At 37.7% G+C, this 125,884-nt stretch overlaps 1 protein-coding gene across 1 annotated transcript; it reads right to left on the minus strand.

The window, feature by feature from the left end:
- Window positions 1–7,035: 7,035 nt before the first annotated feature.
- erap1b (endoplasmic reticulum aminopeptidase 1b) lies at window positions 7,036–121,488 on the minus strand. The gene is made up of 19 exons (XM_051929618.1): window positions 121,198–121,488; window positions 103,772–104,313; window positions 98,554–98,692; window positions 93,826–93,960; window positions 90,979–91,099; window positions 81,837–81,991; window positions 75,155–75,268; window positions 72,252–72,383; window positions 66,060–66,191; window positions 63,993–64,076; window positions 59,803–59,960; window positions 55,141–55,220; window positions 39,588–39,771; window positions 28,250–28,406; window positions 19,619–19,803; window positions 14,552–14,713; window positions 9,819–9,959; window positions 7,945–8,026; window positions 7,036–7,238 (listed from the first exon to the last, which is right to left on the minus strand). The coding sequence occupies exons 2-19, from the start codon at window positions 104,263–104,265 to the stop codon at window positions 7,092–7,094; spliced, it is 2,802 nt and encodes a 933-aa protein (XP_051785578.1). The 5' UTR covers window positions 104,266–104,313; window positions 121,198–121,488; the 3' UTR covers window positions 7,036–7,091.
- Window positions 121,489–125,884: the final 4,396 nt, after the last annotated feature.

A 125,884-nucleotide genomic window follows, 5' to 3' on the forward strand; every position in this document is an offset into this window, starting at 1 on the left:
GGGTCAGCTCAGGTTGGACAGTTTGGAGACAAAGTCAAAGTCAGAGAGGCGAGATTGTGTTGGTTTGGACATTTGCAGAGGGGAGATGAGGGGTATATTGGGAAAAGGATGCTAAGGATAGAGCTTCCTGGGAAGAGGAAAAGAGGAAAGCCTAAGAGAAGGTTTATGGATGTGGTGACAGAGGACATGCAGGTGATGGGTGTAACAGAACAAGATACAGAGGGAAGGTATGGAAACAGATGATCTGCTGTGGAGACCCCTAACGGGAGCAGCAGGAAAACGAAAAAGAACAAAACAGGAAGTTTTTTTAAAATTTCTTAAATGAAACTGAAAACTTCTTCTCTAGATCCAGTGCCAACAAAACTAGTAAAAAGCTTAATAGATGTTCTTACAGCACCTATTCTTAGTGTTATCATTAGCTCATTATTGCATGGCACAATACCTGATTCACTAAAAATGTCACTTATCAAACCATTACTTAAAAAGTCAGACCCAGACACATACATACTTAATAATTATAAATGCATTTCAATTTTATGCTTTCTCTCTAAAATACTTGAAAAGGCAGTTGCCAATTAGATTCAGTCTCACCTTACTCATCACAGCTTATTTGAGAAATTCCAGTCTGGCTTCCGCACTGGTCATAGTACAGAAACAGCACTGACGCGGGTTGTAAACGACATTCTGATATCCTCTGATGAGAAACTCCACTGTAATTATGTCATTTGATTTAAGTGCAGTATTTGACACCATTGACCATTCTATTTTACTGCACAGGCTAGAAAATGATGTTGGTCTTACAGGCACTGTGCTCGCTTGTTTTTTTTTTCTTATTTATCAAATTGATTCCAGTATGTACAGAAATGTGCTGACAGTACTCCATCATTATACACAGAAGTGAGCTATGGTGTCTGCAGGGCTCAGTACTGGGACCTTTACTGTTTTCACTTTACATGCTTCCACTGGGATCTATGATTAGAAAATGTAATGTTAATCTTCACTTGTATGCAGATGACACCCACTTATACCTTTCTTTTAGACCAAATAGCATTTCTCCTTAATTAAATGTGTTAGTGATTCAAAGGAGCGGATGGATGAGAACTATTTGTCTTTGAAGACAAATAAAACAGAGAGATGATCACAACAAGATTTTGTCATTATTTAACTGAGATGGAATCACCATTAGTTTTACTGAATCTGCATGCAGTCTAGGCATTGTTTTTGACAACAGCATGTCATTTAAAGTGTACTTTACAAAACTGCCCAAAACATGTTTTTTCCATCTTGAAAATGTTGGGAAATGAAGGCGTTTTGTAAATATGCAAGATACTGAGAAATTAATTCATGCATTTATTTCTAATAGGATTGACTACTGCAATGTGGTGTTCACTGGATGTTCAAATTGTTCTTTATTCAGCTTTCAGTTAATTCAAAATGCTGCTACAAGAATTACAAGAACAACAAAATATGAACATGTAACCCAAGTTCTTAAATCCTTACACTGGGGCCTGTTATGTTTATCCCATAAATGCCAATAGGGACTCTGCTCTGTTGGGCCCTTGAGCAAGGCTCTTAACCTACAATTGCTGAGCGCTCTGAGTAGTGAGAAAAGCACTATATAAATGCAAAGAATTTAAAAAAGAATTTTATACAGCTGCAGAGTTAAACACGTGCACACAACATTATGAATTACTGTACCTGGAAGGGAAAGTGCGGCCAAACTGTCGTAGGTCACCAAAACCGTGACTTTGTAATTGGCGTTTATTTTGTCCAGGAGTGTTGTTAAGGAAAGTTTTTCTTTCCCTCTCCTCTGTTGTGAGCAGGCCATATATCTTATAGTAATGGGCATTTATATTAGTATGAGTTTGTTTATATTTAGCCAATGAGATTAATTTATTTTACTGTTCATTTACCTGGGCGTATGTGAAATGGTGTAAGGTTATAAATGTTACAGTTACCATTCAATATCTGTAAATCTGAAAGTGCTCAAATCCTGTACAATAAAAAGCTGTCCTTTGCGTACAATGTTTCTTAATGTGTAAATAACAATTTTAAAAAAGATAAAATGTTCAAAGTTTTACCTGACAAAACATGAGAGCTACCATGACAAGGTGAAGCTAATGATTGTATGTTTCTTTTTATACTATGAAGATGAAATCTCTGGACACTCAAACGCTGTATCAAGACTAATGGGGGATTAATGGGGTTTATCATGTCTGTTCTTGTGGACACTGTCACAAATATGAATTAATAAGAATAAAAACAAAACGAGCAGACATGTGTGATCTGAATAGTCTTACGTTGTGTTTTTCTTTTATATGCCCTATGTAAAGTTTAGATAAATGGAATTTGAGGAATTACTCATACTGTATATACTGTAAGTAGATGCGTAATATCTTTAATAAGGCACTTCCAAGGTGTATTTTGTTTAACATACTGTACCTGTAAAAGGGCGGCCTCAAGGCCTATCATACAATATTACAGTATGAACTGTTTTAAAGCAGTATTCTTGATTAACATGTGGCAAAGACAGCTAACTGAAAATTTCCAAATAAAAGTCTGCACATCTTATAAACTTTAACAAAACAAAAAAAAATCACGAAAAAAATCAAGGTGCTTTACTGTGAAGGATTGTAAGGAATGAAACTGAGTTTTTTTAAGCAAGAGTCAAATTAAATCTGTTTGTGAAAAACACAAGTGAAATGTAAACACAACATCTAATATTATGATCATAGCATATTTTTTGCATTGAAACATTTCCAATCACTTAAAACTACAAGCATCCGGTAACAGATGTAGAAACATTACATTTACTAGACTGTAAGATTTTTTTAATTTAAATCAGGAGACGGTCTAATTCACTAGGGAGACAGTGTCTGGAGTTACTGGCTGTACTGTATTTCGGTTCAACATCCTATATAAAGACATGGCAGCTTTACAGGCTGTGCAGGGAGTAAAAACCAACAGTATAGCTGAATTAAAGTACAGATCCTACTTTTAAAGGCCAAGGGAATTATAATTTGCCTCTTTAGTCTTCAGCAGACAAGGACACATGGAGACCTGATCCAGGATTTTAAAGCACTTAAAGTCATTGATAAGACTCGCATATCATCATTTTTTCAATTAATGAATTAAGTATCCAAGGACAACTCTAGAAATTCAGGAGAAGTGTATGTAAGACATAAGCCAGGAAACACCTAGGGTCCTAGAAATCTAAAACAAACTGCTTAGTAATGCGGTTTAAGAAGGAACCACGACAATGTGTAATATTTGGATAAACTTTTAGGACAACCTAGCAGTTAGCTAACTAAATGAGCTCCACAAACAAGATGCACTTTTCTCATTTGTGAAGCCCCTTGTGATGTGGGTAATTTTAAATATCAAATTTTAAGGGGAATTTCATTTGAGTTATGGGCCATTCTCAAGCACAGAGATGTCCACAATGTGGTGACTACAGTGGCTCAAGCTCCTGACCCTATCGTCTTATTGGCTCAAGCACCCTTTTGTCTGTTAGGACCTAAGCAAATGGGTGCCCCACCTGTTCATTATAAGAAACACAGGAAAAAGCAGTGTTAAGTTAGGTAGGCAACTGCTTACTATTCCATATGGAAATAAAATATATTTATTGCTATTAATTTCACAAAAATCTCTAGTAAACATTAGTGTATTGGTTGTGTTTTTTGTATGATGCCATAATGTGCAAGGTAGTTGTAATGTCTTTGCACAAGCCTGTGACGGTCCAGATTAGCTTCACACTCCCATCCTGCTTCCAGGAGCCTCTGCAACCCGTAAGCGTTGACAGTCATGTATTGAGATGAGCCGGGCAAATGAGGACACTTTCAGCAAGGGGTTGGTGTAAAAAGTGTCAGTGCTTTTATTAAAACCAGAGAAAAAGTGCAAACATTGCAGTGCATCAGATCACCCAAATAAATAATCCATAAAATCCATGCAAAACATGGTGGTAAAAAGTAATCAAATAATTCCATTACAAATGATTTTAAAATCCAAGGGTGAACATTTTCTTCTAAAACCACAAGCTTCTGCGCGGCTTTATAAAATCCGACATCTCTCTGGCATACCCTCTTCAGATTCTGCAGCATAAGGGGACGTCCACCAGCAGGTGCAGACAACCCTTTGATCGAGCTCAGGACCTGTTGCCAGTCTGGCGGTGTGTACAGGGTGCATCAGTGAGCACTGAGATTTTTTTTTTTTTAAGCTCCGTCTCCCGTTGCCATTCCTTGGTCATGCAGGGTAGTCCTCCTGGAATGGTTGGTTGCTCCTGTTCCCAAGATGCTCAGCAGCAGACACCCTCAGCCCCCTCTTGAGCATTGGCAATGTGCTCCTTCCCCAGAGCTCACTTTCTTGTCTGCCTGCTTCCCCGCTGTTTTGCACCAGCTCCATTCCATTCCATTCATGCCCTTCTCTCACTTCCTTTAACTTCGAGTCTTTCTATTCTGTTATACTTGTTCCATCCTCCCTTCTCTGCCATGCAAGCTTCTCTTTATACAGCCGACTGGGCACAGGTGTGATGCTTTGCCTACTCTGAGGTGTGAATGAGGCAGCTGAGTGACCCGCTCGCTTTTGCACGTGTAAGAGCAATCAGCCCAATCAACCCCAGAGTGAAGCACACTCATGCACACCTGCACCTGATCGACGCCTGCCCTTCCCGGGTCACAATTTATTTAAAAACTGTACTGCACCATGGATCTTTCATCATAAAGTCGCACATATTCACTTGGATAGCAATACCAGTTTTTGTAGTTTGCTTGTTACGGTTTTCAGACACACCTTCCCCACTTTAAGAAATTTATCAAGTAACTGACTTAGCCCACTGCATATTCTGATTATTTACTTGAACTAATGTGTTCATGTTACTCTGTTTAATGCTTTATCGTTTACCATTTTAAAGTGAAAATCTCAAGATATTAGGCACAGGCTAAGGATACACCATAATAGCTACACGGTATCTTATGCAAAACGCTAATAAGAACCGTTTGCTGTCAGACACCAGGAACCAATCATCAGACTATTAGTAAAATAAGAGTTGGTCAGTCAAGTCTAAAAATGGTATTGCCAGGAACACAAGGAAAGATGACTCCGAAACCCCTCTTAAACGGTGATACAATGGGAAACAAATAATAAAAAAAAAATCTTTGCTCGATCAGCTTCTGTTTTGCTGCTGCTGCCGTGCCACGTGATCTACATTTCATGTGGCGCTTCAACCATTTAAAAGCCTGTACAGCACCCGTCCTTTTGTCTCACTGCCTTGTCTCCCAGACGTCCTCAAACACTATGCGATCTCTTTTCACTGTTCCGTTATTTCACCGAGTAATATTTTCTGTTTGTTTGCGCTAATGCAATCTTTAGGCTACTCATTTTTTTGAGACTTTCGGATTTTCCTACTTCCATTATCTCTAACCTGCCGTGCATGTGCATCACGGGACTTGATTCCAAAGGTTGTAAGTATGACGTGACTTGTCTGTCTCGCAGGACGTGAAAGTGTCTCTCTTCAAAAGATCACTGTTCAAAAGATCACGTCTCGTTGCAAGATTTTTTTTTTATATAATAGAGAGATATCAGTTAAACCATAAAATTGTTGCACATAAGGTAAGGTTTCTTTATTTAGTCATGTTTACACAAGAAAACATGAAATTTGCCTTCTCAGTTGCATCTAATAACAGACAGAATGAAATAAAACAAATAGAAACAAGAAAGGTTAAGGTAAGGCAGTTAGATAATACATATTTACACCAAAAAAAAAAAAAAAGGTTACAGGATATACAGTATATCAAAACCTTAATCATTAGCTCCGATATTTCTTATTGAAAAGTTGTACGGCACTAGGAAGAAAGGAGTTTCTGGAGCGATTTGTGTGGGTTTTCAAAGCAACTATCCTTCCTGATTTACTGAACTTTAGTTCTACATGTAATGGATGACTGTCATCAGTTGAGATGATTTCCAGTTTCTTTAACATTGCCCTCTGACACACACTAGTCAAATCATCTACATCAGCCCCAATAACTTTAGCTGCATACTTCATAATCTGCTGGAGCTTTTTTGAGTTTTGGTTTGTCAGACTATTAAACCAGGCAATGAAACTGAAAGTGATCACAGACTGGATCATACTGCGATAGAAGGACAACATTAGGTCCTTGTCTACTTTAAATAGTTTGAGTTTATGGAGGAGAAATAAGTGCTGGTTGCATTTAGAAAATATTTTTTTTGTATTTGTTTTCTAAATGCAACCAGTGCTTATTTCTCCTCCATAAACTCAAGTGAAAACACTTTCATGACATACTGTGGGTTGTTGAAAGAAACAATCACAGCATTCGCAGAGAAGTTTGAGACCTGTGATTGTTAGGTGCACTATCTAGATATTAATTAAGAAGTTGTGAAGCCTGGGCTCTGGGGAACACAAATAACTTGTATAGGTGTTACATATTCACACATCAGGAATTCACCATTTACATTTGACCAACACCTTTATCCAAAGCAACTTACAACATTAGAGCTACAATTGGTTACATTTCAACTCTTTTTCCAATTGAGACACAGGCAGGTGAAGTGACTTGCTCAGGGTCACACAGTGTCTATGGCGGGAATTGAGCCCACAGACTCAGGGTCTGAATTCCAAAGCCTTAACCACTGCACAACACTGTCTGCTATTCTTTATATACAATTCTTTATATGATCACTATAGTATAAAGAATTTGTCTACAAATCTATGTGATGTCTGTTAGAACAAGTAATCGTGTTAAGGTGGGCATTTCAAAGAGCAGTTCATAACTTATGATTTCAATGTCATAATGTATAGGGCAAAAACTTCATTCACATACTTTACTACAGGTAAACAGTTATGGAAAACTATTATGTGTTTCACTGTTAATATTGCTTAACAGTTTTAAAAGTATGTATTGTTTGGGATGAAATATCAAATCATTTTTTGATTGTTAAAAGTAAATTCCCTAAACAAATGTCATACACTATGCTGTAGCTTGACCATGAATATTATTATCTGGAAATCAAACACTCAGGTTTATTGTGAAACAACAGTTTATTTGTGAAGCAGACTTCATTTGAACAATCCAACACTACAAAACATTTTGCTTGAGCCATGCTGTAATATTCTCAAAATATTTGTCCATCCAGCGTATGTTCTCTTCGATTGTCTCCAATGCTTGGTGGACACACCGTAACTGGGATCCATTATCTCCCAGTGATTTAAAGAATAGCTTTATCTGTTAAAAACAAATAACACAGTGCACTAGTATCCTTCACACATGCTCGGTCACCCTACTTCAGTTTGGTTTGCCCTCCATTTACTCCTTGGCACTGAGGTCTACTCTGAACATTTAAATTGAAAAAAGTAGCATAAATGACATTGTAATGCATAATGAAAAATATACTTAAGACAAAACCGAGGGTTCTATTTTTGGCTATGGCTTTTACAGTGCTCTTGATCAGAGTGCAGGCAGTTTCCCACTTTATAACACAAAGGATAAATGATTCAGGAATTATAATTTCAGAAAATAAAATCTACTTTTGTAATTTGACATTGGTTCTGGTTAACATCCTTAATAAAAAGTGAATTATTTCTGCTGAAAAACTTGTTAGATGCTGCACTTCATTTTAAAGCCCTGTAGCTCAAGAATCAAATTTAAATTATGGCAAGAAGCCTCAATGTTTTAGTTGCACACAAAGTTATGAAGATTTAAATTTAATAAGCTAAAGGTTTTAATTGCTGAATCCATGAAAAGGAAGAACCATGTACTTATAAAAATCTTCTGCAATGCAATAATTCATGCAAATGCTAGTTATTTTAACATTATACTTACTTTGGTTTTGTGGGAGATTAAACAACCTTAGTACATAAACATCACTCTAAGATAAGAACATAAATGTAACTTTTTAAAAAGAAACAGTTCAATGACCATGAACACCAACCTCCTCAAGCATCTCCTTGGTTGAGTACTGGTTAGTTACTCCAGTCACCATGTGTGCAATCGAATTGGAACCAAGATCAAACCTTAAAAGGGACAAATTAACAAAAACCAATGACAATTATCATATTCTCTGGCTCTGTAAATCAATGTTAAATAACTGTATATACTGTAAGTCTGCACCTGTAACTGAACAGAAAATGCCCTACTAATATTTAAAAAAAACAGTGCAAAAAATAAAAGAAAATAATAAAATAAAATAGCAGATATCATGCTCTCTTTTCCCGGGAAGAGGTATATAAAGATGATAGTTAAGAGCAAATTTACAGTTTTTTGCCTTCAATACAATTTCCTACTTAAACATTTAAGTGAAAACCAAAATAATTCTTTTTAGAAAATTATAGAACACTTGCTTTTATTACAACAGTAACTCTGTTTGAAACATTGTCTATCAGCTTAAAACACTTGGGTTTTGTAATTTCCCTGCACTCAGTCAAACTGAGAGGGAATGTCTTTATCTTTCTAGGTAGGTCCATAGAGTGGGCTCTAAGTTACCCAATGCAGGGCATTGATCTTTTTTTAAGTCATTAAGTGCTTCAGATATTTACAGCTCTGAAAGGTGAATTATGCATTATTTCTTACTTTTTTGGCAGAAGACAGTAGGCTTCATGTCCAAACATTTTAATATTCAGAACTATTCATTTTGTCACAACTACATGATGCTGCACCACCAAGACTAATAGACACAGTAAGTACTGTATTCTTTGGGTGATAAGCAAATATTTGACTATAAGACATATCCCCACATGTTTAAGGGGACTGAAGATGTTTCCTTACAATATATAGTATAGTGGCCACAATCCTGCCACCCTTAACTACTTCTTACAAGTTGTGAAGAATACAGTAAATTGTTGTAATATAAGAGAATGGCCAATTATTATTATGAATTCTATCAGAACTGGTCTTTTTAAAGCCTCCCTGTAGACCATTTTCTTTGCCCCATCATCAATTACACAGAGGCATCTTCATCTTTACAACATCCTGGTGGTGTCTGCTTTCCTCCATGCTTAAAGACGGACTTCACAGTGCAACATTATGCCTTTAATACCTTTGAAATGTTTTACAGTGTATCACTTTTCTGATCTTTGCCTTTCAAGAGTAAGATCCTATAGATCTTTTATTAGATCCTTGGGCTCCATGGATATCTTTATGTAATGCAGCTAATTTATTCAGGAACAGTTGATGTTACATAAAGCTAATTGGATTAATGTCAGCAAAATCACGTTTCCTATAGTATACATGATCTGTAATGTAATTTATAAAATCTTGATATAGCTATAATCACCATTAGAAAGAGAACTTAATGTATTGGAGGAATTTAAACTTGTTAGTAGCATAAGTAGTAGTTTTACTTTAGTGAAAAGGCAGTTCACTTAAGAGAATAAATGAAACAATGAGATTTAAACTACAGAAAATGTGTGCCCCAAGCATAATACATGTATTTTGTACATGTGTAGCACTTCTTGGTAGGGTAATAAATACGTGGCGGGGACTGAACATGTATGCTTGTATTTGCTCTACAAATACTTAGCTAAAAGGCCAAAATATTTGCTTGATTGCTCCACAACTAACATTTCATCGAAGATATTCTTGTTCTTACTTATATAAATGTTGAACACATCATGAGTCCATCCATTCATTTTTATAGAAATTATGCACATTAAAGCCATGAGAACAGGTGTCTTGACAATTATATACTTAAACAAATTGGTAATGTTAATAAGTATACAAGTGTTTTTGCTATAAAGTAAATGTTATAACACAAAGGAAACTCACATTAACATTCAAAATATAAATGTTAAAGAAAGCATAACTTACTTTTTCACAAGCTGAGCCCAATTAGTCCTCAAGAACTCCCATGCATGTTTATATCCAGAAGGGTTTTTACTGACAAAGACAACAACATAAGGAAGATCTTGGGTTTTCACAACATCTCCTTGTAGACTTTGTTCCATTAACCTAAATGTAGAAGTCAAAACAAACAACCAAAATTAAGTTCATGAGTTGGAATGACAGATAAATTCTAAATAAAATCCCCCAAATTAGGTAAAAACAGACAATGTAATACTGTTTGTTTTATTGATCTAAAATATGTACATTGTAATAAAAATAGTAATTTCAATACCCCATTACTACCTCCAATATTTATAGATATTCCTACTATTTACAGCATAACCACATATACAGTATGTAATGTGTAGCACCAATATATTATTGTATACTATCTATATGGTACACTGTTCATTTGACAGTTTGTGTCAAGACTAATGATGAGTATGGAGGACTATTTCGGACAAAATAAAATAAATAAATAAATGCGCAAATAAATTAAAGTTCTGTGAAATGTGAGCATAAATAAATAAATGTTTCATGAAATGAAGCCTTAATAAATAAATGTGCCATGAAATGAGAGCATAAATAAATAAATGTGTCACGAAATATGTTTTTTGTTGCTTATTTATTTATTTCATTTTGTCCGTAACATTCCTCCAAACCATCATGAAATACGACTTGAAATAAAACTGTCACTTTCACTCGTCAAAGTTGAGAGGGTGGGCTCTAACACACCCTCTAGTTATTGATTTGTTGAGTGTTACCTTCAGCCTAGAGTAATCGAACTATGAGCCATATGATTCTCAAGGTACCAAAGCGCATGCTTAAAGTTGTGCTTGTGAGTGTCCATGGCGAATATGACTGCTACAAAAAGTTGCCCAGAGTTGCTACGTGAAGCGGCAGTTTTAATTCAGGAAGCTCTAACCTCTTCATCCCCTCAGGAATCAGCACATGAGGTTTCAGCTGTAAGTGCCCCACTTGATAGCCGAAGACCTACCCCCACTTTGTCGAGTACTCACTCTACTCCTGTTCAAGATATACTACTGTATTTTAGGTGGCTGTGCTAATAGCGCTGTAAATTTGCAATAGTTATTTGTCTGCAAAATACAAACCTGCCTACAAGTAAACAGAAAGACCTGACGGTAGCCACATCACAAACGAAATATCAGTTGCTGAATACTGAAGAGCTATTAAATCTAACAGAAATATTTTGTGAATGTCGCACAATAGTTGAGTTGGAGCCATCATTTTATAAACATACTCGCCTCTTTATATTCACTTTGTTACAATGAGTATAATTGAACAGTGGTTATCTTAAAATGCAGTTTTCACCTACTGTCAAGTGATTTTGGTAGACTGAGAATGCAGAAATTAATTTGATGCAAAGGATGTGGAGGAAACAAAACAGGTTTATGTGCATTTTTAGGATAATAAACTTTAATATGAACAGTTGTTTTTCTTCTCACTTAACGGTATGTTATACACATATATTGTTGCAAGTGTTTGTTTTAGTACATTCAGTAACCCACAGCAGAAAGACTGTGGAAACAATTTTGAGTTAATTTTTCATGCTATTAAATAGCTTTCCGTTACTAATTTCCTATATTGTTATGCATGTATTTTTCCTTGATTTCTCAATATGTGACTGTATTTCATTTTTTACTTTTTTCTTAATTATTTTTCTATGTTTACCAATATGTTCTATTTTCTTATATCACATTGTTTATATTTTTCATGTAATTGTATTTTTAATTTTTTATTCTATGTAATTGTTAGTCTACTACCTTTGCCTTTTTCTGCTTTTTCTACCACTTTTTATATATAAAAATTTGATTCATTTTCATTTCAGTTTGTATTTTTCATACAATTGGTTTCTGGGGTTTTTTTTGTTGTTGTTTTACCTGTTTTTCCCCCCCTTTTCGTAATTAAACAACACGTTTCTTTGTTTTTCACCACCCCCCATAATTACTGTTTAAAGTAGGTTTTAAACATTTATTTATACTCTCTCTCTTTCTCTAAGACCTGTGGTTCCTTGCAGTTTAGTGCGCATATTTTTTATACAGTGTTTCCTGGTATCCTGATTCAGTTTTACCCTTCTGTAGTTATTTGTAGTATGTTGCTACTTCTAGCTTTCCTAAACAATCCTCAAAACATGGTGCCCACATTCCAGAAAGGATGATTCTCCTCTACATTTAACTGGGCTTTCAGTGTTGCAGTGAAAGAAATACAGTGATGAGCACATTTATTGAACACATTCAATTTTATCTTGTTAAAAACAATATTGCTGCATGTCAAAAATTAAATGTGTTGCTTCTTTTAATTAACAGCAGAGGTAGCACGGCTATTTGCCCCGTATGGGGGCTCAAACAACCCAAGGAGGCAATTTAGGTCTACTAGAAGGATGCCTTCTCCAAGCATAGTACATCACATAATGTACACACATAATTTTTGTTGTCTAAGTGACCAGACTTCTACCAAAACACCAAGTCAAAGCGAGCCTTGCTGCCTCTGGACTTGGAGAAAAGATCTCCTTCACAGGTATGTAATATTATTAGACCACAAATAAGTAGCCCAGTTAACATAATGTAAAGTATGGAAGGAGAGAAATAATTTTGGTTTTGCAGAATAATGTCAGCAGTGTGAAAAGATCATAAATGTGAAATTACATGGTTAAGTAAAATGTGTGATATTTAATTCAAACTGGAACGTCAGTCTTCTTGCATTCTTCCATTTCTCTGCAACAATTCTCTCTCTGAAATATGTGATATCTTCGGCAGAATCCATTTCATCGGCAGTAGTAAGCATTTTTCTAATTAATTCTTGTGCTATCTCGTTTACTTCCATCTCACACACAGCCATGTTGAATTAGGCATAGCCAATCTACAGAAGTCGATTAACCAATCAATAACTAGAGGGTGTGTTAGAGCCCACCCTCTCAACTTTAACGAGTGAAAGTGACAGTTTTATTTCAAGTCGTATTTCATGATGGTTTGGAGGAATGTTACGGACAAAATTAAATAAATAAATAAGCAACAAAAAACATATTTCGTGACACATTTATTTATTTATGCTCTCATTTCATGGCAAATTTATTTATTAAGGCTTCATTTCATGATACATTTATTTATTTATGCTCACATTTCACAGAACTTTAATTTATTTGCGCATTTATTTATTTATTTAATTTTGACGGAAATAGTCCTCCATAGATGAGAAGGATGCTTAATGCAATTTTTAAGAATGGAAGCATGCTTCTGAAGGTCACTGTAATAAAATGAACAGGTAGGAACATAATCTATTTTAAAGGCTGTTCATTCTTACAGTGCTGAGTATTTGAGATAGTGTACAATACACGTATTATATGAGACGGGTATTACAAAATACTACAAAATGATTTATGAGTTGGGCTATATGTCTAGATTTTCAAGCGGCTGTCATGTTTTGTATTGTACATGTACAATAATATAACTGTTTAAACCTAGTTGTGCTTAACTTTACTATTATTTTTTGGAGTGTGAGCATTGGGAATGGAGGATTTGCCTTTGGCCTTAACCCTAAAGCAAATATTGGAAAATGTAATAATAAGTATTATGCATATTGTGACGTGCTCTGATGCATTTCAGAGATTGTTACAAATTCATGGGAAGGCACATGGCAAATATTTCAGATAGCTCCAATGAATGATGATGAAAGTAAATGAGTAGTTCTTCTACTACTTACATTGTTACAGTTTATTTCTGGGTCATCTTGAATCTAAAAGCACCTTTGTAGGCCAAAGAGTGTTGAAGGATGAATGCAAATAAATAAATCAAATGAAGGAGAGCCTGTGGAATTATTTTGTGCTTCTTTTACATCTTCTTAAAACGTTAGTAGATTACTTATGATTATGTCATTCTAGGCTGCCCTTGTTACTATCTAGACTTTTATGGCACTACTCATTAACACCGCAAATTTTGTTTATTCTCTATCTTGGTAATCATTTAAAAAGTACAAAACATTTTAAGTGGCAGTCAACAGTCCTTATTGCAGCTTTCACTGGTGAGATGACAATATGAACTAATACTGTTTGCAGAGACAGAGCTCTTACCTGCCGTGTATGTTGGAAAAACGTATAGGATATGCCTGAATAATAGGGTAGTCTGGAGCTCACACCTATTTGCTGTACAAAATTTGCAAAAAGGGTTGCAGTCTCCTTTAGATGTGGTGGGATGGTTTAAGCAATGTGAAACAGACAACAGACTTGTCTTATCTGGTGTTTCATGATAGAGTCAATGGGAGATATCAAGCTGTTTTTCCATCTCTCTACAGAGAGACCCATCAAAATGCACACATGTCATCAAGCAATCTACATCACCTTAAGATGCAACATTTTTATAATCAAGAAAGTTTCCTCAAATCATTATCATTTCCAATTTCCATCTACATGTAGTCAGTGGGGGTGCATGATATACAACTGAAACTTACCTGGCAGTTGCCACCTACCACAAGGCATACTATTCAAACAATAACTCTTAGGACAAGGGGCTTGTGTTCTCCATGTCTCTTGTCAGTTAAATCAGTAATCAACAAGAGTAAAATAACTGATTATAAGTATTTCAAAGAATGGAAATAACTTTCTAAATAATTATAAATATTTTAGGCCTATTCACATAGAGAAATAGTAAAGATATAGCACTTCAGCATCTATGCTGTGACAGATTTACCATAGGTTAACTTACCACTTAAGTTTTTTGGTTTGTCTACTGATGCAAAGAGCAATTTTTATTTGGCTTTTAACTGAGCTGAACAGTGACTGCTGATATTTTTCAAAAAGGAAGTCCCAACCTTCAGGATCCTGAGCTCCAATGCTGTACACTGCCAGAGCAATGTCACTTGGCAAACTGAAAGAAAATAAAACATATAACCAAGGGAAATTTTCAGAATATATAACTGGCCAACATTATTTGGGTCTGCTTTCATATACAGTAATGATTTTTATGCAATGTTGTTATGTTGTTTAGTAATCAGACAAAGAAATCCTACACTATAATGAGTAACCAAAGGGATTGTGTGGAGTACTATAATCTAGAGGGCACACCCTTTCTTCTCTATTATGCATATCTAGTCGTTAAATATATGCATATGCAAAATTATGAGTTTACAATTTTTAATAATCAGGAAATAGGCCAACTACTGATTACTTGGCAGGCAGTACATACAAGCTTATCTGTAGGATGTTAACATTACAACACCAAAATAATAGTGATGAGAACAGGGCATTCATCCCAACAAAGCTCATCTATCCTATTCATATAATTTTTTCCAAAACAACATTGTTCTGAATTTTAAACCTCAACGAAGTACAACTGGCTAACAAATTACTGGGTGACTGTGCTGTTGTCTACAGCTTTCTGAGTGAATTATTTAATTTGCTGTTTAATGTGCTGTTGAATTTATGGTTTTATAACAATAAACAAGTCAAGAAAAACTAACTTTTAAGAATGTGTATTTAGTGGCGCTTTGGATACAACAACTTTTATTCCCTGTATTCAACCAGCAAGAATAAAAATGGCTAATAAGAAAGTCTTTGGCTTCTTTGTCAGTTCACTGGGAGTGTTCTCATATACGAATAGCCCATTGATAATGAAAGACTTCCTGTTTAAATTTTTCGATGCTGTTCCACAGCCATTTAATAATATCGCTACATGTTTCTTACTTATAAATATGAATAGATCCCCTGCAAAGGTGAAAAAGGTGAAATAATTTGCAGACCCTCCAACTTGCAGGGAATTCTTGGGGGTTGGTGGCAGGATTGGCTCCTCAGCCACTGTAAAAACTACACACAGCTCCGAAATGACAGAGAAGACACCCTTCTGCTCTTTGCGGGAGTAGCTCTGCTGCACTTGCATTATGAAGGGGAAAGCCCTCAGAAACATCATCCCCAGAACAGTCAAAACTGTTGGCAAGTCAACTGCAGCACTCAGGTCCCAATTTGAGGTGGCACATCCGGGTAGGTGTGTGGAACAACTTGTCTCTACACCATGATCATCATCATCTTTCTCTGCTGTCGGAGGAGCTTCGTAAACTCTGCATTTCAATAACGGCACTCTCTGAGGTGTTCAGACCAGGGACTGGCCAGGTTTCTGTAGGTCGGTACACCTTTCATTGGTCTGGTTACTCTGATGGCTGGCATAATCAGGGAGTAGCTGTTGCGGATCGTCTCCTTCTGATGGTGTCCGATGTCGTTCTTTTCAACAAGCGTATTATGACACTCAGATTAAGGCACTCTCTGAGTGCCTTGTCTGTTGTCTCAGTGTATGCTTCAATTGCGGTGAGTGATGTTTCGGTGAGGGAGACATTTTATTCGCAACTTTGCTCAGTGTTTTGATGAGGTGACACTCCTTTGGTCATGAATGACTTTAATGCGACCACTGGCACTGACAGGGCTGGCTATGAGGATTGTGTCAGTCTCCATGGGTCTACAAAATGTGGTGAAAGTAGCTCAATGTTCCTTGATTTTGCAAAAGGTCAGGGGCTGTGGTTCTAGCGCCCTGAGCCGCATCACTGGACATGGTACTCCAATACCAGTTGTGCAGTGGAGATCAATCATATCCTCGTGGGAGGATGCTGGAAGCTCCTACAGAACTGCAGGGTCTACGGAACTGCTTAGTTTGTAAATTCTGACCACAAACTTGTTGTTGCTATTCTGAAGATCCAGCTTAGATCCAGTAGGCTACCACCTACTAGAAAAATGAGGCTGGACCTGGCCAGACTCCAAGATCAGGCTGTTCCTAATGAGGAATCGAAACATTACACACATCCGAATCTGTTCCTCAGAGATTCGCAGTTCTTACAGATGACACTCCAATTGTGACCTGCTGGGCTGGCTCCTTTGAGCAGCTCTTTAAAGCTCATCCTCCGGCTAAGATGCTGGACATCTCTGGGTCTGTGGTTCTTGAGGCTAAACCTTCAATTAGCTGTGAACCACCCAGTCTCACTGAGGTGGTTCACCACCTGTGCCATCTAAGGGTAGGGAAGGCTAAAGGGATCTGTGGTATCCGGGGTGAACTTCTCCAGGCTGGTGGTAAGGCTGTCCTTCTTGCATTGCAAGCAATCTTTCCTTACATTTGGGAGACGGTCATCATCCCAACTGACTGGGAAAACAGGACTTGTCATCCCTGTCTAGAAAGGGAAGGGTGATCACCTGGATTGCAGCACCTACAGGGAGATAACACTGCTCTCAGGTAAGGTTCTTCCTAGGGTCATCCTCAATAGGATCCGTGGTCACCTACCAGTGACTGAAGCAGTCTGGTTTTATGCCAAAGAGGTCTACCATTGACCACATCTTGGCACTGAGGGTTCTCATGGAGTGCAAACGCGAATATCGGCAGAGTTTCTTTGCAGCCTTTGACAATTTTCGTAAAGCGTTCAACTCAGTTGATCGAGTTGCCATGTGGGAAATCCTCAGACTTTATGGGATTCCCTCAAAATTGCTGCCTGTACACTGGTACAGTGAGTGCTGTGCAGAGTGGAGGCAGAGCTCTGCATTTTTCCCAGTTGATTCTGGGGTTTGTCAGGGATGTGTTCTTGCTCCTACTTTGTTCAGAGCTTCCATGGACTGGGTATTGGGCAGAGTCATGGAGTCCAGCAGCTGTGGGGCATCTGTTGGTAAAGAAAGATTCAATGATCTTGACTTTGCCAACAATTCTATGATCTATGTAGTGTCAATGGAGGCTCTGATCGGGATTCTCTAGAGACTGAGCGAGTCTGTGTGTCTGGGCTTGTGAGTATCCTGGATAAAAACTAAGATCCAGGCCTTTAATGACCTTGTTGAGAGGTTTACTTACCTCGGCAGCGACATTCATGTCTCTGGTGACTCTACCTATGAAGTCAGTAGATGAATTGGGAGAGCATGGGGGTTATGAGGTTGCTGGAAATGGGTGTGTGGTGCTCCCAATATCTTTGCAAAGGACCAAGCCTTTAGAATCTTGGTGCGTCCTGTTTTGCAATATGGTTGTGAGACACAAATGCTATCCAGTGACCTGAGATGAAGACTGGGCTACTTCGGTACTGTGTCTTTTCGGGGAATAGTTGGGTACCACTGATTTGACTTTGTGTTGAACGAGCAGTTGCTCACAGAGTCCCAAATGAGGTGCATTACCTGCATTGTGAGGGAGCATCAGTTATGGCACTATGACCATGTGGCGCAATTCCCTAAGGGTAATCCGGCTCACAGGATCCTCATTGTTGACCAGAGGGACTGGACCAGGCCAAGGGGATGCCCACATAACACCAGGCTGCAGAAGACAGATTGTCATTTCAGTGGTGTGTGACTAGACCACGTGTCTGCCTGGGGGGTTGCCAACCAGGATCCTGAGCTCTTTTGTTATGTGGTGGATGCAGCAATGCGCTGTACTAGTGCATGCTTCCCTAACTGACCTGACCTGAATTTGCAGATAGCTTTTTTCTTTCAGGTGTGGTTTATCTTTCAGAAATGTTTCCCCTATAAGCATCAAAGACTAATAAATATGACAAAAGATTCTAACATGGTCAGGGTTACAAAGTCAAAGGTAGGGTATTGCTGGGGAATAACAGAGTATTGAAAAAAAACTGCAGCTGAGTTCATAGGCTTACTAGACACCTGGCAAAATCCAAACATGGACAAACATTAATAACAAGGTTCACATTCCTGATTGAATTGCTTACTTCTTTTTTGGTAACTCACTGCAGCCCCATTACACTGGGATTATTTTTCATCTTTGCATAAACTACTGTATACTAGAACAAAGATAGTCCATGCATGTTGAAAGCTTGGTGAAGAAGGCAAAACAATTTTTTTATCATCTCATATGCCTTAGGGATTTTAGGCTGCCCTCCCAATAACTAAACAACTTCCACACAGCCACCATAGAAAGTAACCTGAAAGAAAGCATTACTGCCTGGTTTGGAAACAGCACACAGCCAAGACCACAAGGCTCCACAAAGAGTGGTGTGGTCACCAGAACAAATCTCTGGGTGTACACTCTCTACATTTTCGGTCAACTGTACCAAGTGAGGTCTGACCAGGTCAAAGAACATTATTAGAGATACCAGCCATCCCAAAAATGTCCTCTTTTCTGTTCTGTGGTCAGGTAAATGGTACCGCTTCCTAAAGTCCTATTCATTAAGTTTTTTATTTATCACAAATTTTGTAATACTAATATTAATACATATTGCTGACATCTAACAAAGATTTTTATTAATACTTTTAAAAAGTAGTGTATTATTGTTTGTTACCTTTTTATTTTCCATTTTTATGCAGTCTTGGAGTTTAGCAACTAAGTATTTCACTATATATTGTACTGGGTATGTAACTGTATGTGATAAATACAAAGATTTTATTTGATTTGATTCTGACTAATACATGGTCAATTTACATAAATAGTACAAGTTTGGGATACAAAGAAAACAAGAATATCTGGAGAAAAAGCCATGTAAACACCAGAGAATGTGCAAACTACAGACACACAATTTACTCAAGCTGGGATTTGAACCAACAAATTTGATTACTGAGCTATTAGGCAATGCAAAATACTATGCTCTGCTTCATGACATCTTTAATAAACTTAGCTACAAAAAACTTCCTGATCACTGACTAAGGAAAACATAGCAAATAGTGGCCCACCATACTCTAGTAATATCAGAAAAAAGTAATTAACTCTCATTAAATTCATCTGAAATGTTTTATTTACCTAGAAAAGAACTTCAGTGCCATTCCTGCAATTATCATTTTTTTAAGAAACCAAAATATTTACCCAGTTACTCACCTCATATTGCCTCCAGATTCTTTCCAATTTTGAAACAAACTCTGTGCTTTCTCCACACATGGTTTGTACTGGCGAACACAGGCAAACATAAGCAAAGAGCTGCGTAGCAGCCTCTCAGAAACTGATCCGTCATTGGTCCATGACTGCTTGTCAATCAGGTCCTGAAACAGGTTGACTATATACTTCTACCAAAAAAAAAAAAAAAAAAAAAAACTTTAAAGACTGCTTCAGTTACAAACAGAAAAGCATAAGGCACATTTACCCAAATTGTATACTAAAGTTTATAGGTATACACTATATCCCAAATTTCAGTGAATGTCTAAGTAAAAAGAAGTTAACATAACCGCTGTGAATTACCAACTAAAAGATGACATATTTCTCTAAATATCAATGTGCAATTATAATTTACCCAGGTTGAAAACAATGTAAAATAGTAAATGTGGTATGTGCTTTCAGTTTATCAAAGAGTTTCACTTTTTAAGTGAAAAAACTTCATTTACTTTTGCCACATCAGGGTAGTTTCAGAACTGAAAAAAATACACTGACCCTAAAATGTGGTGCCTGCTCTAAGCATTTCAAAATCAAGATTAACTTTTGCAAAGCACTGGATGAATATAAAAATATAACTAAATACATCCAATATGAAATTTCCACTAGAAGATACTTCACTAAGAAAGGGAAGTTAAGGATAACTACTGAAATAAATACAATATACTTGTATAGGACCTGCAAAAAAAATCTGCAATAAAGATAGTTATAAGCTGGTCAGTCACATAAAGGAAACTTGAAAAGCAAATGCTGAAAATGACAGTGAAGTGGTAGCCCACAAGACAGCATTACTACCAAACAATGCAAGGAAGGTGTTGTCAGAAGGACATTATTTCTTCAACCACATCACAAAAGTCAACATTTGAAGTATGCAAAATAATACTTTTTTGTGACCATGTTTTTATTGAAGTTTAACAAGAAAATATGTAGGATACACAAAAATAAATATTTGCCGATTTAAGCTTAAGCTGACAACAATGGAAAGGTAAAATGAAACAATAATAAAAACAAGGACCCCTATTCGCCACTGACATCCACCCTTATGACACAGAACAGTAAACAACAAACAGTATACATTAAGCAATAAAGCTGCAACAAATACCTAAGTTAATTCCTATCTCACTTGCAAGAAAAGTGACTTCCAGGGTTGGATCGTGACAAGAGATGCATGTACACAGAGACTGACGTGCACCACAATGAAACAGACCCTGGAGTTTATATACCTTGAAGATAACATTTTGAATGTGAATGAAACACAAGATAAAGGGGTACCTACGTGATGATCATGGGAAGCATTGTATATAAATGTTCACTATGCAACCTCCTAACCATACGAGAACTGTGGTCAACTGTGGTCAGAACAGTGATCATTTCCATGAAAGGATAACCCAATTTAATACACATGCTATAATATTTTACTTAGATGCTTTTACAGTTTTATTCTTACAATAATAGGTTTAGAGAAGGAATATTGTGGTGACACACGTTCTAGAAATGATTGGCAAATGGTTTAATAAAGAAGGAATAGCATTTGAGGGTGCTGAACATTAATGTCACTTCCACTTCGAACAGAAGGTGGTCCTTCGAAACCTACATCACTTCCACTTCCAGCCACAGACACCTGAAAGACATCACAGGGTCTGTAGCTGGAGTAGCCAATGAGGGGTATGTTGCTGAAGGCCTGCAGCCTAACCCTTCTCATGGAAGCAGCCAACTGAGGGCCTGTAAGTTGTTTGTTTCTCAGACTACAGACTCTTATCCTCTTGTTCACTTGTGCATCTAGGCCTTGTGCTACTATCCTGGTTTAGATCCAGTTTGCCCTTTTCTCTCAAGATAGTAGTGCACACATTTTTATGAAAAAAAAAATTGGCAATCTATCACATGGAGTAACCTTTACTTCACAAAATAAAAAACTGTGTTTTTTTTTTTTTTTTTTTGAGAAAGCTGTTCAGATTTGAAATTTAGGAAGCCAGTGCCTTGCAATCCAAGAAAAGAAAATGGACTTACTTTATATTAAATAGAATAAAAAGCTTCAGTTATACTAACACAATTGCAAATGTTTCTCTAATAACCAATCAGTATTTAAACAAGATTTATTAAGCATGAGCTAAGAGCAGTGCCGGATTAACCAATAGGCACATGTAGCATATGCTACAGGCCCTGCAATTTCGGGGGCCCCCAAATGGTGGACCCAATATTTAATGAAAAAGTGTAGCATTGAAAAACTGTTTTTTAAAAATATTATCTTTACGTTTTTAAACTGTAAATTTCTTACACAACAAAACTTTAGGGGCCCAACACATAAAATTCACATAAATATTATAAGATTCTTATTATAATCGAGAGTAAAATAATTATTTAGTCCGGTTTGAACTGTTCAGAATCTAAACTTCAGATGATGCAGACCAAAAGGGCCCCCAAATTTGAAATGTGCTACGGGCCCCCAAAGCTCTTAATCCGGCCCTGGCTAAGAGAGGTTATACTAGAGTAATAGCTGAAGTTTACAGTCAAATGTGAACAGTAAATTATAAATTGGTCATTTTAAGCAGTAATAGCCATTTGCACCATCAATAATACCTTGGTTATTATTTTTAAAACAATTAAATGGTACCTTGACAAAAGAATGATAGACAATCCCAAACTTTGGAACACCAGTACACATGTTTCTAGATATTGTGTATGTAATTGTTAAACATTCAAGTAGTTGTTCAATTAAGTAAAATTGCTGACACTCTGTACCTATTAATCACCAAGTATAATGGTCCCAATCAGCTCCACGTTCCCTACTGAAAGCCTGTAACGGCCGACCCCGTACCCAGCCGGCAGCTACACCACCAAGACCTGTGGCCTGGATAATTTACTGAGGATGAATCTAACTATCAAGCCGTACCTCTAACAAATTACACTTTTCCCCACAATCGATGGTGTAAATATAAACTCACAAAAGCAGATATGTAAAATTATACTGATTAAATGTATTAAATGAAACAACAAGACAAATGCAAAAATAGAAACATATATAAATATAAATATCTCTCCACCACATTAACAACGAGACACCACCATATATAAATACAACAAAACCCTCCTTTGCCCCTGTAACATAACAAACAACACGAATAACAAAAAATGAATGAGATACGGAAATGATCGTGAACTTGAGTCCGGTTATAAACACTGTCCTGAATACGGTTGACTGAACTAATGATAAATGAGTTGTTTGAATTTCCCGGAACAAAATGGAGCAGCCTCACCGTGAATCCTCGGTGCGTGGTGGATGATAAAGTCCGACCCCGGGGTCTCTCGTGATGAGGGTATTGAAGTAAGTCCAGCGGATTGAAAAACAAACTGGATGAAAATGCACGATGTAGAATACAGCAGGTAAAGATGGCTCGTGGTCGTGAAAGTGAAAATGAAAAAGTCTCCTTCTCTTCTCTCTTCTCCTCTCTCTTCCTCTCTCTCTTTCTTCTCTCTTCTCCTTCTGATGGCTTAAATAGTCCTGTGACGGCTGTAATTGATTAATTGTGAACAGGTGTTTTCCAGGTTTGAGGCTGTGGTCTTTTTCCATCATCGGGACGGCATTTACTGATACACACATACAGCAAACGGGACAATGGAAACAAGTACTCAGTACTAACATTTGACAACACTAACTATGTAGCCCCGCTACAAGCCTCTTCAACCCGGAACCGAGATGAGCTGACATCTCTCCCTGTCTGTCTGCCGTGCAGGCTTCTTTATACCTTTATAAAAAAGTCGGAACAAAAATATCAGAGTTTCTGTTTACTGTCTACATGTGACAGAAAACCGCTTTGGGGATCGTAAAGGATCGATATGTGCACTTCGATGTCTGATGAATGGTTCAATGTGGGGAAGAAAAATGCTGACATACAAATGCATTCGTGGTGCTTTCATATTCAACCGTCGCATATTCCCCATCGTAATGACACGATACATTTTAAAGTTCTCACATACCATCTTCTGTGCTGTCTTTTTTTTTTTTTGCACCTTCACAACAGCATCAGAATGTATGGCATGGGAAAAAAACATTAGGGACACAGTAAAAAGGTGTATTTTGTGATTAAAGTGGAAATTTCAGCTTAAATCTCAAAATGTCCACTTTAACCTCACAGTTTATTTTATCATTGAATCAGACCGTGGTAAATGTCATCTTAAAACCGACCCAGTTGTTAATTGCTACGTGCTTTTGGGGCTTCCTCCTGCACTGACAGCAGCAGCAGGCAGCAATCGCAACACATAACACCATTAAATTTATGATATTCCAGCTCTCTGCACATTTAGAATCCTTACATTTATACTTGATAACATTTTCATGATGAAATGCATTAAAGTATGTATGTTACATTCTACTGATAAGTTGTTAACTTAATTTAAATAATGAATACTGATAATAATTACAGTAGGGGAAGCAAGGTGGCAGAACGATAGTGCTGCTGCCTCACAGAGTGTCACTTCCCCGGTGTTCCCTGCCTGGAGTTTGCATGTTTTCCTGGTGGGTTTCCACAGTTTGCTCCGGTTTCCTTCCAAAGACATGAAAGTTTGGGGATTTGGTGACGCTAAGAGCCTCGCACCTGATGCTTGTTGGAATAGGCGCATCCCTGGATTGAAGGATGTAATCATTAAACATCCATCCTTTTCAGAGATATTGTGGCAAGGTGTCCTCAGAATTTAATGGATGTTTCAGGCAATTCACAACACAACGAAGCCAAACTTGTTCTCACCATAATGATATCTTGCATTGTCACCTGGTGGAATCTTCCTGATTTATGTAAAGTACATGTGCAAGTATAAACAGTACAATGCTTGCATAGCAGTAGCATCACCTGGAGCACGCATCACATGAAGTATAAACCTGGCCTTAGACATTGTGCAGATCAGTTAGCACCTGTCTTCACTGACATATTTAATACTTCCCTGCAACTGGGTTAAGATCCAGACTGCTTTAAAGTAGCCACTATTATTCCAGTCCCTAAGAAGGATAAAATCTCTGATCTTATTGACAACAGGCTAATTTCTTTGACCTATTGAAATGTCTCATACTTTCCTACCTAAAATCTATCACTGACCCTCTCCTTGATCCACTTCAGTTCACATATTGGGCAAATCGCAGTTAATTTATGCATTTTTCAGCACCTGGACTTGCCTAACACCTATGTGAAGGACTTGTTTGTCGATTTCTGCTCAGCCTTCAGTGTCATTGTTCCAGAGTTGCTTCAGAGTAAACTAATCCAGTTAGGTGTACCCTGTGGTGTCTGCCAGTGGATTATGAGTTTCTTGACAGGTAGGAAGCAGTATGTGAAAATACTGAGTTAGTTGCAGCAGACATTTTTCATAACTTAACTACAGAAGTTACTTTATTATCATTTCAATGCAGTACTGTAGCTTTTCCATTAGCGGCAGCCACAATTAACAGAAGTGGAAATGAGAGTTATGATGGGCTGTGACAGCAGTCAGGCAAGTCATGAAAGAGTTGCCAGCTCTGGCAGCTTTGTAACTTTGAAAAGTAAGCAGAGTGACTGCAGCAGCATGTGCAAAGTTTAATATCATGCTAAAAAACTGAACCTTCTTTTCACTTTTTCTTGCTAGGTCATTATGAGCAGACCATTACTATTCTACCTACAAGTTAGTACTGTAACTTCAACATTTCACTTGCTGCTGTAAAAACACACGAGAGATCACTAAACTCCAAATTGCTGTGCATATATGGAGTGTCCATCGCACCTGTATCCAGCCATGACATGAACAATGGAGGTGTAAATGCCAGATGTAAATGTAATCCAGCTAAATAAACTATATATGCATATATTCCATACATTACAGTGACCTCTTCATGAGTAAAGGAAAGGAAGACACATAAGTGAGTGAATATAGTCAACCAAACAGAATCAGTATAAGATTCAAAACATGAGAAAAGTGGGGATGATGCAGGGATTTACAGGTTAGAAGAAATAACATTGTGAACTATGTACAATCTCCTCCTCTGTTCAGGACAAGGGGAAGCCTTAACTAAGTGGCACTAGCATTTTAGCTGGCTAAAGAATGCCGTCGCTCTCTGCTTTAAATGGACTCAGACGTGCCACTTAATCCTCTGCTTCCCTCTCTCTTTTTCAGTGTCTATTGAATCAACACCTGCACTGACAGCTGCTGCGCCTGGCACTCACATTGTACCTCTGTACAGTGCTCTTGTTCATCACTGTCTTCCTTCTGATTCATAATAATGTTCTCTTTTCACTCCACAGTTCATTCACCAGCCACACAAAATCCCCTTTCCTTTTAACTGCGGGAGGCCTCCTTCATTTACTCAACCATCTACTAAAGCCAATCTTCACACACCCTGCCAATCGCACCTGCTGGTGGAATTTGTTTGTATAGCCTGCTATCCCCAATCAGCTGCCTCTTGCTGTCTCTCTCCGTGCCTCATCTCAGCGATGTACCACCTATACATGAAACGCACCTTAAAGGAGATATTTGAGAAAACTGATAATCATTGTGTGCCATATGTAACACGTTTTGAATGTTAATGAAACAACTTTAAAAAGATCAGTTTGACACTCCTGTGATTTAATTTTTTTGCTGATATTTTATAATTATTTTCAGTTATCCTGCAGCCCTCCTGGAAGTTTACTGGGACTCTCTAGTGGGCCGTGGCCCCCAAGTTAGGAACTACTTCTGTAAAGCATTTCTGACAATTCCTAGGCGGACCATCAGCTCCATGTTTCAGTAAAATTGCACATGACCTTACCTTTCTGCAAAGAAGGCTGTGTTCTTTGATTGAACTGTACATTTTATTTCTGTTGCAGGGCTTGATTACATTTGACAGCTTTTGTAGGAATAACACTAGGGTACTACAGAAACAGATTATCAAGTAAATAAAGGTTAATTAATGCCTCACTATATATATATATATATATATATATATATATAATCCCTCGCTACTTCACAGTTCACTTTTCGCGGATTCACGACTTTGTGGGTTTTTAAATACAAGTGATTGCCCGCCTATCGCGGAAGTTATGTTCCAGACCCATCAGCAACAGGAGAAAATCCGCGATATAGAAAGACCATATAAATAAACATTTTTATAGTTTAAGCCTTAAAATACCCATCCCACATACTTTAAACACATGTAAACTTATAAAACACACTTTGTTAACACATATGATATGTGGATGTCAGGCTAAGGATATGAGTAACATCTCACTATTATAAAACATTTTAACTTCACGCAAGACAAGACAGTGAGACAGGAAAATAGGTGATGTACAGGCTTTTAAATTATTGACACGCAGAGCGACAAGCAGCACAAAGCCAGCACAAAGTCCACTTCTCCTTAGCGCTCATTCAGCTCCCCACCCCCTTGACAATGCGAAGTGGCAGGAGCGTACTGCGCCTCCGGGGAGGGGGGTTTGAGCGAACGTGCGTTCAGCCCTCACACACCCCCACTCCTCCTCCTCCTTCCGAACGCGCAGAGCGACAAGCAGGCATTTTGGCAGAAGCAGCACAAAGTCCATTTCTGCTCAGCGTGTGTTCAGCTGCCCCCCCTTCACAAAGCGAGTGCAGACACATCGACGTCTGATTGCTGCGTGCAGTGTGGGAAGGGTTTATAAAGCCTTAAAATATGTATAAATAATAAAATAAATATAGGTCGCTACTTCGCGGATTTTCACCTATCGCGGGGGGCTCTGGAACGTAACCCCCGCGATAGGTGAGGGATGACTGTATGTATATATATATATATATGTATATATATATATGTATATATATATATATATATATATATATATATATATATATATATATATATATATATATATATATATACTGTATATACATAAGAAGCACCTCCAAATGATGTTGATTATTTTCCAACACTGCACACATTGCTTGCTTTTCTCTCAATTTCTACTTAGTTTCTTAGCATGCTGGTTCCAGCTGCACAGCAAAGTAATCAAATTTGGTAGGAGATGCATCAAGCTCAGCTGATACTGGTCATCCAGTATTTTTTACCATTCTAGCTCAAAATAATTTTACTTGAAGATAGATGCAACAAAACGAGGCATAGCAGTAAAAGTCCTCAAACTTTTTAAAGGCAATAGGGGAAAAATCTTCTGAGCTGTCATTTCAATGACAACAATCTTAATAGGCGATGTGCTGATGTCAGTATAGTAAGCTGTTTATGAAGCCAAAAGAATTGATTTCAATTGTATTTGTACATAAAAAGTAAAAAAATATTAAAATCAAGTTATAACTTGTGTACATGAAAATTTACTGGGAAAGCAAAATAGAAAATGCTTCCCATTATACATGTGGCAGACTAAACATTTATTTAGTCTAAGTGAAACAACAGAAGAATGCCTCATAATTGCTGTAACCATTCATTTGGCCATACACCTAAACAGTAACAAAAATGAAAAATTGTAAATTGATATACTTTCAATTGATTCTGGTGGGTATATTTGGTGTTACCATTTTACCATATGTAAAATTCATAACTTCTACAGTATGGAGTGCAGAACATCAAGTATGCAAAGTAACAATTTACTCTGAAGAATAAATACTTACTTTCATTAAATTTTCCACATCTGTCATATTTCTTTTTTCCATCAACTTGTAAATTGGGATCAACTCATTCAACCCCTGGAAGACTGGCATTATTTCTCTCTCATTTCTTAGGTAAAGAGTCAAGTCCAAAGCTTTTTCTAAAGGTAGTTTGCCAATGCTTGAAAACAAATGACACAAATATACAATGAGTTTCAGATTTTGATTTTAAGTTATCAAAGCAGATAATATCTGTTCATCATTTTCCCAAAACACTTATGTAAGTGCACCTAGTAAATAAACTAGCATTCCAGCTAAATAAATTTCAGTCTTATGTCATATGCTGCCAGGATACATTGCTTCATCTCACAACCTTAAATTGAATTAAAAGGGTAAAAAAAACATTAAAGAATGAAAAATATATCTTACAACATTCTAATTTGTGTTTTTTCCTGTTTTCTCTTCTGTTATTTCCATCATAGTTCTCTGTATCATGTGATTTACAAACATTTATTTATTCATCTGTCTAATATTTAGTCCATTTAACATTTAAGAGAGATGGTGTGCCAGCTGCTTATCATGGCAGTATGAAACACAAGGCTGGAACCAAGCCTTGATGAAATGTTAGCATTCTGCTATTTACACTTAGACCCACACCTTCATTTACTATTATAGGACCAATTCATAGTCACTAATCTAACATAAACTTCCTTCCAATCCTAAGAAGAAACATACAGATGTGACTAGAATATGCAAAATTCACATAGACAGTGATCAGACTGGGAACTGAACAGAGGACTCTGGAATTGTCAGGTTGATTGCTCAACCAATCTGCCTATCTCTCTGTATGACCACTATGCCATTATGCTGGTCATTTGCAAACATTATTTTTGTATTTTATGCTTAAACTAATTTGTCAACTGTACTGCTGTTTCCACCATCTTTAAGTTCTCTCTAACTTGCTCCCAAACCAATTTAAGTCTTTATAGGTATTCTGACACACTCTGAACCAAAGAAGTTAGGTTAGGAATGTTGAACAAACATGCCTGGAACCCATACAGACATTCAAAGTGGAAATTTTATGCATTGAATTATAGAGCACATATTGTGTAAATTCTGCAATAGGCAAAAGTTCCACACAGTTAGACAGGCATGAATCAATATTATGTCAAAGAAAAATTTGTAACACCTGATTAATTCTTTCTATTTGGTTATTGGCAAGTCTTGCAGAAAATCCATTGATATTGCCTCCAAAGGCAACTAAAGGATGAAATAGCCTAAAGTAACTTGAGAGGGTGCGCCTGGTAAGCTTTTTTCCTTATAACACACTTCAAAGGGTGAAAAAAAAAATCGTATGCCTCATGTCTCATCCTCTTCCACCAAAAATATGTTCCACCTGTTTTGAAATAGTCAGAGTAACTGTTAATAGGGTTCTTTCAACTAATGTTTCTGCTCTCCTAATGCCAATTTAATCACCAGTAATTCTCAATTACCAATGTCTTAATTTCACCAAAAAAGTAAACATTTTACTAAAATATTTTTTTTCAAAATGAATGCACAAGGATGTGTTTTCTTATTATCTGGAAATACCAAGAAAAGATCATGGTCACCTTTAAACTGTATGGGCCAACTTCAAGAATGAATTGCACGGAACTGCAGGGATGTATGAGAATATCTTAGTACTTGGGCGTTGTAAAAAATTACTTTAATATCTCAAATATTACTTGAGCTTCTGTAAGTCTATAAGAATTTTTATGAGACTTTTTAGTTAATGAAGTGATGGGAGGAGATGATCATGCTAAGGTTTTTGATAAAGTGTCTATAATAGTTGGCAAACCTCAAAAAACTTTGAGGTTTTTAACAATTTCTGAGGGTTTCTGAGGGAATACCTGTGACCTGCATAGGATCCATCTATAACCCTGTGAGTGTGATCTCATACCTCAAAAGTAAAACTTTTATCATTGCATTTCTAATTTTGTAATTTTTTTCTAATTTAATAAAAAGATGATTGCTTCTTAAATGTTGCAGCAATACACTAACATGTAGAACATGGGTCTGAAAAAAAATGTATCGTCAATATAAACCAGGACAAACATACCCAAAATGTCACAAAATATATCACTGCATTAGTCAATTTACAGGGCACTACCTGGTATTCATAAAATCCTTTAGCAGTATTAAATTCTGTTTCACATTCATCTCCCTCTCTGATGCAGATTAAAGTTTTTGCTCTTTGTAAATCTAATTTCAAGAAAAATGCTAGATTTTGTGACTTGATTTGTAAGATACAAGAGAAATTAGATAATTGTTTTGTATTCTTATTTTACTCAGTGTAATCAATGTATAAATGCAATCTACAATCATACTGTATTTCTCCTCAAAGATAAAAACAGAGATATTAGGACAACTGGATGGCACAATAAACCTGTTCTGTACATTTTCTTGTATGCAGAATTTAATTGCTTCATTTTCTGGTTTTAACAGGGCATATATTTTTCCTTTTGTTAGAGATAGATAGTCAATGGGACAATCATATTCTCTATGGGGAGGTAGCACCATTGATTTTTGTTTGTTAAATACATCTTGAAAGTTGCTATAATCACTCTGTAATATGTGTTCACAGTTACAGTGGGGTAATAAAAGAGTGGTTTGTTTTAAACAATTTTACTGACAATACTGGCTCCACTGATTGACTTCTAACCACGGAAACTCTACGAAGATTTGAAGAATGGGTAATTGGATAACAGAAAGTATCATGGTCTCCTTATGCAAATCCAGTGATCTGCAGAATTATTTTTTCAAAAACCTACTCCCAATAAGACTGCTATCTATCGAAGCAACCCAAGGCTTTACTTTTAACTGAACTAGAGGGATGCTTAACACCTCTAGTAAAGCTGTACTGATGAAATTGTAGTGGCTGGAGGCTCTGTGCCTTTGTAAGGACACAGTTCACATGCACTACAGTGTGGGAGGAGGCGGGGTGATGGGTGGAGAGGCAACAGTTATGTATATAGTTTAAGCATGTTTGATAATAAAGTCAGTAGTTTTTTGCCTGTATCGAGAAAACATTGTCTGGCATGTTTTCTTCCCTTGCAGGGCACTACAGCGGTGACACCGACGCTCTGGAACAATTCCAGAGTTACGTTAGACATGTCTGCTAACGCAGTGGCGTTAAAGTTACCATAGTTTTTGGAACAGCAAGCCACGTTGTGTTTGCCTAAGCGGAGGCTTAATTCGCATTGCGGGACATTTGGCAGATGACACGAAGTACTACTACACCATTGCAGCTCTCAGCAACTCCACAGCGTCCAGGGTGGTAAGAGTGCTTGAAAATCCTTGGGACATGAATAAGTATGTAACCTTAAAAGCATACCTTTAAGACATACAGACTCATTGCCAGGCCTCAGAGACATGAAACCTTCCGTGTTGATGGACCATATGTTAGCTTTACTAGGCAGTCATAAGCCCTATTTTATATTTAGAGAACTGTTTCTGCAACTGGTGCAGGAACATGTGCGCACTGCCCTGGCCAATGTGTCTGTTGTGTCCAAGATGGTCGACAGCCGGCACTCTGCTTTGCAGAGCCACCTTTCTCCTGCAACCCTCGTCAGTCCCGTTAGCAAGCCTGTAGCTTGCACTGTTCTTTCTCCTCCTGTAATGATCTCGACAACTGACCTGTGTTTTTACCATGCCCAAGTTGACAAGAACGTGAAGAAATGCCACCCTCCTTGTATATTTAAAGCTCAGGCCTACAACTGCACAGGACATTGGGGCAAAACTGCACCATACCACTACCTACCACCCTTAAGCTAACGGCCTTTGTGAGCGATTTCACGGGTCGCTAAACTCAGTCCTCACTTGCCAACAACAGCTGGGTGGTGTTGGGGCTATGTACAGCTCCAAAAGAAGATCTGCAGGTCTCGTCCACTGAACTGGTGTTTAGTAATACTTACATGTGCCCAGGGATTTTATCCGTCAGAGTTCTGTCCCCTGGACTGCATCCCAATACCAATCTCTGCTCCCAGGCACAGCATCAACGCAGCTCTCCTTACTCTTGGTTCCCATGCCACTTGCAATCAACAAAGTTCATGTTTGTCTGGCAAGAAGCACATTGTGGCCCACTGAAACCACCTTATGACGGCCCTTTCTGTGTCCTGGAACGCAGATACAAAACATTTGTGGTTGAGATCGGTGACAAACTACACACGGTTTCAGTGGATCACCTCAAGCATGGGCATATGGATTCCTCTCAGGTTTTTGACTCTTTTCCAGCCCATCTTGGTGACCTTGCCCCTGCTTCTCCTAACACACCTGTACCTAATGGGTATGCAGAAGTTAGTTCTTCAAGTCAGTTCACAACCCTGCCTACCCGCACTCAGACTGGGCACATGATGCGTGCCCCTACCAGGTTAACATTGCACGTGTATGTGAATTCTTGAGGGGCCTGTGTAATGGCTGGAGGCACTGTGCCTCTGTAAGGACACAATTCACATGCACTGCAGTGTTGGAGGAGGTGGTGAAATGAGTGTAGATGCAAAAGTTATGTATATAGTTTAAGCACGTTCAATGATAAAGTTCAGTAATTTTTTGCCTACATTGAGAAAACATTGTCTGGCGTGTTTTATTCACTCGCAGGGTGCTACAAAGTTATTGCTTGTCCCTGAGTCAATCAATACCGAAAACTCCTGATCATTAGTACGAATAGGGGCAGGCACAGGATTTTTAAAATGAGCCCTCAACACTTGACTTCAAATAAATGCTATTTTGTTTAATTCTTTTCAGTGCTCATAGTATTAATTTAATTGCTAACTCCTTGTGTTTCTCAAACTGCCTGATTCCCCTCAGCCAAGGACATGATTTGATTGAATATGGTGAGGTGAATGTCCGAAGTAAGTTGATAAATTTGTTGTCTTTGCTTCCATGTTTAAATTCTAAAATGCTAATTTGAAAGGTATACTGTAACTGTTCTCATCTTGGTATTCTGCACTGATGGATCCAGATTTTTGCACTGAGTGCACAGGGATTCAGCATCTTAAAATGAACATGGAATCAGAAGATGGATCGAAAATGGCAGTACATATAATAAAATGAAGTGTCTCCGCAGGAAGATATATTAAAAAAAAATCTTAAAATATTTCCTAAATTAAAAAACAATCTGACCATTACATTCCTCGACCTCTAAAAATCCCAAAATTACTTTTCCATTATTTTTAGAAGCCAAATAAATGGCTGTGAAAAGTTAAAACTAAGTCCAGATCATATTAACTTTACATTAAATTTTCCTTTAGATAAACACTATTAATGGACTAGCTCATTGTTTGGCCTTTAATTTATTTCTGTTTGCTTTTACAATTTTTAAAATCAATTGTTATCCCAGGAATGCATTGTTTCACAATGGACATGTTATTACCAATTAATTGCAGGATAATTTAGTGACATAAAAATTGATGTAATAAAATGCTTGAGAGCAGAAAAAATTAAGATTATATTTTCAGATAAATGACAAAAACAATAATGGATTTTTAGGGGTATATTGGTATCCGTCAATGAGGGCGCGCACATAAAGGCGACCTTCAAAAGGGCGACCTCAATTGGGCGCGGCGAATAAAAGCGCACATAAATAAAAGCGATCTTCAAAAGGGCGACCTCAGTTGAGCGCCGAATAAAAGCACGCGCAAATAAAGGTGAGCTTCAAAAGGACGACCTCAATTGAGCGCCGAATAAATGCGCGCGCAAATAAAGGAGCGCTTCAAAAGGATGACCTCAATTGAGCGCCGAATAACTGCGCGCATAAATAAAGGAGTGCTTCAAAAGGGTGACGTCAATTGGGCGCAGCGAATAAAGGCAAACGCAACAAAATTACAGAAAATTTATTAGATAAAGGCAATGACTGAATGTATAAAAAGGTGAAAGCAAGAATATTAAAACATCCAATTAATTAATGCATGAACTTCTAACGAACTACTTCTAACGAACTACTTCTAAAGCTCTCTATATTTCGTTGTTTTCAAAATTACAGAAAATTCGATTAAGGCAATGACTGAACATATTTCGTTGTTTTCAGAATTACAGAAAATTAGATTAAAGCAATGACTGAATGTATAAAAAGGTGAAAGCAAGTTACACTTGAAGCTGTAGATTACGTGCAATGCCACGTAGATATTCGAGATGCGGTCTATTAGCATAATCAAGGACAATTAATTTAATTCGCTCCGAAGGTCATCCTTTTGAAGCGCTCCTTTATTTGTGCACGCATTTATTCGGCGCTCAATTGAGGTCGTCCTTTTGAAGCTCGCCTTTATTTACGCGCGCCTTTATTCGGCGCTCAATTGAGGTCGCCCTTTTGAAGATCGCTTTTATTTATGTGCACTTTTATTCTCCGCGCCCAATTGAGGTTGCCCTTTTGAAGGTCGCCTTTTTGTGCGCGCCCTTATTGAATAGAACCGGGTATATTTAAGAAAGATAAAATACACTGTGATATAGCAGGTCCGTGGCTCCGAATGGATGGCCAGATTTTAAATAAAAAATTCCCGGATTCGCAGTTTAAGGAGGGGGAGTGGTAGTATGGCAGGAGCAGTTCCTAGGCATGATGTGGCGCGCACGTTTCCACACTTACTTAGGTGCACAGGTGCAGGGTTGCCCAAGGCCATAATTGATGCTGGGAGCTACTAATCGCCACACCTATGCCACGTGCCAGGAGAAGCGTGAGTGCAGAAGGGGAGGAAAAAAAAAAAGAGAAAACCAACGGAGGTTGAGGAGGGAAGAAGGCAGGAGGCAATGAGTGAATGCAGGCAGCTGGGAAGAGAGCCCTGGAAGAGTGTTCGGTCGACACGCGGGGGAGATGGATTGGGTCGCTCCTGCTGAGCATTTCAGAGGAGCAGGAGTGGCCAGGATTATGGATAGCTCTCCGAGGAAGGCAGCTGAGACCGAAGATGTTTGGGAGGGTCAGCCCCAGCATGAGCGCCCTGGTTGTTGGGGACTCGAGTCTTGGTCTGGCGAGGGAGCCTGTACGTAGCCAGGTGACGGAAGGCTGCCAGACCAGCTGAAGGTCAGCTGCACCTGCAGACAGGGCGACTCCCCTGTTGCAAGGCCCGCATGGGAGAAGCAGGGGAGCCACCAGTTAAAAGGAGAAGGCAACGGATTTTTTAAAAAGGGATTGCTTCTAGCCTGTTTTTTTTAACCTCATTTTAATGGGAATATTTGTTGAATTTTTAACCTCTATCCATTTCTCGTGTTTTTATGGATTATTTATTTATTGAAAACGTTTTGATGCACTGCACTATTTATTGGGAGCAAGACCTGTGCCGTCACATGCATCAGATCTAAAGGCCATGTTAATATGAAAAGTCAGATTTATAACCTTATTTCTCACAATTCTTTACAGTATTCAGAAAGCATGAATAAAATATAAGTTTTTGTAACAGGATAGGATTCCTAGAACGACTTCTAAGAGTCAAAAAGTATACAAAATGACACATTTCTGTTACAAATTACAGAAGTGAGAGACATAAGAAGACACACAAAATACAAAGGAAACAGAATGAAACAAAAATATTCTTGCCCCTCTTGTTCTAAATTGGTCTTAAACCACTTTGTACTATGTAACACTGATCATCCACCAGTCCATCTTTCTCCTGACACCATGCTCTCACCCCCTGTATTTTAAAACCATGGCCTTACTTCTTCCCACAAGCAACCCTTCACCTCAACCTTTCTCTTTACTCCAGACTCAAATTGACCTCTCTTGTAACTCCTAAAGGTTTTGCATTCAAACGTTCAGTTGTCACTACTGTATCAGGTCTTCAATGCAACTCTCCAGCTACCAGATTCCTTCTCCTTCAAGTCAAGCATGATATGTTAACCCCTGTTATATACTTGACCTACCCGTAGAAGGGCAACCATTTCCTCAGCTTTCATAGTATCATGGTTTTGCTGGGGTCCATGCTAGGCCTTATTTTAGGCCTCATTTCTTATTTTATCTTTTATTTTTCTTTTCTTCATTATGTAAAGCACTTTGAGCTACTTTTTGTATGAAAATGTGCTATATAAATAAATGTTGTTGTTGTTAGCTTTTTTTTTTAATCTTTTGTAAACTGTCTTCTTGTTTCATTTAATGAAATGTTGTACATTAACCAGTCATTTCTATATCTTTTGTATTTCTATAATTGTTTTTCATTAAGTATTCTGTTAATCATTTTGCAACTTCCTTCAATTTGTTTGCCAGTGCCAACCCAGTGAGTTTTACACATTTAATTGATCTTTTAAGTAGCTCAATATACTTAGAAGGATGCTTGACATAGGCACACTAGGATCATGCCACTGTTCATGTGCTTTCCTGCAGCTGGCACTGAAGTTGCTTATTTCATTGACAGAATGCGAGCTCATAATGCTGCTTACTAAGTGCCAATGTCATTCATAAACAGACAGCTACAGACAGATGGATAAAGTGCCAAGAGGGGATGCACAATAAAAAAATAAATATTCTAACAAACAACAGCTATCTTAACAGGGATGGCTGGACGATATTGAAGTCTCCAAAGATATCAAAAAACAACCATTGTCATCCTTGGCTGATTCAAGACTTAGTGCAATTAAAATATGTTGGCCTCTTATATTTTGACCTTTGTAATTCCTGGCTATTGTATATTTTGGCATTTTTTGTATTTTGCACTTTTGTACGTCTTGGCACATTTGTATTTCAGACTTATGAAATTCTTGGTGTAAAGTAGTTCAGCCTTTTGCAATCCTTAGCCTTTTTGTATTACAGCACATTATAATCCTAGATTTTTTTGCATTTTGTCCTTTTGTAGTTTCTAACATTCTGGTACTTTAGACTTTTGTAATTCTTTGCATTTGTGCTTCTTTATTACTTTTTTGAATGGCTTGGTTTATTCTTAATTTTCATTTTTGAATAATTAGCCTTTTCATTATTTTTTGGAAATAATCTATTTTTTACTTTACTTAAGATAATTGTTTAATTTAGTTCTCTGATTAAATGAATATTAAGTATGTTTTAGGACTCACAGTTTTCTTTTATACTTTCTCAGAATATTCAAAACACTCAATTAGTGACCGTGTGCCACCCATTTCCATACAATTCCGGTGAACTCTAGCCAACCAACTTAACTTCTCTCCTGGAACCTACAGGTCTGTCTGTCCACAGTGTCCTTGGTTACATTGAAACATTCCATCCTGGCCTCAAGACTGAATCAATTCATTTTTAGCAGTCCAGTAAAATTAATAATATATTATACAATTGATATATTGCCATGGGTATTTTTATCTTCAATAATGATACACAACAAATCAGCTAACCAAATACTTAAATAAAATTAAAACCTAATTATGGTGCTGGAATAATTTGCATATTAGAATAAATAAACTTTATTAACACCAACACCAAAGGGAAATTTAGATGCATACAGCAGCAGAAACAAAGATACATACTCAAAGGACAAATAATTCAATCGATCAACAGACAGATAAATAAATGTATTCTGTGCAGAAACTGCAAATTAAAGAGTGTAAGTATTTAGTCAGGGACATCAGAAGGAAGTGTTGAATTGTCTGTTTCTTAAAGGATAGTAAAGTTAGTAAACTGAGCTTCTACCTTACAGCCCAGTAATCATGGGTTCGATTTCCTGCGTCGTCACTGTGTGAAGTTTACACATTCTTGAAATCTGATTTCTTACCAAAGGAAAGACATGAATGCTAGGTTAATTGACTACTCTAAGCTGATACACTGTAGCGGTCTACATAAGTTACATGTAGTTTGAATTCCTGTTAAGTACTTAAAGCTAAAAATGGTGGACTTAGATTATGAAAAAGAAAAAGACCCCATGCACACATATATTACTGTTATTGGATTTGGAAAATCAAAATTAAATTTAATGACGTGTACTGAGAACTGTTCTGTTCTCTATCGGTTACACAGGTTACCAACTTCTTTGTTTATATCTTTCGGCAGATTTTGTTTAACTGTATTCTGGGTAGATGTTATTATTCTTTATTGTGGTTTTTAATGGTACGTGTAGCGACCTTGGGTTTTATAAAGCTGCTATATAAAACTTTTATTATTAAGCAGCATGGTAGGGCTGTAGTAGTGCTATCTTTACCCTAGAACACTTAGAACAAAGTTTTGTTTATGCTCCAGTGTGCCATTTCTGTGAACTTTGCCTGTTCTTCTTGTGATTAGTAACAGGATAAAAAAATATTGCACAGCATTGTCGATCCCTTTGATATGGGTAGTAAGGTGGATTATACCATGAATAAATCATAAGCTGTAAAGACTTATGTGTTCGTGATCCAGTGATGTAAGTGGTGTTATACAGTGACATTCAATGTGTATGGGTTCTCACGTCAAACTTCTGAGAGGCGCTAGTACACTGCAACAGTTCAAACCAATACACTAAGAAACACTGCAGATACTGTAAGTTGAAATTGAAAGAGCATTGCTCAGAAAACTAAAATAGGGCAAACATGCAGCAGACAACGTCCAGGTATGGCAATCGAACACATGACATTTGAACTCTGGACGCTTCAAAGTTATACTAAGCTGTACTTACAAATCAACCTAGAATCAGGTCCTTCAGAAAATGCGTCATTCTCAGTAGAGTCAAAACAGTAATCATAATCTGACTCAAGCTATGTGAATAATGGTACATAAAGATAAGTTGTCACACAAGCAATTTATTTTGTGCCTTTTACGCATGGCTGTGACATGTAGTACAAATGACCAATCATAGACAACTACACATCACTGGAAATGTGTGAAACTCAGCTATCCAATTATAATGAGTCTTTCACTCTGTGTGGCTCAATGTTGGCGAGATCTTTGATAAAACTAGACTCACTCAGCTGTGACACACTGCTTGCCTCAGTATATATATGTGTGCAAATCAAAAATTTTAATAATGAAGAGAGCAGATATCACAGAAACATTTTTATTTGAAAGAAGACACCCTTAGGTATAAAATACCATTATTGCTTTTAATTGACTTATGGGTTTATTCCAAAATACACAAAAAACTTTGAAATATGGTGGCATCCTGCTTCATGCATAAGTGGCTACACTAGTAACTCCTAATTGCGTACAAATGGTCCACCTTAGCAGTGACTTCTGGAGCTTTCCAATATGTAGCTAAGTGTTTTAAAATGTTTTTGAAAACAAACTGTTTTCCAAAGAAAAGCACACCACAGTAACAGAAATGGTCACTACAGCTTGTTGTATTTATGTTTTCTACTAACAGGTTTTTTACTGTATTTATTTTAAAGAAAAATGACAATTAGACTTTTAAAATGACTATTAGACTATTACATTTTTGTAAACACTATACTTCGCAAACAAGTGCTTCTTGCTTACCTGACTAGCTGGAAAGCATTGTTAATAAGGCTAGCTCGGTCATTACTGCTCAGAGTTGTATGGTTCTTTTTCAGTAACTTGACCAAGCCATCCCAGCCTGTTCCTTCATAGTGAACAATGTAATAGCCATTCATTCCAGCATTAAACTTAACCCATTCTACCGCCTCAGGGAGAAAAAGGACATCTGGAGAAAATAAATAGAGCACAAAGATATACATAATTAAAATTAGTAGAGTATGTTTTGCCTATATATAATTTATACTGCACTAGGACCGTCCCTAAAACAATGAGCTATGTTTTGGTTTAATACCTAATTTGCTTATTTTATTCAGACACAATATTTAACAAATTAGTCTAATTAGTAACATTACAGTATATAAAACTACTTCAGAATTATATATTTCTTGTAGATTATTAGAACACCAATAAGACAGTTTCACATAAGACTTAATTTATTAAAACAGAATATAATGCAATTCTCCACACTATACACACGAAAAAAAAGGAGTTAGCATAACTTTACATTACACCTTGAGATGTATGTTTTCTCTTTGGGCAATTTCTACTTTGATATTGGTATTTCTTAAACTTGGGTTGGGATCTTTAATTTTTCATACTAATTTTCAGAAGATGTTTTAGAAACACATAAAACTTTAAAAGCTGCAGGGGGTAATAAAGGAGGTTTTAAAATGCACATGCAACGAGGTGCTGAAGCTCAGTAAAACCACATGAGGAGTGTTGTTAGTTAGTATTGTAATGGTGACTGAGATGGCACAGATAAAGAGTGGCACCATGCAGGATGAGAAGGTTTAAGCCCTCAGGCAAACAGGTGTATTTATTGTTTCACTTCACAAACTTCCTCACTGTTATGATCGGGAATGCCACCAAAGAAACAAATGCATTCCTAAACACGAGGATAAGTTGTGACTCATCTCAATCTCTTCTCCCCTTCATAAGTAATAATGATGATCCCAAGCCATTGCAGGTCAAACTGTGTCATGCATCTGCCGTCCTAAACCCACTCTTTGTGATACGCTCTCCTACAAGTACATAATCTGGACTCCTTACATCATACCTCCAAGACAGCTCCACAGCCCCACCATCTCTCCTAACTTTAATCAGCTGTGCAGCTTCTTCTTGATGCAACTCTTGTTATCTACCTGAGGTCTTCCCAAAAACAGACCGTACCTTACTTTCTCCTCCTGCCACTGAAAATGCCAGACTCCAGGTAATTGCAACATATGTATTTATAGCATTTTATCTGTGTTCCATAGAAAGCTGTGCAACAGATGGGATTATCCCAGTGGTTTTGCTGTTAATCAGTTGGATGACTTCACTCTGTGCAAATTCTGTGCCTTGCAGTGAACACTGCACGTACCTGACTCCAACTGATCACTATGTGCTTCTTTATTCCATTTGAAGTGGGCAGTTGGAATTTTCATCTGGAATGCCCCCTTAAGTCAGATCTTTAACTCAGAAAGTTGGGGCTGAGTTTATCCGACTTTCAGATCATGACATTAATCCAAAAAGACTATGTACACTGTGAGCTTTACTGAAAACTGTAGTATTATACTGTTTTATTACACCACTTCTGTCTATTTGTGTCTAATTAAAGCAGTCGCACACAATACTGTCTATACATTATACATGAACACATTGCTGTGATGTTTGGATGTGCAAAATACCATACAATGAATGCATTGTTATCAACTGCTATTTATTCAGATGTAGCAACAAAGGTTTTCCTGGACACATCGATATTGGTTTCCTGAATGTTTTACTAGAACATAGTCATCTCAGGTGTGACATCATTCCCAGCACTTACATCTAACTTCCAAAGTAAATGGAATGCAGCATTAGACCATTACAATATTATAAAGGATTAAAGGTGATGCACATATACTATGTAGGACAGTAGAATTTAACTTTCTTAACTTCATTTCATATGTATCACTATTGTGTCAAAATCCTTTCTTAATAGCTTTTATACTTATCATGATATTGTTGTGATTTGTCTAGGAAAGGAAAGGTCATGAATCAAAAGAGAGCAAAATGAAAATAATTTCCTAAAATGCATTTAAAAAAACAAATTTACAAAAAAATGCAATCATTCAAAAATGAATGAACTGAATAAAGAACTCCACAGGAACAAATTAAGAACTATTAAAATAGATCAGAAAACAAACAGAAAATCTGTTAAATAACAAAGCAAATTTTGAAACTAATAAACAAAAATCAAGAAAAATGAAAATAAAAAGAATGAAGTAAACCTAAATATATAAATTAACAACAAAATTAAGCAAAGTGGTGTAATTTCCAAACCAATATACAAAATCCAAATCTTGAGAATAAAAGGCAATGCTCAATTTCAAAACTAAAAAAAAATTCTTAAACCAGGAAGTCCAAAATTCAAAAATATTTTAACAAAAGAACACAGCAGATTTTGCTAACTAATGGTGAATGGACCAGGTTGAAACAATAAACAAACGCAAGACTAAACAATAATACATACACATTAAAAAAGATTTTTAAGTGACACGCATATTCAAACATGCACTAAAAAGTAAAAAAAAATTTTTTTTTCCTTGTACTAGCATTTTGTTGGTCATATGTGACTAAAAACAATGATTATCCTACATACTTTAATCAAGTTTTATGTGATGTGTCATTTACCGGTTATAAATTTCAATTAAACCAATCAATGCATTTTAATTGAATTGAATTAATAATTTTTATGGGTGCCCCATGATTTATTTTTAGTCACATATGACTAGCAAAATCTTAGTACAAGAAAAAAAAATATGAAATATATATATTTTAGTGCATTTTTGAATAAAATCGAGTCACATATTTTTTAGGCACCCTAATGCCACACAGTCCTAGGCACGTTACAAAAGCTTTGACTTGGGTGGGAAGGTGATATGACAGAAATGACAATAGTGGCAGAGTGGAATTGAATCTATGATCTTAAAGTGAAAGTAACATTCATTTATGTTCATTTCTCATTTCAGAAAATCCTAACCATGGTGAAACGTTACACGTGTGAAGTAATATGCTTTTGTCTATTGGGGAATTGAACCTTCAGTCTTTCTTAGAAAAGCCCAACACTCTATCCACTAAGCCAATATCGCCAAGTCACTGAAAAGAGTTATTTCGCCAAATTTGTATATAAATGATGTAAAATTTAATTTAATTAATTTAATTTAAGTAATTTGACAACAATTTCAATATCAATTTGTAACGGCCGACCCCTTTTACCCAGCCGGCAGCTACACCTTCAAGACCAGTGGCCTGGATAATTTACTGAGAAATAATCTAACTATCAAGCCGTACTTCTTACCAATTAAATTCCCCCCCCCCACAATCGACGGTGAAAAATATGAGCACACAAAAACAGGATGTAAAATTAAACAGATTATATGTATTAAGTGAAATGAAATACAAAAATAGAAACATATAAATATAAATATTGCTCCACCCCAGCAATAACAAGACACCACCAAATATATATATATATACAACAAAAACCCTCCCTTGGTCCCTGTAACAAATAAACACACAACACGAATAACAACAATGAATGATAAACTGAAAATGAATGAGAACGTGAGTCCGGTAATAAAGAAACTGTCCTGAAAGCGGATGACTGAATTAGTGAAATTGCGATGTTTGATTCTCCCCGGAAAAAATGGAACAGCCTCACCGTGAATCCTCGTGTATGTGGTGGATGATTAAGTCCTACCCCGGGGTCTCTCGTGGTGAGGTCCTTGAAATAAATCCGGCAGATGGAAAAACAAACTGGATGGATAAGCGCAATATGGAAAACAGGTACAGGTTGCTCGTGGTCGTGATGGTGAAACAAAATCTCCTTCTCTCCTCTCTCTTCCTTCTCCTCCTGCTGGCTTATATAGTCCTGTGACGGCTGGGATTGATTGATTGTAAACAGGTGTTTTCCAGGTTTGTGGCTGTGGTCTCCTTCCATCATCCGTCCCCTTTTACGGGGACGGCATTAACTGATGCACATAAACAGTAAACGGGACAATGAAACGAGACGCACTCAGAACTGACATTTAAACACTATGTGGCCCCGCTACAAATTAATCAAAACAATTTTTTTGCTTAATTAATTTGTCTACATTGGACTTGAAACGTCGACCATTTGATGATAGTCCAACGCACTGACCATTTTTTTGACAGTGCTAATTTTTCATATATATGTATGTTGGCTAAAAGCACTACATATATATATATATATATATATATATATATATATATATATATATATATATATATATTGTGGAATATGACCCAGACATAGACAGACGGAGAGCATTTTAAAGTCCACCACACGTTTATTATACACTATGTACAAGTAATAGTGAGCACAAACCCAGTGCCTCGGCACCAATCTCCCCTTCAGTCCTTGGCCACACAACACAATGCCTTCAGTCTCTCAGGTCCACCTCCACTCCTCTCCTCCGAGCTTCGTCCTACTCCTCCCGACTCTTGCCATTGACTGGAGGGAGGCGGTCCCTTTTATACACCCCGGATGGACTCCAGGTGCATCCTGAGGAGCTTCTGTAGCCACACCCCTGTGTGGTGGAAGCTCTGGCGGTGAATCCGGAAGACCTCCGGGTGTCCCCAATCCTCTTCCTCTCAGCACCTCCGGGTGTGGCGGAAGTGCTGAGGTCCAGGGCTCCCAAGGCACCAGGGCGTCCCCTGGCGGTGGCCACGGGCCCCCAAAGTAGCCAAGGCGGACGCCCCCTCGTGTTCTGGAGGAGGCACAAGCCCTCCTCCGGTCCTCCTGGGCATCCCGGCCAGGCATGAACCCCAGCCGGGTGCCACAATATATATATATATGTATATATATATTGTCAATAAATGGACGCTTGAGGGCGCTGTTGCCCCGTGAAACCCAACAGACAGATGCAGACACAGGTTTAAAAGCACTAAGAAATATTTTTAATTTTCTTCTTCAAAGTGTCCCTAAGCACCTCCACCACAACAGGCAGTAACTATAATAATCACACACTATTTAAACACAACAATTCTCCTCCTCTCCTCCCAGCAGCTCTGTCACACTCCCTCCCAACTCCAGCTCGCCTGCTGGGTTCTCCTCAGTCCTTTATATAGTTCTTGGCCCGGGCCAGCTGGAGAATTCAGGTTTTCAATCGGCCCGGAAGTACTTTGGGATTTCCGTTGTCATAGTCCATCAGTACTTCTGGGCTAGGTGAGAATTTATTTTCCCACCAACTTCCCACAGCGTCCCCTGGCGGCACCCACGGTACCCCGCAGGGCTGCGCTGCCAGATTTCCAAGTCTCATAGTGCCCTGCGGGCATCCGGGGTACCACTGCAGTCCAGGGAAGCTGCCATCTATCGTCTTGGGGGAAGCAGTGTCAGCAAGTCGCTTCCTTCCCCCATCCTTTTATTCCAGGGGCATCCAGGCCGGGTTGAGCTGCCGGCCGTCCATCACAATATATACATATACATATATATATATACTGTGTATATATATATATATATATATATATATATATATATTGTCACAAGAACGACCATGAGACATCAAGAAGGTTTGGGGCAGCCACCCATTTAATCGATTACGGCTGCAAAATTGGTCAAAACTGGTATACATGTTCATTCAACCGAGTCCAAAACAGAACTGACTTCTTCAGACAGTATGACGGCTTTTAAAGGCCAGCTAAGGAAGTGACGTCATCAGCCCCGGAACCAGAAGGAACGTCATTGGCTGCCCCAGAGCCGGGCGGGATTTCCCTAGAATGGTCTGCAACAGATTGAGAGGGAAAATTAGTACACTCCGCCACCCCCTGGCCTGGCATGGAATTACCTGTATTTAAGCACTTTGGCTATCACCTAAACAAACGTGTGTGACAAAATATATTATATATATATATATATATATATATATATATATATATATATATATATATATATATATATATATATATATATATATATATATACACATACACACATACATGTGGGCGGCACGGTGGTGCAGTGGGTAGCGCTGCTGCCTCGCAGTTGGGAGACCTGGGGACCTGGGTTCACTTCCCTGGCCCTCCCTGCGTGGAGTATGCATGTTCTCCCTGTGTCTGCATGGGTTTCCTCCGGGCACTCCGGTTTCATCCCACAGTCCAAAGACATGCTGGTTAAGTGGATTGGCGATTCTACATTGGCCCTAGTGTGTGCTTGGTGTGTTTGTGTGTGTCCTGTGGTGGGTTGGCACCCTGCCCGGGATTGGTTCCTGCCTTGTGCCCTGTGTTGGCTGGGATTGGTTCCAGCAGACCCCCCGTGACCCTGTGTTCGGATTTAGCAGGTTGGAAAATGGATGGATGGATATATATATACATATATATATATATATATATATAGATATAGATATAGATATATACAGGTAAAATTCTGTTACAATGAACTGCCAGGGACCTAAAAAATGTTACGTTGTAATGAAAATTTCATAGTAATGAGATTCTGTATTTGTTGCTATAGTGCTTTCTTTAACTTGTGTCCAGGCGTTTGCAATCATTTCAATAGCTTCTTTCACGTTAATTTTAATCTTCTCCTGTCTACAAGTCATGCTGACGAGAATTTTTCTCAGCATTTCCTTGCGATAATACACTTTCATGGTGTGAATGATGCCCAAATCCAATGGCTGAAGCACTGCTGTGCAATTGAGTGGGAAGAACTCAACGCAAACATTATCTAAATGTGGAAGCATGTTGTGGGCAGCACAGTTATCAATCAGAACCCGAATCATACTTTTCTTCTACTTCATATTGTGCGGTTTCTGAACTCTTTTGGGACCCACCCCCCACACACCGGGAACGCCACACTAAACTACATCCCGAAGCATGATTGCAGCATCTGTGGAAGATTGCTTGTCCGTTGCAGGGGCAGGGCAACAGCAGGCGTACAGCACTTCAGTGAAGCGCCACAGAAGCAAATCCTAGAATATTGGGATCGCGCTATAAGTCTCTGTCTTGCACCCCAAAACACGAGGCTGAATCTCAGTACTTTGGCAAAACCAGCTTTTATTCAGCTTGAAACAGGAACAGCACGCTTATTTATTGCAGTGTGATCTGCCACTGTCCTATACACAGACACAACAGTCAGGCAGGGTCGTGGCCAGGTTAATGGCCAAGTAATCCTGTTCCCCGCATTTACAATATTCCTTCCATCACCCATCGAGATCTTTTCTGTTTGCTTCAGTGAAGAGCTGCAGCCGAGCTGTGAGCCTGCTGTTGCTCCGGCAATGGATAAACAGTCTTCCACAGACGCGGTGATCGCACTTTGGGACGCTCTTCAGCATGTTGTCCAGTTGGGGGAGGTCCCAAGAGAGTTTAGAAACCTCACATTTTCTTGAATGAGTGCCGCATTAATAGGAATGTTTCTTGAACGAGCATCACTGAACCACATAAAAACAGCTTGTTTGATGTCTTCAAATGAAGTAGTTCGCATACATTTGCAACCTGAGAATTTTTCTTCGTTTTTTGCTCGGTCTTTCAAGAAAGTTGACAGTGTCGATGACAAAATTCCAAATTCACTGGCAACGTCTTTTTTCTTTTTGCCGCAATCGAGAGCTGCAAAAATTTAAAGTTTTTTTTTTCTTCTAATATGAACTATTATTCTTTTTTCGTGTCTGCTATTTCTATAGAAGGGTGACAATGAGTTAAATTCCAATGGATGTCTTTCAAATGTTGACGAGTAATAAGCAAAAGGTATCACTGAAAACCACCAAAAACAAAAACAGCAAAAAACCAGTACAAGCAAAGTTCAAAGAAAGAAATTTTTTTTATAATGTTTCAGATTGTTGTGCACAACTGAGCTGCGACCAGAGAACTAACTGCTCTGTCGACGATTCATTCAAGCATTTCAAAGTCTTTTAGACAATTCACTGTAATGAAAGTATCTGCTGAATGTACTTCGTAGCAATGAGATTTCTATAGTCTCATGTCATACGGGGAAACTGTTGGGACCATAAAAATACTTCGTTGTAATGAAAATTTTGTTGTACAGATATTCGTTGTAACAGAATTTTACCTATATATATATATATACACACATACATATATATATGCATATATAGTGGCGGAAGGTAGGGGGCACTTACCTCGCTGGGATGCCCTGGAAGTAAAAATTGGGAGAGAATACTTCCAGGTCAGTTTCTCCCCAGACCGACAGAGGGCAGCCCCCTTGGGTTCCATGAGGGTAGAAGCTCAAACCTGTTGGGGCCCGTGGGCACCACCAGGGGGCGCATGGACATTTGCATTGCCCTATTTGGCAGCACTTTCACCACACCTGGAAGTGCTGCCGGAAGAAGCTCATTAGGCACCTGGAGTCCTTCTGGATGCCCTATAAAAAGGGGCCAGTCACCTGCATCCAAAGGCCAGAGTTGGGAGGAAGAGGATAAAATCTATTGCGGAGAACTGAATTTGAAGGGACTGTTTTGGTGATTAGTGCACTGTGCTTTACCTTGCGCTGTGGAGTGCTGAACTGTGTAAATAAAACCGTGTGCTGTGTGGACTAAACCTGTGCCCTGCCTGTCTATTGTGGCAGGCGACCAGGGACCTTGCCCCACCAGGATGCCTGGAGAAGGGAAGGACTGGGAGAGGGACAATATCTTCCCCGGGGTGCAAGAGGGCAGCCCCCCTGGATTGCATCAGGGTCTGTGGCCACTGCCAGGGGACGCCTGGACGATCCCGAAGCCCTGGATGGCAGCACTTCTGCCACACCAGGAAGTGCTGCCGGAATAGGAACCGAGTGCACCTGGAGTGCTTCCGGGTGCCCATGCAGCAATTCCGCCACTACAGGAAGTGCTGTGGGAGGTTCATCGGGGCGCACCTGGAGCACATCCGGGTGCAACATAAAAGGGGCTGCACCATTTGAGGAGTCGGAGTCGGGTGGAAGAGGACGGAGCTTGCGAGGAATGGAGTAGAGGCGGCAATAGAGAGAGAAGAAAGGACTGTGAGCATTATTGTGGTGTATTGGGTACTGTGTGTGCTGTATAAAAAGAAAAGAAGAATAAATGTATGTGTTTTCGACTTCTGGCTTTCTCAGTGTCTGTCTGTGTTCGGGCTTCTTTCACATGGCATCCCATATGGGATTCTCAGTCTGGCACAGCAGCACAAGGTGCACACATGGAGCTGCGTGAAGCATGCAGGTTCCCGGGCACACACACGCTCTGCACCAGCGGCTCACCTTTTTAAGCCGCCGAAGGCTCGGGGAGACACCTCTTTTCCCCAATGGGAAAGAAGACAGCCAGGCGCAGCCTCGTAGGGGGAGACTGTCCGGAGGCGTTTTGCTGGCTGAAGGGTGCCGATTCCGGGGATGACAACAGGATGAGGTCCAAGGAGGATGATAGCCTAATGTTGGGACAGGAACTGCAGTCTGCGGAAGAGCACCTGGAGTTGTATCCCGTGGGGAGTGACCTGAGGGAGGCAAGCGGTGGTGAAAGGCCTGGATTCACTCGGTGAAGCAGGTAAGGGGGTGGAGGATGTGTGCCAGGCTCCTGCAATTACAATAGTGCAAGCAGGGGAGGTGAACCTTCACCCCTCGAAGGAAAAGAACCTGACTAAGTCTGCGCAAGCGGCGCAGGGACTCTGTGGCTTGCAGCTGGCAGGTGGGTATGAGCAAAGCACAGATCCACCGCCAGCTGATTTAAATTAATGTTTAGTGACTGTACGTGAGCTGGAGGGGGTCCTTCAGCCCGTACAGTCTATCTTGCAGGAGGCCATGCAGGCGCTGCAGAAGGTGATCGAGAGGCTGGAGGAGAAGGTGGACGTGCCCGAGGGCCATAAAGGAATGGTTCAGGCGGCGTGACGTGGGATTCTCCAGCCAGACCAATGCAGCTGTACAGATGAGTGATGCCGGGACTAAAAATAATAATGGAAACCCTAGCGAAAGGAGCCGGGATGATTCTGAATGAACTCAAGTAGCAGGGGCTCAGACAGTGGATGCAGTCGTGATGGCCGATCATGCCGTGGGGGCGGAACCGGCAGAGATGTGTGCGAGTAGCTAGCTGGTAAGTGCCAGCTGCCACAGCACACCATCTGTACCCCAAGATGTTTATCAAACAATGCTTACATAGGAGGTGCCACAGACTTCAGCAAACTATCGACTCTTGACTCACCTACTTGGCATACCCACCCTTCCATATCACAGTGATGTATCAGAAAGTACAGCGCACATCCTCTCCAAATCAGGCATCAAAATAGCCCATAAATCTGCAAACAATCTGCCGACTGTTCTCTTTAATGCCAAAAGCAAGAAATTTGCATCAGAGACATGGAAGGCGGTATACAGTATACCATGCAGTACATGCCCAGCTGTACACGTGGGACAAAGATCTAAAATACTTGCAACACTTCAGAAGGAAGGACCCACAGTCTCTAACATATGCACATACAAGTTCAATCAGACACATGTTTAAGTGGGACACGGTTCAAGTAAAATTAAGGGCTAATACTAAAAGTGACAAAGAGCTGGCAGAATCATAGCTCTTAAATGAAAATGTCATTAACAGACATGTGGACATGAACACAGCATACTGTATGCAGGCTTAAAAAGACTTTATGACCAACACCCTCTGAACCCCACATAATTGATCCACCCCCCCCTTGCAACCTCCTTCATTTGTATTATACTGCCTTTGATTCCTGTCTGCGTAATCATTTTCCTGTGATGATGACACCTGGCAGTTATTGAAAGCTTATGAATAAAAAACTATTTTAAGATACATAATTCATTGTCTCCCTTTGTGGATTACTAGCTACATATATAGTCCCAATTTAAAGAGTCAATTCCACAACACTGTGTTAAACGTGTGGTGGTAGTGCATCCCTCACTTTTATCACCTTTGCAACAGGATATGCTCATTTTTAACATATATATAAATGCTATGTACACAACACACATTTATATGTTTAAATGAGGTCTTTTTAAGAGACTTTTCAGCCATAAATGGTCTATTTATCATGACTACAGGCTTGCTGTCTGCCAGACAAGGTTAACAAGCGCACCATTGCTGTTTACTGTTTAAATCACTGCCCTTACTCTGAACTTAGAATTCATAAGGCTTTGGATTCACTGGTGACCTTGTTTACCAAATTTTTTCTTGAAAATTCTTTGTGCAGCTAGCTTAGATTGAACCTTTTTTCCCAATGCCCCATGATGCTTTGGAAGGATAACATGACATCACACAGCTGTAGCAGCCATATTGGACGGGGATGTTACTTCTTGATCCGCACTACTTAACTGAGTTGTATACCATATGTGCAGAATTTTCACACATAGGTACTGTACTCATACCACTACCCGATTGGTACTCCAGCCAGATTGGCGCCCTGGTTGAATTTCAAAAACAACTTGTATTTTTACTTGAAGGGTACATTAGCTTACCATAATGAGAATATTATGAAAATACTTTGTTCTGCATACATTTTATGTTGTTTCTTCACTGTTGTATTAAGCATGTTATGCTCCTAACTAGGAGGCACAGATTGGGTAGCTACAGGGACAGACCCCAAGCATATAACACTGATCCTTTGCATCACAGCCTTTGTGGGTGTTAGTTAGTCATAATGATAGTAGCTCAGGAGATGTACACAGAGATAAATGACTCAAGAGTACTGTGGACGCAAGAGTACAATTTTATCTAAGAAAGGCATGGTGGCACAACGGTTAGCACTGCTACCTCACAGCTCAGGTTACATCTGTGGCCAAAATAATCAGTCCAGCACAGTTGGCAGACACAAAGTTCTCGGGGATATTTAAAAGACCACTGCATCATTATAACTCACTCAAAACTAGTTCACTTCTTTCTTCCCTATGACATCACATGAAAATGCATTCAAATGGAAAAGTAAAGTCAGATTTATTTGTGTGTGTATGCATGAGCCATCAAATCATATATGTGATTCAATACATGCAAGTGTATATGTATGTAATTCTACACATACATCAGAATTTCAGTACAGCTGAACTCAAATCATATTTTGTCCTGTAAAAGATATCTCATTTACAGTTAATTACCAAGTTTTACTGGTCGTTTCATTTTTACAAAGAAAGCTCACCACTTATTCTTGCATTTGTATCCACTGTGCCTGTAAAAACTATTGTGAATGAGCTGCGCCGTTCAGCACTGAGCTTTTCACAAGCCGCTTGATTGCTTAATCCACTATGTACCACTTTGCAAGTTCTCCATTCCACATATCAAATTTTTTCTGGATGTATATTTGTATTCTGTATTATGTGAAAAACATTATGATGCAATTTCAAGTGTGTTTACAATCATTTTTACCTAACTGATGTAATTCAAGTGCCGAAAAACTTCAGAGTTCTTTTTTTCCTTCATCAATTTTACTGAAACTATGTGAGTGATTGTTAAGTGTGACATTTTTTTAATTGATTATTTCATATTTCTCTTCTGAAAATAGGCAGCAATTCTTATCTGAAAAACAATGTTCAGAAATGTCAATAACAGTGGTAGTGCAGGATTGGCTAAGGTGAAAAGTATATGTAATTGCAGTCAAGTGCGAGCCAGAGGAGAGAGACAGCGATTCACACCGGGTTACCAATATTTAATGGTGTTGCTTCTGTTGGTAATAGTGAGTCTTTTGTTTAAAAAACAAAGAATAATGTTGTGGGGTACAAAATCTGTACATTTTGGTCTATATTCTCATTATATTTTGTTCAAGACAAAACAACAGATGAACTTAAATACAAGTCACTAGCATGGACAGTTAACATCAAAGGCAATTGTTTTCCTGAATTGTACCAATATCAGTACCATCTGCTTGAACTGTGCAGGAACGCCTGAAGTTGTATTGATGATTTTATCACCTGTGAAGGAAAAGGCACCAGGACTAAATTGGTTTACAGCTTAGGAAAAGAAGACATGCTATGGTTCAAGCTGTACCCGATTACTTTACAATCTGTGACCAGAAGGAGATGCCTTGGGACTGGAAATTACAGTTTGAGACAGGAAATTGTTAAAACATTAGAAACTTTACTGCTTGGAAATTCATTCATTATATTGACAGCCAGCCAATCAGGTGCATGTAGCAATCACAAAACGATGTCAGAGTAGAGCGAAAGCGATGTCAGAAGAGGGCGCCAGCAACGTGTGGCCGTTTCCATATATATATTTATATATATATATATATATATATATATATATATATATATATATATTTATATATATATATATATATATATATATCCAGACTTTGCTATCCACATTTTCTTTTATGCTTTTCTCTACTGGTATTACTATTGCTCTTTAATAAATACCACGTTGATTTTAACTTTCTATACTTTGTCTTCATATTTAGAGTGATTAAAGTAATAAGGTAAGTTTATCGAGCTGCGGACAAAGAGCTCTGTCCAGTAATGAACAGTGCGTTAAAGTAAAACATTCACTGATTGATAAATGGCCTATTGCTAGGGATGTTGAGCCTTTGTATGTTTGAATATATTCTTGGAGACCAAAGGTAACATTTAGGTCTGAGATATATTTAAGACACTGCACGTTGTTCGAGCCTATGATAAGTAAGTCTCTTGGAGTACTAGGGAAAGTGGACTGTGCATGTGTTATTCATACAGTACTTGTGTGGGTTAAAGTGCTAGGGTATAACGTGCATGTGTTTACATCTTTCATACGGTACTTTTGTGGTTAGGTTCTGTGTGTATGTGTATATCTACAGTATGTATATGTGTGTTAATCTTAAAGTACGACAGTAGATTGACCCAGTAATGAACTTAATGAATACACTTACTCTTAGGAAAAGGGTAAGTAGGGGGAAATACCACGATAATTCAAATAATAGCATCAATCATTTCTAAACAGAATATCTAAGTGGCAACAACATGAGCTTTTGAAGTTGTACAATTTAGAAAAAGTCAATGAATGAGGGGAACAATGTTGGTTGGTAGCAAGCACTGATACGGTGTGTTATCGGAACAGTGTGAGGTTTTTCACAGTAGCTGGAGTGCCAATCCTGCCACCAACCTCCACTGTGGAAGTAATTATATATTAAAAAACACAACACCAATTGGCTAGGCCGTGGCACTTCCAGTGTTACCTTACTTTATCACTTTGCTTCTCCTGGTGCCACTCTGAGCAGCACGGTACACAGTTAAGAGAACCATTGCTATAGAGAGCTGTCCCCCTACTGAGGAATGAGGCTGCACAATGCAGATCAAGAGACAAATACCTCAGACAGGTTAAGCTGGGGGCATCATGCAAATCAGTCACTTAAACAGGTTTTAATTACTGTAAGGTATAACACTTGTGCACGACCACAGTTGATCCACTAGTTTTTGACTTCTGTGTGAAAGGGTGTTTTCTCTGTAAATAAACCAGCTCCAGAAAGCAACAACACAACCCAATAAGTGACATAATCTTAACTCAGGGAGGCACAGTGGAGCAGTGATTAGTACTACTGCCTCACAACTCAGGTTACATTTTTGGCCACAATACAATACAATACTTGGCAGATGAATCCATAGCCCTCTGGGATGCTTAAAAGACCACTGCATCATTATAATCCACTCAAAGCTATTTTAGTTTCTCTTTGCCCACTGACTTCAATGCATTTTACAGAGTTCACTGAAATTTCTGTGTTCCATGTTTTTGCTGAACTTGAGGCAAAATGAATTCATTGTGGTTCACTCATCACTATTCAAACAATCAAAATTGTAAAGATTCTAAAAAAAGCAATGTCTGGTGTTCACTCAGGCATACAGGCTTGGTGATGCTATAGTTATTTATCGGAAAATAGTTAGAGAAAAATATTAAAAATTAATTACTTAGAAATAGTAAAACTATGTTGTACACATTAGTTGTTTACATTTGATAAGCATTTTTAGTTGTCTCTAATAAAACATGTGCTAAATTCATGCTGCCTAGATGTGTACTTCAACACCTATAACAATAAATAATATTCAAAGTGCATATTTTGGCAAAATGCAGTTACTTTTTGCACATTATTGTGTTGTAACTTAAATGCAAAATATAATTTCTTTTGCAGATGTAAAAATTCTGAAAGAGAAATGTCTACCCTTTTTCTTTGATATACGGAACATGAATATTAAGCAGAATATGTGAACATTATGGCCAGTTAAATAAATGCAGCAGAAAACTCACAAATGTTTTAAAAGGGTTAATATTCCATCTTGTATCTTATCTGTAAGTTATCAGGATGTTTTGGGGACTGTGTCATTCACTGTATTATACAGTTTATGTTTAGTGTGTATTATAATTGTAACTTTTGATGTTAATAATTCTATTTTAGTGAAGTGCAGGGTGTCTGAGGCTGAGTAGGTTCATGACATTCTAAATAATATAAACATATCACTACATATCCAAAGTGAGAATCTGAGCTGCATAAAGGCTAATTACAAACAGCAATATTGGTTTAGCTTTCATCATTCTTGCAAAGTATAAAATGTTAGGTTAATTTGTGAATACACTACAAACAGTACACATACATATACACACAGCTATTTAATGACTATATTCCTGTATACCTGTCTTGGTTTTCAGCAGAAATCGGTGCACCGTGTTGGAGCTGCTGGTAATGTATGTTAATGGAACATGCCAAAGGAATCTGGGAAGAGGAAAAAAAATTATAGCCTCCCACATGCTGTAAAAATCCCATTAACAAAAAAGCAAGATTACTACCATGCAGAATATTATGAGCAAGCAGTCATCCACTTATCACATGCCTTACTCATCAGAGTAGGTACCCATAGACTAGAAAAAATTAAACAACCCTCTACAACTATAGGTTCTACTTTTACTTACAACTCTTATTTGCAGAATCATAAAGAAAAGCATTACATTTAAAAGACCTTTTTCCTCCACCTAACCCTAACTCTATAAAAACTACTCTTTGATGCGGATTATGAATGTACAGAAAAATTAAACATGTTTTACATCTGGGTCTATATACAGCATTGGAGCACTGGTATTGATATCCATTGCATATTCTCTTTGATGATACTTTTGTATCCTTTATTTTGTATTAAAATTGGTTTTCCCTCCAGAAAATGAGCAATTATGGCTGAAGACTAAAAAAAGGCACATTCAAAAATGCAAAATATGTGAAATGATAAGAAAAAAATGGACAAAGAGAATAAGTAAAAGTTTGGTCAAAAGGAAAAGTGAATGTCTGAACTATAAAGTATGAAAGAACCAGTAAGCAAAATCAGAACCATAAAGTCAAAAATGGAAAAACAGATTTTCTGAAAAAATTGTTTTTTTCTAACTAGAATTTAAGAACACATTGTCTTCTATTGTTTTAAACTATCCACAAGCTTGATTGTACTGTGCCACCATCTTAAAATACTGTAAATATGATGATATCATGTGTTGCATCGATGTCCAGCCACGCTATAATACATGTTTTTTGAGAAGCAGCCATTTAACTCTCAGGTTCAGCCACGCAAAGACTCCAGTGTCTGCTAGAAGGATTTGTGTCCCTTTTGCAACAATAAAACCATCTTGCCTCCAGAAGTGATTCTGTGATTTGACCAGATGTTACTCTAAGACAGGGTTCAAAACCACACTAGAAGCCTAGATTGAGTTTAAATTTGGGAGGACAACTATGAACAGGCACTACACTGTGGAGAGGAAAGAAGAAGAGTTTTAAGAAAGCAGACTTTTTCTTAAAAACTGTTTATTTGATATTTTATGATCTCTCTTTCTTCATGCTTCCCTTAGATGATTTAATTTAAAAAATGTATCTTTATTGTATATAATGACCTCTTCTACATCATTCAGTCATGGTGACAACAAACATAATAATTTGCTTTAAATAAAATTACAGTGTGGGTGGTGCGGTGGTAGCGGCTGCTGCCTCATAGTAAGGAGACTAGGGTTCATGTCCTGGCGTGGAGTTTGCATGTTCTGTCCTTGTCTGCATGTGTTTCCTCTTGTTGCTCCGGTTTCCTCCCACAGTCCAAACACATGCACGTTACGTGGATTGCCAATGCCTAATTAGCCCTTTTGTGGTTGGGGGGTGTGTGTGTGTGTGTATGTGTGTGTGTTTTTCCTGCAATAGACTGGGGTTTGTTCCTGCCTTACTCCTTATGCTGGCTGGGATAGTCTTTAGCACTCCCCTCCAACCCTGTTCAGGACAAATCGGATTGGAAAATGACTGACTAAAATTATTGCTGATTGTGTAAACAAATAAGTGACATATTTAATACTATAATAGCTTGAACAAAACCAACATTTCAGTGCCATCCATAATGTTTAATTCTTCCTTAATTTTCCCTTTTGATCCACAATTTAAAATTATAAGTCAAATAATCTAGATGTGATTAAAGTACGCATTGCAGACTTTATAAAAATATTTGCATACATTTTGGTAACACCATGTAGTAATGAAAACAATTTTTCTACATGGACCTCCCAACAACACCCCGCATTTCTGGGCACCATAATGTTTGGGACATACCAATGGAAGGTATATTAAAGCAGTCATATTTAGTACTTTGTTGCATATCCCTTGTATACAATAACTGCTTTAAGTCTTTGATTCATAGATGTCACCAGGTGCTGGGTATCTTTTCCCGATGATGCTCTGTCAAGCCTCTAATGCAGCCATCTTTATTTCCTGCTTGCTTTGTGGCTTGTCCCCTCAATGCTTCTGTTCAGTATGTGGAATGCATGCTCAATTCAATTTACCTGGCTTGGTCATTCAAGTATTTTCCATTTTTTAGCTTTGAAAAAACTGTGTTGCCCTAGCAGTATGTTTGGTATACAGTGATCCCTCGCTATATCGCACTTCGCCTTTCGCGGCTTCACTCTATCGCGGATTTTATATGTAAGCATATTTAAATATATATCGCGGATTTTTTGCTGGTTCGCGGATTTCTGCGGACAATGGGTCTTTTCATTTCTGGTACATGCTTCCTCAGTTGGTTTGCCCAGTTGATTTCATACAAGGGACGCTATTGGCAGATGGCTGAGAAGCTACCCAGCTTACTTTTCTCTCTCTCTCTCTTGCGCTGACTTTTTCTGATCCTGACGTAGGGGTTTGAGCAGGGGGGCTGTTCGCACACCTAGACGATACGGACGCTCGTCTAAAAATGCTGAAAGATTATCTTCACATTGCTATCTTTTGTGCAGCTGCATGGTGCTTCGCATACTTAAAAGCTCGAAGGGCACGTATTGATTTTTGACTGTTTGTTTTTCTCTGTCTCTCTCAATCTCTCTCTCTCTTTCTCTGCTCCTGACAGAGGGGGTGTGAGCTGCCGCTTTCAACAGCTTTGTGCCGCAGTGCTTCGCATACTTAAAAGCCAAACAGCCCTATTGATTTGTTTGCTTTCCTCTTTCTTTCTGACAGTCTCTGCTCCTGAAGCGCACTCATTTGAAGAGGAAGATATGTTTGCATTCTTTTAATTGTGAGACGGAACTGTCATCTCTGTCTTGTCATGGAGCACAGTTTAAACTTTTGAAAAAGAGACAAATGTTTGCTTGCAGTGTTTGGATAACGTTCCTGTCTCTCTACAACCTCCTGTGTTTCTGCGCAAATCTGTGACCCAAGCATGACAATATAAAAATAACCATATAAACATATGGTTTCTACTTCACAGATTTTCTTATTTTGCGGGTGGCTCTGGAACGCAACCCCCGCGATGGAGGAGGGATTACTGTAATTATCTTGTTTTAGGATGAAGTTCTGCTAATGAATTTGGAGGCGCTGACAGGAACTTGAGCAGATAAGATGTTTCTATACACCTCAGATTTCATTGTGTAACTGCCGTCAACAGATACATCATAAATGAAGATAAGTGCGACAATACCTGTATTGCCATACATGCCCAAGCCATAATACATCCACTATCATGTTTAACAGTTTCTTTGGGCAGTTTCTTTTCATCTCCACACTTTCCTCTTACCATCATTCTGATACAGGTTAATCTTTGTCTCATCTGTCCACAAGGCCTTTTCCATTATTCTGCAGACACTTTTAAGTCCTTTTTCGCAAACTGTAATCTGGCCAGCCTATTTTTGTGGCTAACTAGTGGTTTGCATCTTGCAGTGTGACTTCTGTATTTCTGCTCATGAAATCTTCTGTGAATAATATCCTCTATACACATCTGCTTCTTGGAGACAGTTTCTGATATGCCAGACAAGGTTTTAGGGGTTTTTCTTTAGCACAGTTAGGATTCTTCTGTCATCAGAATTGGAGGTCTTTCTTGACCTACCAATTTCCTTTTCAATAACTGAGCTCACCAATGCGTTCTTTCTACTTAATGATATTCCAGACATTTGATTTAAGTAATCATAAGGTTTTATCAGAGGCTCTAATAGTTTTTTTTCCTGTTTTCAGCCTCATAATGGCTTCTTTGACTATTATTGGCACAACATTTGTCCTCATGTTGAGCAACAGCAACTACAGACTGCAAAGGCAGTATGTAGATAGAAGCAAGCCTATGTATCTTATGCCTGCAGTAAGGAAGTAATGAAACACACCTGAGTAATCACAAATGCCTGTGATTCTAAATGTCCCAAACATTATGGTGCCCTGAAATGGGGGGACCACGTATAAATAGTGTTGTAATTGCTACATGGTGTGACCGAAATGTATGCAAATACTCAATGCAAAATCTGCAATGTGCACTTTAATCATGTTTGAATTGTTTGATTTGTAAGTTTCAACTGTGGAGCAGAGGGGTGAATCAAGGAAAACTTTGTCTGTGCCCCAAGAATTATAGAGGGTACTATATAATAGCCCTAGTTGTAGCTTGTTATCTGCTTTTTATGAGTGGTTGGAGAGCCTTCTTACTGGTCACACTGAAGGAATAGAGGGTTTGAAGAAAACTTCTACTTACGGAAGCTTAGGCTCTCATTGATAATCAAATTCTTAAATCTTCTCATCCCAGGAGCTTTGTAATGAGAGTGGCTGAAGGAGAGAGCTACAGCACATGTGTATGTTGTCATCCAACCTTTCTTCATCCACATGCTGAGTAAAGTTAAGTGTTTTTTTTAATATTTACATAATTTAAAACTGATGTATGATCTGTATCTTTAGATAGTCCATGTTTTTTAGGTAGTACATTTAGATTTGCTTGCAACATTCCAGTTCTTCACATTTTTTTCTTTCAGAGAATTACCGTTTCTTTTTAAAACATGATAAATTTTGCAAAAAATCTATCTAGGTATTATTAGTGTCTTACCGAGTGACATGTGTGGGGTCAGAGCTCTTGAGATATCTTTCCTGGTGCAGGTGAACCTCTCTGCCTTGTACTGTCACAGTAATAAGAGGGAAACCTTCTTGAAGTGTCCATGTGTCCATTATTTCCTTTACATTCAGTTCATCCTGCATGTACCATTTCTAGTAAATAAAATACAAATTTAAAAAGTTATTACAACAACCTGAATAATATGACATGATCACTGCAGTTACCTACCTTTCATGGGCTCATGTCTAAAGAAAGGGTGGTGGTGGGGCACATGTAATAAACCAAGTTATATACTGTATATGTTTTTCCAACATTGCTGTTTTTACACTAATGGATTTAGATTGGAGTTATTGTGGCAAGTTATCAATCATATTGCATTTTCAACTTTCCTTCTGTTTTGCAAACACTTCAAGATCTGTGCATTCATACACCAGTTGTATTGCCGAATTCTACTACTTAACTGTACAGCAGTCCTTTGTTATTTTTAACTTCTCTATCTGAAAATTTACTGTTACAACTCATGAACACGTGTATCCAAAATTCACTCTCCACACTGAAACCCAATATTTTGAATCTGCATTTGAAAAATTTTCAACAATGCCATTTAAGTTGCCTGCCAATCCAGAGAGAGAACAAAGAGAGTGTCATAGTCATGTCTCAGCTGTTGATTGGATTGCGTTCTGTGCTCTAACTGTTCAAAAATATTCTGCCTTTGATTTTTTACTATTATTCTTATCCCATTGTTAAATGACATCTCCAGAAATAGCTAACAAAAAGAGGGTAACTAAATCTCCATCTCCACCTCACAAACACATTTCAATTCTTCAATTAGTAAGTAACCATTCTTTTAAATTTGCCTTGTTATTTTATTTTGCTAAGTGTTAAATGCATTTAGAATGTGTTTCATAGTTTATTTATAGCACAGGAAAGTTCAGTACAGACCAAAACTGTATGCAGAATTATGTTTACTTGCATACTGCACACAAAGATAGACACTATTGAGTATACCAATAGTATACTAAGTGTTATATACAGAGGTAATTGCCATTTTAAATGCTGTATATTATGCAGAAACCTTTGTTGGGCAGTTTTATAGACATTTAAGAGTGTCTTTGGGATATTTGGAAAAACTTATTGAGGACTTTAGATGTGCCAAGAATACACTATTATGTTTCTGCATTAAAATATTAGAATAGGCTTCTGTTATCTGGAAATCCTCTACAAAACATGTCTTTGGCATGGGGTAGCTTCAATAGGGTGTAAAGACATCTCAGAGTTTCAAGCTGAAAAGCAGGTCAATTGCTGAATCTCATTGTCAGTTTGTAAAATTATTCAACAGTCAATTATAAGAATAAATATTACATAACAGTGGGCATAAATACAGAATATAATACTTGCAAATACACACTTATATAATTATATATATTTATTACATGCTATGGATATTTTATTTTATTTATTTTTTCCCCAATTATTCCGAGGAGAAAAACAAGTAAGAATTGTATTGTCCTATGTACACATAACAACACACTTAACTTGGCTTTTCAGCACAGTTTCAAACTGACCTTTATCACAACGGAGTTGGCAATCAGAAGCAGTGTATCATAACAAGTCTTTGCCTAAGGTCATGGCTTCAAACTACCGTGGCTTATCACTGAGTTCCCTGCACCCTTTAACTTTGCCTAAATTAAGCCAAGATTGTGTGGCCAGATTAGTGAAATAGTAATCTCAATTAAAGAGCTCCTAGTTTTTTTTTCATACAATATGTTTCAACTACAACAGTACTTTAACTCTCATATTATAGTCTCCTTAATTCAACATCTCAATTGTAGACTTTATCAGTTTATTGATATATAATATCATTAACTAATATGTTTATTGTAAAACAACACATTTTAGAATCTAGAAATAATGTCATTTGGTGTTTGTTTTCTAATATTACTGTTTAATATCAATCCAATATACTGTGTAAGTTTACCTATCTGGTCTCTATGTACATTCCTTAATTTTATGGTTCACAGAAAATTTTGGCCACCTCTGCTGAACTTTCTGTGAACATCAATTCTAACTCTATCTTTGTATCCAAAGAAACTGATACTGTTAAAGTGTATATCACTGTTCTAGTGTTTATACTAATATACTGTATATTAATATATTTTACACTAAATTCAATGATTACTTTTTACTGTTAAGTTTCATAACATTTTTTGCGCCTTTGTTACAAGAATAAGCTTGACCAAGTAACCTCCTAAAGAAAAACAAAAACAAAAAAACTATTTGTGCAGTGGCTTTAAAAGCAATCTGCAAGCATGCTGATTATTAGAGACTATGAATTCTTCTGTGCAGGCATTTAGCAGTTTGTGCCACTGTAAGCATCTCCTGAAGCATTGATTCTATAGAAAAAATGGTTTTAGATTCTGGTGGGATGCTGGATCAAGGGTAATGACAGGCAGGTGGAGACAATGTTGAGAGGACATACCTGCCCTTGGCTCTCACCCTTCAAGATTCTTTGATGGTAATTCTGCAGGTTCACCTTAAGAAACCTTGTTGTGACTTTTACTTCCTCTAAAGTCAAGTTTGATCATCTGCTAGGTACTCCACCAGAGGCTATGAGTGATTGCAGCAGGGCTAACCTAAGGACCTTAATACAGCGGTTTTCAAGCTTTTTGCACCAGGGACCCTTATTATATTCCGGGCCTAGCTCGCGGACCCCTATATTGAACAAATAAAATTTTATAACGCAAAATGCAATCAAAATAACGGACATGCAAGTTCCACAGTACCTTCTTCAGAGTCACGATGACTACTATAACAGAAAATCATAAATGAACAAGTAACGCAGAATAAATTTTCATTATGCCTATGTGCATACAATAATTATGGAACAAAGTCATTTTTAAGAAATTATTAGGCTACCACTGGTTTCAGTTAACACTAATAATGTCAGTGGAAAGGATGTGCTTGCTTTGATTTGCACAAACTGTCAATTCTCGGTGCCACCTTTAATAAGCTCACACGCAAGTCACTTTCAACGGCCAGTCTGGATCTGTACTTGCTCTTCATATTCGTAAGTGCTGAAAATGCTGTTTCACACAAATATGTTGTCGCAAACGGTAACAAAATCTTGACTGCCTTGTCGGACATCAAGGGATACTCATAGATGGAATAGACGGAGTATATTATAGTATTACCATATTATTAAATGCTCTGGCAATACGTTTCAATTTCGACAACAGACTAGAATACGTCTTATTGAAATTTGATGTCACTGTAGCATGCATAGAATAATTAAAACCAGCATCACTAACATTACTTAAATACTAAAAAAGAAATTATCACTCAGAGAAATAACGAAAAGGCGAATAGAGATCGAATATATGGACATTGGTGATATGCCAGAAGTACGTAAATATTGTAAGGCTTTGAAGTTTAAGTCAAGAGAATTTAAAAAACGGAGTTTACCTCACATGCATTTATTGGTTACTTTGCAAAAAAAATTATTAACTGCTGATGATGTGGCTCGTTTTGTCTGTGCTGAAATTCCGAACAGAGAAACCTATCCTGAATTATGGTACAAAGTCATTAAACACATGTCTCACGGACCTCATTTAAAAGATTCCGCACATTGGGACTTGAAAGATTCCAAATATTGTTTTTACAGAAGTTCAGAAATAAAAGTGAAACTAATGAAATAGCAACAATTCAAAGAAAAAAAAAAAATCTTAAAAGTGTGTGTATCTGGGAAAACAAAAACGGGAGTTGGCGAGCGAAGCAAGCAGGGAGCGAAGCCCCCTAGTTTATCAAAAGCATCTTGCTTAAAAGATGGAAACCCAATTATATGAGTCTGTGTCTTGGTTGCTGAAGCTCACCAAACAGTCACAAATGAAAATATGATTGTTATTATTTTAATAACTTACATTTTTTTCTAATTATCTGCTGAACTTTAAGTTTTGTGCACAAAAAAAAACTCACACAGTTAAAGAATAAAGATAGTGAAAATAGGAATCACCAGTACACAGAATTATTAAGATGCATGAACTTGGCATATATTGCAGCCCCCTAGAAAAATGCTACAAAACCAACTTTCTGACACACTTTATTCTTGGGAACTGAATGGACATGATGATTATCCAAGACAAAATCTTAAAAAGCTTAAAGCCAAAGATAGCAAAATCTGCACTCACTGCAGCAGAGGATTTCTTTTGACTGTTGGAGCAAAATTCATTTTCTTGAAAATGAGCTTCATCCTGTTCATCTGAATCACAGACCTGAAGAGAGATAGATTTTCACATGTTACACATTGAATTTAATTAAAGACTTTGCATATTTAAGAAACACATGTTACGTCAAATCATTGTGACCATAAGCATTTGTCCTTACAGGCACTTTCATTTAACCGAGTGTCAGATGGTAAGACAAAAGACTGAGGGAAGGGTTACATGTAAAATCATACAGAAACCTAACTAAGAATTTTCTTATCAAAAAGAGATTTAAAATACAGTTTTCTTCCATGAAAATCTTTCCTTTATAATACTACAAAATTATGACCTTGTTTAATTCACAAGACCAACATGGCTGCCATGATATCACTGGTCATATGCCGTACTCATTATGTGCACAGCAGCCATATTTCATTATAGTAAACCAAAGCGTTAAAACAATTCTCATGAAGGCAAACGGCAACAAAATGACACCACTAAAATAACAGTAAAACAATAAATGATATAATGAAAAACAGAACACATACTGTATACATAATCTTGTGAAACCCCCCCCCCCCCACCAAGGCTCAGATGGTGAACATGACCATGAGGGATAGGTGGGTACATCACATGAAATTGCTATAACAATCGAGAAGCATCAATAGCTCAGTTTCAAAAACTTCCTAGTGCACAATATATCAGAAAAAGAAACCAATCATCAGTATCTTCTGTGTGACATACTCTGGTTAAGTATAATTATTGTGTAGAATGTCTAAAATAAATTTCTAGACAGCCAAACGCTCATTTATGACTATCTTAACATCATCTGTCACATTTTAACCAATATCCCCATTACTTGATAGTATTGATGTATATGCATTCTACATTTTATAAATTTGCTAGTTTATCTGACTTTGTCTTTATAAAATTTAAATAATGATTTCCTTATTTTTGGAATTTTAATATTAATGTGAGTAATTAAGTGATTTGCAAATCATTGCATTCTGTTTTTATTTACACAGCGTCCCAACTTTTTTAGAATTGGGGTTGCATGTTATGTCACGTATATTTCAACTATTAGATATATTTTTTCTGCTTTTTCATTAAAATTTCACAAAGGGGAATAGTTCCTTTATTATCAAGTTTTTATTCCTCCAGAAAAGAAGCAGGAAAATCACTTTTACTTTCTCACTAAAAGATATCTGTTAGTATTTTGTGTTGCATGGAATCCAGGTGCATTGTAACCTGCCCAGCAAATTTTAATGTGCAGAAAAGCTTTTATTATATTGGACACAGTCAAACAATGCAAATACAGATTATCATCCAGATTTACTGGGCATTTAAACAACATTTTCTTAAAAAAGAAAAAAAAACAATCTTTGAAGCATTCCACAAGGAGAAATGTGTGAAAGCAAATGGTTAAACAATATTCACTATTTGTGAGAGGGGAATACTCATGAATTACAGTATGTAATCATTTTACATCGTCATACATTTAGCTATGTACACAATGTTGAGTTTATGAAGAGAATATGTTGTTCAATTCGGTGAATCCAATGTCAAAGTTACTTTGAATTCCAATTTAACAATTTAAACCAAGCTTTTTTAAAAAAAAACCTTGCCAAATTATACTAAAAAGCTATATACTGAGCAGCAACCTCTGTTACAGCTAGTCTCAAAATGAATTCATCAAATAAAATATTTAATTCCCACTGAGCTAGCTTATTCAGTCAAATATCATAAACACTTTCAGCAACTTTATAATCCCTGGGGATGTTATAAGCAATATCTGCACTCTTGATCTTTGTAATAGGCAACATGCTGACAGTGACAGTTATCCGATTTTTGCAAACAATGACTTTTTCAGTGTGGCATTTAAAACAAATTTGTTGAATAAAGGCTTAGAGGAAATGTCATCATGACTGATGCATGTACAGATTTCAAAATACACATTTTTTATTTTACAAAGACTTTTTTTACACTGTATATTATTGTTTAAAAAAATGTATTGTAATGAAACTCAATTGCAATATACTCTAAGTATCTTACATTAGTCAGGCTTCTCCAGAGGTCTTCATTGCGGGTGTTTCCATAGCTATGCCTTCGCAGATACCGTACAATTCCCAGTTTGAAAGCTTCAGGAGTTAAAAAGTCTCGCAGCATATTTAAAATGCATGCACCCTAAGATGGAAATATACAGACACACACATAAATATAAAAATAAAAACATAACAGTCATACTGGGATACTGTAAAGCAAAAATAACTTATGGCCAATCATTTTCAAATATGAAAGTACCATTCTAATTGTTATTATTTTCTTTTTATTTATTCATTTACCTGTAATTAAACAAAGTGATTATTGAAAAGTTAAAATCTCCTTCTTTCTAAATTACCGACTGCATTAAGCACCTGCAAATGATGGCCCTCGAAGTAATACTGCTTGAATATATTTCAAACAATTTAACTTACAAAGACACCAATTAAATACCACTACCACTACCACCTTCTTCAGGAGTATATAGTACAAATTTAGTTAAGCCCTACTTTTGGCATTTTAAGTACAAAATAATTACATTTTTAAGCATGGTATTATAAAATCAGTAGCCACCTTATTAAATACAATTAGCTAACATCATTGCAAGCCCTTTTTATCTCCATGAAGGCCTGACTACCAAGGCTTCCTGTGTGCCACTGGGTTGTGGAGCCATGGGAGTCCGTAATTAAATATAAATATTATGAGCAACATCACAAATAACTTGCATGTTAAAAAAATGCCAATATTGAAGTCAAAATCACCAATGATAATTATGATGAACAACTTACTTCCCTGATTTAATCCATCACCACAGAGCACACAAAAAAGGGAGGCGTCTTGAGATGCATATATAGTAGTATAGTTTCCTGGAAGGTTCTTGTCTGCCTTACACAAAAAATGAAAGGAAGGATGTTTGCTGTTTTGCAAGAGAGTTTGCTGTATATGCACTGTGTCTCCCTAGTAAAGGTGTGTTGTGATGTAAGGCTACATTAACAAAAAGATTTAGGACCCTTGACATATTACATTCACTTTACATGTCTTTATGAAACTGGAATGGGAAACCGCTGCACCTTGTTAATACTTGTCTATGAATAAACTGAGTCAATTTTAGTATAGTAGAAGGAATGGCAAAAATAACAGTTTAGATACTAGTCTACTGAAGAAACACAGACATATCCACAATGCACTCTTTACTTTAATTTTGTTTACATCCCTATGTGCGTGTCACTGTTTAAAAGCACATATATTGTTTAATACAGACTGGTTCTTTGTATGAATAATTTTCAGCTGAAGACAAGTTTTGTGACTTTACATTAGAATAATCATTTTCCAATCTGCATAGTGAGATCACAGTTTAACATCTGGACAGTTTAACATCTGTGGCAGAGCGAAGGGCGCTCAGAAGGCTCCTATCAATTATGGAGAATCCACTGCATCCACTAAATAGTATCATCTCCAGACAGAAGAGCAGCTTCAGCGACAGACTGCTGTCACTGTCCTGCTCCACTGACAGATTGAGGTGATTGTTCCTCCCCCAAACTATACGACTCTTCAGTTCCACCCAGGGGGGTAAACGTTAACATTTAACATTATACAAAGTTATTGTCTGTTTTTCACCTGCATTATTATCATTCTTTAATTTAATATTATTTATTGTATCAGTATGCTGCTGCTGGAGAATGTGAATTTCCCATTGGGATTAATAAAGTATCTATCTATCTATCTATCTACACAGTCTTTGCCAATCTAATGCACAATGAACCATGGGACAGCCCAGTTCCATCACTGGCACAGCAGTTCAAAGTAGCAACTGAGGAGCACAAACTTCTACTGCCTGAACTCTGGAACATCTGCAGGATGAACATCTGCTCATGATCCTGAACAGAGCAGAATGACACAGGGGTGGAAGAGAAAAAGAGCCAGGAAGTAAATTGATTCATTGCCAGTTGTTTGGTTTTAAAAAAAACAGCTCCTAGGACAGAAATGCACCCGCTGCCTAGTGTGCTCTAAAGACGACGTTGACCAGTTCCTTCATAACAGCATGAGTGACCCCGCCAAGGAACAAGGGCTGGTCCTTCACAGAGCCCTTACAAATTCCCCACTCCCCACAGTGGAGTTTAATGTATGGGAGCCCATCTAGAACTAAATCCTGAAAGTTGTGACCTCAGCCAGAGCCAGTTTTCCAGCAGGATTCATCTGAGTACCCTAAAAAGGTATATAAGTGCTACTCGAATCGCCTCAAGATTCACTGGAAGATCCTGTGAGCGATGTGGTGCAGAGGGATAGTGGCACACCAGTAGAAGTATGCATCTCAGTACTTAGTGTGGAGGGGAATATCTTCTTCAGTGTTTTGTTACAAAAAAATGATGGATTTTCTCCTCAAGAATAACTACATAGACAATTCAATGCAGAAATGAGGAATTCCCAGTGTGTCTGTGTGCTCAGAACACCCAGCTGAATTAGAAGGTGAACATGGGGAAAGTAGACCTGGTCGTACTTTGGCTAGATTTTGCCAATGCATATAGGTCAATACCCAAAAAACTGGAGGAGATTACACTGGACCATCATTAAGTTTCCAGAAAGGACCTCATGAAGAACTACTATGGTTACTTCAGAATGTCAATCGTTTCCAAATCTATGCATTCATTGGCTGAAGAAGGAGATAGTAACTGGGTGCACAATCTCAGTTGTTCTTTTTTGCTCTTGCCAGGAAAATGACAGTCAAGGAAGCCGAAGCAGAGTGCCCAGGTCCACTGACCCGGGCAGGCTGCCCCCAACCAGAGTGTCTATTGATCACTTCACTGTCACCACAACATCAATTCCTAGTAGCAGGTGGATCCTATAGGGCCTGGAACAGTTTATCGTCTGTTCTTGAATATTATAAACCAGCCAAATAAAGATCCCTTGCTGTTAAGGAAAGGCAAAGTGGTGGGCAAATTTCATTTTAACTTGGATGGAACTGCAATCCCATCCATCACCAAGAAGCAGTTTTCACCTGTAGCCTCAGGGAGGTAGCTACTATCCAAACAATTTCCAAGGACCTCAAGAGCTGGTTGACCACAATGGACAAGTCAGGTTTATCTAGAAGGTTCAAAGTCTGAATCTATCAACAGTACCCTACCTCAAATCCTGGGGCCTCAAGGTGCCCTTTACAACCATACAGCTATTGGAAAGAAAGGTCAGTAGATATCTTTGAAGGTGGCTGGGCCTATCTCTTAGTCTGAGCAGCATAGCACTGCATGGAAGGAGCAACAAGCTCAAAAATGGCAGCAACAGGATTCCAGGTATGGAGAGGCAGGAAGTGGAAAGTGCAGGGGTGGTTGCAGTGTACCAGTTTAGACACAGGGCTCTGGTTGGGAAAGTGGCAACTGGGCGAGCATGGCTGGGCCCCTTCCCACAACCTCACTACAATACATGAAAAGGCAAGGACAGACACCAACTAATCCTGTGGGAAGTGTGGGCAGCTAGCACTGAGGAACAGCAGGATGGTGGGCATGCAGCAACCGGGAAAATGAACAAGGTGGGAAGGTCGGTACCAGTGGCACCATGACGAGGTGCTGGCAGCAGAGGCAGAGAGCATTGCTTCGACCATTACCACCAGCTACCATTGTGGCCAGATAAAGCATATCTCCTTCATTAGAGTCAGAGCACAGCCCTAACATCAGCCTAGATCAGTGTTTCTCAACCTTTTCTGGGTACACTTTTTGTAACCAGAAACATCCCAAAGGTGCAGGACTACCAAAGAAGCTAGTAAAAGAGTAGCTCCAAGATCAGTGTTTGCAGATATGGCACTTAGTGAGCACTTTGGTGGCATCTCCCAGCTGCATTGTCCATTTTCCCGACCCTCTCTGCCTCAGAGTCTACTCATATGCTCAATATCCACTGTGAGACTCAATGGCAACCAAACACTCAAGCAGATTGACTCTAGCAGCCTGGAGATATGTCTGAAGTGCTCTGTTTTGTGTCTGTAACACAGTGATCACAGAGCTGCTTTTATGCCAGCTCCTCCAGGTAGTTCTGTACTCCATATACAGGTCTCAAACACCCAAGGAGCTTGTCCCTCTCAGGTTCAGATCCAGGGGCACTACACTCCTACTTCCATGGCACACCTGGGTAGCTCCATGGCCGCGGCACACTGGTTGAAAAAACATTGGCCTGGATGATCATCATTATCAGGCCTGCTCAACACTGCATCAGACTAACTGCTTCAAGTTGATCTGGGAAGGCAGCTGAAGTTTCCCAACCGCACAGCAACAACTTTACTTAAGGCAGATGTGGCCTTGAAGCATGTCAGCCTCATCGAGCTGACAGTCATCTGGGGAGGACTACAATTAGGTGGTGAATGAGCAGAAGCTGGCCAAGTACCAGGAGTAGGTGCAGATGTCCTGGAGGCAATGCTGGAATGCTTGCTGTGAGCCCATTAAAGTAGGGTGAAGAGATTTTGTTAGCCACACACTTTGTAGAATCTACAGACTACTTGGTGTTGCTGGGGATGGCAAAAGGAAAGCCACAGTGATCACCACGGAGGGTGCTGAGAGAGCCTCCAGATGTGTATGGATCAGGAAGGGTGATCCGTGGGCCACTGCTGCAGGGACACAAGCTAGAGTCTGATCAATCCTGGCTGGATCTCCTAGGAAAGGTTTATGATGGAATCCGGAAAACAGCTGGCCATTCCCCGTAATCACTAGGTTCTGACTTTTCATCTAATCTGACTTCAGTAAAAATCATTCTGATTTTGCATTCTTTTTTTAAAAAAATACTTGTAGTTGTGAGTGTGGGCATAAACGATGGACTGGCATCTCTTCTAGGGTTGGTTGCCTCACACAACAGTCCCTTGAAACTTTTCACCACATATTCTACTTTTAAATTTTTTGTTGGTTTATCCTGTCTGTTTGTATTTGTATAACAATGTGGTTAATTGCTTTGATATTGTTTTTTCAAATTTAATATTTACAGTACTTCGTTTTTGTATTATTGTCTAACATGGCATAATATTTATATTTCCAAACAACTGTTGTTAATTAAACCTTGATATATATTTGTTTCTGTGGATGTCTGAATATTTGCATTATTTAATTACATGGTTGTTGTTTCCTTTAGTCTTACACATATATACTGTATGAGATTAATAATTGCTTTGTGTAAAACTAATACAGTCAATGAAAATATTATTTTAGTCTCTTTTTTTCAGCTTTTATTAGTTCCCTATCAAAACTTGCACCCTTCACTGCTTTACACAAAAACATTTGTTAAAACAAAGATTTTCTATAATGTGTTTTTGTTACAAAAGTGAGTTCCTCACTTGACTGATGTTTGCTTCTTACAAGATTTCTAACGACAGAATCAAATGCCTCAAAAGTAATGAGAAAAGGGTGTCCACTTATCATGTTAGGTTTGGACAAAAATTAAATAGACCACAGTATGTCCACAAAATGCTGTTGTAGCATACTGTCTATTCAGAATATGTGTAAATAATGCATGAGGGCATCTGGATTGACCCATGGTTAGAGATGATTTCTCACAGCTCCAAGGATCTAGATTTAAATGCCAGTCAAACTGCTACTAGAATTAACCCATATACAAATATGTGCGGTAGATTAATTGGAGACTTAGTATAAAGGCTAGAGGTAAGGGTTGGAATGCATTTTAAAATGAGTGTTAAAAGAAAAAAAATACATATTTTGAAGAGTGAATGTGTGCTGTACTAATACAGTTCCAGAAAACTGCATAGGAGTTGTGCTCAACTAGACAGAAAGACAGAAAAGGGGACTCATGATGTTCTTTAATCTATTCATTATTTTCAGCAATTCTATTTTTGATGTCGCAGTTAGACTATTTCATACTATTTCCTCAGGTATCACCTTTTTTTGTAAAATCTTTGTATTTATCTACAAAAATCAAAATAAACATTTCAGTTTATAGGCTGATAAAATGTTGCCCAAACTGTAAAGAATTAATAGTAGACTTCTCTAGGGTTAAGTGTATGTGCCACTGATTTTTTTCGATTTAATTATTAATTATTGACAGCTTCATTGCTGAAACTGCAATTAATTAAGTCATTTGTTATAAACAATAAAATACTGAAAATATCTTTAACTGAAAACCTTATTTTTTTTCCTAAACTCCCATGAATTTTTAGAACCATTACCACTGATGACAACACTGATCACTCAACAGGCATACAATAATGAGCTTAAATCATACCTTTTCATATGAAACATCATCAAACATTTCTAGAATCTGAGCTGGATTTTCAACTGGTGTGGACACAGGATGAGAAGAATTCAAGGCATCAACTTCCATGGCTTCAAAACACTTTCCAAGAAAATAGTCTTCCTGGAAAGGATTTAATTACTGATTAGAACACAATAAAAATATGATCACATTAAAAAATTTCCATAAACTTTTTTTCTGAAAAGAAAATTTGGTTAAGTCCTCTCACAAGTGTTAGACCTTAAATGACTAAATTTACAGGTAGACAGAATAAATAGAGGCTGAGGAAGTGAACTCTAAAACTGAGACTGCAGGTTAAATGACCACTACAACTCACTCTGTGAGCCTTAGCAAAATACTTAATTTGACTATGCTCTTTTTGTTAACTAAAGATAAAACAAACATCTGTACTGTCTTGTAAAGTGCCTTGGTATCTGATTCAAGCTTTACAGTTAGACCAGTCCAAAAATTAAAACAGAAAAATGAAACAGAAAAACAAGTAAAATTGTCTAAGCCCTCTTTATGATAAATAAGCAAATATAAACTGTTTCTATTGACTTTAACTAAAATATATTCTGTCTAAAATAATTTTTCATACCCATTAAGAATACTTGATGGTGGGAAAAAATGCATTGTATGTCCAGAGGCAATTCTATTACAGTACTTCACTTCAGAATGCTATAAGGTCAAATAAACATTTGAACATCTGCTTCTTGAATACCTTTCACAGCAGAACAAAATACTGAGAGAAATTTGAACACTAATCAGGAGATGGCAGACGAGAAGATACAAGGAGGTTCTGGTCAACGGGCTGAATTATAATAAAACCTCTGATCCAAGAGGGGTAAAAATAAATCTTTGACCTGTAAGTCAAATTTGAACTTTCATTTGAGGATGGGTAGGGATTATGATATAAATATTTTACAATATACATACTGTATACATATGCATTTACTTAATTAGAAGAACATATGGTCTTATCTTTTATATTTAATATATAAATTTATTTATTATAGAATTCTATCTATCTATCTATCTATCTATCTATATTGTCAGTTAAAGGGCTCAAGAGAAGGTAATTCCCAGTTGGACCAGGGGGTGGCAGAGTCCACTGATTCTTTCTCGTTTTTTCTTGCAGACCAAATACGGTAAGTTCCACCTGGGCTCTATGACGTCACTTCCGGTTCCAACCCAGAAGACATCACTTCCAATTCTACTCCCAGAAGACATCACTTCCTCCCTTACGACTTTAAAACCAACTTTTTTGTACCATAACCTCAGTTCTGTTTTGGACTCTTGTCTGTAAAGACCTTTTTCAACAGAACTGTACAATTACACAGTAGGCTGACCCAAACCCTCTTAACATGTCAAGGCTTGATTATTCTCACTATATATAATCACACACTGCAAAAACCTCTCACACATCAGCCTACACTGGGATTGGATGGCAAGAGATAGATCATTAGGCCCTTAGATGTTCTCTCACTCTTCTCCCACCCCTGCACCTAGAAAAGGGGAAAAGATAACCTGGGCTGTAACAGAGGTTAGGCCTGGCTCTAGACACTAAGTGCCCAGGTTTTCTTCTAAATCCCAAAGACATGGCAGGTTGACTGGTAATTTAAACTACAGTAACTACAAATGAATGATGTTGAGATTATGTATAAATGTGTATTGAAATGGGCTGGTTTTGTTTGATCTCTCAATTGCTCCCCACAATCTTAAAACAGAAATATGAAATTTTACTTGCTACATTTTAAAGAAAATATTAAAGGCTAAGTTAAAAATTCAAAGTCACAAAAGCATAAATTAACGAAGCTTAAGCTGTATTTTCAGAAATTATTTCCTTTGTGTATATGGAATTCTAATTTTATCCATAATTTATAAGACTTAATATATATTTGACCACAGTTTTGACATTACCGTTGAAAATTTTCAGCAGTTACAAAAACAATGATCACAGACACAAAAGGTGCATGCAGTCATACTGGGAAAATAAATGTATCAATTTAAATTTTGTTTAGGGCATTTAAGTGCAGACAGAAATACATACTTCAAATAATAAAATCCCTGCAGCATGAAAGGTAAGTACAATAACATTATAAAATAGCAAAACCAAACAAATAAAACATCCTCAGAAGTAAAAACAGCAAAACCAAGCAAACAAAAAATTCTCAGAAGTAAAATTAAATACCATTTATTTGTTTAAAAAAATGTGTTTTTGCATATCTGACAATCTAGAAGAACCAACAAAAATAAACCCTCACTCAAATACATTTGTGTGGCTTACATGTACTAAACTTTGATTAATGTCAGTCAGTCAGTCATTTTCCAACCCGCTATATCCTAACACAGGGTCAAGGGGGTCTGCTGGAACCAATCCCAGCCAACATAGGGCGCAAGGCAGGAAACAAACCCTGGGCAGGGCGCCAGCCCACCGCAGGGCACACACACATCCACACACCAAGCACACACAAGGGACAATTTAGGATCACCAATGCACCTAACCTGCATGTCTTTGGACTGTGGGAGGAAACCGGAGCACCCGGAGGAAACCCATGCAGACATGGGGGGAACATGCAAACTCCACGCAGGGAGGACCCGGGAAGTGAACCGAAATAAATTTTATAAGTCAACTTAATAAGGCATATAATAATATAAACTATTTGTGTATATGATATAATTTTAACATTTAAAATAATCCTATTCACAGAAATCTGTCTGTGTCTTGTAATAAAATATAAAATCAAACCAAAGTAAAACATAAAATCAAACCAAATAAAAAAGCACAAATTATTGGCTTTCTCATAGTCATATTATTCTACTGCACCCAAGCCATCTTTAGTTAAAGGACAAAAACATTATTTTAGGTTAGAAATGGTGTAACTGTTTCTTACCACTTGCAGTTCCGGGTTGGTGACATTTACTGAGACAAACTCCATAAATTTTGCAAAGCCTTCATTTAGCCAAAGGTCGTTCCACCACTCCATAGTGACAAGGTTGCCAAACCACTGCAAGAAGCAAAACAAATAGGGTTATTAAATACATCGCAATTGTTCCAGTGCTGCCAAAGATGATAACTGTAATATTTTACAAACAGTAAGTTAAAACTGAACCAAACGTATTCATAATCAGGATGTTGTGCAGAAAATGTGAAGTCTCCTATTGCTTTTGTAACTCTAACTTTTTTCTTGTTCTACAAACTTTATAAGTTAACTTTTTCAAAATACTTTAAACTATCATCTTCAAACAGGTTGTTAAAGGTGAAAGGAAACTATTCCAGTTTGCAAAAATTATTTCAAGCAGCTTCCCTGATGCTCTCTGTACCCTTGTTAAGATTTCCTATTCATTAGTACAGCATTAAGCCCCATGTGGCCAAAAGCACAGCAGTGCCTGCTCATGTACCAGTCCTTATAATGATGAATGCACTGATAAAATATGTGCAATTTCAGGGGTTTTTTTTTTCTCTTTTGGTAACAAAATCATGCATATATAAAAGAGCATGGAGGAAAATGACAGCAGGGAAAGGATAAAAGGGGACTCTGCAAACAAGTATATTATACTGTAAACAATTGAACACTACTTGTCTTTATGTCCATTGGGTCTGTCAGAAAAAAGTATGTTTCAAAGTTTCATCCAATCTTGACTTGTAACTTCACATTAAAAATAGAGCTATGAGTATTGTGAGTGATCAAAGATGGCTACTTTATGAATAAATACATTATTATGAGTGGCACACATAATGAAAATGTTTATTTATTGAAATGCAATTTTTTTGCCAACATATTTTGATCAAAATAATTTAGTAGATTGTTAAAAAAATGTAAAAAATAATAAAAAAAAAAACCCTCAATTTTCTAATGCCAACTGTGTGCCGACCTGAACAATCTATTCTAAGTAAACACAATGTAAGTGGCCCCTGGAAGACTGGAGCAAGAAAAATATGCATTCTTTATTTTGATAATATATATAGAGATAGAGAGGACAAAAAACTGTCAAGAGTTTTCATGAAAGTTTGGTAAATTATTGCAATTAAATGAAGATAATGCAGCTTCATGGAAATGCAGTTAACAAACCCCACAGTTGTTCCTCAAAATTGCTGAATTATAAATACAATAATGCTAGAATAAACTGAAGTGCATGATGTCACATTCATAGAGACACTGCAGTTACTGGAACATTTTTTTCCTGAGCCAACAGTTTTCCTCAGCAAATAAATCAAAAACCATAGTTGCTGAAAATGACAAAATACTGTAATAGTATATCCCATTGAAAATATTATTATCAGCAAAGTCCTGCGGTGGGTTGGCACCCTGCCCGGGACTGGTTCCTGACTTGTGCCCTTTGTTGGCTGGGATTGGCTCCAGCAGACCCCCGTGGCCCTGTGTTTGGATTCAGCGGGTTGGAAAATGAATGGATGGATTATCAGCAAAAGTGTCATTTAGTCAGCTTGGCTGAAAAAAACAATCACATGCATACATTACTGCTTCTTCACATGTGAAAGCATGGAAGCTGCAACTATATGTTACATATCTTTTAATAACAAAGTGAACATTGAAGTGAGAGTTTCTAATGACTCAGATCAATGTTGTGTCATTCTGAACATCGCCGCCAAAAACAACAATTTAGTACCTTTAGTTAGGCAGACACAAAGCTCATCAATAAAACTGACATCTTTTAGACCAATGAAAAAGAAAACACCTTTCCTTTACAAATGTAGGGAGGTTTATTGAGACTCCCTTTTGACTGGAGATACCTGCAATAAAATGTTTTGAAATTTCAAAACTTATGCAGATAGACACAGTTAAAAATTATTTACAGTTCACACGAAGGTGTGAGTTAAAATTAAAATTATGTGATCAAAGAGATAACATAGAAATGCCTACTTTTCCCTCTGTATTCATTTTGTTTATCACTCACAGTGAGGCTGAGAGAATTTCAGGCAAGAAAGAAAAGAGGCCAAATCATTTGAAATGGGTCAAACATGTTAAATACATTTGTTTGTTTCTTGGTGCTAGCAAAGGCAGCAGTCATGCCACTGCTACCCCATCTATACTTTACAGAACTTGCTTAATCCCATTCAAGGGTGTTGTGGGTGAGGGCAGAGTGTATCTTGACTGTACAGGATACAAGGCAATTACTTTATATATAATGGATTTAAATGAAATACAGAAAACTAAATAACATATAGAATAACAAATACCTTGTGCAATCCCCTTCTTTATCTGTTTTATGCTTTTTTCATCTTTTTACACTACAGTTTTCTTTCTCAACCCAACAGTATTTAAAACTTCTGTTCCTGGATAAACTCCTCCCCTTGCCACAAATATATATTTCCCATTGGTCCTTTGTTAGTCATTATTACTGCTGAAGAGTTTAAAACACTTGCTCCTTCTCAGTGAGACACAATCATACAATCAGACCGTTGCAAGTTAAAGCAAATGAAACGATCCATGGTTGCAGACAAACAATTAAATTAACTATTCACATGACAACTGCTACACTTTGATCAGCATTTAAAACACCTGGGTGCACTGCATTACATTAGTCTATTACCCATTACTTCTTCTTCTTTCTGCTGCTCCCATTAGACTTTACCACAGTGGATCATATTTTTCCATACCTTCCTGTCCATCTTGCTCTGTTACACCCACCATCTTCATGTCCTCTCTCACTACATCCATAAACCTTAGGCCTTCCTCTTTTCCTCTTACCTGGCAGCTCCATCCTTAACATCCTTCTCCCAATATATCCAGCACCTCCCCTCTGCTCATGTCCAAACTAACCCAATCTCTCCTCTCTGACTTACTCTCCACACTGTCCAACCTGAGCTGACCCTCTAATGTACTCATTTCTAATCCTTGTTCCTAATCCTGTCCATCTTTGTCACACCCAAAGCAAATCTTAACATCTTTAACTCTGCCACCTCCAGCTCTGTCTCTTGTTTTTTGGTCAGTGCCACCATCTCTAGCCCATATAACATAGCTGGTCTCACTACCATCTTGTAGACCTTCCCTTTCACTCTTGCTGGTACCCGTCTGTCGCAAATCACTCCTTACACTCTTCTCCACCTGCTCTACCCTGCCTGCACACTACTCATCAGCTCTCTTCCGCACTCCCCGTTACTCTGTACTATTAATCCCAAGTATTTAAACTACTCCACCTTTGTCAGCTCTACTCTGAATCCTCATAATTCCTCTGGCCTCACTCTATTTCACACACATTTATTCTGTCTTGTTCCTGCTTACTTTCATTCCTCTCTTCTCTACAGCATATCTCCACCTCTCCAGGGTCTCCTCAACCTGCTCCCTACTCTCGCTGAAGATCACAATGTCATCCGCAAATATCATAGTCCACAGGGACTCCTGTCTAATCTCGTCAGTCAACCAGTCCATCACCACTGCAAATAAGAAGGCTCATAGATGATCCCTGATGTAATCCCACCTGTACCTTAAATGCATCCATCACTCCTGCTGCAGACTTCACTACTGTCTCACTTCTGTCATACATATCCTGTTCCACTGTTACGTACTTCTCTGCCACTCCCGACTTCCTCATACAGTACCATAACTGTCATATGCTTTCTCTAAGTCCACAAAGACACAATGCAGCTCCTTTTGTCTTCCTCTATACTTCTCCATCAACACCCTCAGAGCAAACATTGCATCTGTAGTGCTCTTTCCCAGCATGAAACCATACTCATGCTCACTAATCATAACCTCCCTTCCTAACCTAGCTTCCACTACTCTTTCCCATAACTTCATGCTGTGGCTCATCAACTTTATCCCTCTGTAGTTACAACAGTTCTGCACAACCCCCTTATTCTTAAAAGTCCGTACCAGTATGAGTGGTAAAGTGAGGTCAGAGGCTGGTGGGCGTATTTTAAATAAATAATTGCCATTCTCACAACTTTGTGTGGAGGCATGGTAGCGTGGCAAGAGCACTTTTCACTGCAAGGTCCAGACAAGATAAGTTCAGAAGATAGCAGTGTCTACAGAGAAGCATTGGGGCTCGTGTGTGTTTTTATTTTTTTAAGAAACTGTCTCTACTAGGATTATAACTTCAGTTTTTAAAGGAATGTTTATTTATGGGATTTTACCCTCCACTGTTTTATGGATTACTTATTTATTGACTGCTTGAAGCATAGCACTATGGACACTGATTCTTTGGTTTGTTTTGACTGTTTTTAATAAATGCACAGGGAAATTGAAAAATAACAGCTGTAAGTCAGGTTAGGGAGAAAATATGTGAAGGACTCAAGCAAGTTATTTTAAAAGGTGCTGATGTTTGCTTGACCAATATGGTTAAAAAGCCCAGAGTCTATGAAGGTATTAATAACCAGCCATTTCTTCAGGCAGTCGGCCATATCTGACATAAATTCTATGAATATGTAATTATGTGAGTGACGAGGATCCAGCATGATGTCAGAATCGTCTTACTATGCCATCGACATTCCTAGCTGCTGGATGGGCCATCTGTGTTTCAGCATTCTCCCACTTGGCTGTGATGTCCCTCTGCTTCTCTCCAGCCTGAATATGTACGTACACAGGATTATGCATTATATTCTGGGAATGAATGTTATCTTTTTAAGCTAGTTAAATACACACCTCTTTTTGTACCATATTTCTCTCTTTGATTGATACAGAATTTGAAAATTTTGTTAACAGTATTTAGGTACAGTGTTACTACTATCTATACTTATGTATTGAATGTCTTGAAGGGCATATTTAAATAAAATGTATTATTACTGTTTTTATTTTCTACTACCACTCTCTGTGAAAATAATCTTGAAAATGCACATCACATTCAATCAATACAGAACAACAATAGCTTATAATCAATAAAAGTCTAAACAGTGTACAACTTAATTTCTTCATTTGCCATTTCAAGCTTTCAGTGTTCTTTCATGAAGTTTTTCAAACTAGTGTTGCCAATTTACTGAAAACTTCTCTCTCTGGTTTGATATGGGAGGTTTTTTTTTGCAAAAATGAAAATGAAAATGCAGTATCTCTTTTGCAATTTCATTTTCAAAGTCTGCATGCAAAAATGCTGCAAAAATGAAAACGAAAATTAAATAACCACATTTGTGATTTCATTTTCAAAGTCTGCACGTAAAAATGCGCAAAAATTAAAAGGAAATAACCTCATTTGCAATTTCATTTTCAGCCTGAACAGCAATGAAGCTGCAAAAATGAAAAGTAAAACACATTCCCACTTTGCATTTTCAATTTCTCAACATGCAAATAGCGCAGGTCACTAGGCAGGGCTTTGTACTTCAATTTCCCACAATTCTTTGTCCTTCGTAGCTGTAGGGCCACTTTGATAGATAGAATACTTCTCATTTAGACTGTGTTTAATTCACGTGATTTTGATCTTTTCACCCCCATACTTCAAATAAATAAATGTAAACTATGATGTAATAAAGGCTAATTTCTGTCATGTTAAATATTGTAATTAAATTGTACATTAATTTCTTCAGAACTATAATTATGCGTGGTCTTTGGATTTTGTGATGCAGTTTTCCTGTGAAGTTCACAGTATGGGATTGAAAACATCAAAATCACGTGAATTAAACACAGTCAAAGTGAGAAGTATTCTATCAATCGAAGTGGCTCTACAGCTATAAAGGACAAAAAAATTGTGGAAAATTGCCAAGCCCCACCCATTGACCCTCACTATTTGCATGTTGAAAATGAAAACTTGAAAATGAAAATGCAAAGTGGCAAATGAAAATTCAATGAGCAACAGGTGGTGCTAGTGTTTATTTGTATTTTACTTTTCATTTTTGCAGCTTCATTGTGGTTCAGGCTGAAAATGAAATTGCTAAAGGGATATTGCATTTACATTTTAATTTTTTTTTTGCTGAAAATATCTCATAGTTTGATGCAGGCAGCGAACAATAATTTTGAATGGGTGAATCTATATAACCTACACTTTGTACTTGACAATAAAAAAAAATCTAAACTGAACAATGAATACTGTTTTTTAATTATTCTATTACTGTATACAGTATACTGTATGCAAATGATTACTATTTTGTCCTAACCTGAACAGTCCCCAGGATTTTAGCTCTTGCACAGTATTCAAAGATAAAAAAATATAATGCAAACATAAACACATGAATATGTATCTTATATCTACACAAACAAAAACACGTAGTTTGATAGTATAAATTAACAAACATCCTCCAAAAGTCTCAAAACATGATTTTTTTTGAGGAATTTTAATATTTATTATGAGATTTTCTTAAAATGTTCATACTTGCAGAAAAATAAACACTCTCATACACTTAGCTGCAACTCACAACACCATATATCTTTTTTGCAATAAGTGGATAAAGACGGCAAAGGACATAACCTTAGCACAGGGAATCAAAGACTTTTGTTCATTTGCAGCAAATAATATTTTTCTGAAGAAAAATATCCAATTTATTGGAAAAATTACTGTTTAAAAAATAATATATTGATATGCATAGCAAGTTGGAAATGAAGCTGTGTATAATGTATTATTCCTGAATAATATATTGTGAATTTAAGTAAAAATGTATATACTTTTTACAGTTTACTGTACATTCAATACCTGATGTGCCAGTTCATGAGCAATGATCATTGTTATGCCTAATTTGTCTGAAGCAGAGGATATTTTAGGATTAAACAGAAGCGCAGATTCTCTGTAGGTGGTCAAACCCCAGTTCTCCATAGCACCAGACTGGAAGTCAGGAACAGCAAATAAATCTGCAAATTAAGCAAATATCTAAAATTAGATTTAATTTCATGGGATGACAGTAATTTACTAGCAATTTTTTAAAAATTGATCAAAGCAATAGTAGCAAATATTGTTATGAAAAATTATACACAAAACGTACCTGAATAGTACTGCATTACCTTTATTTTTTTGTCAAAGAACAAAGGCATCATATTAATTACTTTTTTAAAATTACTAGGGGGTTCTGCCCCCTGCTTTCTTTGCTAAACCGTCATTGTATTTAAAGAGATGGTATACAGAAAGTGTGCAGGACTCGGGAAGAAGATGGTTTGTTCCTTAGTTATTATAGACAGAAAGTTTCGCGTAAAACAGAAAATGTTTTTAATATAATGGAGAGAAAACTATATATTGTGGGTGTGTATGAAAAAGTGGGACACTACTTGTAAACTTTCAGTATTAAATCTCTTCAGAGCAGTCACAGCAGCAAATAATTAACTATGTAATGACTGTTTAGGTGAAAGGGAACAGAAAGGTACTGTGCATTTTTTTTATTATCACATTGTCAAATTATTTTTTTGTTTAATTAAATATTGTTTGTATTAATTAAATACATTTACAAGGAGAATGCCCTAGTGGATTCCGGTTTGATTCCTAGCCTAGACTCTGCCCTGTTTCCTCCTGTATCACAAAGATGTATTGTATATGGTTTGTTAAATGGTGATACTAATCTATCCTAACATAAATGGATGTGAACCATGTACCTCTACGCAAATAGAGTTTTTTTTTTTTTGCCCCAGTGTTTCTGGAAATGAGCTGTGGCTTTTTGTGGCACAGTAATGTAAGAAGCTGGATTATAAAATGGATGGGTGATTTATTATATTACATTAATTGCTTCCATTAATCTACCTGTAATGTTAAAGTTACAACTCTTTCAATTCTTTGACTTTTTTATATAATAGGCCAACATTTGATAGCCTCTAAATTATAGGAATTTCCCCAGTGACCGACAATGTTTGAAAAATACACATTGTTTATATCTATCATACATTCTCCTTATTCACTGTAGTATAAATGCCACCTTTTCTAGGCAATTTGTTTGATTTCATCATTTTTAATCTCCCTCTCTATGATTTCCAAATAACTGAGCACCTCCTTAATTGTCCTTGTAACAGTTTCAAGGTTATCAATTTCTTCAGATTAAAGCATCAGAAATATGCAAATAAACTGTATACTTTAGTTTAGTTGTACTCTTCTTAATACATTTCACAGCCTCCTTAACCATTAAAATTACTACTAAAATACTGAAAGAATCTCTTTTGGATTTTCTGCAATATTCTGCAATATAACTGCCTTTTAATGTTTCTAATATCATTTACAACTGTTTAAATGCTGTTGCATTGTTCCTTACTACAGTTAGTGCTGGAGTTATCTGTCTCATACACATTATACAGCTATTTTTTATTTATTTATTTTTTACAAATTCTTTTTTAGTTTCTTACTTACTCAATGTGAGCTTCTTTTTAACTTAATAATATTTCTAAATTACAAGATGAACTACATTGTGATAAAATGCATCTAATCCTGCTTTGCTAGGGATGGAACAGTTACCGGTTTTTACAGTATACCTGGGTGATATTCATATTTTAAATATGACTATAACCATTGTTGGTTTCTGTGTTTTTAAAAAATGCTGATTGTGTAAAAAACACTGTCAAGTAATTGCTAAAAAGTATATAATCACGTATTAATATGTGACATGTGTCTGGTCACACTAATAGGTAATCTAACCGAAATCTAACCTAAACACAGTTAAAACATCTGACTACGCCACCCAGTTTTATTAAGAGTCTGGGAATTCTTGAACTTTATAAAGATAATAGCACAGGCTGCATCGTGACACTTAAGGACACTCATAATCTTCATTTCTGTAAAATCTTATTTCTTTAAGATGTCTGTGGTGGAATGACTGACTTTAATCCCAAATATGAAATATAAAATAGATGACACAAACAAAAAGATACATAATGCTTAAGGATAACTTTCAAGAAAATCAGCTATTGCATGGTTAAACCTACAACTTCTGTAATCCTGAAAAGAAGGACATTTCAGAATAAAATGAGGATTTTTCAATGACACTTTTCCCTGTAATACTACAATTCATCTTTACATTCTTTTATGGTCATTTAGAAATGTCCTTTTTGATTTGGCAACTGTTCACGGGTAATTAAAATATTGTCATAACCATTCTCAAAAATGTTTACTCCATTTCATAGGAGCAGGGAACAAGAGCCTTTCCTGGGAATACTAGGCACAATTCAGAAAAAGAACCTGCAGCCCATTGCAGGGTTCGCCCACACACACCCCCCACTATAACTACTTAACCAAACCTACAAGGCTTTGAGAAAGTATGAGGAAAGCCAAGCAAAATGACACCTTTTATTGGCTAACTGTTAGCCAATAAAAGGTGTCATTTTGCTTGGCTTTTCTCTACATTCATAATGGCTAACACGGTACAACACCCTAGTACTACAGAAAGTATGAGGAAAACTGGAGTACCCAGAAAAACACCACAGAAACATAGGGAGAACATGTAAACTCCAAAAAGACAGTCAGGTGCAGGATGTGAACCTAGTATGCTGTATAGTATATAAACTACTGTAAACATCAAAAAGCATATGCTGTGGCAGCAAAAAAAAAAAACCTGAATAATAATATCAGGGTGCTTTTTTAAATACTTGGCACTTCCCCTTCATTCCCCCACAGTGTTTGAAATCCCCCTTGTGTTATATTTAAGGGGAGAATTTCCCCACAACTTCAAAAATGATCATAAAAGTATGATTGACTACTGTACATTACTTATACAAGAAACATGATGTATTCAGTGTATATTTCAAAGCAATCAGGGAGCAGATCTATGTAACAAACATAGAGTTGTAATAATAGATATGAACATTCACAAACCATTTAAAGGTATAGTAATAAAATATTCAAGAATAAAATTAGCATCACTACAAGAAACCAACTAAAGATAGAAATATGCAAATAGACTTTAAAAAAAATGAGAAGCCATAGAAGAAAATGAAAATAGTAGCAAAATAAATTGAACCTTGAATAAATCATGCATAAACTTTAAGGAAACATTATTACAAATAGTTTCAGACATCTTCTGAGTTAAAACAGTAATATATGACCCTGAGAAAAAAAGAACTAAATGGTGAAAAGACAAAATGAAGAGCAAGGTAGCAGAGAAAAATGAGGCATGGAGAAAACATTTATGGACAAAAATTGAGGAAGATAATACAGTATGCAAACAAAAGTGAGAAGAGGCTAAAGAGGTTGTGAAATCAACAAAGAAAAAGTGCTGGGAGAAATCTGGTAAGAAAACAGAGAAAAATTATATTGAATATCAAAAAACAGTTCTGGAATATAGTCAGAAGGTTAAAGGTAAATCAAACACAGAAAATCAACAGCATAAAAATGTCAAAATGAAAATTATAGACAGAAATAGTTGGAATCCCATAAAGCCTGGAGAGTCCTACATAAAAAATTTGAAAAGGAAATAATGAGGGGCGAAGAACACAAAAATCCATTAGAGCAGAGGGAGATGAATGAAGAATAAGTGAAGGAGCAATAAGGAATTATGGAAAAAGAAATAACAAATAGCCTAATAAAAACAAAAAACTCAAAGCAGTTGGGACAAACGGGATAGCAGCTGAAATGTTAAAGTATGGAAGAGCAACAGTAAATAAATGGCTCAAGAAAATCTTCTGGCAGGCAAAGAATAGAGAGGGAATACCAGTAGAACAGGACAGAAAAATAATTGAACCAATATATAAAAAAAGGGGATTCCATGAACTGTGATAAGCAATATTTTTAAGATCAGTAGTTTTAAAAATATTTTCTAGGATAATAGAAATAAGGCTGAGAACAGCAAGATAATAAACTATAAGAAGAACAAGCAACACACAGACCAGGAAGACCAACATAAGATCATATTTTCACCATAAAAACAATAATTGAGAAAAGATTACATAAACATAAAGTGGCATACCTGCTGTTCCTAGATTTAAAAACAGCATTTGATGCAGTACCGTGAAAAAATACATGGGAAGCATTAGACACAATGGAAGGGTCAGAAAAATTTAAAATGATCAATAGAAGCATTAATCAAACATACATAGCAATACTACAATAAAATGGTCAAACATCAGAGGAACTGAGTATGGAAAATGTCATCAAACAGAGACATAGCTCCAGTCCTCTACTATTTGTGATATATATGGATTGTATAATTATCAATTCCAGGGACAAAATTAGAAATGGGGCGGCACGGTGGTGCAGTGGGTAGCGCTGCTGCCTCGCAGTTGGGAGACCTGGGGACCCGGGTTCGCTACCCGGGTCCTCCCTGCGTGGAGTTTGCATGTTCTCCCCGTGTCTGCGTGGGTTTCCTCCGGGCGCTCCGGTTTCCTCCCACAGTCCAAAGACATGCAGGTTAGGTGGATTGGCGATTCTAAATTGGCCCTAGTGTGTGCTTGGTGTGTGGGTGTGTTTGTGTGTCCTGTGGTGGGTTGGCACCCTGCCCTGGATTGTTTCCTGCCTTGTGCCCTGTGTTGGCTGGGATTGGCTCCAGCAGACCCCCGTGACCCTGTGTTCGGATTCAGCGGGTTGGAAAATGGATGGATGGATGAAATTAGAAATGCAGCCTTGGGATACTATAAATTAAATCCAGTATTGACCCAGGATGTCACATATGCACACAATATTGGACTAATTGTAATAAGTGAGTAACAGTAACAGCAAGCTAGAAGCAAAAGGTATGATAATAAATGTAGAGAAAAACAAGACGAGAAATGACAAATGTGGATATGGATAGATGGAAAACAACTACAAAACGTGTCAGTGTATGAGTACCTGGGGTTAATCATAGGTGAAGATAGAAAGATAGATGAAGAAATCAAAAACAATGCAAATAAAGTATACTATCAAATTAACAACACCTGAATATTTATAGTAGCGCTGCTGCCTCGCAGTTGGGAGACCTGGGGGACCCGGGTTCGCTTCCCGGGTCCTCCCTGCGTGGAGTTTGCATGTTCTCCCCGTGTCTGCGTGGGTTTCCTCCGGGCGCTCCGGTTTCCTCCCACAGTCCAAAGACATGCAGGTTAGGTGGATTGGCGGTTCTAAATCGGCCCTAGTGTGTGCTTGGTGTGTGGGTGTGTTTGTGTGTGTCCTGTTGTGGGTTGGCACCCTGCCCTGGATTGGTTCCCTGCCTTGTGCCCTGTGTTGGCTGGGATTGGCTCCAGCAGACCCCCGTGACCCTGTGTTCGGATTCAGCGGGTTGGAAAATGGATGGATGGATGAATATTTATAGGAAAGAAAGAATTACTTATAAAGACATGCATCTAGAGAAAACCATATATATATATATATATATATATATATATATATATATATATGCTGTATATATATATATATATATATATATATATATATATATACAGTCATATGAAAAAGTTTGGGAACCCCTCTTAATGCTTTGAATTTTTGTTTATCATTGGCTGAGCTTTCAAAGTAGCAACTTACTTTTAATATATGACATGTCTTATGGAAACGGTAGTATTTCAGCAGTGACATTAAGTTTATTCGATTAACAGAAAATATGCAGCATAAATTTGGGCACACCAACAGAGATATTACATCAATACTTAGTTGAGCCTCCTCTTGCAATGTGGACGCCCAGGAAGACAGGAGGAGGGCTCATGCCTCCTCCAGACCACGAGGGGGCGACCGCCCTGGTTCCTTTGGGGGCCACGTGTGCAGGGCTTGGAAGCCCAACCCTGTAGGGGCCCGTGGTCTCCGCCAGGGGGCGCCCCCATGCCTGAAGGACCCGGAACCCCAACACTTCCGCCACACCAGGAAGTGCTGGGGGGGAAGAAGATGGGGAACACCCGGGGGGCTTCCGGGAACACAGCCGGCACTTCCGCCACACAGCGGAGTGTCTGGGGAGTGTCGGGGATCACCTGGAGCCCATCCGGGTACTTATAAAAGGGGCCGCCTCCCTGCAAAGAAGGACTGGAGTCGGGTGAGGAGTGGACACAGTTTGGAGGCAGGAGAGAGGAGGCGGCCTGACGAGCAGGCAGAGACTGAGTGAGAGCCTGGACTTTGGGGAGATTGGTGCTGGAGGCACTGGGTTTGTGCACTTGACCTGTAAATAATTATGTACAATAAACGTGTGGTGGACTTGAGAATGGTGTCCGTCTGTCTGTGTCTGGGCAGCTTATCACAGCAAATATAACAGCCTCTAGACGCCTCCTATAGCCTTTGATGAGTGTCTGGATTCTGGATGGAGGTACTTTGACCATTGTTCCATACAAAATCTCTCCAGTTCAGTTCAATTTGATGGCTGCTGAGCATGGACAGCCTGCTTCAAATCATCCCATAGATTTTCGATGATATTCAAGTCAGGGGACTGTGACAGCCATTCCAGAACATTGTAGAGGGTGTCCCAAAATTCATGCAAGAAGTAATTTTGATAGAGAACACAGGTTTTTAATTAAAAATTGTAAATTTTTAATTGATTCATAAAGTATACAGTACAGTGGAACCTCGGTTCACGACCATAATTCGTTCCAAAACTCTGGTCATAAACCGATTTGGTCATGAACCGAAGCAATTTCCCCCATAGGATTGTATGTAAATACAATTAATCCGTTCCAGACCGTACGAACTGTATGTAAATATATATATATTTTTGAAGTTTTTAAGCACAAATATAGTTAATTAAACCATAGAATGCACAGCGTAATAGTAAACTAAATGTAAAAACATTGAATAACACTGAGAAAACCTTGAACAACAGAGAAAACTAATACTGCAATAGTTCACGCTATAGCGCTACCAACCGCTGGCTGAAAACACTTTTTTTAATGAGTTTTAAGCACAGGGAAAAAAATGAACATTTGAAAAAATCCGTAATTTAATAAACCACCAAGAAAAGTAACATTGCAACAATGCACACTACGAACCGATTGCTGTAAACAGAAGTGAAAACGGAATGAAGCCCAGCGCATTCTTTAACTGCCTTACTACCTTATGCGTCCAGCTCTCTCTCGCGCTGTCTGTGTGTGTGGTCTGTCTCTCTCTGGCGCTGCGTGTGTGTGTGCGCGGCTCTCTCTCTCGCGCTGCCTGTGTATGTGGTCTGTCTCTCTCTGCCGCTGCCAGTGTGTGTGCGCGGCTCTCTCTCTCGCGCTGCCTGTGTGTGTGTGGTCTGTCTCTCTCCCGTTGCCTCTGTGTGTGCGTGTGTGTGTGTTGTGCTCTCTCGCTCTCTCTCTCTCTTGCTCACTGCACAGAAAATGCAAAGGGAGAGACTGAACATGTACAAACCGAAAGGGAAACTGGCTTGTTCATATACCGAGCGTGTGGTAGTGAACAGAGGCAAAAATTTGGCGAACTTTTTGGTCGTAAACTGATTTGTACGTGTACCGAGACGTTCGTGAACCGAGGTTCCACTGTATAGGGTTATGTATGGAATAGCATATCGGGTAAATGGCCTCCACAGCTTTGCTGGCACATACGCACTCTTTTGTCGAAATTTTCCATGACCGTTTTGCATAAATGTGGCTGAATTTCGTTGATACAGCGCTCAATTTCCTCCTTCAAGGCGTGGGTGGTCGTGGGCTTGATGGCATAAACCTTAGACTTCAAAAAACCCCAAAGAAAAAAGTCTCAACAATCACTCATGGATTTTCTGAACCCAAATGCAACAATTTTTACGATTAACGAAGCCATCAAGATGAAAATGAGCCTCATCGCTGAAGATGATTTTGTTCGAAAAATCGGCATTCACTTGTTGTTCCAAAATCCATTCAACGAACTCTCTTCGCTGTGCGTGGTCAGTAGGCTTCAGTTCTTGACTCAATTGAACTTTGTAAGCATGAAGATGCAAATCTTTCGTGAGAATATGCTGTAGAGAGCTTCTGGAAATATTAAATTCTTGACCACAGTGCCGAATTGATGTTCCTGGACTCTCAGCAACACTCTCACGAACTGCTTCGATGTTTTGTGTTGAACGACTTGTTGAAGGACAGCCAGAGTGTCTAAGATCACTAATTGATCCAGTCTCCCTGAATTTTTTAATTAATCTCTTCACAGTTGATGAAGTTAAATCACTATTCCGACCATATTTTGTACAAAAATTGTGAACTGTAGCTGCCAAACCTTCACTATTTTAAAAATATTGCTCAACAATGAAAACGCGTTGTTCTTTTGTGTAGAGCTCCATTTTTAATAACCCTGGACTGTGAGCTGTCACGCTGTCTATTTTTTCGTTGGCAACACTTTACCGCACAAATGGCGACAAATTCAAATCTTACGTGAATTTTGGGACACCCTCTACTACTCCCTCTGCATGAAGTTTAAGTCAGAGAACTTCAAAAAAGGGGTTTACAACACATGCATTTATTGGTTACTTTGCAAAAAAAATTATTAACTGCTGATGATGTAGATCGTTTTGTCTGGGCTGAAATTCCAAACAGAGAAACCTATCCTGAATTATGATACAAAGTCATTAAACTCATGTCTCACGGACCTCATTTAAAAGATTCAGCATGTTGTGACTCGAAAGATTCTAAATATTGTTTTTACCAAAGTTCTGAAATAAAATGAATAATCCTTTTTTTTTCAGCATGGAAATAACTTTTTATTTTTTTTCCTCTTTAAATAATAGAAATCAGGAAAAGAGCAAGTATTCTTGTGCTCACGTAAGTGCAACATCAACCAAAATGGAAAACTCAAGTAATTTTAACTTACTTGATGATATTACAAAACTACAGATTAATAATAGACTAAAACATCATATAACAAACAAAATTAATGGTTCTTTGTTCTCTACAGTCACTAAACATTTCAATCACCTGTGAGAAAGGTATGGAAGTTTTAAAAAAATATTAGAAAAACCTATGTACTTTGTATGATGTTTTTATGAATAAAATGGCAGCTAACAACAATCATTTATGTTTACCTTGTTTTGGAAGAGGGTACGGAATATTAAAATAATCTTCATAAAAGTCAAGAAGTTTCACTGCTGCTTCCAAGGCAAAGTATGCCTGATCTATTTTCTCTGGATTTGCATATACGGAAACCTGTAATAAGATGACAGACTCTGTAGAAGATACTTATAAGGTTAGGCTGTATTTGAGAATGACTAAGCAGATTGCATTAAATACAGACCCATTCTGGTTAATCTTTTAAAATACTCCTTCCATCACTTTTATTCCATTCCTGATTACATGATATATAATGTATTTGTTTAAAAGTTTTTCTTTTTGTTTCCTTGAGCTGCCATCATTAAATGCTGATTAGTCATTTAAAATAAACATTTTCCTACTTTGCTGTGAATTGCTACATACCATCAGGAATAATAGTTAAATATATTATCTGAACTAGTTTTCAAAACAAAATTTTCATGAGAATATGAAACCATTCATATTCTGTGTCTATATTAGTATTCAAATGGTACCCAGAGCCTAGTGAAAAGAAAACATAAGTTAATATATTATAATTAAAAATTTAAATAGTTTAATGGCATAATTTTTCTAATTTAATATTTAGATAAGCATACTTGTTATTTTAAATGCGTTGGGTAACTAGTAAAATAAGACTAGATGAATGATTCTTAACTGCTTTCTTAATATGACTCCCTTTTGATTTGTGACAGGCTAGTGGGTCCCTATCCACCAGTATAATTCAAATTCATATGATCTTATACTAGAAAATAACCTACAGAAATTACAGTCCTGCTAAAAAATAAATGAAGCAGTTATTATTTCTTTGAGCTTTGAATAAAACGTATGGCTATAGCTTTAATAGTCTTTCTTTAAAGTACTGCTACAAAAATCAGTCAATTCTGTTCCTCAAAACTGATCTGACAAGAGGTATACCTGCGCCTCTACAATTAACGTCTTTGTGACACATCACAAAAATGAGTATCTATATCAAAGCTTGTTAGTGCCTTGCCTGTGTCATTTTGCATTAATTAACTGTGATCACTTCCGCCATTATCATTTTAAAAAATAAAGCAATATAGCTTTTAATATTACACAGACTGTAAGAATCACAGCCACCAACTGAACTACAGAATGCATTGGCTTTGAACTGCCTAAATCAAGGCAGCAATGCATTTATTAGAGTCACACAGTTTTCAGCTGTCAACGAACAATCCAAAATAACAGGTAAAGAACCTGCAAAAAACACTTAATTAATTGAGCAATGTGAGGCAGGGAGAGAGTAGCACGAAATGATTGTGCAGTCACACTTTTACTGGACAGCACAAGATTTGGAAATGAATAAAGCACCATTCCTCCACTTATATTTTCTTTTTGTACTAGGACTCTCTGTTTCTTTAAAATGGGGGCATCCTGGTCTAAGCCATTTTTCTGGGTAGGGGAGCAGATCTCTCACTTCCACAAACTGAAAGGAACACATACTGTATATGGCTTTTAGATGACTTTTTAATACATTAAGTGCCTTCAGCTAGAAAGACTGTACCTCTCTTCAAGTTATTGGCAGCAGGTGAACAGTATAAGGTGCTCCAAATTCATATGCTTTTCTATGTAACAACTTGTGTTCAAATCAATGTTGGTTCAAGGTCTCTTTTATTAAAAAAAAACTGAGACAGTCACTAACAGAGCTATTAGCTCTGGATTTTTTTATATCTCAGCACTACCTGCAACATGTACTCTTGACTAGAAAAGCTCAAATTAGAAATGTGTATGTGATTTTCAAATAAAATATCACTGCCCAATATCCTGCCTAGAATAAGGTGGATACTGAAACTTTAGAAGGCATGTTCACTTTATTACATGATTATTTTACTTTCCATTGTTCTACTATATAATAGACATGCAGACAGGAATGTAGTTCAAAAGTGAAAATCACTCTTTATAAACACCAAAAATTGTGAGAAATACCCAGTGGTATTTGAAGGAGTCCCGCTAGTTGAAGGTTTACTCTCGCACTATGGAAAATACATTAGATATAAAATGAATGTTATCAGATAAGCATATCTTCTGTAGACAAATTGCATTATTCATAGATATGCAGTCTATAAACAAAAAACATGCCAGCATAACTTAAGGCCAATTTCCATGATAAATGTGCACTCAGACTTCATCTGTCAAAGACTGCTGCAGGTCAGCTCTGACCACCAACTTTTAAAGTGCACGTCAGTTTCTCAACAGCTCCTGTGCACTTTGGCTGACTGCTGGGAACAGAAGTTCATTCAGTAGGATTGACACAGGTTCATTCCAATAATGGGCATGTTTATTGAACAACAATATACAGCAACAATACACTATCAGAGTCTAATGAGTTTGATGATTTCACTTTCCCACTTTTACAGGTGATGTGAAAAGCCTCCAAAATTGATATTACCTGGGAACAAGGCATGACTAGGTTAGGCTGTTCCCAGCTATACAGCCCTGTCTAGCCTGCTGCCACACTCTCATCTTGTCCCATTCAGCTCCTGGGGCAATCTCAAATAGCCACCTGTCAGTCCTGCTTTCTGTTCTCTATTATTAATTTATAATACCAGAACATGTTTTTTTAAGAGATGTCACCACAATTTTGGATTTTTTGGCTTTAATGGGGTCTACAGGATTTATGGGGGTTCCCAACCCCTCTGTATTTTGTACCTTGACACCAGGTAAGTATACCAGCCATTAAACAACTTACTTATGGAAAAGATTAATTCATAAATGACTGTGCAATTCACATATTCTTGAGCTGGTGAATGTAGAACTGTAAAGCTCCAACAACTTCCTTAGCTCCATTAGGTCTTCATGTCAAAATTTATGAAAGACTATCTCACCTTAACTCCATGGTCAGTTTTCCTGCTGACTGATACAAAATCAGAGACAATAAAAGCAACCAAGTAAGTGCTCATCTTTACAGTCACATCAAAGTGGTCCTCTATGAGCCCTTCACCCAGCTCTATGGACTTAATCTACAAAAAGAAACACAGAGATGATGAGTTTAGATCAGTAACTAATGAAATAATTTCTTTTTTAACTAAATATTAATAGGTATTACAGGAAACTGAAAATACTTTAACTATATACACTTTAAACATATATGGGGAACGTAATAAAAGTGGAATTATGCCAACCCAGCCTTCTAAAGTAGCTGAAAAAGTATAGAAAACCCAGAATGCGCAGTTCAATAACTGGATATGGAAGTTACAGCTGTGGACAAGATGGAATGAATGGAACTGATATTAATCAATCAATAAATTAATAATCAACTTTGTTTTTGCAAAAATTGATGAAACATTCCTTTACCAGAGCTTTTCCAGTAGATAAGAGGATCCTAGCCATTAAACTTATATTAAGAATATTATATTTATTTTTAAATACATATTAATACAATTTATTAGTAAACAGAAGCACAGAAATAAAATAATTGCTTACATATTGACCAGAATGGCAGGATGCAGAACAGATGAGACCATATACACAAAACAAAGAAGAAGCTGTGGAAGAAGAGTGGATTTTACAGAAACTTCTTTAATATTTCAAATGTGTCCTGACACTTTGACAACCACACCCAAGGTGCTTCCTTCCTGATGAGCCGATGTAATGGGATAGAGATTTCAGACAGGTTCTGGATGAATTTATGGTACCACTCCACTATATCGAAGAATCGCTGAAAACGTCTGTTGTAAGTATGATAAGTGGGGGGGTATTCCATAATAGCAGACACTTTCTTTCAGTCGACTTTCACCACTCTGGCTGATATCACATGACCCAGGAACCACAGCGGGATCTATAAGAAGTGGCACCTCTTGTTGTTTAGGGAAAGTCAAACCTGCCTCAGTTGTTAAAATATACACAAAACATATCTTCCCAATCAAGCTCCTCAGAACCTGCTTCATAAGCCTTTGAAATATCACTTTGGTACTTTTTAGCACAAAAGGCATGACTAAGAAATGGAACAAGCCATCAGGGTGATGACAGCTGTGTTCTCTACACTCTCCTCCCCTATGTGCACCTGACAATATACTCATTGAAGATCTGGAGAGCTGAAACCACTGCTCCCTGTAGGGATATGTCATGCACCAGACGCATTGGGCAGCTGCCAAAAATAACAGCAAAACGTTATATCAGATCACACGCAAACTAACGGGGAAAGGAATGACAGGCAATGGCCCACGTCCAACACGCTCATTGGATTGAACACTTCAAGAAGACGCTCATCTAACCCTCACCTACGGAACTGTACGACTTCAATGACATACCGCCTATGCCAGAGTTGGCGGTGAATATGGGTGAAATCACAGTGATGGAGGTGCAGAAAGTGATGAAGGCCCTGAAGAACAACAAAGAGCCTGGATGAGACCAAGTTACAGCAGAGCTGCTGAAACATAGAGGCACTAACATGGAAGAAGCCTTGACAAAGCTATGCAACAAGTGTTAGCAGGAGATGACAGTGTCGATGGATTGGAAAAAAGGTGTGATTGTCAAGATAACTAAGAAACAGCATACATTGTGACTAGTTGTGGTGAATCCTACATCATTATGGAATTCCACAATGTTTCATCAAGATCTTCCACAATTTGTACCAAAACTCCTCTTGCTACAGGATTCCAAGACCGAGGCCAGGTTCCCCAACGATTTTGCCATTGAGACCAGCATAAGGCAAGGATTCCGTATGTCGCCAGTTCTTTTCATCTTAGCCATGGATTTTGTCACAAGATGGGCAATGGATGGCACACGAGGAGGCATTCCATGGACCGAACACACCCTACTCGACAAAGCAGTATTGATAGCGGAAACATAACCAGGCCTCTAAAATGCAACGACATGATTGAAACATGAAGCATTAAAGCTGGGCCTTCGAAAGAAGAAAAAAGTCATGACAGTAAATCGAATTACCAAGCTGAACATCAGTGTCGGACAAGCGAAAATTGATTAAGCGGCTGAGTTCACCTTTCTGGAAGGCATGCTTCACAGGAAATGGTGGTGCAGACGTGGATGTCAGCCGATGGATTGGCCAAGCATTGGCAGTATTCCAATGCCTGCAGTGAATCTGGTCAATGACGTCATTCATATGCACCAAAAGTCCAACTCTACAATAGCATTGTGGTGCTGACAGCTATGTAAGCTAGCGAGACACAGAAGGTGACAAAAGTGACTCAACGTCTTCCATCAAAATGTCTATGACAAATACTTGGCATAACATACTACAATCGTGTCACCAACAACAAAGTGCAGCAATGGAGTGGGCTCCAAAGACTTGAAGACATTGCCACCAGGCGGCAAATGCGATTAGCAGGCCATGTGCTCAGGCTACTGGAACGCCATATCCCAATTACCACTACAAACTGAACGGCCAGGACTGGCAAAAGAAAACAAGGGTGACCCTTTAAGACCTGGTAGGCGACCTGCCGAGACGATTTCTATGCCGCCAACATTGACTGGAAAGAAGCACCATTGATCGCGACTGATCAAACTCGTTGGAGACCACTTGCTGCTCAATGCACCACACAGCATGGGAGGAATTAAGCTAAGCTAAGAAGTATCAGGTAAGGACCATGACAAATGTTGGCATTTACACCTCTGTAATCATTGAAAAAGCAATAATTGGCATCATATTTAAGGTTAGAATCACTGGCAAGGCCCAGCCTGAGGATAAGGATATCAGGATCCTACTGATGTCTACTAACATCTTCCTAACCCACTCAAAAATAATTTGTTTCTTGTGACTATTTTTTCTATAGACTCTGTGACAGTCCAGGACCTCATCGAGAGTGTGAATGTGATGTAACACCACATCCATATAATTCAGGTTCTCAGTCCTCACTTCATGCCAGTTTCACAACAAAGGCGGAACGTCAGCAGGCTGGCTCTGGATATTGGCATTGGAGCAACATCCTCCATCACACAGGCATAATAAAATCAAGCATGGTACCAGTGCAGATCTTTGTGTGCCCTCACCTCAAACCTGTTTACGCCATCTCTTACCATTGTATAATCTTATTGTTTTGAGTTTGTGCTCATTTAGTAGCAGGAGAAGTGGCATGGTAAGGTGAACATCCTCCAGGACATACACATCAACACCTCAAGAGAGAGAGTGTAAAATAAAGCCTAAGAGAGATCTTGACTGCATCACCATATATCCTCCCATCCCATCATCAGCCATACTGTTTTTTTATAACTAACTGAAACAGTTTTTCAGATTGGTGTATTGTTTATTTCATCATGCATAGCAATTCAGTGTGATTATAAGTGTGACAATTCAGTAGTCATAATTTTCAAACTGTTTGCAGAAGTGGAGACAGCAATTCACATTTGGGTACCAATGTTCAGTAATGTCAATTAATAGTGGCAGGAGAAGATTTTGACAAGGTAAAAAGCATATGCAAACATATTTGAATGCAAGAGGGGACACAGCAATTCATACCGGTATACCAGTGTTCAGTTTCATTGCTTGAAGCAGTATTGACCAGAGTGTGACAGCACACTGATGAAATAATTCAAAATTTAAAAAGACAATGCCCATTAACGTCATCCCAGCAGCCATACCACATGGTCACCCACCTGAAGCTATCATGTTTGGACCCAGCAAGAACTTGGATGGGAGGCAATCTAGGAAAGCTTGGGTTGTTGCTGGAAGACGTGTTGGTGAGGCCAGCAGGGGGTACTTATTCAGTGGTCTGAATGTGGATCCCAATGCCCCAGTACAGTGATGGGGATATCGTGCTTTAAAAATGGCACTGTCCTTCTGTGGTCATAACAGTTCCCTGAGCATCCTTCTTAAAGAGGAGGGTGTATCCTGATGGCCATGCTAAATTGCCTAGTCATTCTGGACCTCCAATCATTCCCTGTCTCTAATTGTCTCTCTCTCTCTCCCCACTTCACCATCTAACAGTTAATGTGTGGTGAACGTACTGACGCAATATGGCTGCCATCACATCATCCAGGTGGATGCTATACATTAGTGGTGGCCAATGTGGTCCCCCTACTGAAGCACTTTGAGTAGTGAGAAAAACGCTATATTAATGTAAAGAATTATTACTAATATTATTCTAGTGTTATTAAAAAGTACAATTACAAGTAATATTTAATAGCAAATAATTCCTTAATTCCTTCCATTACCCAAAACGTATGAAAACCATAGCTATTAGAATTACTACATACTGTCGTAATCATTTCTCTGTAAGTGAGTATTGGTTTTATGTATTGGACTGAATTTAATTGCTTTAAAGTAAAGGAAAGCAAGCCATTGATACATTAGATGTTTGAATATCACTGTTAAATGATGACAATAGACATCATTGTTCTGCTGAAATGCTATCAATTGGCATATACAGTATTTCTCAAGCATTTTAAATATGCGGAAATGGTAAACAAGGCTGATACAGCATTTCATTTGCAAACCCTCTTTCAATGCTGTTTAACACATTACAAAAACTATCTGGGGAGTTAATTTGTCCCATTACGTTTATTTGAAAACGTTTACAAATGTAAATAGAAAAAAAGCATGGCCTCAACAAACTAATTAGAATTTTTATGATTAGGAAAGATTGAACTTCCCTGACCTTTGGCATATTAGACACAGCAATGTGGTGAATCCCTCTGATTATCTTGATGGAGAAGTTGGCCTTAAAGGCAGGCTCATCAAAACATGGAAAAGCCATACGAGCAGCAGTTGGCTCAAACTGTGTGGCAGCCAGAACCCTGGAATCGAAAAAAAAAAAGAAAAAAAAAGTGCAATACTTAGATGATTAATAATTTCAAAAAACATTATTTTATACAGCATTCCAATCAAAAAATGTATAATTAAATAATGGAGACAACCAGAATAACTAAAGGTAATTTCCTCACTAATGTTCAGAAACAATTTGAAAACATTCATCGATTTTCTGACCCAACTAGGTAGGCAGTGGTATGGGATTCTTGAAAATATCACAGTATCATTTGTGAAAGGCAAGAACCAGCTCTGGACTTGGCACCAGTCCATTACAGAGCAGTCTCACGCACACTTTCACATCCATTTGATCAAAAGAATGTCTGGAAATTATTTTTTATAAAAAACATCATTGGAGGTAATGCAAACCATGTCTCTGAACACGTAAAATCGGTTTACGATCAAAAAGTTTGCCAGACTTTTGCATCTGTTCATGACCACACACCCAGTATACGAACAAGCCAGTTTCTCTTTCGGTTTGTGCGTGCCGATGTTCAGTCTCTCCCTGTGCAGCGAGCGAGCGACACAAACACACACACACACACAGGCTCGCAAGAGAGACACACACACACACAGAGGCACGCGAGAGAGACACACACACACACACAGGCGCACGAGAGAGACACACACACAGGCACGTGAGAGAGACACACACACAGGCACAGGCGCGCGAAAGAGAGAGCGAGAGAGAGTGGGGGGGCTGGACGCATAAGGCAGAGAAGGCAGTTAAAGAATGCATCAGGCTTGTTATTGTTTTCACTTCTGTTTACAGCGATCGGTTCATGGCGTGCATTGATGCAATGTTACTTTTCTTGGTGGTTTATTAAATTACGGATTTTTCAAATGTTCATTTTTTTTCCTGTGCTTAAAACTCATTAAAAAAGTGTTTTTAGTGAGCTGTTTGTAGCGCTATAGCGCGAACTCTTGCAGTGTTAGTTTTCTCTGTTGTTCAAGGTTTTCTCAGTGTTATTCAATGTTTTTTACATTTAGTTTACTATTACGCTGTGCATTCTGTGGTATAATTAACTATATTTGTGCTTAAAAACTTAAATAAATATATATTTACATACAGTTCGTACGGTCTGGAACGGATTAATTGTATTTACATACAATCCTATGGGGGAAATTGCTTCAGTTCTCGACCAAATCGGGTTACGACCAGAGTTTTGGAATGAATAATGGTTGTGAACCGAGGTTCCACTGTATGTCTTGAACATTTTAAATAACCCAATAAAATTCAGAAAATGGTACACAAAAAGCTATTTAAAACTGGAGTTCAATGAAACCTGTAACATAGTTTGTGATTGCAATAAAATGCTATAGCCCTCCATGATCACAACCGATCATTACTTATGTGCATTTCACGAGTTACAACTTTTAAAAAATTATCTTTTTAATTCATGAATTTTGCTTTTTTTGTTTTGTTTTTTGATGTTTTCTTCTGCTTAATTAGTTTATTGATTTGAGGTCATTTTCACATATTTCAAATTCTGGTGTGACACCATTTTATTTCTTATGGGAGCCTTTATTTTTGGTAGTTTGTGCATCCCAGATGTTATCACATGACATCTCTGTCAAGATGTATAAAGGCCAGTGTTGGCATTTGTCCAAAATTCTACATTCAAACAAAAAAAAAACTTTTGTATGGGTAGTTAATGTGTATGTCTTTGACCAAAAGTTTACAAACACTTGCAAGTATCCTCTGGTTGTTATTTATGGTTTGAGCCCTGGAAAAGGTAATTTAGTATATTTAATTTTGGTAATGACTCTTTTGATAATCAGTTAATTTAATATTGTCTTGTTTATTTCCTGTTTACCATTTTCCCCTACCTAGTGCTTAGCTAGGCAGAAAGTAATCTTGTAACTACAAAACTGAATGACCCCAAACGAGACATATTTGCTGTTTGCTGTACTCTTCTCTTTTCAATACCTAGACACAGAGATTAATAAACAGTAATAGCAAATTGATGCCTTAAAAGAAACCTCAAATCAGGCTAGCTGTAGTGGCCACAGGATACTCCACCTCTTGTATTTCCCTAGAGACATATTGAAATGCAGTGGGTTTTTGAATCAGTGCAGACTGATATTTGATCAAAAGCCCAATACATACCCCAATGAAACAGCAAAGATAGCATTTATTATGTCTATTAGATGATAATTACCATGAATGTGTATTAACTAAATTTGATTCTAAGTATTCGTGTTGCTTCTCCCTAGAACATTTTGTCAAGGAGTTTAAAAATATTCTTGATATAAAAGTCTGTTCTGAGGTAACATTCAGTTATTTGCTTGAACTAGGCAAACTAGGCAACATGAACAGAAGTGGCAATGCCATAAAACCCATGGAAACTGGAGAAGGAAAATTTAGGGTTTAGGTAAGAAAACAGATTAATAAAAACTAATTTTATTATTGTGGTAACTCCAGACATGATGCACTGAATTGCTCTGAGCTAAAGGAAAACTAAAGTGTTCACTCTGAGTCACGATTTGTAGACTAGGCATTTGTAGTCCACCACTTTTTGAAACTTCCTTAATTGTACCAATTGAGTGTCTAATATGGATTTTCTGGCAGTGGTGGATGTTGGAGCTGCTGATAATTTTATAAGTTCAAATTGGGTGCCTTTTTAGATCTGTTAAAAGTAACTCTAAAATACAAACCAAAAAAATATGGGTTATCAAAGGAATCTTCTAGTACACAGCAACTTCGGTGGATAAGCATCTAATAAGGAGACTATTACATTTTTCATTTCTAGCATAGCAAAATATCAACTTATTAAAACAGGGTTAATTGTACAATAGTAAATGTATCTGTTTTGATCACACTGTGATCAATTTACAAACTTCTGTTCACCATATATTTCTTATCTCCCTTTTTCTTTATGTTTCTTGTTCTCTTTGTTGGACATTCAAGGCCTGTTGTACCCCAACAAGAATGCGAAGTCCAGCTGTATGGATGTGTGTCACACAGTTTACTATCTTAAGTCAGCCACTTGTCTTTGTTCATCAGACATTTCCACCCACTAAGTCTGGGTACCGATGCCAGGAGTTTTTTTTATCACTTTATAGAGAAAGAGACCTCAAGTTTTTCCAAGGCCTATTTTAAGATATCCAAATTTACATCAACTTCCAATAGACTAGCAACACAAAGAAATAGCATCTTGGGAGTATTTTCTCTAGATGCAATTGTCTTACACAGGTTTCATCCCTGGTTATCAATTGCAACATTATAGAAACATTACCCCGTCTTCTGAGGAATACTTATATGCTTCTAATTAACAAAAATCCACTGAACCTCCCCTAACCAAAAGGATGACTGTGCTATTGATCTTACACCAGGTGCACCTTTGCCTGAAGGGAAGATTTAAGTTCTCTCCAAAAAAAAAAGTTTGGGTATGGATGAATACATCAAAGAAAATTTGTAAAATGAGTTAATTAAACTGTCCATTGGTCGAGTAAGCAATGGTTTTCTCTTTGTTGTGAAGAGAGATGGTTTGTGTCCCTTTATAGACTACAATGAATTAAATTAGATCATTACAAAGGACAATTATCATGTATTTAATATTATTAAAAGAAAAATTATTTCTTCCATTTGATCTCATCTTTGTTTGATCGTGTTACTGGCTCTATTATTTTCATTAGACTAAATATATAAAGTGAATACAAACTCAGTTGAATTAGAAGAGGTGATAAATGACAAAAATGATGAATGAAACACAACTCATGGGCATCATAATCATCAGTTAATGTCCAATGGGTTAGCTAATGACCCAGCAGTTTTTTTTCATCATTTGTAATATAGGTTTTTTGACATTTGTATCGAAAGGCTGCAGTGATACTAGTGTCAGACCCACTACCTTAATCATAATGAAATAACAGATTAAACACCCAGAGCTCCTGCAAAAGTGGAAAGAAAATGATGACAATTATTATAATAATCTTAAAAAGATTATAAAAAAATGTACATTTTCTCCATGCAACACATATTTCAATTAATTTTAGCAAGCCCAGTTTTGAAATTTCTGGTGTCCAGTCTTTCATAAATCTGTGTCATTTGTTTTGTCTTCCAATTTGTTCAATGTTACTTGTCATTATTAGGATACAATTAATTGATCAAACTCCACACAAAAGGTGAATTAAAGGGAAAGGGCCAAAAGAGAATTCAGAACTTAAAACTATGGTAAAAATAAAAATGTTGCTAAATTTCTTATGAAAATAAATATCACGTTACTGTTCTTCTCTGAATGCAGAATAAGCAAAGGAGAAGACCAACTAAACTGTAAAATCAATGGAGTTAAAATGATTCACTGAAAAACTGTTTGACACAAAAACCTGAAGTCAGCAGATTTGGTTTGGAAACCACTGCACTAAAGCAAGCTTAACATTTGTTACATCTAGAGTATAGGAAATAAACAACAGGGACTGAAACCAATCAGTAACTCTACCCTTTTAGAAAGTATTCCTGTTAACACGGGCTCTGCTAACAAAAAAGGAACATAGTACTGTACAGTATGTCATAATATTTCAAAAGTGACTTAGCAGCCTTTGGACAAAAGGTAGTGCAGACATAAAAGGAACGAATCCTGATTGTTCTTGGCAGAAAAGTAGTAAAGGTTCCCGAGGTCTAACCTGATACATCTTGTCTATAATTCTTCCTAATTACCCATACTGCTAGAAAGGAATGTAGTCTGAAAATCCTCAAATATGGTATTCTGTTAAACTACCATGCTTTTTCGCTGTAAAACAATTGTCTGGATTGGGAGTATGAAAAAATCAGATCAGGGAAAAAGGGAGAAGAACAATCCTTCCAGACATCTACATGATTTACAATTAATGAGCGTTTCTTAGATAATTCTTTACTAATCACATTTAACACCTGTGGAAAGATAAAAAGAAAGTTACAATCTATACCTTTTTGGTGAAATAGAGTATAAGTAAAAGTAGATGAAATATCACTGCTAGATGTATTTTCACAATGTACAAGTACAAATTCTGGTTGAATGTTTTGGAATCCTAGTAATTAACTGTTAAGTGAGTAACACTACAAATAACAGCTAGAAGCATCTGCTTACCTGAGTTCACCTTTGGTTGTCCTATAGATGCTTTTGTAAAAGCCATGGAAGCTTTCAGACAGATTAGCAGCATATTTGAGAGAAACAACATATCGCCGACCAGCCTTCAGTAGTTCACCTGACAGCAAGGCGATCTGCTCAAAAACAGGATACTCCAGCACATGAAGATTACCATGTATAGCGTTTTCAATTTGGGATCCGATGATTTTGAGATTTTTACTATGAAGCACAATAGCATGTGTATCTTTTTTAACTTCCACCATTATTTTAACAATGCCAGTGAAATCTAAACTGGTTAGATTTGGGCGGATCAGCAGATCATAGAAAACAGGAATAACATTGTCAGGTAGTCTCATTTTATTCCAAGGAAATGTCTGACTACTTGTAACAAATGGAAAGGTTGTGTTGCTGTTATAGTCTTCTTCCGACGAACATAAACATAGCAGGATCATTATGTTGAAAAGAACTGTTGTGAACAAGGCAAAGCCCGACATCCTTCTGGGTTTATCTTTCCAAATGCAGGATGTAAATCTAAAGAAAGGCTAAAAATAAAAATACAACATTTAAGCTGATAGCAATGACACATAAATACACATGTCATCTTTATTTGTTTTCTGCATTAGTATTTACTTATTTCTTCTACTTTAAAAACTATCATCAGTTCCCATTCACAGGAAGTTAAGATTTACAATGTACATACACTATTACGATTTTTTTGCCTATTTTTTAACTTAGAGTATTATCCTTTATAAGATTGTATACATGGCCCTTTTAATGAGCAACATGGAAGGAACATTTTACATAAAAACCAAGAAAACTTAAGTGAGTGCCATTAACAGCAATATTTTATACATGCAATAATAAACTTCCATCCATCCATTTTCCAACCCGCTGAATCCGAACACAGGGTCACGGGGGTCTGCTGGAGCCAATCCCAGCCAACACAGGGCACAAGGCAGGAACCAATCCCGGGCAGGGTGCCAACCCACCGCAGGACAATAATAAACTTTATTACTTTAAAGTTCTTCACTACTTTTTAAAGTGTAGTAAAGAATAAAAGCACTGTCAAATGAAGGAAAAATGTAAAAATAATTATTATACAAGCAGTTCAATAAACAGGAATCTTTAAGAGGTACATAAAGAATATTAATCGAATGGAAACTTTTTCTTAAACATGGTTCTAGAATGCATGAATGAATTCTCATATTGCATGTGAGCAGTATTATTTTAAAATCAATTTTATAAACAACTGGCAACAACAGGAGTTCTGCATGTATCAGTGCAATATGGGACTACCTGCTGATATTTATCAGCACCCTTGCTACTGCATGTTCCACAAGATACACTCAAGACATGGAGAAATATTTAAAACCTAATAAAGAATTACCATAACCTATCAATAACAGTATGAAGGATATTGCATTTACATTCAGACAGTAACTTTAAAATTGTATCAAAATTGTATTTTATTTCCAAGCTGAAAATATACCTTAAATTCCATTACTGACTTCGGTTAAGAAAGACTTCAGTCACTGATCATTTTCCTTCCTGAATGCAGTGAAACATGCTGTTCAATTTAAAAAGAAATCTAAGTGTGATTTACATAAAAATGGGAATATACTCTTAAGAGCTGCTCAATAGCAAGGACTTATCAGGCAGAAAAGGTTGGCATTTGATAGTGGTAAGGCCTAGTAGGGGTGAGAGAGACGAAAGATGATTGAGAGAGGCAATGTGAATTAAAATATCAGCGTTGGAGAAATGGCACCAACAAGAAATGTCTGTCAGGAAGCAGAGCACCTATCCAAAATGGAAGAAAGGGGACCTTATTACCACTAAAGCTGTCCAAGAGACCAGGCTCTCTAAGTTCTGTGGGAAGTTCAGTCATACAGTAGTCTCAAGGCTTTACAAGATTTTATAGAGCCAATCCTGACTGGGGTGCATTGCTAGTTAGAAGTAAACATGGTAAATGGTTTAAAGCTACATTGAGCCAAAACCATTCACTTCTATATGACAAAACACCACTTGAAGGTTGTAGCTTTAAAATAAATGTTACAACCGCCACACCCACTCACAAAGATGAACCTTGGACTCTCCCTATGTACAAAATCACAATCAAATGGAACAGAGCATATTTGCAGATACTGTACATCTTCTGACCTGTAAATATGTACACAAAAACTGATTTTATAGCTGATCAAGCATGTCACTAATCCATTATTCTTTGCATATTTGTGCTACAAACGCCCACAGGGTGCAATGTCACTGCCCTTCTCTCTTTTCCATAATCTGAGGCATTGTGAGACTGTTTCAAAATAGAATAACTAAATATATCAAATGTTTTATTATAATGACCATTGAATATTTTCTCATAATAATAATTTATTAGATACCTTTCTAAAGTGATTTACAAAAGAAATAGCAAATAAAAAAGTACTACATTAATAAACAATATTGAACAATGTTATAAAGTAAAGCGCAAAACATTTAGGCTACACAAGGGTCCCTTGGCTAGATCTAAAAAAACATGGATGCCCCTTTCAAGCTACAGAAGGGAACATGATGGAATATGATGAATCAAACTGAATCGTTCTTTTTTTTCCTTAAGAACTGTTCCTTAAATGTAATAGAGGTGATGCGTATAATTATTTTTTGTATACTGTTTAGGCTATGCGTGTCAATACAGCATAAAACTAAAGTAATAGGGCAAAGTAAACATCACTGAAATTGAAAAGACTATTAAAAATGACAATTCTAAACTTATTAAAATAACGAAAGAAATGTGTTGCTGGAAAGTTATTAGAATGTAATTGTTCGTAGGATGCAAAGATCTATAAGTGATTTCATCCCAAATGTTTTCCAGACATTAAAAACTGCATAAGTTTGTGAGGGTTGAAAAAGGTGGTTCTCGTGCAGAGGTGCCTACGATAAAAGATTCTCTATCTTAAAATGCTTCCTACATTGGTCTACATTGAGTGAGTGAAGCACAATTGGGTTGCTAGTATATTGGTGATATATTGGGCCGCAAAGCAAGGAATATAAAGAAGTACTGCAGGATTTTCTTTCTATTGCAGACCAAGCCTGTTTATGTTCATCTGTTTGTTCCATGTCCAGGTTTTTATAGTTTGTATGTTTGCTGCCCAGTAGTAAAATTGAAAGTAGAGCCATGCCACCTTCTGCCTTTGGCCTTTGTAGGGTCGCTCTTTGGATATGTGGATGTTTTGAATTCCACATAAATGTGGTTATGGTTGAATCTAATTTCTTAAAAAATGATTTATTGATGTATATTGGGATGTTTTGAAATAAAAAGAGAAGCTTAGGGAGGATATTCATCTTAATAATGTTAATTCTTCCAGCTAAAGTGAAGTGGAGGGTTGACCATCTATGCAAGTCTTGCCTAATTTTTTTCCATACAGATGGCCGGCGAAATTTTGTTGATAAAGAGCTTTATGTTTACTTGTGATGTTTACCCCATGGTATTTAAACTGATCTGCAATGATAAAAGGGAAGGTGTCCAATCTAATATTGTGTGCTTGAGAATTCGCTGGAAGGAGCACACTTTTAGTCAAATTAATTCTGAGACCAGAAATCTTTTGAAATTCTGTTAGTGCTGTTAGGACTGTAGGCACAGTATTTTGTGGGTGTGATATATACAGTACAATAGCATCTGCATATAGAGAAATTTTCTGTTCCAAGTCCTTCTCTGATAATCCCCTTTATATCATAAGCATTTCAACAGTAAAGTAGTCTGAATTAATGTTGTTAATACAAACTGAAGCTTCTGGATTGATATACAGTAGTTTGATCCATGCACAAATGTTCGGGCCAAACCCAAATTACTACAATGTAGTGAAAAGGTAGTTCCATTCAATCATATCAAATGCTTTGTCTGCATCCAAGAATAATATCTCTGGGATGTTTGACTTTGCCGGGGGAATATATTACATTGACTACATCAACTTCTGTATGGACATTGTAGTTCCAGTAAGAACAGTACGCTGCTATGCTAACAACAAGCCATGGATTACAAGTGACATCAAGGGCCTTTTGAATCAGAAGAAAAGGGCTTTTAAAGATGGTGATCAGCATGAGCTCAAGCGCGTGCAGAAGGAACTCCGAGTCCAACTCAGGGCGGCGAAGGAGCAGTACAGGAGAAAGCTGGAGCAGAAGTTGCAGAATAACAGCATGAAGGAAGTGTGGGATGGGATGAAGATCATCACTGGCTGCAGCTCGAAGCGGGGTGCCACCATTGAGAGAGACGTGAAGAGAGCAAACCAAATGAACAACTTTTTTAACAGGTTTGACCACCCTAACCCACTCTCACTCTCACCTCGGAGTACTGCACCCTCCACACATCCTTCTGCTGATACCAGCATAGGAAAGACATCCCCACCCATAATTACAACAGCGCAAGTGAGCAGAGAGCTGAGGAGACTTCGTGCCAGCAAAGCAGCGGGTCCAGATGGAGTATCGCCACGACTGCTGAAGGTCTGTGCATCGGAGCTGGGGGGTCCTCTACAGCGCATCTTCAACCTGAGCCTGGAACAGGGGAGAGTCCCGAGGCTTTGGAAAACATCTTGTATCACCCCAGTCCCAAAGGTATCACGTCCTAGTGAGCTGAATGACTTTCGGCCTGTTGCTCTGACATCACATGTGATGAAGACCATGGAGAGGCTGCTGCTTCACCACCTTAGGCCACAGGTTCAACACGCCCTTGACCCTCTGCAGTTTGCATATCAGGAGAAGGTGGGAGCGGAAGATGCCATCATCTATATGCTACATCGATCCCTCTCTCACTTGGACAGAGGCAGTGGTGCTGTAAGAATTATGTTTCTAGACTTCTCTAGCGCCTTCAACACAATCCAACCTCTGCTCCTTAGGGACAAGCTGACAGAGATGGGATTAGATTCATACCTAGTGGCATGGATCGTGGACTATCTTAAAGACAGACCTCAGTATGTGCGTCTTGGGAACTGCACGTCTGACATTGTGGTCAGCAACACAGGAGCGCCACAAGGGACTGTACTTTCTCCGGTCCTGTTCAGCCTATATACATCGGACTTCCAATACAACTCGGAGTCCTGCCATGTGCAAAAGTTCGCTGATGACACTGCTATCGTGGGCTGTATCAGGAATGGGCTGGAGAAGGAGTATAGGGACCTAATCAATGACTTTGTTAAATGGTCCGACTCAAACCACCTACACCTGAACACCAGCAAAACCAAGGAGCTGGTGGTGGATTTTAGGAGGCCCAGACCCCTCATAGACCCAGTGATCATCAAAGGTGACTGTGTGCAGATGGTGCAGACCTATAAATATCTGGGAGTGCAGCTGGATGATAAATTAGACTGGACTGCCAATACTGATGCGCTGTGCAAGAAAGGACAAAGCCGGTTATACTTCCTTAGAAGGCTGGCTTCCTTCAACATCTGCAATAAGATGCTGCAGATGTTCTATCAAACAGTTGTGGCGAGCGCCCTCTTCTACGCAGTGGTGTGCTGGGGAGGCAGCATTAAGAGGAAAGACGCCTCACGCCTGGACAAACTGGTGAGGAAGGCAGGCTCTATTGTTGGCATGGAGCTGGACAGTTTAACATCTGTGGCAGAGCGAAGGGCGCTCAGCAGGCTCCTATCAATTATGGAGAATCCGCTGCATCCACTAAATAATGTCATCTCCAGACAGAAGAGCAGCTTCAGTGACAGACTGCTGTCACTGTCCTGCTCCACAGACAGATTGAGGAGATCGTTCCTCCCCCAAACTATGCGACTCTTTAATTCCACCAGGGGGGGTAAACGTTAATATTTAACATTATACATAGTTATTGTCTGTTTTTTCACCTGTATTATTATCATTCTTTAATTTAATATTATTTATTGTATCAGTATGCTGCTGCTGAAGAATGTGAATTTCCCATTGGGATTAATAAAGTATCTATCTATCTATCTATCTATCTATTAAACAGGCGTCGAAGATTGGACGTTAAGTGTCGGTCTTTAATAAATCCAGTTTGATCTTGTGATATTACTAAAGGCAGCACTTTCTCCATCCTTCTAGCTAGGACTTTGGAGAGTATCTTAACATCATTATTCCGATGTGAAATTGGTCTGTATGATGCACATTGTAATACGTCCTTATTTTGTTTAGGAAAGAAGGTGATCAATGCTTGGCGAAAAGTTTGAGGTAGAATGTTATTGTCTCTAGCTTCTGTGAATGTTGCTAATAGGAGGGGACCTAGCTGAGTGGAGACCTTCTTATAAAATTCAGCAGGGTAGCCATCGGGGCCTGTTGCATTCCCACTCTGAAGTGACTTTATATCATCTAATAATTCTGATAGTGCCTGCGGTTTATCCAATTCCTCTGCACTAAGAGTATCTATTTGTGGTATCTCTAATGCATCCAGAAATGCATTAGATTGTGTCTTGTCTTCTTTAAACTCAGCAGAATATAAGGATTTATAGTAGTCTCTAAATGTGTGCATTATATTTTTATGGTCAATGATTTTGTCTCTGTTGGTGATTGCTGGGATTGCATTGCGAACTTCTTGCTTGCGGATTTGTTGAGCTAAAAGCTTATTAGCTTTCTCTCCATGTTCATAGTAATAATGTCTTGATTTAAAAATGAGTTGTTCAGTTTCTTTAGTTGTCAAGAGGTTGAGTTCTGAATGCAAAGCCTGCCTTTTCCTATGAAGAGCCTCACTTGGATACCTGACATGTTCTTGATCTATTCTAGTAATTTCGCTGGTTAGCTTTGATACCTCCTTGGTTTCCAATTTATTTCTGTGGGAAAGTTACGAGATAATCTGTCCTCTTAAGAAGGCCTTCAGAGTTTCCCAGAGTATTCCTGCAGAGACCTTTGAGGATGTATTTGTCTCTAGAAAAAAAAACGATTTGTTTTAATATAAATTCTGTAAAGTTCTTGTCTGCTAATAAAAGTGGGTTAAGATGCCATCTGAGAGATGAGTATGTGGGGCATAATGATTTTATCTCCAAGATCAGAGGGGCACAGTCTGGGGCACAGTACTTGCAGGATTTAATCGTAGGCAAGAAATGGTTATCTACAAAGAAATAATTCTTGAGTAGCAATGATGCACCGGTGAGTAGAAGGAATATGTTCTTGAGTTTAGGTTTAGAAATCTCCAGGGGTCTGATAAGTTGTGGTCGGTTACAAACTGTGTAATTGTCTTTGGAGTGTTAGATGTCATCGCCCCTGTGACAGGAGACCTATCTAGGTCTGGATTTAAAACACAATTAAAATCCCCAGCCATTATAATTTTATGAGTATTCACATTGAGAATGGATGCAAATACATTTTGGATGAATTCCCTAGGGCGACACGGTGGCGCAGTGGGTAGCGTTGCTGCCTCGCAGTTAGGGGACCCGGGTTTGCTTCCTGGGTCCTCCCTGTGTGGAGTTTGCATGTTCTCCCCGTGTCTGCGTGGGTTTCCTCTGGGTGCTCCGGTTTCCTCCCACAGTCCAAAGACATGCAAGTTAGGTGCATTCGCGATTCTAAATTGTCCCTAGTGTGTGCTTGGTGTGTGTGTGTGTGTGTGTGTGCATGCCCTGCGGTGGGCTGGCGCCCTGTCTGGGGTTTGTTTCCTTCCTTGCGCCCTTTGTTGTCTGGGATTGGCTACAGCAGACCCCTGTGACCCTGTAGTTAGGTTATAGCGGGTCGGATACTGGATGGACGGATGAATTCCCTATCATCCACATTGGGTGCATAAACATTTATCAAAATCACTTTACAATTAAATAAATTACCCATGACAATCATGTATCTCCCTTCAGGATCAGATACAACATCTGACACTACAAATGAGACTGTTCTATGTATAAGAATTCCCACACCTCTAGATTTTTTTGTAAAGCTAGAATGAAACACGGTTTCCTCCCACAGTCCAAAGACATGCAGGTTAGGTGGATTGGCGATTCTAAATTGGCCCTAGTGTGTGGGTGTGTTTGTGTGTGTCCTGCGGTGGGTTGGCACCCTGCCCGGGATTGGTTCCCTGCCTTGTGCCCTGTGTTGGCTGGGACTGGCTCCAGCAGACCCCCGTGACCCTGTGTTCGGATTCAGCGGGTTGGACAATGGATGGATGGATAGAATGAAACATTTGGCCCAGTCCAGTCTTTTTGCAGCTGGAACTGATCCTTGCTTAATAAGTGGGTCTCTTGTAAAAATACAATTTTAGTGATTAGACCTGTTAGGTGAGAGTATACTTTCTTTCTTTTTAATTCGTGATTCAGGTCTTTAACATTCCATCTCACAAAGTTAACTGACCCATCTTGGAGACACTGATTCTGAATTTTTGATGTCATTTTTGTAGTCTTAACCGAAAGTGACACAGCTTTGAGCTTAATTTCCAATTTTCCCAGGGGTTATTGCCATGCAGTTTATTGTTACGTTGGTAATTATAATTATAAGGATTAAAAGGATAGATAAGAGATAGCTTGCTCTCTTTCTCTCCCCCCACCCCCGTTTTGCCTCCCAACATGAGGCTGAACCCCACTTCACAAAGTCCCAGTCCTCTGACGTACCTAGAGACAGAACACGTCCAAAACAAAACAAACCCCCCAGCAGCGGTGTATGTGAATTAAAATTGAGATATCTATTGCCAATACAGTCTAAATACTATAAGCATAAAAAATAAATAAATAATGAAATTTTAAGATAGACCCAGGGTGTTAAGTAGTGGCCCTGGATAAGCATAGTAAACCCTAATACAATAATAACAACAACAACAATAAACCAAGGGTATGATGTTTAGCAGTCTCCTTTAGAATAGTAAACTCCTTTATACATACATAAACGTGTATAATTGTGTATAATTGTAATTAAAACAAAAACAGATAGTAATCGAGAAGGGAAAAGGATGTATAATTACGGTTCTAGTGTCACTGCAAGCGGATCAGACAGCCGGTGATATCTTCTTTATGATGCCATGACAGGATGCGACTCACGGTTGTATTTCAGGAAAGTGTCGGGATCAGCTTTCTTAACTCTTTATCTGCTTCCTCCACAGTGGTAAATATGTAATGCTTGCCTTGAATATCCACTTTAGTTTGGCAGGATGCAAGAGGCTGTATCTGTTATCGGCTTTTCGTAAGCGCTGTTTAATATTATAAAACGAGGCACACTTAGCAGCTGTTGAGGGTGAGAAATCAGGGAAAATACGAATGAGGTTAATTTCAAATATAATCTCGTTTCTGTCTGAGAAGTGACATTAGATTTAATTTAGATTGTAACTTCTTGAAGCGCACAATAAAAGTCTTAGGTTTAGAGTTGTTCGATCCCCATATGTGATAAGCTGCAGCTATCTCGGTGTCTGATTTAAAGTCCTCTCCAATTATTTTGGAGAACAGTTCAGCTACAAATTTCACTGGGTTTGAACTTTTGCGATTCTCAGGTAGACCTTCAATTCTAATATTATTCCTTCTGCACCCATCTTCCAGAGCAGCAAGTCTGTCTCTGAGTTTTTTGCATTTGGAATTCAAATTAGAAACTTTGTTAAACAGAACCTGCCCAATTTTCCTCACCTCCCTCCTCCCTCTATGCTGGAAAAAATATTGATCAGTTTCAATGACTAAGACAGCATCTCTGCAATATATAAAACCATTTTACAGTCCCTCCCTTTCAAAGATCCAAGAGGTAAGTGGGAAAAGGATATCTCACTCAACATCTCAGAAAAAAAGTGGAAGGTACCAATGCAGAGAATTCACTCGAGCTCCGTATCTGCAAAGCATACAATTATTCAACTCAAAATTCTATATCGAGCACATCTGTCTCGCTTAAAATTGTCCAAAATGTTTCCAGGGCAAGATCCAACCTGCGAACGCTGCAATCAAGTTCCAGCCTCACTAGGTCACATGTTTAGGGCCTGCACCAAATTAACATCATTCTGGACCAAAATTTTTAAATGCCTTTCAGAGAGCCTTGGTGTCACAATCCCTCCTAACCCATTAACAGCTGTGTTTGGTGTACTCCCAGATGGTCTTAAAGTGGAGAAGGACAAACAGACTGTGATTGCCTTTACTACACTATTGGCACGCAGACTTATCTTGCTAAACTGGAAGAATACTAACTCTCTCCTTTTAAGTCAGTGGGTAAGTGACGTAATATATTATTTGAAATTGGAAAAAATAAAATTCTCACTTAGAGGATCTGTGCAGAAATTTTTCAAAACCTGGCAGGATCTAATCAATAACATTCTAGAATAAGCTTTTAAAGCACTGAGGAAGCAGATTTTCTCCCCATCTTCTTTTTCTTCTCCATTTATCTATATTCATGTATTTACTTATCTATTTACTTATTTTTACTAGGATTAAGATTTATTCTGCTGCCAATGCTCTCTTTCTCAGGGGTGGGGGGCGATTTGTTTTCAATCCTATTCTTGTAAAATTGATCTATTTGCATGAAATGTTGTGTGATTTCAATAAAATCAATAAAATTAAAATAAATAAAAAATAAAGTTATTAAAATAACAACAGCAAAATGAAACATAAAGCAGTTATTTTTCATTGTTGTTGTTGATGAGAAAGGTTTTCATATGCCATTGGCATATTTCAAAACATTCTTGCGGAGTGGTAGCTCTGAAGCTAGGGATCTGCACCGGAAGGTTGCCAGTTCGAATCCCATAAATGCCATAAGTGATTCTACTCCGTTGGGCCCTTCAGCAAGGTCCTGGGTATAATGCTAGTTTGCAAGCAGATCTTCCAATTTACAGGGAAAACTTGGGGGTTGGTGGCAGGATTGACACTGCAGCCATAATAAAAAAAACTCACACTGTTCCAGTGTGCTGCTGAGGTGTCACCTGTTGAACTCAGGTCCCAATCCAGGTAGTTTATTGTGTGAACGGTGTGGCAATGCTGTTCCCAACCTCACTCTTGCATACAAAAGCAATACCACAGGAACTTCACGTTCAAGACTTAACAGGAGCAAAATGATCAATACTTTAGGATGCAGAAGAGGAATTTAGTAATTAGTCCCGCACAGTTAGTTAGTTAGCAGATACATGAACAAAAGCATTATGGCTGAAGAATCTGTCCCAAAATATTTTGTGAAGGGGTGCATTCTTAAGAAATAGTAGACTGTGTGTACTATGGAACCTTATTCCAACCATTCAAAAAAAAAAATGATTTAATTATTTCACAAAAGAGACTGTCTGGTATGATCAGTATCATTGTGCATGTGAATGCTCTGAATGGCTATGACAGTTAGTGAAGGATAGATTAAGTATAAGCATAGCGTTCAATCAAGTGATAAGGAATGAAATCATAAGTATGTATTTAATTCTGCATGAACTGAGGGAACTAATCTAATCTGCAAAATTCGGGGTTACCGGGAGGCAGTGATCATCCCAGCTGCATTTGTTTCAAGGTACAAGGCATCCTGCTGCTTCCACTAACATCAGGCATACATATGGAGTGAGAGGTTAAGGGAGTACATGGCTTAAATCAAGTGACAATAACTGAACAAATGTTATTGGCATAAATTTAATTTTAATCAGATTAAAGTTTAGTAAGTTTAGTACAGATGTTTTAATATAGGCAAAGTGGCAGTGCAGAGCTTGCATTCCTGAATCACAGCATGTGGGTTTACAAGGGGTTTGCACATTCTCCTCATGAATGTTAATTGTATGCTTAATCTCTCCCTACTTGTGTGCCTGATGTTTCCAGCAGTAGTAGGCAATATCTTTGAATACTGTATACGTGTCTGTAATACTTCTCAGTTAATTAATAAAAAATAGTCCTTCATGTGCTGTGAATAACATTCCTCCCCTTTATCCATCCCCAAACTCTGACCCTAAACATTTGAGTTATGAACACCAGGCGCTGCTCCACCAGATCACACTGTTTCAAAATTTCTACAGTAAACAACTATATTTAAACAGATACTTCATTTACATGCTTCTGTTAGTGGACTGCATGAAGCACTCTTTTCTACTTGGCTGTGTGATTGTACCTTGCATAAGACAGTAGTATTGTTCACCAGGTTTACTTCTTGCCTTGCACTCAGTACTGCTGCGATCTTCACTGAGCAGATTAAATTTATCCCTCAGTGCATGCAGGATTAAATGTATACCTATGCCTTTTGTTCAGACCTCTGCACGCTATGCCCATCCTTAATATATAACTCACTAGCTGCTACACCTGTTGGGAGCACCCATGTACACGATGATACCGACCATACCAGACAATATCTTTTATATAATAACGCAATACTTTTGTGAAATAATGCAATAATTATTGCAAAAGAACTAAATTCTTCTGTGAAATAATAGGTTTTTTTTGAGTGGCAGGAATAATCTTTTGAACATTTCACAGGCTGATTAATCAAAAACATGAAAACAATAATCCTGAACATGATGTGCAAATACAAAATCTACAAGATGGAGCAATGTTGAATAGCAAGAATAAAACAATGTGGTGCTGACATTTGCATGAGGTAAAACAAGCTACGTTTCTTTGATTGTCTAACTTTGCTTTCAAGAATGAGTTTTTTAATACTTTACAATTAAATTTCATTATTAACAGTCTTACAGCTCCATGTTCTGCACATGCATAAGAATTTCACTATACTCTGTACGTGACAATACCTACGCACCTAAAAAGATATCAAGATGTATTTAATTAAAAATAGTCTTACATTATTATATGGAACCTTGTTTTCAAAAAGATAATATTGGGCAGTTGAAACTAGATATTTCAGATTTTGCTGCAATTAAAATGATTCATTAATGCAAATCGGTTCTTTATGAATACATTTATACACACTCACACTAGGATAATGCAAAGTTTCCATTTTGTTCAACTATTTAATTTTGGGTTTATTCCAAGGTGAAAACAGTATTAAATATCTTTACACAAACAAAGTGTGTTGCCACCAGTCCTTCTGCCTGCACTCCTTCTCAGGCTTTGTCCTCTTCCTCCCGACTCTGGCCAAAGAATGGTGCAGACTGGCCCCTTTTTATAGTGCACCCAGATGGACTCTTGGTGCCCAACGAGCTTCTTCCAGCAGCACTTCCGCCATACCTGGAAGTGCATTCGGGAGAAGCTCATTGGGCACCTGGAGTCCTTCTGGGTGCCCTATAATATGGGCCAAATAGGGCCCTGAAAATACCCATTCACCCCCTGGTGGTGGCCATGGGCCCCAAAAGGGTTGAGCTTCCATTCTCATGACCCGTGGCCCTGCTGCAAGCCAAGGGGGGCTGGGTTCTATCAGTCCAGTGGAGAAACCGTCCTGAAAATACTCTCTCCCCTGGTCCTTCCACAGTCAGGGTGTCCCGGACGGGTAAGGGTTCCAGCCACCCACCACAGTAGTAATTAAAATGGCTGTCTGAAAGCACAGAATGAGAACACTGAGGAAAAGTATGGTGAAAGCTGTGTGTTGTTCACATACTAAGTGGCACAACGTTTATTATATTCAGCAACATTTAATACTGCATGTGAATTGTACAAATCACCAAAAACAACCATACCGATGCTGGTGGCTAGGTATGGTAAGTTACTTCCACTACAAAAGTGTTGCACTCCAAGAAAAAGAAATGAAACAACAACTGTTGTCAACGCTAAAATGTATCTGATTCTGAGACATATAATTAACAGCATAGTTTAAAATAATATAAAGGCTAATCAAAGCAAAATAGTCAATAGATGTTGCTTTAAATGGTAGATATAAAAGGTGCACTTCATATCCATATTACTAACCGAGAATGGTAAACCGGATGGACGCAGGGACATCCGGCCATGGGCCGTAGCCGCAAAAGACGTACTGCGCAAGCGCCCCCACAAAACCCCCCTACCAAGCAACGGAAACGGAATGCAAAGCAACGTAAAATAAGAAATGAGGCGCCCATAGCACACAGAAAAAAGGAGCCAGACGCGAAACGGAACACACACAAAGAAGAGAATTGAGACCCACGACACACAAATGAGGCAACGCCCCCTAACACGAAAAAAAAAAAAGAAGTCAGACGCGAGCGCCACACAAACCCATTGGACACAAAATGGGACACACTACGGACATAGCACACGAAACATACACAAAAAGCAGGATTCGGACCCACGACCACACTAACATAAATAACAAATGAGACACAAAGCACCATTACTAAACGAACCATCCCTATTAAATATACGTCATCTGAACATATTCAAATTATGCAGCATAGGTCGATCTCATTACACTGATGCACTATTAACCGTTCAACCACAGAAAAGGCTCCATATTAACAGTGAGTGCGATCCTCCTTATTACTTATCCATATTTATAACGCTGAAGAACAAACAAGTCATGAATTCACGCTCACGGGTACAAAACGATACGGCTCGAGTGACGGGACCAAACACACGAATCCGCATGAAAAAAAACAATACATGTCAGTCGACTAACCGACATACAAAAACAGGCAAGGCTCAATACAAACAATGACCGCCGTAAACTGCAACGGGCTTCTGACACAGCACAGGCAAATCGATTATGGCTCCAGAATAGCACGTCCCAATTCCTGCACATACAACGACGCGCCTCTCAAACGGCACAGACAAAACATTCACGTCAAGTACATCAATGACAGACACCTGCTAAACGATTGCGCCAGTTAGCTGACAACGCGTTCAATAATGAGTCCACCATTCATGAAAATTCATTGCGATTAATGAATGTCATTTGCAATCATTGTCATTCACTTAACTTCCCTAAATAAACAACTGGCAATACAAGTAATGACTTTACACGTTATTGTCAAAAGGGTCAAATTTGACTGCCTCCATTACATTCATTACATCCTACAATAGTTCATTTGCTTTGGCATCTAATAGCATCCAGTCACTTACTCAACACCATTCATAAACTTCTACAAACGTTGATGAATAATAATATTCCCTTTGGAAGAAAGGTACTTTTATTAGGAGGAGATTTTACAAAGTGCTTAGCTATTGTTCCACATGCCATGCACTCGGCTATTCTTCAGTCCACCTTAAAATACGCAGACAATTGGCATTGCTTTCAAAAGAGTTACGGAGATATTTGAAACAACAATCTCATTACACCAAATACCCCTTTTAACACAACGAACTATATTATGTCCAAAAAATATTAATGTTGATCATATTAATAACCAGATCATTTCATTACTTCCTGCAGTGGCACAGCTCTTTCTAAGCTCTGACAAAGTTGACTCTGATGACAACAATGACCATCTTAATTTCCCCTTAGAATATTTGAACACTGTTAACCCAGCCGGATTACCACAACACAATCTTAGCCTTAAAAATGGAACAATAATCATGCTACTAGGAAACCTTAACACTAAACAGGGTTTATGCAATGCTACACATTTAGTCGTCAACACCATGCCACACAATGTTATTAAAGCAAAACTTCTTACAGGATCACATGCTAACAATACTGTTCTCCATCCATCCATTTTCCAACCCGCTATATTCCTAACTACAGGGTCACGGGGGTCTGCTGGAGCCAATCCCAGCCAACACAGGGCACAAGGCAGGAACCAATCCTGGGCAGGTTCTAATTCCTACAATTACCTTACAACTTCTGACCTGGAATTACCTTTTACACTTAAACGGCGACAGTTCCCCATTACACCTGCCTTGACCATGACCATCAACAAATCACAAGGACAAAACATAGACAAAGTTAGCATCAACCTCTCTGAGCCCGTTTTTGGACATGGACAACTTTATTTGCTTCCTACATGCGTCATCTACACCTTCACACTATGCTATCTCATTCATACATCACGCTCTTTGTAAATTCACAACACCAGGGGTTGGCGAGCGAAGCGAGCAGGGGGCGGAGCCCCCTAGTATATCAAGAACGGAGGGAGGGTAGCTAGAAAACATCATATTTTATGTACAGTGCTTAAATCATTAAGCAATTGCAAACAACTCCAGAGATATATTTATAAATATAAACCAATAAACTGTTCTACGTTTATCTTGGTAGCCAATCTTTTATTATATTAGTACATTTCTTAAATTTTATTTAAAAATTGTAAGACTACTATGTTAATCAAATTAATACTACAGATTTTAACAGAAAACAGAAGAAATGTGATTCTACTATTAAATTGTTTCATAGTGTCAGAAAACATTGTTTGACTTCTACAAAAGTACTTGGCCCTTTTACCTGGCTCTTCATTAGGGTCCACTAGTTTATTCCCATATCTGATTAAGATTACTGGATACTCTAAATACTCCCATTGAGACTATGGTTTGTGATCTATGATCTATTAGCATCTGCTGTAAAGCAGACAGCTACTTAGTATCTGATAATGCAGGTCCAGAATCTGACTAACATCAAGCTTGTCGAGAGAAACAGGTTTAAAAAAAGGCTGCCTGGATAGATTACAGATTTAAACATTACTTATGAAAAACAGCAGGCCACCCATATTAATGTCAAATTTAAATAAACAATGCTACAAGAATCTTAGTTTTCTGTCAAAAACATGGCAATTTGTGAATTTCCCCATGGGATTAATAAAGTATCTATTTGTAGAAGTCTATAAAATTAGTCCCAACAGGAGAATGGAATGGTATGATTAGGAAGCATAAAATTAAAGTGGGATTAAGGGCCTTTTTTGCATTTTTATTAAATTCTAAAAAGAATCACCTATTTACATTATAGTCACTTTTATTTCAAGTAAAAGAAAGAGTAAACACATTATATATTTAACTATAATATATAGGCAATGAATAAAGGGACCATAATACTGTAACAGATTTATCAAATGTGCACTAAACTAGTTTACAAAGAAAAAGGAACAGATGAGTGGATTGTTAGTTTCTTCACCTTTACGTGTACTCCAATCAATTTGTCATCATGTGTAGTTACATTTAAGCGACAACAATCTTAAAACAAGATCCATATACATGTGGATGATGGCACAAATCAAGACCAGTATTTGTTTATCAAACTTCCACTTTTGGTAGTAGTACAATGTTATTGTTTATTAGGAAAAATGGTTCAGAAACACTTGAATTGAGGAATATACAACGTGAACAACTGAAATGTGAATGCCGGATCAAGATTCAATTACTAAGTGTGACGTGAAATAAATAACATCCTCCCGCTGTCGTATTTCTTTTCTCTGGCTCAAACTGCCGGACTATTACTGGTAATTATAACGTGCAGAAGTTGGAAAATATGGCAAATACACACACCGTTGTATCAAATGTATCATAAAACAAACTACACATTTTGTAATAAATAAAGCTATATGTTTAACTAAAACCCTCATCGCATTTGTCCTGCTTGCGAACTATCTGGGGAAAACGGGACGTGTCGACAATTGAAATTGCTTGTGAAAAAGGCCTTGAAATTTAGGCAAGGTATTATTATAAAAACCTGATTAGGTCGGTACGTGATCATAACAGGGTAGCGCTGCATCTTTTTGTTTTCAAATCTTCACTCACCTTTGTATGTTCTGTGGAAAAGTTGCAATGGGAAAATGTTAATAATATTTGAGACAGAAGCCTTTAATTGTTCTCGGTGCAGCCTACGGTTACTGAAAGCGAAAACAAAACTATACTCTATGTGACATGCGGACGCTGTGATGACACAAAAATGAACTTTACTTATTGAAGGCTAGACAGTCTACATTTTAAACGAATTAACATTTTCGACGTATATTTGATGCGTTACAAATAATAAATAAAAGGTTAGTTAAAGCATTGCCAATTTCCAAATTCTAACTTCTTCCGCAGTATCAAAACGAGCGCTTATATTACCGGAAGTGACGCGTGACGTGACGGGAGCAACTTAGGTAAAATTGCCTTTATATTCGACGTTCATTATTTGACATTCGATAAAAATTAGAGCAGGTTATAACTGAAACCAAGAGCACAATAACGTTTTTTTTTCTAACAAAGTTAGTAATTGTTAAAAAACAGAATTAAATCACGATTACAAGTGATAAGTTAATAATATCAAAATTATTTGGTAGGCACTGCCGAACTTCTGCACGGGCAAAAATGGGCTGCATCCCAGATCTATCTAGAAGTATGAAAAAATATTTATTTTGTGTGCAGTCCTCTTTTAACCCTTTACTGTGAGGCCTGTGTTACGTCGTCCACCACTAATCTCACACACACTGTTATCCCCGTGATTTATTGACCAGTGAACGACTGAAGAGCCGAATATTGGCTGTTGTAACATGTAACACGCGTGAATAAGAAAGCCTACCGGTAATACAACATTGTAGCTTCTTGTTCTAGTGATAATGGTGGGACTATGGCAACGATTTTGCACAAACGGTAAGGTAATCAATCATGGTGGATGCTGGGCAATTTTCAAATGAATACTCCACCCAAAAATGCTATTTTTTAAATGTTACTTACACCGTGTAACTTATAGTTGTGACCGAGAAAAAAAATTCACGTCATATGTTGCCGTGGAGAAATTAAATATTAGTTGTTCAGTTTCTTTAGTTGTCAAGAGGTTGACTTCAGAATGCAGAGCCTGCCTTTTCCTGTGACGTGCCTCACTTGGACACCTGGCATTTTCTTGATCTATTCTACTAATTTCGCTGATTAGCTCTGATACCTTCTTAGTTTCCAATTTATTTCTGTTGGAAGGATATGAGATAATCTGTCCTTTTAAGAAGGCCTTCAGGGTTTCCCAGAGTATTCCTGCAGAAACCTCTGAGGGTGTATTTGTCTCTAAAAAAATGATTTGCTTGGATATAAATTCTGTACAGTTCCCGTCTGCTAATAAAAGTAGATTAAGACACCATATGTGAGATGAGTATGTGGGGCATAATGATTTTAGCTTCAAAATCAAGGGTGCATGGTCAGAAATAACAATAGCGTCGTACTTACAAGATTTAATCGTATGCAAGAAGTTGTTAACTAATTACAAAGAAGTAATCCACTCTTGAGTAGCAATGATGCACTGGTGAGTAGAAGGAATATGCTCTTGAGTTTGGGTTTAGAAATCTTGACAAATTAAATATTCAATGTTTCAACTCAACACTGTCGATAGATGACCAGCCAGTGCTGGATTAACCATATAAGCAAAGTAAGCACATACCTAGGGCATCAAGAGTAAAGGGGGCACCACAAAAATTTTTCATGGCCGAATTTAGCACATAAATTATTAGATTAATTAAATTTATAGCCATTTTCAAAATTTAATGAAAAATGAATAATGCCTCCCTGTACCTCCCTATGCTGTCACTGTTTGTAGATGGCACCTTACACAGTACGTTCTGCATACTGGTGCCATCTACGATGGGGAATTCCCATTTCATGGTGATTCCCTTAAACGCCATGTTATGTCAAAATATTGTGAAAATAATTTGATTCAAAACAATATGTTTTTATATTTTTAAATAATAGTTGATTAAAAATTATTATCAAGTAATTGTTGTGTTTCGTGAATTATCTGTTATTTAACTTAAAATAAATTTCTAGTGCGTAGAAAGCGTTATTTTCTGTTTTAAGCAAAAACAAAAAATCGTCCCAGTTTGAGGAAAAATATTCTGGTAAGTCTATTTAATTCTATTCATGAATAATTTTAAATTCATTTACATTATGTAAAAGTGAAAATCATACAGCTGATTACTATTGGATAAAATTGTTTATAACTTTTTTTACCAATAAAGATTTATTAACAAAATTTTCACAAAATATTCTTCAAATCTTGTACTAAGAATATGTGTAAATAGATTTGCTAAATTGACACAAAAGCCATAAATAAATTAAATAATCAAAATGGTAAATCTAGGGTTTTCATGTCAAAATTAAAACTGTACATTTAAAAAAAAACCTTTAAAATCGACCCAAACGTTAAAATTTGTAAAATTGTAGATGCCATTTTCTCATCAAATAATGATAACAACGAGATCAGATCTTTATGGAAAAGCAGTGCCACACAAAATAAATTTTTAAATCAGTTTTGGGGTTAAAGTCAGTTTCTACTGGTTTTGGCAGGATATTGGATAATTTGTAGTCCTTAGAATAATGGCAGATAAAATTAATATTTGTAGCTATTTAAGCCACTTTCTAGTCACTTTGAGACCTAAAACATCCTTAAATATGAGATGTAAAAAACTTCAAAAAAGCTGAAACAAAATCTGCGCTAATTGATATTTTGGAATTTGGTTTGCTTCATCAAAAACTAGAGATTTTCACGAAAATTTTGGTCCTTTTTTCATTTTGATACGACAATTTTCACGACCCCTAGGTACTATAACAATTAAAGTCGTTCGGTTTACGACATGGAGGCAGCAGTTTTGCAGTTTTTAATGCATATAACTGCTATAAGCATTACATTGCTGTATGACTTTAACTGTCATGAATTTTTACCATTTTTATTATTTAATTTATTCATGGCTTTTGCGTTCATTATTTAGCAAATAATTTACACACATTCTTAATATAAGGTTTAAAGAATATTCTGTGAAAATTTTGTAACTAAATCTTTCTTAGTAAAAAAGTTATCTCTATTATATATAGAAGCAGATGTGTTACGTAAGATTGATTATGAAGATCTAATCAAAGAGTTTGCAAGGAAAAAAGTAGGAGAAAATTATTAAGATAAAAATAAAATGAAGCATACAAAAATAAATATTATTTTCCTTCTTACTATAAGTATGTTTGGTTTAATTTCGAGTTTCCATCCATCCATTATCCAACCCGCTATATCCTAACTACAGGGTCACGGCGGTCTGCTGGAGCCAATCCTAGCCAACACAGGGCGCAAGGCAGGAAACAAACCCCGGGCAGGGCGCCAGCCCACCGCAGGGTGCGCACACACACACACACACACACACACACCCATACACCCAGCACACACTAGGGACAATCACCAATGCACCTAACCTGCATGTCTTTGCACTGTGGGAGGAAACCGGCATACCCAGAGGAAACCCACGCAGACACTGGGAGAACATGCAAACTCCACGCAGGGAGGACCCGGGAAGTGAACCCGGGTCTCCTAACTGCGAGGCAGCAGCGCTACCCACTGTGCCACCGTACCGCCTAATTTCGAATTTTTGATAATAAAATAAAATTTTATTTTCTAGTTTGTTATTATTTTAATATTTTGAATTACTAGTGTAAGGGGGCACCAAAGTTACTTAGTGCTTAGGGCATCTAAGGGTCTTAATACAGCCCTGTGACCCGATATGTTAAAAGTTATTGGGAAAAAGAAAAAATCTGGAGTGTGCTCACATCGACTTTCTCGTATAGTGAGATGGAGCAAAAGTTCATCAAAACCACTTCCAGTTGTGCAATATTTCTCAAATATCATGTCTTTGATTCTCATCATAACTCACTGATAATATATGGATAGACAATCATTTATCTCTATGTATAACCAAACTTTAAATTAAAATGATATTTTCTCACTTAGAGAGGTCGAAAACGGTGGTGGAATTTTTTCATGATTACATAATGCATTACCTAGATTACATGCAAAAGATTTATACTAACCTAAAAACACAGAAAAAGTGTTAGTAGTATATAATATTTGTTGCAGAAATTGCTATAGGTAAAACTGAATTTAGCTACATTTAATTATAATAATGATGGCGGAAATAAAAAAATTAAATTAAATTAAATGTATTACCAGGAACACGACAGGGACCTAGCTGCTTATTGTTCCCATTACATCTTTATTTTTACATGGCATGTTCAATGTTTACACGTTATTGTTAAACTGATGATATATAAATTAAAATAATATTAATAATACTTTTTTGGGTAAAATATTTCTTTAAAGGTACCGTTTACGGGTCTCCGGGGTGTTATTAGGCGTGCAGTTTAGGAAAAAATCTGTGCTTTTAGTGCGGCTATATTGAAATGTTGGCGCATTTCTTTTAGCGCTACTCTATGCATATATGGGAAGAGTAACTCGACAGAACTGCTGGTGCACATACTGGATTCAGAACAACTCAATCGGTTTACTGGTGCAGGTATTGGATTGCTAGCGCATACATCTGTTTCACTTCACCACAACTCTATTGGTTAGCAGAAGTTGCCATACAGCCTGTAGACAACACGTGTGCCAACTAACTTATATAGTTGTACTAGCAAAATACCCGCGCTTCGCAGCGGAGAAGTAGTGTGTTAAAGAGGTTATGAAAAAGAAAAGGAAACA

The sequence above is a fragment of the Erpetoichthys calabaricus genome, chromosome 7, assembly GCF_900747795.2.
Source record: "Erpetoichthys calabaricus chromosome 7, fErpCal1.3, whole genome shotgun sequence".
Classification (NCBI taxonomy): domain Eukaryota; kingdom Metazoa; phylum Chordata; class Cladistia; order Polypteriformes; family Polypteridae; genus Erpetoichthys; species Erpetoichthys calabaricus.

What these genes read in the sequence shown, in the direction of transcription:
- erap1b (XM_051929618.1), bottom strand. Translation starts at nt 104,265, where the DNA reads ATGTCGGGCTTTGCCTTGTTCACAACAGTTCTTTTCAACATAATGATC. An exon ending in CTCATGAACTGGCACATCAG is followed by an intron (nt 75,269 to 81,836) that starts GTATTGAATGTA and finishes TGCTTCTTGCAG; the next exon opens with TGGTTTGGCAACCTTGTCAC. An exon ending in GAATCTGGAGGCAATATGAG is followed by an intron (nt 14,714 to 19,618) that starts GTGAGTAACTGG and finishes ATTTTCTTTCAG; the next exon opens with TTTGCCAAGTGACATTGCTC.